We start from the raw sequence: 144032 nt of genomic DNA, 5'->3' as shown, positions 1-144032 counted from the left end.
CACATATATATCAGTGAGAGCTAGAAGAAAGTCAGGGAAGGGGGATCGGGTTGGGAACAGGTGGGGAGGTGAACAGTATGAATAGTCAAGAAGGCCTCACTGTGGGACAGGCGTCTGACTAAAGGCCCAAAGGAGATGCAGGGACAAGTCCCTCAAATGTCTGGGGAAGAGCTTTCCAAGCAGCGGTTAGAGAGGCACTGAGATGCGTCCACGGCCGGTGTTCTTAAGGGACCCCGCGAGTCCCATGGGGCCAAAGCAGTGAGTTGGGGGTAGGAGGAGAGGTCGGCGCTCACTGCATCGGGTCAGGCAGGGCCTTGTAGGATGTCAGAAGCACTTTGGCTTTTACTCTGAGTGAGCTGGGACCCGCGGGAGGGTTTGAGCACGTGGGACTTACTTACATTTTAGCAGGCTGGGCTGCCACCATGAGAGTAGATGCTGGGGGACAAGGGCAGAGCGCGGAGCCAGCTCGGAGGCCTTTCGGCAGGGAAGGGAAGAGAGGACACTGCTATGGGCCACGGTGGAGAGCAGCACCTGTTTGGATGTATTTTGGAAGCAGACCCTCTGGAGTTGCCAATGGATTGGGTGTGGCGTGCAAGAGAAGAAGAGGGTCAAGAAAGGCTCTGAGGTTTGGCCTGAGCGGCTGGAACAGTGGGGGTGCTGTGCGCCGAGGTGGGGGGTTGTGGAAGGGGCAGGTTTGGAGCATGTTAAGTTATGATGCCTGTTGGATGTACCCCTTCTCTCTCCTTGCCCAAGGGTTCTCGGCCCACAGTGCGGGGAATGCCCCGGGGTGACCCATCATCAGTCAACACTGGCTATGTCCCACCTTGGGGTTTGGATCCCAGGTCCCCAGCACACCAACCAGCCATTCCCACTGGCATCCCATGGAGCCTCCACCTTTGCGCCCCCCTGCCCCCCCACATGGGCATTCCCACCTCTCACCTTGCTGTCTTGGCATTTTTCATCTTCTGAACATGATTTAATCTCTGATCTTGGCCTTGTGGGAAGCCTGCTCCCTGCTTGAACGGAGGCGAGGAGAAAATGCAGGGTGAAAGCACATCCAACTATCTGGCCACATTAAGAAGTGGGGGGATCATGCCAGGAAGCTATTTCCTGCGCGGGGCCTGCCAAAGCCTATAACCAGCCGCACGTAGTCATGTTTCAACTTGACGGTTCGACCCTATTTTGGACAGCGTGACTGTGCCATAAAAAGGTCAAATGTGAAGCCAGGGTGACATTTTCCTTCCCAGGAATGGCTGTAACATTTAGAATTAATTTCAGTAGCCTCTGACAGAAAGCCCACAAAAGCACTGGCTTAAACACGACCAAAGTTGTACTGTTGTCTGTTTTAGGAGAGAGGCCATCAATCCAGGGTTGGCTGGTGGCTTCCCTGTCCTCAGTGCCCCCAGCACTCTCGCTGCATCACCCCTAGACTGCCATCCTTGTCCTCACGCTCCAAAATGCTGTCCGTCCCACCCCACAAATGACCCAGGCATGTTTCATGCTGTAGGATGGCAGAAGGGGCAGAAGTCGGCCACCCTGCTTTTAAGACTCCCCGGGAGAACCAGACAACACACCACCTCCTGTCATCACTGAGCTGCTAGGGGGTCAGGAGAGGTGTCCTTTGGCTGAATACTCTGCTACACGGACTTCTAACAGGAGGGGGACGTAGCTGGGGACAGGCAGCCTCGGCGACACTTCCTAAGTCCTGGCTGTCAGGTTGGGCCACCTGGCTGCAGCTTCTCCATTAAATGTGCTTGTGTGGAAGGCGTCCTGGGTGCACAGGCCCAGTGTTGGTGATGAGGACAGGAAAAAGGTGAAGTCCAGCCCCTGAAGGAGCCAGCGAGTAGCTGGAGAGCAAAGCGGCATATATGGGGGCCGTTGGCTACCATTTCTTGAGCACTTTCCTAGGGCCATAGAGACCCTTTCTACCATCATCAAACACAACATCCCAGGTGGGGGGTGGCCCTGTCCTGCGCATGAGAAGGTTGAGGTTGGATAAAATCAATTCACTCGCATGCTGCCCAGAGGGGTTAGAATAAGAACTTGGGGTCACCAGACTGTCCACATCAGCCTGCCTTTTGTGCTCCCAGCTGTGCCCCCCCCAACAAGAGGACGTGAACTGGCGCCTGGGATCCATGGCTGCTCCCAGAAAGAACAGCCCCCCAGGATTCCGGTCTGAAGCCCACAGCCTGCCAGGGGCAAGAAAACTGGATAGGACAGCTTCCCCTGCTACCCTGTGCCAGGCAGGGGTCAGTTCTCCTGGGGACCTCGGGGAAGTCTCTAACTTTCCTGGGCCTCAGATCCTTCAGATGCGACATGAAAATAGTAAGAGGCCCATTGTGAGGATTGAAATGAGCAACTGTCTGTGAAAATCCCCAAGATGACCCAACGACAGGCTTCTACTATAAGCCTGTATCCTCCAACATCGTCAAAGCGCCAGACGGGACTGAACCAAATCAGACTCTCCCTCTCTTTCAAACACTCCAGAAGCCCTGGACACCAACTGGGGGGGGAGGGGGAGCGAATCTCCAAATGTCCTCCTATGTACAAAATGTGAAATGGTGGCCGGCACTGCATTCCCGGGACCAATGAGACCTCAAACCAGAGAGAGACACCCCATCACATAGGTGCTATGGAAAACGTTCAGCTTTTCTAAATTAAAAAAAAATAATGATAGCTTTCACTTTTACTATGTATGTGATAAGTGGCATAAAAGTCTAGGCTGCCCTTCCTCCCCAGCACATCCTATAACTTGTGGTTTAAAGTTGTTACTGGGGCGCCTGGGTGGCTCAGTCGTTAAGCGTCTGCCTTCGGCTCAGGTCATGATCCCAGGGTCCTGGGATCGAGCCCCGCATCGGGCTCCCTGCTCGGCGGGAAGCCTGCTTCTCCCTCTCCCTCTGCCTGCCGCTCTGCCTACTTGTGCTCTCTCTCTGTCAAATAAATAAATAAAATCTTTAAAAAAAATAAAATAAATAAAATAAATAAAGTTGTTACTAAAAGCTAATTCACGCCCGGATCTGTGGGCCAGGTAGGTGGGGTCTCCGCATCAGTTAGGAAATCCGTTCAGCTGCATGTTATAGAAACTCGGCCCCAGAAGCCTCACCACAGAGGCTTTAATTTCTCTCCCAGGCCATTGAAATAGGTGGTTCTGAGGTGTAGCAGCTCCGTGATGTCACCAGTGTCTCAGGGTTTAGTCTATTCTGCCACTCTTAGCATGTGGCTTTCACCCTCATGGTCTCTTCTGGTCAAAAGATGGTCTCTGCAGCCCCAGCCTCCCATCTCTGTGCCAGAACAGCAGAAGGAAGCCCCAAGGAGAAAGTGGAACAGTCCTGGTAGACTTCCATGTAAGTCCTATTGGCTGACACTGTGGGACATGACCAGCCCTGGGCAGCAAGGGAGGTTGGGAAATGTAGTTCTGTAGCTAAGACTTTGCTTCCAGTGCAGAAGGACCTGTCGACAGAGAAGAAGGAGAGAATGAACATTGGGGAGGCAGCTGGTTGTATCTGTTCCAGCCTCCCCTCATCCATCTTGGGGATTGGGGTTACCTCATTCTTTTCCAATGGAACACCAAATAATAATGACCACTTATTAAGTGTCTATTATGAACTAGGAAGTTTGTCAGACCCTTGGTGTTCTTTTTCAATCTTTGCAATAACCCTGAAGGCAGATTATTATCGTCCCCATTTTATTTTGTTTTTTAAAAGATTTATTTATTTATTTGAGAGAGAGAATGGGTGGGGGGAGCAAAGGGAAAGGGAGAGAGAGAATCCCAAGCAGACTCCCTACTGAGCTTGGAGCCCAGTGGGCTCCATCCCAGGACCCTGAGATCATGACTTGAGCTGAAATCAACAGTCAGCTGCTTAACCGACTGAGCCACCCAGGCACCCCTATCATCCTCATTTTATAGATGAAGAAATAGAGGCTGAGAAATGTCAAAGGTGAGAAGATCTAAGTCTTAACCCTGAGGTCTCCTTAAAATCGAACTTTCCGCTATAGCCCAATATACATCTTGATTATTGCCTCAGAGGAAGGGATGGTGCTGAGAGATTTTCACGCTGAAGATCATTCTTCTAAATTCAGCATCTTTCGTTTTCCGCTTGCTCCTCGGCTGCCTGTCCCATGGGTTCACTCGCTGATATAAACAATCTGCTATCCAGTCTCAGATGGCCATCTGCATTATTTTTGGTTCCCGCGAATATTTTTGTAGCAAAACGCCTGTGAACACAAGTGCTTGAAAGTTCACCTCTGTTTCTTGAGGTCCAAGGGAGCCTGGGTCTTAAGGAAACTGATCAGTCAAAATCCTTCGTTCCAAGCAAAAGCAATTGACTCTGGACGATGAAGCAGAAAGACGTAAATGAAAAGGACAGAGGTGGGGTAGTTAATAATGCTGGAGGGTTTTTGTTTGTTTATTGTTTGTATAATCAAAGGCTATGCATTCTCCCCAAATCAACTAAGTAAGTAAATAAAAGGATATGGGCTCGCTCATAGGACTGTTGGCAGAGGTAGAGAATGGAATTTGAAGCTAAAGCTTTGAGAACAATACCCAAGTTGGATGAGAAAAATCTCTGCATTTGTGGTGCCCCGTCAAGCCCCAGGGAAAAGCACCCGCGATACCCCTCTGTTGCCCTTTCAGCACCAGGAGCTCAACTTTGCAAAAGCTTCCACTACCACTGCCTCCCCCAAAGCCAGGTGCCCGCCACCACGTCTCATCCTGGGAAACAGGACTCCACAAGCAGGAATTTCTCGAAGTGCAGAAGATTGTTCAGAAGATGACGGGCTGGCGACACGAAGGACCCTTGTGGTGATGGAAATGTTCTGTATTAGCCTGTATCAGTGTCACCATCCTGGTTGTGATATGTTAGTATACATTTGCAGGATGGTCCTATTGGGGAAACTGAGTAAAGGGTACACAGGATCTCTGTATTATTTTGAAGGAAAAGAAAAGTTCTTCTCTACCCTCAAGGTCTTCCAGCTGGACTAAGAATTAAATTTACATGAGACAGATTAACAGGAGAAAAAAAAACGTTTTATTACGTGCTCACAGAAAACTTCGAGAGCTCTAATTAATAGGGAATTCTAGTTTGGGCTGGGGTAGTAAATTAGTAAAAAGTAACAAGGGTAGTCTCTACAGGCTTCCTGGCTCTAAATTTCCCACCTCTGGTGGTAAGGATGTCTGTCTACCTCCTGGTACAAGGAGGGTACCTTTCACATGGGACATTTATTTACTGCTTTCAAGAGGATGGAGGAAGTTCTGATTGTCCTTCTTGCACTGGCTGTCCATTAAGTGACTTCTATTTAAAATAACCAATATGCCAAGAGGCACATTTGGGGGCAGCCTGCCGTTGACCCCTACAATTTCTTGCAACTACCTGTGAATCTACAATTATCTCAAAAAAAAAGTTTAACTGTGAAAGATTGTTAAGAGAATAAAAAGACAGGCCACAGACTGGGAGAAAATATTTGAAAGACGTATCTGGTAAAAAAAAAAAGGACACCTAGGGGCTCCTGGGTGGCTCAGTCATTAAGCGTCTACCTTGGGCTCAGGTCATGATCCCAGGGTCCTGGGAATGAGCCCCGCATAGGGCTCCCTGCTCGGCGGGGAGTCTGCTTCTCCCTCTCCCACTCCCCCTACTTGTGTTCCCTCTCTTGCTGTGTCTCTCTCTGTCAAATAAATAAAATCTTTAAAAAAAAAAAAGGACATATATTCAAAATATTTAAAAACAAAAAACAAAAAACAAGCCCTCTTAAAACTCAATAAGAAAACAACCCAATTAAAAAGTAAGAAAAAGACCTGAACAGATACCCCACCAACAGAAATCTACAGATGGCAAGTAAGCATTTAATAGGATGCTCAACATCATAGGTCATTAGGGAATTGCAAATTAAAACGAGATCGAACTTCACATCTATTAGCATGGCCAATGTCCAGAACACTGCCAACCCCAAATGCCAGAAAAGATACAGAGCAACAGAAACTCATTCATTGCTGTTGGGAATGCAAAATGGTATCACCATCTTGGAAGACAGTTTAGCAGTTTCCAACAAAGCTAAGCATAGTGTTAAAAAAAAAAAAGTTCAGCTGAGTAAATTTGAAGGTCTAATTGGTTTTATTAAACAACTCAAGAATCGAGCAACAGCCCATGAAGCAAGTAGAGAGATGCTCAGAGGAGTTGTACCAAATGGAAGGTTTTCATAGGCAGGAGGGTGATGCAGGAAGTTACTAGCAAAAGAAAAGAAAGGATTGTTTCAACCAGAACATCTTCTTTTGGTGGGGGAGGGGAGGGAAGGGCAGGGTTTGTATCACGCAGATGATCTCACTACTGCTGATCCGAAATGTCCTGGGGGACTTGTAAAAGGTCACGTTCTTGGAAGAGGTTGAAATTGTAGTTAAATCTTCATTTGCTATCCTGGGGGGCAAAAGACTCCCATCTGGGCTTGTTCTTTCTTTTTTAACAATTGTCTTACCAAATGATCCAGCAATCATGCTCCTTGGTATTTACCCAAATGAGTTGAAACTTCTTTCCATACAAAACCCCATACATGGATGTTTATAGCAGCTTTATTCATAATTGCCCAACCTTGGAAGCAACTAAGATGTCCTTCAACAGGTGAGTAGATAAACAAATCGTGGTACATTTATACAATGAGATGTTATTCAGCGATACAAAGAAATGAGCTATCAAGTCATGAAAATACACGGAGGAACCTTACATGCAAACTGGTAAATGAAGAAAGCCAGCGTGAATAGGCTACACACCTTATGATTCCAACTACAGTACATGACATTCTGAAAAAGGCAAAACTATGGAGACAGTAAAAAGTTCTGTGGTCGCCTAGGTTCACAGGGGAGAGTGGCAGGGAAGAACTGGCAGAGCGCGGGCTTTTTGATGAAACTATTCTGCACGATTCTGTAATTGTGGGTACATGTCATTATGCATTTGTCAAAACCCCCAGCCCTACCCTCCCGTAAAGTATGGACTTTGGGTGACAATGATGTGTCGGTGCAGGAAAGCCGATTGTAACAAATGTACCCCACTAACGCGAGATGTTAAAAATAGGAAAATTGTAGAATTGTGCAGTAGCGCACACGGACACTCTCTGTACATTTTGCTCAATTTTTCCTTAAGCCTAAAACCGCTCTACACAATGAAGTCTATTCAATTTTTTTTTAGCTTAATTAAAAAGAGAAAAGAGTGATAATCATGATTACAACAGGAAGTTACTACAGAATTACGTCAAGAGGTTAGAGGTACACTGCTGCCCCGGGGAGAGATCCGAAGAGTCAAGTCACATAAGACAAAGAACAAATCCTAAAGGAACCCATGGGGGGAAATGACAACTAAAGAAATATAAAAGTACCACTTTACACATTTTAAATTCACAGAATGCAAATTGAGACGGTATTTTACACATGCTAAATCAGCGTACAATTTCAGATGCCACCTGGCATTCGCCAAAGCTGTGGGGAGTGTGATAGGATAATTTCCGACTAGTAGGAGTCTACTTCATAAACACTTCCACTTGCTGGTGTGCTGAGCAAGATGCTCATGCGTTTTGACCAGAAAATTCTAGAAATTTATTCTAAGGAATGTTTCCTGAGAACCCAATTCTACAGAAGTTAAAAACCTATTGAGGAATATTATTGTTCAGGAAGACTGCCCTGGTGTCTCCAATAAATTGATATTTTAAAAAAGTGGGTGGGGGGGGAGATGTTACAGGATAGAGGAGACTTAGAAGACATAACAGCCAAATGCAACGTATGCACTTCGTCTGGGCTCTGATTTGAATGAAGTGTAAAACGATACTTTTTAGACCTATGGAGAAATTTTAATATGGACTGGAAAGGAGGTGATATTGACAAATTATTGTTCATTTTGTGATGTAAAAAGTGGCAGATGATTATGTTTTAAAAAGTCATTATCAAAGAGGCATTTTGAAGTATTTATAGGTAAAATGTCATGCTAAAAATAATCCAACTTTTATGGTATGTATATTTTACCATGATTTTCTAAAACCCATAAATATATGTAGTGGTGGGGAAAGGGGGTATGGGAATGAAATAAGATTGGTAAATGTTGACAGTGGCTGAAAATTTATGATGATGTGGCCATGTGATGAAGATCCAATAAGATTCAAGAGAAAGTGACATGACACACGTGCTATTCATCGGTCTTGCTCTTAAAAAAAAAAACAAAAAACTCCATGTACACGTGTTCCCCCGATCTTTGCCATTTCCCACACCTACCCTGGGGGAGTCAGAAGGAACCAAGGAATCCTGACCCTTCTGTTGTCCCCTCATCTGAGAAGTTCATTCTTCATTGCACATAGATAAGAGTGAAGGACAGTTCATCTCCCTGGATCATTTCAGGACCAATTTCTAGGACTATATCAAGTGGGCATTCGTTTGGAAGTTACTCATTGAACACACTCTCCCCAGCTTAGTTTAAGTGCGGTAAATCACAGGGCATCCATGAACTTCACAGACAGAGGCTAGGAACTTTTAGTGTCAGCTTATTTAGGAATTTTCTTAGCCACTTGCTCGGTGAATACAGATTATGGAAAATTTGTATGCAGCATCTACGATGTGCCAAGCACTGTGTGAGTCCGAAGAAAACATATTAATAAGGTATTAATTCTCCCTCTTTTAAAGATGGTGTCATCTGGTGATTTAATTTATACAAGATTAAAGACAGAAATATGTGCAATATTGTTAGAAAATAGATCTTTCCAAGACCAAGCACAATGCTATTATTTCTGATTAGGTATAAAATTCTCTGCTTGCTTCAATCTAGCAGTGAAAGAATGGAGTTATACTATTCAGAATTTTTTTAACTGCAAAAACATAACAACAAAAATATTTTATTTTATTTTTTTATTTTTTTTTAAGATTTTTAATTTATTTATTTGACACAGAGAGAGAGACAGCGAGAGAGGGAACACAAGCAGGGGGAGTGGGAGAGGGAGAAGCAGGCTCCCCACTGAGCAGGGCGCCCGATGCGGGACTTGATCCCAGGACCCTGAGATCATGACCTGAGCCAAAGGCAGACGCTTAACGACTGAGCCACCCAGGCGCACCACAACAAAAATATTTTAAAGGAGACAATTCCACTGGTAATCACTTAATACATGTATTTAAAATTTTCTATTTAAGTCTGTCCTTGTTTATATTTACGTACAATTTTTACAAAGCCTAAGCAGAGCATATAGAGAAGTTTATACTTGGAAATATTTGGTCCAACCCTCCCTTCACTCAAACATTTTTCATATTTTTATATGAACTGCTTACATATTTTGATGGCTGCAGAATATCCCATCGTTCTGATAGCATATTTTGCTTAGTTACTATCTTTACGTTTGTTATTTAGGTTGTTTTGAATATTTTACCATGATTAAAAAAAAGGCTACAATAAACAACTTCATGAATTTAACCTTTTCCTTTTGGAGTATTTCTTAGCAAAAGTTCCCAGGAATATAATCACTAGTTCAAAGAGTGATTTATTTTTATGTTTTCTGCCAAGTCGATTGCCAAAGGAATTGCACCAATTATTATTACTAGGAATACAGCAGTTTTAACAGAATGTCACCATATTTGAGCATTTCCACATGCATTTTTGGTTAACTTAGAAAATATCTTTTAGAAATATATTTATAAAAATATGTCTTCTGGGGCACCTGGGTGGCTCAGTCATTAAGCGTCTGCCTTTGGCTCAGGTCATGATCTCAGGGTCCTGGGATCGAGCCCGCATTGGGCTCTCTACTCAGTGGGAGGCCTGCTTCTCCCTCTCCCACTCCCCCCTGCTTGTGTTCCCTCTCTTGCTTTCTCTCTCTCTGTCAAAAAAATAAATAAAAATCTTAAAAAAAAAAAGTCTTTTTTTTTTTTTTTTGGCTTTTTTAAGATTACAAATGGGATTGACCTCTTTATTTGAAAGTTGACTGCCCTTCTATGAAATATAACTGTCCTTTGCAGACATTATCCATCAGGGTCTTGAAGATATCATTGTATCTCTGGCTCTTTTTTTCTTCTTCAAGGCTTTATTTTTTTAGAACAGTTTTAGTATCATAGCAAAATTGAGAGGAAAGTACAGCAATTTCCCATACACTCCTGGCCCCCCCACACAGTTAACCTCCCCATTATCAACATCCCCCACCAGAGTGGGACATTTGTTACAACTGATAAACCTACAGGGACACATAGTAATCACCCAAAGTTCACAGTTTACATTAGGGTTTATCTCTGGCTTTTAAGTCTATTACTTGTACCAATTGCTTTCAATAGCAGTACAATTTTTAGGGAAACTCTTTAATTAAACATTTTCTGACAATGTAAAGCTAACAAGGATAACCAGGGCAAGTGAGTCCCATGGCTTTTTAATATATTTAAGCAAAAAGTATGAACGGATTAATAGATGCTAAAATGTTAATAATTTCACATGATATACGAAATACAGACTAGATCACCATGAAATATATAGCTCCATCTACTGTAAGTACTTTGAATTGGATATCTCTGAGTTTTGTACTTTATGGACCTTAGTTTATTTTCATCCTGAATTTAACTTGGGAGTTTTGTAAGCGATTTCAAGCTCAGAGCATTTTGCTAGACTCTAAGGCATTTAAACATAATTAACAAGAGGATGCTGCCCCTCAGATCTCCTAGCTGAATGTTTTGTGTTTTTTTAAAGATTTTATTTATTTACTTGAGAGAGAGAGAACACTCGTTCGCACTAACAGGGGAGAGGGAGAAGCAGGCTCCCCGCTGAGCCGGGAGCTCCATGCTGGGCTCGATCCCAGGACCTCAGGATCGTGACCTGAGCCAAAAGCAGAAACTTAACCAACTGAGCCACCCAAGTGCCCCATCCTAGGTGAACAGTTTTAAGGCAGCCCCTAACCCAGGCTGACATCTGGTGACCGGCTGACCCTGTCTTGCCTTGGAAGAACTGAGATTTTAGGGTCTAAGAGGAATTACTCTGCTTTACCTAAAGCTGCAATCATTGGAGGGGGGTGAAGTTAAGTGACAAGAAGGGAAAAGAATTCTGGAAAGGGTTGGAGAGATGGGTAGGGAAGGGACAAGGACAAAGAGAGGCCAGTGGTGTTCTCACTTATCCCCAGCTGACCAGCATTTCAAGCCAATGAAAGGTCAAGGTCAGAGGTGACAGTTCCATGATGGACCAGGTCATTCGTTCAGAGAAGGTGTGCCTTGTACGGGCCAGACAGCATGTTCCGAACTGGAAGAACCCTCAAGCAACTACTGTCTAGTAGATGAAAAAGATGCTCAAGCAAGTACCACACCCTGTGGTGGATGTTGAAATAAGCCTAGGTGTTTGCAATGTCCCTTGATAGTGGAGAGAAGGCAGACATTCACTTTGCTGCAGGGAGAAGGGCAGGAGCGGCGGGGCACCAGGCGTCACTCGGGTGACCTCACAAAGGAGGAAGCAGGTGAGATAAACACAGAACGGTAGGATTTCTAAGGGCACGGAAAGAGAGGAAGGGCATTTTGGGCGAGGGGAACAGCATGGACACTGGCATAGAGGTGTGAAATTTCATCATGTCTTTAGGAAACAGGGTAGCCAGGTGCGGCTAAAGCTTCGTAAGATGCCAGGGCAAGAAGTTACATAAGCGGGACCAGCTTCTTGAAGACCTTAAACTCGCAGGTGAAAATTCTGCAGACACAGAGAGCTTCGAGGCAGGGCAGAGACAAAAGAACAATCATCTAGAAGCAAAGCAGAGTGGATTGTAGTGCGTTAAGACCTGGAGGTCAGAGAGGTTGGTTAGGAAGGTATTGGAACGAGTTCGGAAGAGAAATGGAAGATCAGAACCAGGGCAGTAGCAGTATAAAGAGGAGGAAACAGAATCACAAGGGGAAGTTCAAATTCACCTTCGGAACAGACAGTGCGGGGCCGCCAACTGGACTTAGGTGGCATCTCTAACCAAGACAAGGACAATGGGAGAAGGGCTGATCAGGCATTTGATTAATATCCATGCACAGACACACTAAATGGCACATAAAAAGTGGTCCATCCATGTTATTTATTATTATTACTATTATATATCTCAAAAACGGAATCATCATTTGCTGACTTTTTTCAGATACTTGTTTTCATAGATAACTTTTAGAAAAGTTAAATAACTGAATTTCTTTGTGTTAAGCAAAATACTAGAGATTACTAGAAAAACTTATTGCATTTAAGATCATTAACCCTTAAATCAGAACCTTTCTAACTTAGTCTACTCAATGCTGCCCATAATGCAGCTGCAAAGCATTAAGATGTCACCACCCCTACTTTACCGCTGTCTCCTGCCCTCACGCTGGACTGGGAGTGTCCACAAGTCAGACGCCGACTTATTTGCCATTATGTCCCCACGCTCTAGGGCAATCTTAGAACATGGTCATGGCCAGTGTTCCCAAAACCTTTGTTGAAGAATGAAGGAAGAAATGCAAGAAAGAATGGACAAGGCAACAAAAGAATGAAATCCTGGGGAAGGAGATCCCTTCTTTTGGACTAAATATAATGTGTATCATACTTGGAAGTTGCCCAAATGGCCCAAGCAAGGGATGAGTAGAATGAACTCCTGGCAGACGTACTTAGCCACACCGGAATCCACAGTGAACAAGGGCCAGTTAGCTTCCCACCCAGAGGCAGTCCATCTGCCCACATCCTCCCTCTCCATAACAGTTTTCTCGCTAAATAGACTTGTCAAAGAGGGCAGGTTTTAGCCCAAATCATTTGGATTCAGTTTCCAATATTGTTCATATTTTCTGCACACTTCACAGACTTTTTGTACGAGGATATTGATTCAGGTACAAAAGCAGGTCATGTTTCTCACCTAAGAGTGGCTCCAAGCTGTTGGGATTCCAAGTTCTTTCTATCTTGTAGCTCTTGCACACTCAACAGGCAGCTTCCAGTACCTTGTGTGACATGACAGATCCAGCTCCCCACCACCATGTCCTTATTCCAGCCCCAGGAACGGAGAAAAGAAGGCAGGAGGACATCTTTATTTTAAGGGCATGACCCAGAAGTTGCATGCATTGCGTAATCCAAAGTTGGTCCCGTGGCCACCCTGGCTCCCAGGCATGCCAGGAAATGAAGCATCTAGCTGGCTCCCTGTGTGCCTGCCTGAAGCTTCCATTGCTACAGAGCGAGGTCCTTAACCTTTCTTAAGCCATGGATCCCTTTGGCAATCTGTTGAAACTGATTCTCAGAATTCTCAAACTGTTTAAGTAAAAAAAAAAAACCAACCAAAAAACTTTAAAAATACACATTAAAAATAATAGTGAAAGATTTGCATTTGTGCTTCTTATTGCATTAACAACAAACATGGTAGCAGGTCTAATCACTGCTGTAACTTACGGTGACTATCACCTTCATTACATTTGTAATTGAAGGAAATGATAAATTCCAGTTAGAGGTTAGTTAAAACAAAGATGTACTTTTTTTTTCCTTATCCTGGTTCATGAACACCCTGAATTCTATCCAAAGGCTTCTTGGAGTTTGCGAAACTCTTTTATGCATCTCCACTAATAGCATAAGATGAAGGGACACTGGGGGGCACTCATAGTATGGGCCACACTCCACATTTCCATCCAGGCCCAGATTCTGTGGTCAACACTCTTTGTAGTAGTCAGGGTTCAATGAGGAGACAGAAACCACAGAGACATTTGAAAGGGAAAAGTTTAGGGGCACCTGAGTGGCTCAGTTGGTTAAGCGTCTGATTCTTGGTTTTGGCTCAGGTTATGATCTCAGGGTTGTGAGATCAAGCCCGGTGTAAGGCTCCATGCTCAGCATGGAGTCTGCTTGAGATTCTCTCTCTCCCTCTCCCTCTGCCCCTCCCGCTCATGCTCTCTCTCTCTAAAATAAATAAATAAACCTTTAATTTTTTTTAAGAGTTTATTTATTTATTTGACAGAGAGAGACACAGCGAGAGAGGGAACACAAGCAGGGGGAGAGGGAGAAGCAGGCTCCTTGCTGAGCCAGGAGCCTGATGTGGGGCTCGATCCCAGGACCCTGGGATCATGACCTGAGCCGAAGGCAGAAGCTTAACGACTGAGCCACCCAGGCGCCCCAATAAATAAACCTTTAAAACAAAGAAAAAGAAAGGGAAAAGTTTAATATAATTATTAACTATAACAAGGATTGATGTCACAAGGAATTGACTAGTAGGAACTAAAGAGCGCACTAAAGAATATAGGAATTGAAGATGGAAAGAGGGCTGAGGACTGACATTGTCAGAGGGCAGGGCATGGCTTACTGGATGACAGTGTAGTTGCTGGTGGAACTTGCTGGAAATCCATCCTCTAGGTGCTGGGGAAAGCCGTTCCTGGAGAAGCATCTCGCTGCAGGCCCTATGAGACCCCCAGTGGAAGCTGTGGGGTGCGGGTGCTGGGTGCTGCTGACTGCCGTATACTGCAGAAGCCAGGCTCTAGGGAAGCCACCTTCCCTGCCACACTGGGCACCGGGGAAGCCATGGCACTGTGTGAGCCAGGTGCTGGGGGGTCTGCCTGCATTGCTATAATTGGTGATGCTCCAAACCTGAGGGCTGGTCAGTGGCCCTCGTTTGACCACCAACTTGCAATTTTCCTCCTTACTCCAGCCTTGTTTTCTCAATCGATGGTTTGGGGCTTCTGCCCAAGTTCTTGGTTATCTCCTAGTTCTCTAAGCAAAGATTCAAGAATGGCTCTGAATCTTGACTACTGGGCTGGAACTTGGGTCCTTAGCTCAGCCTTCTCTGGCTCATTCCTTGGAGGCCCAAATTATTATCCAAGTATCTTCCCTTACTGGATGGAATCTTATCAAACACTGGAAAATTAGGTGAAGTCATGATGTTTTCTGAGAACTTCATTTGCTACGGGGTCCTATGCAACAGACTGAGTCTTCTTGGACCAAGCCCAGATCTATCAACATCTTTTGGGTCCTGGGAACCTTGCTGACTCTGGTTTACGGGTGCCCTAGTCTCCCAAAGCCCCATCTGGTTCCTAGTTTCCGCCCTTTCCTGCTGGCCTACTGCTGAGACCCATGATGACTGGGGTTAAGTTCTTCAGATAGTCAACAGCAAAAGTGGGAAGACTAAGACTGGCTGTAGGGGCATGTAGAGGTGGTTCTTACCAATGCGAATTTTTGTTTTTTAGGTTTTTTAAGAAGATTATTTATGTGAGAGAGAGAGAGCAAATGGGGGCAGAGGCAGAGGGAGAGAGAGAAAATCCCCAAGCAGACTCCCCGCTGAGCCTGGAGCCCAACGCAGGGCTTGATCCCAAGACCCCAAGATCATAACCTGAGCAGAAATCAAGAGTTGGCTGCTTAACCAACTGAGCCACCCAGGCGCCCCCTCCCCATCATGTGAAGTTATTTTGTGAAGAGTCTAGAAACTCCTCCACCGAAAAGATTCTTCTTTCCTTTTATTCCCTGGTCTCTCATTCCCCAGCCTCAGACACATATCTTAGCTCCAGGCTCTCTCAATACTGCAAATAGTACCATTTGTGATTTTTCCTTTTGGAGTTAAAATCATTGTGATTACTGAAATCTCTTTCAGCTACTAATACATACCTCTGAGAGAGAGATAATAAGCCATTATTACCTATTAACACTTTATGATGTCTTATTTACTCCTCGCTTTTAATAAACTGTCTGCAAATGGAGCCCTGAGGAGATAAATCCCAAAACATCTAAGTGTGGGTCGACTACACATCTGGCTTGCCTGGGACAGTTCCAGTTTATGTGTGCTGTCCCAATATTACTATTTTTAAAGATTTTATTTATTTATTTGGGGGGGAGAGAGAGAGAGAGAGAAAGAGCATGAGTGGAGGGGGGAGAGGCAGAGGGAGAGGGAGAAGCAGACTCCCCGCTGAGCAGGGAGCCCGATGCGGGGCTTGATCCCAGGACTCTGAGATTATGACCTGAGCCAAAGGCAGACGCTTAACCGACTGAGCCACCCAGGCGCCCCCCAATATTATTTTTAATAGTGTCTCATTTCCCTATTGCCTAGGGAATAATCAGTCACTTAACTAAGTTGGATGGGTCTAGAGCATGTGTTTTCATTTGGGGGAGGGAAATCTGGAGGACGGATTGAATTTACTGGGAAGCAGTATGACATATATTGAGGAACAGTTGTCAGAGAAAAGGCCGTAGAGAGTGTTGCAGACAAGTTTTGCTGACTCTAGAATCTGCCTTAACAAATCGCCCAGTGTGTATTAGGCTCCCACCTGTCAGTGCACCTGGAAATAGTACAGGTTGGCTTTTTGGGAGCATAGCCTAGCAATACAAGCCTGGTGACACAGGCCCGAAGTCAGTCAGTCTTGGATTTAAATCCCAGATTCACTACTAACTGGTATGTGACTGTGTCCCTTACCTACTGAGGCTTCTATTGATAATCTGTGTCCCTTGTCTCTTTGAGTCTTAATCTCTTTATTGGTAAAATTGAGATAACAGTAACACCTACTCTTCAAGCAGCACTAGAGATCAAATGCATTAATGTGTGTAGGGTATTTAGCATAATGCTTGGGGCACAGCAATCACTCGAGTTCATCGGGTGATAGCAGTAGTGGGTATCTTAGGGATAGTTTGTCCACCTGTCCTTCTCTGAAAACTTCCTGCCCCACTGTGGTAGGCTGAACAAAGATGGCCCTCAAAGATACACGTGTCAGATCCCTGGAACCTACGAATGTTATTTTATGTGGCAAAAGGGACTTTGCAGATGAGATTAAGTTAAGGATCCTGAGATGGGAAGATTATCTGGATCATTCAGGTAAATGCTGGGAGTAATTGCAAGTGTCCTTGTAAGAGGAAGGCAGAGAGAGATTTGACTCCAGAAGAGTAGAAGGTGATTTAGTGTTGGAAGCAGAATGTTGTGCTTTGAAGATGGAGGAAGGGACCTCAAGCCAAAGAACACAGGCAGCCACTAGACGTGGAAAAAGGCAAGGAAATGGATTCTCCCGTCAGAGCCTCCAGAAGGAACCAGCCCTGCCAATACCTTGGCTTGAAGCCCCAGGAAACTGATTCCAGACTTCTGACCTCCAGAACTGTAACAATACATTTCTGTTGTTTGAAACCACTGTTTGTGGTAATCCATTACAGAAACAACAGGAAAGGAAGACACTTGCCCATAGTGGGAGTCTCTGGACAGCGTATTTCTTTCTTTCTTTTTTTTAATTGACATGTAATTGACATGTAGCATTACATTAGTTTCAGGGGTACAAGGTAATGACTTGGTATTTGTATATATTGCAAAATGATTACTACGCTAAGTCGCTCACTTCCATCACCATCCACACCTACAAAATGTTGTTTCCTGTAATGAGAACTTGTAAGATCTGCTCTCTTAGCAACTTTCCAGTGTGCAATAGCGTATTATTAACTATAGTCACCATGCTATACATTACATCTCCATGACTTATTTCAACAGCCTTATTTCTTTCACTCGGTCTAAGACTTCATACATGACCTAAGCTGGGCCAATCGGAATTCTTCCTCCCAGGCATTTGGAATTTTAATCTAGACTTATGGGTATTGAGACACATCCATGGCAGAACGCCAACGAGCATGAGCTTCACACTGGTCCTGCTTCGTGCCTCCCCTTAGATTATTCAACTCGCCCTCGGATTATAACAGGGAGATCTATTGCAGGATTTAACAGTATCCTTCCAACAAAATCCCTTTATGAATTATGGTAGCTAGCTTTGGTTTTGGTTGATTGTCACTCCAAGAAATTGATCAATACAGACAAGCTGTAATCAACAATCAGCTAAGAAAACTGCATGGTCTGCAACAAGCCACTGGACTGCAGCCTTTGTGGGAGCACTGATTCGGGCTTTTGTGGCTTTAAAGCAGACAGCAATGGGTGCTGAGAAGACGCTCTGCAGCACAATTGAACAGCGCACAAAGGACCAGGGCTGGTGAGAAGACTGCTCACCCTGGCCTGGCAGAGTCAAAGGTGAGGCAGCTCATTTCGGGGGGAAGCCTCAAAGAAATGTCATTCTGAGTCGAGCTGCACCTTCTTGACACATTCCTGGATTTTTACTGAGAGATTCTGGCCAGGTGGGGAAACTGAGGAAACATTCCCACTGCCCAGTTGCCAAACTTCTGGGAGAAATCCAAAACATGGATAGTCCAGTCTGAAAAACTCACGCTTGCTCTGGCATGTGATCGAGCTCTGCCAAGTGTGGACACTTCAAGAGAGAACATTAGAGCTGAAACCTGGGGCAGGAGTGAGTTTGTTTCTGAGCCTCGCCTGCTTGATATTCCTTGGCGTCCATTCAAAAGCCAGTTCAGTGACAGCGACTTTCGAAGAACAGGTGTCTTTTACTTTAGGGCTCATTCATCCAGCAGACTTTTATTGAACTACTGCTTTGTGCCCGGCATGGAGCAAAGTGCACGGGGTACAAAGAGGGTCTGGCATGTTTCCTGCTCTCAGGAGCTGATCACTGAGGTGGGAGACACACAGAAATAGGCTGCTTCTCTAGGAAGCATCTCATAGTTTGAAAATCCCCTGGCAGAGGGGATTGTCAGCATCTGGAGGGCACAGACCATGAGCAATTCTCTCATATCCTGGGATGCCCAGCACAGGATTATGAGGGTCGAGAATCCTCATACTTAAGACGTACTCAAGTATGTGTTGCTTCTATTTAACTAATTTGAATGATTCTTCCCACATGTCTCTAATATTCATGATAACTACAACCTGCAGAATGTTGATTATGTGCTAATCACTTTACATACAATATTTCATTGAATTCTCTCAACCCCAAATCATGGGTAAAACAGAACTGAAGCTTAGTAAGGTGATCGAGTAAGGGACGAAGCTGGATTCCAATCTAGATTATCTGGAAACAGCCTGACCTATCTCTCACTATATATACTGTCCTCTGACCACATTTTACACAAAAATTGCTAAAGATCAATGAAAATTCAAGCTTACTATTTTTTTAAAAGATATTTTTGTTTATTTATGTGTCAGAGAGAGGAAGAAAGAACACAAGCAGGGGGAGTGGCAGGCAGAGGGAGAAGCAGGCTCCCCAATGAGCAAGCAGCTGATGCAGGGCTCACTCCCAGGACCCTGGGATCATGACCCGAGCCAAGGGCAGATGCTTAACTGACTGAGCCACCCAGGCGTCCCTCAAGCTTACTATTTTTTATAATCCATTTTTACTTGCAAAGACAGAAATGCAATTCAAATGACTTTTAAAAGTACTGGGGGCAAGATGGAATGAAGCTGGCTTTAAGGATATCTTACAGTGTCTCTGTATCTGTCTGTCTCTCTTTCCTCCTCCACTCCCTGTCTCCAGCTCTCATCTCAGTTTTCCTGTTTTTTTGTTTGTTTTTTTGGTGTCATTTGCTTCCCCTGATATGGGCTCTCCCCACACTTGGGGAAACTTGGCTGTCAGCAGCTTCCAGGACCACACCACTAGTGAGGCAGAGGGATTCACCTTCACCAATTCCAGGCGCAAAATCCTAGGGAAGGTTTCTGATTGGCCAGGGTGGTGTCATGTGGCCAGGAGAAAAGTGAATAGTGATTGGTCCAGCCTTCACACGTCCCGCCCCGAAATTAGGGGCGGGGTCTGTGCCTGGCCCTCTGGGAGAACACACTGTTGGAGGCGGGATATCGCAGGGAAAAGGAATTCCCATTTAAGAAAGCATGTGCTGCACCAGGGCAGACAAGACAATGTGTGTGCGTGCTACACAGACAGGAGCCACGGCGTCCTGCCGAAGCTACTCTAGGTGTAACTTGCCTTGAAACTGCGTGAAGAAGGTATGTTTAGCTAAACTCTAAACGGAAGAAGGGATCTTTGTACTAGTGGTGTGATAAGCAATTGTGTGTTGCGATCATAGGGAATCACGCTGTCTTGGTTTGGTTCTCCCTCTCCTTCTCTTTCTCCTTCCTTCCCCTCTCTCTTTCCTCCTTTTTACCTTTGCTCCATGCGCACGGTGGAGACTTAGAGATGGGTATGACACAGACACCATTATTCGTGCCCTCGAGAAGCTCTGCTTTAGTGGGGATGTGGCCCCAGGAGGTCATTGTGCCCAGAGTATGGAGCCAGCAGATCAGGGAGCAGGACATGAGACCGGAACCCCTGGTTGAGGCTGGGTTTCGGGGGAACTTGAGCGCCACACTAAAAAGCTTGGACGAGGGGCAACGGAAGATTTTGAGCGGTGGAATGAACCAGTCTAAGAGATTCACACCTAATAGCTTCTCTTTTTCTTTCCTCTGAATTATTAGGTAAGGGAGAAGGTCGTAAGTGGACAGTAAGCAAGCAAGGATGGTGGCTCCCACCAGTGTTCAGCTTGGGATGACACTCCGGGCGTCAGTTTCATGCACCCCCAAGACCCCAGTGACAGCAGAAGCACTCTGGAGTGTTATGGGCTGTGTTGTGTCCCCACAAAATTCATGAAGCCCTCATTGCCAACCTCAGAATGTGACTGTATATGGAGAAAGGGCCTTTAGAAAGGTGATTAAGAGGGTGCCTGGGTGGCTCAGTCGTTAAGTGTCTGCCTTCAGCTCAGGTCATGATCCCGGGGTCCTGGGATCGAGTCCGGCATCGGGCTCCCTGCTCCATAGGGAGCCTGCTTCTCCCTCTGCCGCTGCCTCTCTCTCTTTCTATCTCTCATGAATAAATACATAATTTTTTTTTTTAAAGATGATTAAGGTAAAAAGAGGTCATATGGTTGGGTCCTAATCCAGTATGTCCTTATAAGAAGAGGAAATGTGGATGCACAAAAAGACACCAGCTTCTGAGGAAAGCCCTCTTCCGGGTTTTAGACCGCTGACTCCATTGCTGTGTCCTCATGTGGTGGAAGGGGCGAGCAGCTCTCTGGGGTTCCTTTTACAAGGGCACAAATCCCACTCGTGGGGGCTCCACCCTCAAGACCTAATCACCTCCCAGAGGTCCCACCTCCTATACCATCACCTTGGGAGTTAGGTTTCAACATCTGAATTTGGGGGACCCAAATCTTCAGGCCATAGCAGGGAATGACCCCGTGTAGTTGCCTTTTTCTGATTTGCCTGGCTCACATCACATGGGGAAGCTGAACCCACAGTAAGTTTGGTTTGTCTAGGAAAACAGGTAGGCGAATGGTAGTAGAAAGAAGGAATGAACAATAAATCATCCTAAAATCAATGTTCAAGTCTATAATTCTGTTTAACTGCATTAAAAAAAAATATCTGGGTATACCTGATTTTATTATTCTAAGCTCTTTTAAAAATTGCTTTATACAAGTACGAATGCTGCATGAATGTTGTTTACTGAGTAACAATTCAATACGAATTAAGAGTATAGTGTACATTTTTTCCAAATGATAAAGAGCTAATGCCAAGATATGGGAAAACTGTTGTCCAAATTGGGGGGGGGGGTCAATCAAATACCGTGACACGGATTGGGTAACCACATGGCTGTAATCTTTCTGTTGTTTTATCTTCCCCTGTCAGAGTGAAAAGATACTGAAACTCTATAGGGGAGCTATTCGGGGCGCCGGGAAAAGCAGCAAGTAGTTTTGGGGAACTTTCCCTGGGACAATACTGAATAGTCTGAAGGCCGGGGTTCTTTCCTTCTAAATGAAATAAGCCTCAGGGATTCAGTGCTGATGTGAGGGCAAAGGACATGATTGAGCAAAAGTCATCCCAAAAAGGGAGATGCCAAGAAATACTGACTTCATTTTACTCGAGTCAAAAGAGAGGCCTGATATAATGATGATCTGGGACAGTGGAAAAAGATATGGAGTGTACCTGATTGGCGTATTTTTCTCTACATTTTATTCCAACTGAAAATGCTACTTGAATAGATGAAGGGTCTTGTTTAGCTGTTTTCATTATTTTGATAAAAACAAAGCAAAATAATGACAAAAGTTTAACCTTGTGATAAATTAAAGATTGCTAATCTTAATCCCAGTTAACAAGCCCCTTTGTTCAGATGGCAAAACTCTGATGCCCAGCAGTGCTCTGTCCAAATTGCACCTTCTACTTTCCAGAAAACAGAGTCTTGGTGAGCCCAAAACCGCAACTATAAAAGAGGACATGAAAATGCGCACATTTTTACCTTCCAGATATCTCTAATTCAGCTACATCTCTCTCCCCCAGGATGATCCTGGTCAAAATCATCACGTCTTTTACACTGTTGGAAATGAACACTCAGATTTTGTTCTTCTTAATTTTCTACACTGGCTGGAGTTAACTTTAAACAATATATATCTGATCTGATCACCTTTGGCTTGAAAACCTTTCTATGGCTTCTCCATCTTTGAGAGGAAGCAGTAAATCCTTAACATGATACACAAGTTCTTTGGTGTTCTGGCACCATTTTCCTGTCTTTCCTCATCACTTGCTCTATGTGTGGGTCAATACTGGACTTCTTTCAGTTCCTGGAATGAGCCATACCTCCGTGCTTCTGGGTTTGGGCATCCTCTTCCTTCTACCTGGAAGTCACCCTACTCTTTACGTGGCTACTAATACTTCAGGTCACAGCTTATAAGTAGATTTCTTACTTAGGAAGAATGTCCTTGGCCCCATGAACTAAGTTAGGCTCCCCTATTGTATGGCCCCATATCCATACGCATCTGCCATTATAGCAATCATCAGATTTCATTGATAGTATTCGATATTCTCTCCTGTTGGAGTGTAAGTTCCATGAGAATAGGAACCATGTCTACCTTTTTCAACTCTGTAGCTCTAGCACAAAAAGAGTGTCTCCTACAAAGGAAGTGCTCAATGAATATTTCGTGAATAAATGAGTGTTTTTAATAAAGTGAGAAAAAATATTGTAACAGCTGACACTCAGAATTCCTCTTTGGAAAGGAACTCCCTTCCTGGGGCAATACTCTGATTAAGCTGAAGAGGGTGGGTGAGCCCTTGCTAGCTGTGAATGTCAGCAAGCACTAAAACCTGTTTGAGGAAGAGGCCACTTCTCACTGTGTGAATTGAAGAGCTGAATTTATTGTTTGAGTGAGAGATAGCACAGTCTTTCTGATCAGAGCAAACTGCTGATCTTAAACAGGTCTTGGGAATTGTGGAGTTCAGAGATTGGGGGACTTTCAGAAACTGGAGTGTCTAGGGATTGATGGATCATTAGCTTTGGAGATGTGGTTATGGGACTGAGGCTCATTGACTTTCAGAAAGTAGGGGCTGTCACTGGCCAGTTTTCAGGAGCCTGTGTATTCATGTGGAGTAGATCAATTTAGACTGTTTCTGGGAGTCACGTATGGTACCAGAGAAAGAACCTTCAGTTGTTCTGAGAGGGTGGATGGTGAAATATAGTTTTATTCTCAGACCCCAAGAGATGAACAGAAATGTCACCAAAGAGGAGACAGGGAAAGAGTTGAGCAAGGTGAAGACACAAAGGAACTCTACAGTGATGGGGTGTTCAGAAGTCATTCTGAGGACGACAATGCCTTCTGTTCAGCTGAAGTTATCTTCACTGATAAGAGGCAAAGCTCCTCCTTTGCCCCATCCCACCTCCCTCCCTGCCACCTAACACCATTGTGCATTTTTGGGCATCATGCTTGAGGAGAGTGAATGAGCTTGCTGGGCAAATGGAGGCAAGGCTGGGTTTCATGTCTAGACAAGGTGGTACGAGGCAAAGATGGTGTGTGTATTAGTTGCCTAGAGCCTAGGGTGACCATGAAGTTGTAAGTGAGATCCACTGCGGAGTTATAGATTTTGGTTTAAAGTTAGGTTTATTGAGGTCTAATTTGAATTGGGTAAAATTAAGTGTATAATCCAATGAGTTTTGTCAAGTGTATACAGTGTATTATCACTACCACGGTTAGGAGATAGGACATTTCCATCACCCCCAAAAGTTCTCTGGTACCTTTATGTAATCAGTCCCTTCCCTTCATCCTTTGCCCCTAGCAACAACTGATCTGATTTCTTTCCCTATATTGTAGTTTTGTCCTTTCCAGAATGATAAATGGAATCCCCTATAGCACGTAACCTTTCATGTCTGGCTTCTTTCACTTGGCATAATACCTTTGAGATTCAACAGTGTTGGTGCTTATGTCAGTAGTTAATTCCTTTTTTATTGTTATGTAGTATTCCGTTGTATGGATGTACCACAATTTGTTTCTCCATTCACCAACTGATGACATTTGGGTTGTTTCCAGTTTTGAGCAATTGTGAAGAGAGTTGCTGCAAACATTCATATAGAGGGCTTTGTGTTGACATTTGTTTTTATTTCTTAAAGGTAAATTATCTAGGATTGAGATTGCTAGGTTATAAGGGAAGTATATACTTTATAAGAAATGGCCAAAGTATTTTCCAGCGTGGTTATTTGCATTCCTATCAGCAATGCATGAGAGTTCTGATTGCTCTATACCCAGGTCAGCACTCTATAAGCTCAATCTCTGTGGCCATTTTAGAAGGTATACACTATAGTTTTAAATTGCATTTTTTAAACAACTAATGATATTGAGGAGGCTTTTACATGTTTATTTGCTATCTGTGTATGTTCACTAGTAAGGCGTCTGTTTAAATCTTTTACTCATATTTAAAAATTGGGTTGTGTTGGGGTGCCTGGGTGGTTCAGTCAGTTAAGTGTCTGACCCTTGGTTTCTGCTCAGGTCATGATCTCAGGGTCATGAGATCGAGCCCCACATTGGGCTCCACACTCAGCAGAGTCTGCTTGAGTTTCTCACTCCCTCTCCCTCTTCCCTCCCCCCACTCTCAAATAAATAAAATCTTTTAAAAAATTGGGTTGTGTTTTTATATTGAGTTGTGAGTTCTTTATAAATTCTGGATACAAGTAATTTATCAGATATATATTTTGAAAATACCTTCTACCAGTTTGTACTTTTCATTTTCTTAGCAGTGTTCTTTTGGCAAAGAGCAGAAATTTTAAAATTGGAGAAGTCCAAATTAAATTTATCAATTAAAAAAAGTATTTTCCAGCGTGGTTATTTGCATTCCTATCAGCAATGCATGAGAGTTCTTTTGGCAAAGAGCAGAAATTTTAAAATTGGAGAAGTCCAAATTAAATTTATCAATTAAAAAAAAATTCTGGTTTATAGTTTTTGTTCCTATCAAAGATACCTTTGCCTAATCCGAGCTTACAAAGATTTTCTCCTATAGTTTTTCTAAAAGTCTTACATTTTTAGGATTTGCATTTAGGCTTACGATCCATTTTGAGTTAATTGTATGAATACAGGGTATGATTTGAGGTTCTTCTTCTCCTTCTCTTTCTTCTGCACATCAGTACCTAATTGTTCCAGCACCCCTGTTGAAAAGACTATCCTTTCTACATCCTTGCCATCTTTGGCAGAAATCAGTTGACCATATGTGTATGAATAGATTTTTTTTTTATATTCTATTATTTTCCATTGATCTGTGTTTGTCCTTACATCAGTACCATACCATCTGGATTATTGTAGCTTTATAGTAAATCTCGAAGTCAAGTAGTTGCATCTTCCAACTTGTCAACTTGTAAGTTTCTACCAAAAACGTCTGCCAAGATTTTGATTGGAATTGCATAGAATCTGTAGGTCAATTTGAGGAGAACTGACATCTTTAGGATACTGAGCCATTGTTCCATGAACATAGTATACCTCTTGATTTATTTGGGTCTTTTTTACTTTCTCTGATCAGTGTTTTCTAGTTTTCAGTGTAAAATTCTTGTGTATATTTTGTTAAATTTATCCCCAAATATTTCATGTCTTTTGATGCCATTATATTTTAAAATTCTAATTGCTAATTGTTTATTATTTATTTATAGAAATATAAATGATTTTTGCATATTAACATGTATCCAGTGATCTTGGTAAACTTATATATTGGTTCCAGTAGGTCTTTTGCAGATTCTTTAGAATTTTCTACAGTGTTACTTCTTTTTCTTGTTTCTAATTTCACTTTTTATTTGAAAATAATTCCAAAATAAAAGTTGCAAGAAAGTTGTGATGGTTAATTTTATGTCTCACCTTACTGGCCTAAGGGATGCCCAGATAACTGGTAAAAGATTATTTCTGGCTATGCCTGTGAAGGTGTTTCTGGAAGAGACTAGCATTTGATTCAGTAGATTGAGTAAAAAATTCGCCACCCTCACCAATGTGGATGGACAGTATCCAATCCACTGGGGACCTGAATGGAACACAAAGGAACTACAAATTCTCTCTCTTTTCTTGAGTTGGTATGTCCATTTTCTGCCCTCGGACACCAGAGCTCCTGGACTCTGGGAGTTACACCAGTCGCCCCTGGTCAGGCCTTTGCACTCAGACTGAATTACAACCCTAGCTTTCCTGGTTCTGCAGATGGAAGATATAAGAGGGTGAGCTAATTGCTATTAAAAATCTCCTCTTGGGGTGCCTGGGTGGCTCAGTTGGTTGAGTGTCAGACTCTTGGTTTTGGCTCAGGTCGTGATCTCAAGGTTGTGGGATCAAGCCTGGCATCAGGCTCCTCACTTAGTGGGGAGTCTGCTTGGGGATTCTCCCCCTCTACCCATCCCCCTGAGCACATGCACGTGTGTGCTCTCTCTCTCTCTAATAAATAAATAAATCTAAAAAAAAAAAAACTCCTCTTATAATTCTCTCTATATATCCTACTGGTTCTGTTTCCCTGGAGAACTCTGACTAATGTAAAAGTACAAAGAACTCCCGTATGCCCTTCACCCTAAAACTCCATTTACTTTTCACCAATTATACCAAGGATATCTTTTAGGGCAAAAAGATCAAACCAAGCCAGGATTACACATTGCATTTACTTGTCATATACCTTCAGTTTCCTTAATTCTGAAACTGTTCTTTAGTCCTTCTTTGACCTTCATTATCTTAAAATTTTTTCCAGATTATAGGCCATTTTACAGGCTGTCCGTCAACTCGGGTTTGTCTGATGCTTCCTCATAAGATTCAAGATACCCATTTTTGGCAGAAAGATTACAGAAGTGATGCTGTAGCACCTGATGTTAATTTATCACATCACTGGCAATGAGACAAATGGGAGAGAAATCTCTATGGCCCTGGAAGCTCATTTCCTTCCCTCTTTTGGTAGCAGAGCTAAGAGCTTGCTAAGCAGGACTGAGCAGGTCTGTGGACAGACAAGACCTTGGTCTAGGGTCAATGTTCCTGGTGAGCAAGGCTGTTCCCAGGGCCCTCTGAGCAGACCTTGGTCCTTGGTATGCTTGCTCCCTAGCACCATATCTGGGGTTTTCCTTGATATATTTCTTATTATCTGGAGAAACTAGGAATTTTCCAGCCCCAACTAGGCTAACATATAAACATGTAATGCAGTGTCAGGCAGGGCCCACTTTCTGTCTTGGACTATGGCTCTGTCCGTTGTATCCCTGGCCGCTGGCTGAAACAGGCCTCGTCCTGTGGGAACCTTTGACGTGGTACCCACATAATAGCCGTGCTTGGCCTGTGCTGTGTCATAAGGACAGTTCGGGGGATAGGGTGTATGTTTGTGCATGTAGGTTTCCCCCAGTAAAGCCCATATTATAGCCGCACCATGTAGCACTAGTGGGGTGTGTCTATGACCTTTTGCATGACAGTTAACACTGAATACTTGAGTAAGGTGATGTCTACTAGATTCTCTTTTGTAATGTTCTCGTTTTTAAAATGAGAATTTTATGAGGAGACGCTTTGAACCTATGTAACTATCTCATTCCTTGTCCAACCTTTACCCGCTAGATTTAGCAAACGCTAATAGTTCTTCTCTGACGATTGACAAATGGTGATTTTCCCCCAAATTTTTATTTAAATTCTAGTTAGTTAACATACAGTGCAATATTGGTTTCGGGAGTAGAATTTAGTGGTTCATCACTTACATACAACACCCAGTGCTCATCACAAACAGTGCCCTCCTTAATGCCCATCCCCCGCCCACCTCCCTCCATCAACCCTCAGTTTGTACTCTATCTTTAAGAGTTTATTATGGTTTTTCCCTTTTTCCCTCCCTCCCATATGTTCATCTGTTTTGTTTCTTAAATTCTGCCTAAGAGTGAAATCCTATGGTATTTGTCTTTCTCTGACTGATTTATTTCACTTAACATAATACACTCTAGCTCTATCCACGTCATTGCAAATGCTAAGATTTCATTTTTTTGATGGCTGAGTAATATTCCATTATACACACACACACACACACACACACACACACACACACACACACCACATCTTCTTTATCCATTCATCAGTTGATGGACATATGGGCTCTTTCCATAGTTTGGCTATTGTTGATAATGCTGCTGTAAACATTGGGGTGCATGTACCCCTTCAAATCTGTATTTTTGTATCCTTTGGATAAATACCTAGTAGTGCAATTGTTGGACCGTAGGGTAGTTCTACTTTTAACTTTCTGAGGAACGTCCATACTGTTTACCAGAGTGGCTGCACAAGTTTGCATTCCCAAATGGTGATTTTCTAATTGCATCATTCCTTCTAAATTTATTAGTTACATTCTAGTATAAGGATGGCCTGTCTCTTCCCCTCATTTATTTACTCATTAAAAAAAAAAAACCCATCAGCATGGACTCATGGATTCTACTTTACTCCATGGGACATAATCTCTACTATCATCATTTATTTTGATGTTCCAATTTCCCAGATTTGGCCAGTGGGAGCCCCTTCAAGTGGACTCCTTTGTCCTTTTGAAATATCTCCCTCACTCTTCAGGCATTTTCCTATTTTCTGGCCCAATAAGAAGGTCCAGGCTCATCTTATACTTTCTCTGTCCTGACCCTGAAATCAGATTTCTTCAAGGACCCCTGGTTCCTTTTGGTGGAAAATGGTGTTTAGATCTGGGTGTGAGGTATTCTCCTGGCTGTTCACAGTGTTGCTGCTCAAAGCTCTTTCAGTGGACAGAGCTAGGAAGTATATATTCACATGTATATACTTTTTTAAAAAGATTTTTATTTATTTGGCAGAGAGAAAGAGAGACAGACAGCACAAGCAGGGGAAGCGGCAGGCAGAGGGAGAAGCAGACTCCCTGCTGAGCAAGGAGCCCAATGCAGGACTCAATCCCAGGACCCCGGGATCATGACCTGAGCCGAAGGCAGACGCTTAACCCACTGAGCCACCCAGGCATCCCGTATACATACTTTTATATATATACTGAAAGCCTTAAGTTCACATCAATACCTCCAATTCCAATCTGACCACTCAAGTCTTCTTGCTTGTCCACTTTCTGTATTTGTAACCCCGTTCCCCAACAGTGAGAAATCTGGCTTCCACTATCCTCAATATAGTTTTTAATTTGTGTAGTCCCCTTGTATATATAATCAGCCACCTGACTTTGCAGGTCTGTACCCCACCTTCCTTTATTTGGGCTCTGACCTCCACACTGGGCTGAATTCCCAGCTGAATAGGGAAATGGCTATATTCTCCTGTGTCGATGGAAAAGCAGAGAGAACTAGTTAGTAGAGAAAATACACAGATAAGCAAATACAGAGAAAAAGAAAATCACAGAAGAAGGACACAGAGAGTACCTTTGAGTTCCTGAAAGCTTTCCAACTCCTGGGTTTAGTTCTTTGCTGTAGCTCTATTCCTGCTCCCAGCTTTGTGAGAAGTCCTACAACCTTATGATAAAATTCTTCCCTTTTGGTTAAGCTACTTCAGGTTGGTTTCTGCTACTTGCAAACAGAGAGTCTTAAACAAAGGTATATTTATATCCTGGCTTATTCTACAAAAAAAAAAAAATTATGAAAATAATCAGGGCAAAGGGAAAATAAAAATTAGCTCAAAGAAAATGCATACCACATGGTACTGTGCCATTGCTTAACATGGGCTGAAATATTAGCTCTAAGATTTCTAGTGATCCAAACAAAGTGTGAAACTCTATTTAGGTCTCCAGATGTAAAAACAAATCAGCAACTGGAGCATGAATAGATAGATCATTGGAACAAAATGCAGAGTGTAGAAGTGAAGTCTTCAACAAATGGCCAATAAGTGGCAAACTGTGTAGCCATCTGGAAAAAAAAATAATTTGGATCCATCCCTCATCCCATATACTGAATCAGTTCCAAATGGATCAATGTTTAATTGCAAAAGACTGGAAGTCTAAATGTTCACCAATAGAGAATTGGTTAAATAAATTATGGCACACCCCAGCAATAAATGTTATGGGGACTGAAAAAAAAATAGCAAGGAGCTCTGTATATATTGCTATAAAATATTTCCTGGATATATTATGTAAAAAAAGCAAGGTATGGTAGCTATGTGTAGTATGTTACCATTTTTGTAAATGAAGTCTTGGCTTGTATATGCATAAAAAAGTTCTGCAGAAGCATAAGAAACACTGGTTACCTGTTAGCGGAACAGGTGTGGGAGTTTCTTTTTATGCTGTCTGATGGATGAACCATATGTATGTACCACTTATTTTTAAAATTAAATAAAAATTGGTGAAAATCAGACAAACCTGCTGATGGAGAAGCTCAGCTAGTCTTGACAGGTTGAAAAGACAGCAGGAGGGGCTAAAAGTTTTACCTGCCCACAAATTCCCACTGCTAGTGGATCCCAGCCTATCTTCACCCTGAGAAGCCATCCTTCTTATAAAGGATTATCTCCAAAAAGCCTTAATGTGTGTTACTGGGGAGGTCTTTTGCTAAGAAATGCTTTTATGGACATCTGCCCAAAGCATTCTATTTCCTAATTTTGCCCATGAACATTCTATGTTTCAGTGAAACTTCAAGCCAATTTATGGCAGATATATGATCAAAATTAAACCAAAAAAAATTTATTTATTTATTTGACAGAGCACACAAGCAGGGGGAGCTGGGAGGGAGAGGGAGAAGCAGGCTCCTGCCTGAGAGACCCCAATGTGGAGATCCATGTGGAGCTGGATATCAGGATCCTGGATCATGACCTGAGCCGAAGGCAGACCTTTAACTGACTGAGCCACCCAGGTGCCCCATGATCAAAATTTGAGCACACCAGTCCCAAAGCCAGACTACCTAGGGTTCTAATCTCAGTTGTACACTTAATTAGCTGCTTACTTGCTGGAGGTTAGTCAGTTTCTTAAGCTGTTAAAAAAGGGGCAGTTACAACCCCCACCTCACAGGGTCCAGGTTAGCATCACAGGCCTGTGAACCCTAGAGCAGCCTGTCCAATAGCAATAAAATGTGGGCCACACAAGACATTAAAATTCTTCCAGCACTCACATTGAAAAAAGAAAAAGAAGCAAGTGAAACTAATGTTTATCCCAACATAAAAAATACTATCACTTCAACATGTAATCAATAAATGATTAGTGCGATGTCTTACTTTTTTTTTTTTTTTTTTTCGTAAAGAACACATACATCCGAGTCCCACATCCGAGTCCCACATCCCAGTCGGGACTAGCCAATTTTTAAGTGCCCGGTAGCCTCGTGGGGCCGGTGGCTGCTGTATGGAACCCTGTCTCTGGCACGAAGTAGGTGCTAACTGCTAATGCTTAAGATTGGAAGCATGGTCTCTGTTATACCTCCTCTGGAGTACACCGGTCTATCAGGGGGAGTCCTCTGCCAGAGATGCCTACATTTTGGGCTATTCACAGGATTCTCTTTAAGCCAATCACGTACTTGACCTCCACCCATACTTTAATTCACAGCCACGAGGTTTGGCAGAGGGTTGCGACCTATGCAAATGATCAATTTACATAAGTGGGGCTGCCGGCTCCATCCCATTATCCGGTTATCCCAGTAGTTCCGGGGCGGGGGTGGGGGTGGGGTCTGTTGTCTCCCCAAATGTGGAGGGCCCTGCACCACCACCGCGGGGGAGAACCAGGCGAGTGGGAAGGCCCTTTAAAAAGGAGAGGCGGTGGTAAGAGGAGCGCTGAGCCTCTGGAGAACAATCCCTGCCGTGGGGAAAGGCCACGTTTAGGGGGCGGTGGGTGCCAGAGGGGCAACAATGGAGGCGGACGAATTCCGAGAACCCGGAGGCTCTGCCGAGCTGAGCGGGCGCCCCGCACTCTCGGCGCGCGGGCCCGGGAGGGTGGCGAAGGCGCCGGGCCACAGGCGGTGGATCGCCCGGGTCCACTCCCCGCGCAGGGCCGCAAACGCCGCCTGGCTTCCGCCTCCCGCGTCTGCTGTCTCCCGGCTCCTGAGTGGCTGCGGGGCCAGGATTAACCTTTCACCGCCGCACTCTGTCCAATCACAGGCTCGCTCTCATGCCGGCGCCGGGCGAGCAGGGCGAGCGGAGCGTGGGGGCGCGGAGGGGGCGGCGCGGGCGCGGGTGGGATTCTCCAAGCCGCTGTGCGCCGTTGCCGCGGGCCGTGCGCGGGCTGCGGGCGAGCCGGGCTCTGCGCAGTCTCCGCAGGCGCCGGCGGGAGGGGTCGAGGCGGAGGCGCGGCGCGGCGCAGGCTGCTCCAGGCCCAGGTGAATGGAGTAACCTGACAGCGGGGACGAGGCGACGGCGAGCGGGAGGAAATGGCGGCGGCGGCGGCGGCGCCGGGCGGCACCGGGAGGCCTGGGCTGTGACGCGCGCGCCGGAGCGGGGTCCGATGGTTCTCGAAGGCCCGCGGCGCCCGGTGCTGCAGGTGAGGCGGGCTCCCGCGGAGTCGCTTTGTGTGCGGGGCGGGGAGCGGCTCCGTCCGGCCCCCGCGCCCGCCTCCGCGCCGAGGCCCGCGTGGGCGCCCGGGCCGGGACCCGCCGGGGAGGGGAGCCGGCGCGACCAGATGGCGCGGCCTCGCCTGGTCCCGGGCGGCGCGGCCTGTGGGCCGGGCGTCCCCCGCGCCGGGCTCCCCGCTGCCTCGACCCCGGCGCCCCTCCGGAGTCGGCGCCTTGGGGGGACTCGGTGCGGTCGCGCTGGCGGCGGCCGCGGGCGCCTCCGCATCGGGCGTGGAGCCGTCCTGCCGCCCGCCGGGCCCGAGGAGAGCAGGCTTTGACAGGTCCGGTTACGCACGCGGGAGCGGTGCGGGACCCGCGGCGGCGTCCGGGGAGCATCCTCGGGACCTGCGGCGGCGGTGCCCCCCCCCCCCCGCGCCGGGCCTCCTCGGTGGGCAGGAAGGCCGGCTGTCGGGGCGGCAGGGAAGCTCGAGCCTTCGGGTCCCGCCCGGGGAGGATTGTTCGTGTTTACTGGCAGGTGACCAGATCTGGGTCCCCTGGGGCGGGTGGCCGAGGCCATCTTTTCGCCCCTCCCCTCCGATGTTTTTGTTGCCAGAACGCCGGAACCCTGCAAAGGAGCCTTTCTGGAGGGTTTTTAATCTTCGGGAAGTCAGTGTATGTTTTAGGTTAGCACATCAGATTTATGTGGATTGTCTAGAAAAGCTGAGCTGCCCTGAAGGCTTTGCTCGCAGCAGAGCTTAACAAACCACGTAATGTATCTCTAACAGCATGGAGATTTGTGAAGACAGGGATGAGTGGGGAGTCCTTTGCTCTGTAGTGTTCAGTCGGTGCTTTTGTGAAGGAAGTCATTCTTTTGGCGACACGTTACCGATCCATATGAAAAGTCGAAGCATTCTTAGGACTATCACACTTAAAAAGCATTCATCTTTTTAAAGAGTAATTACTTTGAAGTCTGTGCTGCTTGGAGGTGCTTCTGGCTTTGAATTTCCTGAATCTTTACAATTCCGATTTTCAGTTGTCTTCTGTTGCTTGTTTTTTAAGTTGCAGCACACTTCGGTGAATGGAAAAGGGCAGGAGTGAGGAGTTAAGTAACTTGGAAAATATATATTTTAGAATGTGCTTTAATAAAAGGTTCACTGAATTGAAAATGTATTGTTGTAAACATTAAATTTCCTCAGTAAGAGTATGCATCTTAACCAAGAGCTCCAGTAATTTATTAGAGGGTAGATGGTGGTACAGGATTCTGAATGAGACCGCTAGGAAATAGTGATTTTAGCACTATTAATATTTTGGGGGAATATTATTAATATCTAGGCTCTGGAATAATCCGTTTATTTTGCATAGTGTTGTCTTTAGAGCTAGGTACTGCCTGTGACACATGTATATTCTATGGAGCATATGACACACACACACACACACACAATTATTTTAGAACTTCATTTTAGGCCATATCAAACGATTGTCTTTAAAATGGTCACTATGGACATTTAAATGGTAGCATGGGTTAATGGGTTTATTCATGGCATCAACATGCTGTTTTAAGAAAAGATGTATTAGTCAATTTGGGGAGAAAAGATCTTTTCCTGCCATTATTTTAGGTATATGTTATCATCTCCTCATTAAAGGTTAAGACCGTCTACTGTATTTTGCCTGTGGCTCTTGTATGAGTTGTATAGTGAGGTTTGGCCATTGCTAAGTTTTCTTGTCTTGCAGGTTTTAGAAGACATTTTATTTTGATGTGGCTCAGGATTCTTACTTGATAGTGATTTTGTGGTGTTACATAGTTGGTAGCTCTTTTGGTGTAGCGCTGCCTTCTAGGAAGGATGACTTTTATGGCATTGAGATGATTTATTCCCGGGCACTCTCTGACAAGTGAGATGCTGGTTTCATTTGAGAAAGTAGGTATTTCATAGAGGTTCTCTCACTCATGACCTTAACATCCTGTGGTCATTTCTTGTGGCAAAGGAAAGAAGGGACACATTTATTAATAAAAAGTGCCTCCTTATTATGTGCCAAGATGTTTCAGTTGCCTTTATATACATTCTCATTTAATCCTCACTGCGACCCCGAGGCAAACTCAATATTATCCTTATTTTACATGCAAGGAAACGAAGACTCAGATTATTGACCTGAGTTATGAATCTAGAAGTGGCAGTCAGGATTCAGTCATGGTGTGATTTCAGGGGCCTGTGTGTGGGCCCTTTGCATTGCATTGCACTGCATTGTTGTGCCAAGTGGATTTTAGGAGAAAAACCTGCATGGCATGCAGGTAAGTCCTTAGTTAATACTGTTGAATGCATGAAACTCTAACCTTAAATATTCTGGTGACTTCTGATTATCTGAATAATTCAGATTTTTTCCCTTTTTTGTGGTAAAATACACATCACGAAATTTACCATTTTAACCAGTTTGGTGACATTAAGTATATGCATGTTGTTTTGTAACCATCACCACCATCCATCTTCAAAACTTTTCATCATCTTCAGCTGGACCTCTGCCCTCATTAAACACTACCCATTCCACCGACCTCTCAGACCTGGGCAGTCACCATTCTTCTGTCTCTGTGGATCTGACTGCTCTGGGAACCTCATATCATTGGAGTCCTACAATACTTGTCCTTTTGTGACTGGCTTGTTTCACCTAGCGTAGTCTTCAGGGTTCATTCCTGTTGTAGCATGTGTCAGCATTTCCTTCTTTTTTAAGGCCGAATAGTATTCAATACACATACACATTTTGTTTATCTTTTTTCCATGGATGGACACTTGGTTTGCTTCTGCCTTTTGGCTTTGTGAATAATGCTGCTCTGAACGTAGACGTATGGGTATTTGTTAGAGTCCCTGCTTTCACTTCTTTTGGGTATACTCAGAAGTGGTCAGACTGTTTCTCGGTCATCAAAACACTCAATTCAGAATTTATTGCAATATGAGTTTTCCGAGGGTTGTTCCAGGCAGTTATACTATCCTATAAACAATTCCTCTGTGTTAATAAAAGACTTTAATCTCCTTGAGGCCCAGGATTTACTCCTTCTTATGATCTTGCTTCCCACCACTGGCAAGTGGATGTTCAAGTAGCTGAGGTTGTTGAGTTGCTTCATCCTGGGGCTCTGTTGCGCTCTGGTGTCTGGTGGGTGCTCGAGGAAGAGACTGGCAAGGCCTGTGTTTCACTTGTGTAAATATTAAGTCGAAGCCAAGTGATTTATCTTGTTTACCTTGTGCTCTGCTTTTGGACATTCAGGAGTTTACTTCATTCAGAAACCCAAGTGGATGGATATGTACTATACTAGCTCTTATTCACAGGTTTCTTTGTAATATTTTTTCTATCGTTGTGCACTTATGACTTGCCAAAGTAGACAGGAATCTTAGGAGGCAGCATTATCTCTTTTAGTGGATCTTTTAGTCCTTATTTTCTGATTCTTTGATGTTTACCAAATCTTTTGCATGATCCAGGATGATTTTTAGTTGTAACTAATTTCTACTAAAGCGTTTCTAGTATTAGTACAGCGATGTAGAGACAACTGTTTATTACTTTTTTATTTGTCTACTTGAGAAAGGATTTGAAATTGTCTTACACTATAGGTTTGAGAAGACTGAAAATTATGGCAAAGGTTGAGGGGTAGAGTATGGAAATTGCTAGAGGGAATTAGAGGAGAGACTTAGGGCAAGGATGGCTCAGCATCTGTGTGTAACTAAAGAGTTTTTTTTTTTCTTTTTAAAATTTTTATTAGTCAAAGCAAAAGAGGAAACAAGACTAATTATAGTTGGCATTGATTAATAGGAGGAAGTATACCAAGAGAAGCAAACTTTTCTCTTGTGCAAAGAATAATTAATCGTTTGGATTCTTGCATAAAACGTTAACAATATATGGAGAAAATGTTTTGCATTTTACAAATGATAGGGAAACATTTTTCACATGCCATTTTAGAGAAAGTGGATAAAAGCCTCAGGCATAATAGAAAAGCAAGCTTTAGTAATATAGGTGTGTATCAGTCTGGTAATTTGATTCAGTAGAGTTTAGTTAATTTATCTTTCAGCTGATGTCCCTGAAATATCAATTGTCTCATTCAGGCTTTTGACAGATGCTGAATAACAATCCATTCGCAAATGAACTCTTCTCTGGACAGTGTAGGCAGTCAGGATTCTCTCTGCCTGTCTTTAGGAATGTGTGTTGGTCGCCGTTCTTATGTGGTGGTGTCTACTCTGAGAATGAATACAGAGAGAAGAGCAGTATTTTTGAGGCCTAGCTGATGAAATTTAAATTTTCAGTCATGTAAAAAAGCCTTTGTTAAAATAAATCCCTAGTACAAAGTGGCTTTCCTGTTTATCTGAAATTGTCAATGAATTGTTGGTACTCTCAAAATACAAAGTTGCTTTACATTCTAAATAAGTGACTAAGAAGATGCCACAAGAAGACATTGTCTGAGGATGTCAGTAAGACTGTTACTAGAAAGAAGACATAAAGTAATTACATTTTGGCCATAGTGTTTTCATTTTTGAGGCTCATGGTGATATTAAACGTTTTGGCTGTGTAAAGGTTTATGAGCATAAGGATGGAATAGTGCTGGGCATAGTAGAAGGTGCTCAGATTTGTTGAATGAATAGATTGGTTTATATTTAAATTTTTAAAGTACTTAGAAGCTAAGATAGATTTATGGAGAATAATATTATATATTAAGGCTTTTAAAAAGATCATTACTCTTCTGATTTTGGACCAGTCATGCTGTCTCATTCTTGATTCTCCTCCATTTGTGATGTCCATATGACTAGGTGCATAGAAACATTGTGGACTGAGAGAAGTGTTAAGAATTTCATAGAAGAAAAGTGCTGGGGCTCCTGGGTGGCTCAGTCGCTTAAGCATCTGCCTTCTACTCAGGTCATGATCCGAGGGTCCTGGAATTGAGCCCCCCAATTGGGCTCCTTGCTCAGTGGGGCGTCGGCTCCCTCTCCCATCTCCCTCTGTCCCTCTCCCCACTCGCGCTCTCTCTCAAATAAATAAAATATTTTTTTAAAAAAGGAGAAGTGCTATAAAAATTGGGAGTTTTGTTGGTATTGAAAACTTTCTCGGTGTTGAAGCAACCTCGCTCTGGTAGTTGTGGTGGTGGTTCTGTTTTAGCTGACAGTTCAATGTATACAGTAAAGTAGCGATTTAAAAAACGCATTTGGAAAGTCTTCTGGGAATTAGAAAATGTCAGCAAACCAGTTCAGAATTTTAAAAATAATGTACATAAAGAACTCAAATAATGAGAGAAGGATCTCAATTTAAAAAATTGATCTTTGAAATGGTAGAAAGGTTCTTTGACTAAGGAGTTAGATCAGTAACTGTATTTGAAGGGGAAAAGAAAGGCAGTAGACTTGTCTAATACTTTTGAGATTCCAGGATTTCTGTCTTTCTGTTGGTAATAGCCCAGGAAGGCAAAATTAACATGATGAACCCAAAAGTTTGAATGGCCTCATGAGGACTCTGATCGGTGTTATTTTAAGCTTTTTCCACCTTGCAAAATTAAATATTAATATTTTATCAGAGCATTATAGGGCTGGTGAAGAGCAAGTGTTTGATGTCACAGAGGCCAGGATTCAAATGCTAATTCCTCCAATTTGTAGCTGAGGAACCCAGGGCATATGGCAACCTTTCCGAGTGTCCGCTTCCTCATTGGTAAACTGGTCATAATATTACCTACTTGAGGTTGTGAGGAAAAAATGAGTTTCTTAAACTTTCAGCCCACTTCTGGCATGTAACATTTGATAACATTTAGCTGATAGTATTTTTCCTTTATCTGCATTAGAGAAAATCTTTCTTGTGTTCCTAATGTGATTACATTGTGATTCCTCCCCCCAAATTATTACTGTAGAGATGTATGTCCAGTACATTTATAATGGAAGATGAAAGAGGGGAGGGCTTGAGAGCAATATTTTATAGGCACGTTCTATACTGAGAATTGTCTGCACTGTATCAAATGATTCAGCTGTCTTTCTGGGGTCTCTGTAATAGTGATATCAAATGTAATAGTGCCTTAATATTGCTAACTCCCCCTAAATAACCATTATTCTTCTATTAGGCATGAATAAATACATCGTCCTTGTATCTGTATTTCAGACCAACATGAACTTTTTGTATATCTATCACACGTCCTTGTTGTAGGCCAGTGGTCTTACTCATTGGAGGCTACTGATTTGATGAAAAATGTGAATCTTATTCCCAGAAAAATGTACATGCTCATAATTTTACATAAAATTATAGGAGGTGCAAGGACCCCTCCTGAATCCTATATGTAGATGCTTGATTAGGCTATGTCTATGCATATAGAGACAAGTAATAAGTTAACGAAGGAACAGTGACACAGTTCTGGATGATTGAGGCACAACTCCTGCATGGTTGGTGGAATGGAATGAACAGTGCAAAGTAATGTGTGGTTAATAAACCTCTGTTCTAGTTTGGCTTTACTTCTATATAACTAGCTGCATGTTAAAGACAGATCACCTTTCTAGACTTAGCTTTAATTTTCTCACTAGTAAAATTGAGAACATTTACAAGTCTCTAAATATCTTACAGTCAGTCATCTTTGAAGTACCCATATAATTCTGGGACCTCTCTGTTTCAAGCTGAGAATCTTAATTAAATATGAGGCATGGAAAAGAGAGGCTGCATTTTTTTTTTTTTTGGCGTATTAAGGTTGGTGCACAGTGATCATGGAAAGGGGACAATGGCCTTGTGAGCTGTTCTGAGCAGGGAATGTAAGATGAAAACCCCTGGGAAATCGTCTTGGAAAGTAGAGAGAGCCAGATTTTGCCTTGAATGGATGGCAGAATCAGAGACAGTGGAGTCTTCATTTTCTGTCTCTGCTCCTAGTACAGCTTAGTAAATGCTTGTTAATGAGGGAAAATCTAACAAACTGTTTAAAGCCTTCTATCTGATCAGTATGGTGAAAAGCAGGTAACCCATTGAGAGGCCTCTGGGACTGTGAATGAGGGGAAAAGTGTCTAATAGACACCCTGCTATTTTAATTTTAAAAGCTTTTGTTTTGTATATAACACTACTGAGATTACCTAACTTTTCTCAGTCTTGTATAGCTAGGTATTAAAGAGGAGAAATCCCTGACTTCTAAATCTTTATATGTACCTGTTACATATAATAAACTGTTTATTAATCTTAGACCAAACATAATTCTGGGTATTTTAAGGAAAAGGCAGGATTTTGTTGATAAAAATAGGTGAACAAATGATAAAACAACCTAAATTAGGCATTTGAATGCAGTTTGTAAATTGAACAGGCGTTAAGACAAGCTGTAATTTCTTGTGTCTCTGTCAAATAAATAAAATCTTTAAAAAAAAAAAATAAATGCCATTAGTATCTTCGAAGGAATCATTCTTTTTTGCTTATCCAATATATGGCCTTTAGTTTTCAGCCCTTCTTCAATAAAATATGTGAAATAAGGTATTGCCAAATAGTGCTTTCCTTTTGGGATATGTTTGTAAAAAAATCTCCACTGACATATGATGCAGTTCTGAAGGAGAATATTGGTTTTACATTCAAGTCTTTGTAAACACCTAGCTTTTGTGTTGTTAAACATTGGGAGAATTCTGGGAAGTTTTTGTGTGTGTTTTTTTTTTTTTTTTTTTGTGAGTTGGGTCTGTACTTTTGCCAAGAATAGGGAAATAAATAATTTTCTTAAAGCCTTTTTGAAGCATGTGCACATGCATGCACACACATACATGCATACATATACACATAATACACACATATACATGTATGAAATGTGTATTATCTGTGTATCTGCGGCAGATGCTCGGGTAAAATGCTTACTTGTGTTGTCTGTATTGAGTGAAGACAAAATTACACAGTATATTGTAGTTTCTGAAATACTAATTTATCTAATTTATTTCACCATATCTGAACCCCCTTTATGAGAGTAGTAATCTCTTTTAAGGTAGTACTTTTCATTTCACTAAAGAAGTCACTATGTAGTATTTGTAGCAGATTGTACATCATGTTTAGTCATCAGCTGAATGGAATAGAGATACTAGAAAAAATGGTCAGATATGTAGTCAGTTTTGTGTGTTTATTGAGCATCTATGTTCCTAGACTAGAAAGGCCAAGGAAAATGTCAGTGGACAGGGCTGATTTTGGTTGCCACGGGCTTTAAAATTAAAGCAATATTTACTTATATGTGTGTGCAGATTCAGCTAAAATTAAAATATTAGTTTGCTTCTGTTAATTTTAAATTGCATTTACTCTTTTTCACACACGGGAGATCAAAAGGAACATATCCAGAAGCAGCTTATTTTGTCTGGCAGATCAGTGTAAATAGACACCTCCTCCGAGACCATAGTGTAATTATATATTATGGAAGTAAGTTTGGAGTCAGAATTTAAGTAGAATTCCACCTCTCCCATTTATTGGGCAAATGGCCTTGGGTAAGTTATTTCAAATCCCTGTAAAATGGATATGACCCTTGTTTCAGGGTTGTTTTGAGGATGAAATTAGATAATAGAATTTGAGTGCTCAGTAGAGGTAAATCTTCTCCCTCCTGTCTCATATATGCACCATGGCAAATGAAGAAGTTTTACCTATTGTATTAAGGATCGTTTACTTCTCTTTCAAAATAAACTTTAAATGGCATCAGTTTCAGCTGATAAACAGGAAAGTACATAAATCACAAGGATACACAAAATGTATCCAGGCATTTACACCCCTCCACTCCCTGGCCAAAAACACCGTACTGACTTTTCCTTATTTTTAACTCTATGTAGTGGAAGTTATATGGTATGATTTTGTGTTGGGTTTCTTCACTGAACATTTAAATGGGTGAGATTCATTCCATTGCATCATCTGGTGATACATAGCATTCTGTTATATGAATATGTCAGTATTTACTTGTCTGTTACATTGCTGATGGACATTTGGCTTGTTTTTGGTTTTGGCTGTTATGGATAGTGCAGTTCTTGTGCATATTTCAGTTGGGTATACACGTAGAATGGAATTACTTGGGTTATAGGGTCCTTGTATATTCACAGCAGATACTTCCAGTTGACAGTTCTGCCGGCCGTGTATGAAAGTTCTCGCAGCTCCACATCCTTTCTCACACTTGGTATTGTGTGTCCTCTTCGTTTTGGCCATTTTGATGGGTGTGGTAGTGGCTCATTGTGGTTTAATTTGCATCCTTCTAATTGCTTATGAAGATTATTGACCGTTTGATATCCTGTGTGGGGAAGTCCTTTGCCCACTGTTCATTTACTTGTTTGTTCCTTATTGATTTGTAGAAATTGTTTATGTATCTCCTACCCTGGCTCGCCTTTTACTCTCGTAATCAGATCATATAATAAAGACAATATTAATTTTAATCTCGTCCAGTTTGTCAATTTTTTCCCTTTATGACTAGTGCTTTTAACGTCTCGTCTAAGAAATTTTGCTCTTTCCAAGGACATGGAGGTATTCTCTTATGTTGTTTCCTTTTTTTTTTTTTTAAAGACTGTTTATTTGAGAGAGAGAGAAAAAGAGCATGAGCAGGGGGAGGGGCAGTGGGTGAAGCAGACTCCTGGCTGAGTGGGGAGCCCGACGTGGGGATGCAGGGCTAGATCCTAGGACTCTGGGATCATGACCTGAGCCTAAGGCAGATGCTTAACCAACTGAGCCACCCAGGCACCCCTCATGTTGTTTTCTAAAGACTTCATTGTTTCACTTTGCACATTTAGCTCTACAATCCAACTGGCATTGATTTTTGTGTATGACTTGAGGAAGGAGTCAAGACTCACTTTTTCCATCTGGATACACAGTTAACCCAGTTGTTACTTGAAAATACTGTCCTTTTCTGTACCACAATGCAGTGTTGTTTTTGTCACTAATTAAATAACCTCATATGGGTGGGTCTGTTTCCATAGTCTGTTCTGTTGCATTGTCTTTTCTTGTGTCATTACCCACCCTGTCTTAAGTATTGATGCTTTATACTAAATATTAATAAACCAGTTTATTTTTGCTTATTAAGCCATCCTTGCATTGCTGTGATAAACCACAACTGGTCATGATGCATATCCTTTTTATATATTCCTGGATTCAGTTTGCTCATATTTTGATTAGTATTTTTACATTTTTAGCTTGAGAGATAGGTCTGTAATTTTCTTTTACTGTAATGTCCTTGTCAGGTTTTGGTGTCAAGTTTATGCTGGTCTCATGGAAAGGGGTGGAAAGTATTCTCCTCATTTCAGTCTTCCTGAAGGGTTTGTTTTTAAGATTGTAGTTATTTCTTTAAATGTTTAGAAGAATTCACTCTAGTGAAGCCATCTGGGCTTGGGAGTTTTTAATAATCTGTTTTCTTTAAAAGCTATAGGCCTCTTCAAATGTTCTGTTTCTTTGGATGTTAATTTTGGTAGGTTATGTTTTTCAAGGAATTTCCCCACTTCTAAAATACTTTCTGGAGTGGCTACTAAGAGGTAATTGATACTAAAAATAGAAATAATCAGGTAAAACTTTGCTCCATTTGGAAAACTACAACCTTTTTTGAGATTGTTAAGTGATTTAATATAAAGAATACTCTTTGTTGTGGTTTGTGGGAGAATAAACAGTGGTTAATGCCGCTCGAATTAGATTTTTTTATACTAATGTGATTTATATGGACAAAGTTAGTTCCTTGAAAACAAATTATATTCAAAGACTATTGCTATGTGAAATCTGTAATTAGATTTGGAGCTAATTTTTTTTTTTTTTAAATTAGAGAAAAGGGGGAGGGGCAGAGGGGGAGAGAGAGAGTCTTAAGTAGGCTCTATACCCAGTGCAGACCCCACATGGGGCTCAGTCTCACAACCCTGAGATCATGACCTGAGTCGAAACCAAGAGTTGGATGCTTAACCAACTGAGCCATCCAGGTGCCCCTTGGAGCTAAATTTTTAACTTTGCTCTATTTTGGATTAATTGTTTTCTAAAGTCTTGGATTCGTTTTGGATTAATTTGACTAGTGAATTATAATTTAACATGTTCTTGGTTGTTCTTTGCAAGATTATTTCTAAGAGATAGTAAAAATAAAAATAAGTGGTTAAAGTGTGAAATAATAGTATCTTAATAACTCTTTGGGAGTGGGGCAGTCAGTATTCAATTAATCTCTAAGTATTGCTTATTAGTGGTGAGAAATGTCAGCATTTATTCATTTATTCAAAAACATCCTGCTTGTGCCTGGCACCCCAGTTGGTTCTGGATGTACAGATATGCTGTCTTTTCACTGAAACTGATGATTTTCTGAAAAAGTGGCACTGGTGATGAGACCTACAGGTTGAGGGGCAGTTAGCTGGGGGATGGTATGTGCAAAGGCTCTGGGGTAGGAAAGAGTTGGTGGAGGTGCTGAGAGGTCCTTATGGCTGCGGGGAGGTGGCAGAGTTAGACAGGCCCCAGTTAGAGAGAGATGCAGGGCCATACATAGTAAGGATTTTGGATTTTAGCCTAAGTGCCGGGGGAATCCGTTCAAAGTTTTAAGCCATCTTGCTATACTGGTTTGATTCATGTTTTCCCCATACCTGGTTACGCGCTGCTTTGAGCTCCATTAGTACTCTTCTTTTGTTTTTAATCACTTCCTTTTTTTTCTGGGGCTGGTGCTTATTGGTAGTCCTGGGCAAGAGCTTGGGTCTGACAAGTGACAAATATTTACTTATGCTTTTAGCTTTCGTATTGTGTGTATCACATTGTCCATCGTCATTCAGAGGGTTTACTTATGGTGCAGGTCCCTTACAGGTGCTGGACTTTATCCATGCAATAAGGTATAAGCAGATGTGGAGAATTCCGAACCACATTGGGTGTCCTAGTGGCTTTGCTCGTGTTCAGGCAGTGTAGGATGTTAATAATACCCTGGCTTTGCAGGATATGGTAGCTGCCAGTTTGGGCCTTTGGTCTAGTATGGATTCTTCCCTGTGTTTCTTTCTTTCTTTCTTTCTTTCTTTCTTTCAGAGGGTTCTAAATACCCTGGAAGATATGAGCCTGCAGTCGTAGTTTTGGTTCCTACTCCTTTCCCATTCTTTGGAGTCCCAGAATAGGTCAGTAATGTCACATGCTCTTAATTGTCCTCCAAGCCGAGTATTCTTCAGTGGGGCTCTTGCAGCATCTCACCCCCTCCCTCCCTCCAGTACACAAAGTTCTCTTTTTTCACACCCAACATCAGGCCTATCTTTTTAGTGATTTGCATATTTGACTTAGCAATGAATTCATTGTGTATATTGTGGGATTGTGTAGGGGAGGGAGAGGAGCCAGATGCTGACATCTTCACGGGTCCTATGGTAGAAATGAGGCTGAGGCAGAAAGGCAGACAAGGTCATTTGCCCAAGATCTTGTAGCTCACAAAAGGCTTCCGTCACCACTCTGACTTTGGAGCCCGCTTTTCCTCTCTCATCTGGATTCTTTCTGTGGTGTGTGTGTACTGGGTTTAAATGTGACATAATCGAGCGAAACAAGGGTGCTTACCTTAGGAGGCTGCGTTTATTCTGATGCTGCTTCTCTTTTTTTGAAACCTCTCTCTAATTCCTGTAGTGGATGTATTTTTTGAAATTATATTTAGCAGTAATGAATCTTCATCTTTCTTATTAGATTAGTTCAGTTTTTGGAACAGCCCCAAGTTCCCTTGGTAGCTAAATGTGGATCTTTCTCCAAGTGGAAATGGGCAATCGGCTGCCAAGGATAGAGAATCGTAGGTGGAGATAGGGTGACCAACCATCCTGGTTCCTCCAGGGTTGGGATAAGTGGGTGGATAGTGCCTGGAACAGGGGACTTTCAGTGTGCAAATAGGGGAAGTTCCAGTATAATCCAGTGATTATAACCAGGAATGTCTTCTCTAATAGAGAGAGGAAATTTCAGAAGTCTCTTGTTGTATTGTCTTGCACTGTTCCTGTCTCTGGACCTTGTATAGAGATTTGTTCTCGGCCGAGATGAGCTAGCGGAGAGCCCTTGGCGTATGCTGAGAATAGAAAAGCAGAGGCCCAAATCTTGCTTGAATTCCCCAGGATGAGATTCAGATCCCTGTGGAGCTATATATTAAGGTCCTTTAGGATGTAGCTCTGCCTTACCTTAACCTGTTGCACTGTTTTGCCACTCTCGTGTGGGACGAGTGTGTCGGCGCACTGCTTGTAATTTCTGCAACTTGACTTGCCTGGTTTCCTTGTGGTGCTTCTCCACATGCTGGCTCCTCACTCCCATGATGCCCTGTTACTGTCCCCTCCCTGACTGGGGTTGTTACTGCTCCTCCTTCAGAACTGACCTCCAGTCCGGTTCTCACCTTCTCCAGAATACAGGTTTGCAGTATGTATGTCTTGCTCAATAAATATTTGTTGAATGAATGAATCATTTAAGGGGCAGTAGTTAAACAAAGCTCTTTTAAGTGGGGAAAATCACCTTAAATATTACTTTTTAGACTACCCAGAAATACAATTGGACAATTTCCATTTTTCTGTGTTCTGATAGTCAAACATACGTATCAGTTTTTAGTAGAGTTTTATTTTTAACTTTGTTTTAAAATATTTTCAAACTTATGAGTTGTAGGAATAGTATAAAGAATTCCCGTATCGATACCTACATTTATCAGTAGTTAACATTTTGCCACATTTGTGTGTTCTCTCTCTTTCTCTCTCCCTCTCTCCCTGTATATTGTTTTTATTTTTCTGAACCTTTTTAGAATAAGTAGCAGGCATTATGCTCTTCACTACTGAATACTTTCAAGGTTCTATTTTCTAAGAACGAGAGCATTTTCTTACATGATCACAATATAGTTACTGAATTCAGAGAATTTAGCATTCATTGATGATGATAGTTAAATTTCACCGGTGTCCCTGTAGGGGGAGGAAAAAAGGTTTTCCTCTGTGCTCTGAGTGGGTGGAGCCTGTGAATTAAATTCACAAAGGATAGATTAACAAGAGAAAAGATTTATTTTGTGTGCACGCTGGAGATTCACCCAGAAGGAGTGAAAGCCCAAGGAAGTGATTAGACTCGACAGTTTATATACCATTTTAATAAAGGGCCATATATTGTAGACAAGTGACAAGACACAGGAATGGGGGAGTTTGGGCTTCTAGGGGTGGTAAATTGTGGGAAGGTGAATAGGTGATGGAAAATAATAGGGGTTATTTTGGCAAGGTTTGTGCGGATGCAAGTCAGTGCCGTCTTTAGTGATAATTATCGTCTCCTCTTCCTGGTACTGGAGTGGGGAGGAGGGACACTCACAAAGCGACATTTATGTCCTGCTTTTAGGCAGGAAGGGAAAGGGCAAAGAATTCCTCCTTTATCTGCTATTTCTCTGTTGCCTTCAGCAAGGAGTAATCCTTATGCCACGGCAGCATATTTTCAGGTGGCCTATTCTGATCACCCTTCATCCTGGTCATGTCCTTCATAGCAGTGTTCTTTTTCTGATAGAGGATTCAGTCCAGGAATGTGCATTGCGTTTGTCTTGTTTGTTTACTCTTGTAATCTGGAATCACTTCTCAGCTTTTAGCTTTTATGATAACTGACATTTTTGAGGAACACGAGCCAGTTGTTTTGTAAAATGCATCTCAGATTTGGTTTTTATGCTAACTCATGGTTAGATTCAGGGTTCTCACTTTTGGCAGGAAAACTACGTAACTGATATTTCCTTCTCAGTTTATCACATTTAGGAGATAGATGTCAGTTAGTCCCAGTATTGGTGAGGTCACTTTGGTGGAGGGTGGTATCTGTCAGGTTTTCCCAGTGTGAATATATCAGTTTTTGTGAGGATTTGTAGGGAATCTGTGCAGAGATACTTTGAGGTGATGTAAATATTCTTTTGTAAACTTCACCCAATAGTTTTAGCATCCATTAATGACTCTTGCCCCAGTTACTAATGTGATGTTTAAAAATGGTGATTTTTCTGTCATTGCTCCTACATTTATTAGTTGACATTGAATAGAATTTTATCTGATTTTTTTTTTTTAAGATTTTATTTATTTATTTGACGGAGAGAGACACAGAGAGAGAGGGAACACAAGCAGGGGGAGTGGGAGAGGGAGAAGCAGACTTCCCACTGAGCAGGGAGCCTGATGCGATGCGGACTCGATCCCAGGACCCAGGGATCATGATCTGAGCCAAAGGCAGGCGCTTAAAGACTGAGCCACCCAGGTGCCCCAGAATTTTATCTGAATTTTAAACCTAATAAAACACTGTTTCTAAAATGAGTCTTTGGGTTTTCCCAGTTATATTGTAACTTTAGAACTGTACATTGTTGGTGGAACATTTTCAAGGTTTGTATCAGATCAGATTACATTAATGCTGAAGATTTTGCAGAGGTTGGGAGTTCTGGGAGGCTGAGGCAGGAGGGATGGGTATAGCTGGGATGCGGTCAGAATTATCATTGTGCAATGGATGCCTCTCTAGCTTTGGTGGTTTCAGATCAGCCCTGAACTTTTCTTTGTTGGAGAACGGGGCAATGACGGGGGTCTTAAACTTGTTAAAATAATTTGGGTTGTTTCAAGTCTTTTAAAAGTAAGAAGTATCTAAATTGAATTTTTTATTTGACCTACAAAAAGATATGTATTAATTTAAGAGTAGATCAATAAGGTTTATACTGAACATAGAGTTAAATATCCATATTTATGGATATCTCCAGCTTTCCTTCAGTTCTATGTAAGTCAAATATGAGGTTATCGTTCTTTTGAAAAATCTTAACAATTTGTGGGGGAAATAGCAATAACAATAATACCTAATATGGGACAGAAGATACAGATAAGCCCTGATTTGGGTGGTACAAATAGCCCCTGTGTGTTGCATGAGAGGGAAGTCAAATAATAGAGGTTTTTAGATTCTTGGGGGAGGGGGTAAGTGGCAGGTGGGGGCACCATGTGAAGGTTGGGCTATACTTGTCACAGCACTCTAGGGAAAGCAGATAAAACATGAGTGGTTGGGTATTCTGCACAGAGCTACAGTGTGGCGCTTCACTCCTTGCCCGGAACTTTTAATATGTTTGTTTTCCAGACTCATCATATTCAGCAGTCTCTCAGACTTATTTTGTCTCAAGACTAAACTCTCTTTAGTATGAAAATATACATGCATTATATTGTGTTAAAACAGCTTAACAGAGAAAATTATGGCCTTTTTTCCCTTCATGGATGTTCTTATGGGGTATATAAAAGATAGGCTAGAAGGTGGTCATGAATTGAGTACATTCTAGCATTTGTTGAACAATGTTTTTGTTGAGTAAAGTACAGAAACTTGGAATCAAACATTAACCTTAAAACTCACTTTGAAAGTTAGTGGTGTATTAAGTGTTTGCCTCTTTTGAAACGAAATGGAAGGGTAAATGCGTAGGAGGCAACGTGAAGGGGAGGGATGGTTCTGGGTGCCATTTTGGTGTGTGGGAATGTTGTCTTTTTAAGAAGTATTCGAAGTACATGGGCCATTGGCTGGCAGCCTAGAGATACTTTTTATATGGAGATTTTGATGGATGATACTTGTTAAAATGCTGTTTGACCTGTATTCAGTTTCAGTTTTGGGTAAATCTAATTTTAGGCATAATGACATTGAAATGTAAACATAATATGTTTGTTACAGATTTACAGAAACCCAGAAATTTATTCGGGTCATAGAATAGTGCAAGAAAAGAAGGCTAGTGCATTTGTGGTTTAAGTCATAGAAACTGGGGTAAGTTTTAACCACATTTAATGGCTTAAGGGAGAAGTTTAAAAAAATTTTTTTCTGTTTTTTGTTTTCTTTGTTGGTTTATTTTTAACCTAAAACAGAATCATTTCTCTCTAGATTTATTTATTTATTTAAGTAATCTCTACACCAACGTGGGGCTCAAACTCACAACCGTGAGATCAAGAGTGGCATGCTCCATCAACTGAGCCAGCTAGGTGCCCCCAGAATCATTTCTCTCTAATTGTCTTCTTACAAATCATCCTTAGTATGAAAATTTGTTTTCCAATTCTAAATGTAATAAATTTTTCAAATAGTAGGAAATTTTAGAATGCAGAAAATTTTAAGGAAAAAGAAATGGCTCATGGCAATAATCCAATCCCATCCTCAATTTTGGGGTGAATTTTCTCTCTCTCCATTCCTCCTTTTCTTCTTATGTTTAGTTTTTAACTTGACTTAGTCATGGTCTTCCTGTAAATAAAAATGCTCTGCTTCTTTTTTCATTGTATGCTGTACCTTGAGCATTTTTGTTCATTATAAACTGTCATCATTTTTAATGGTTGAGTTGAATTGTATCATGTAAAATGAACCACAGTTTACCACACCATTCCCTCATTCAGTGTTAGACATGGAGCACTTTTTGCTATTTATAAATGGTAATGATGAAGGGAGCGTTTCTGTATGAGGTTTTTTGGTGTGTGTATTAATATTTTAGGATAGATTAATATGCAAGGATTTTAAATTAATAATGTCAGATGTAACTGTCGGGGAGCAAGAATTCCTGTCCTCTTCAAGGTCCTTCTAACTGGGCTGAGACTCAAACTGGCTGAAAGAGATTAACAGGAGAAAATCAAATGTAATAGTGTACATACAGGGAATCCACGCAGACATGGACATTCCAAAGACAGGAAGGCATAGTGAGAGGTCTGTAGGTCATCCAGAACTAAGGGGAAGGGTGAGGGGTCTGGGACTGCAGAGGAAAGGAAAACACTTCACGGGGCCATAAGGAGAAGAGCAGATGTTTGGTAATTAGATGTTTGCCCTGCCATGCAGATAGGTCACTTAAATAAAATTGATCTCTGCTAGTAACCCTTATTCCGGGAAAGACCCTTGATTTAGATTCTTTTATGTGCTTAATGGAGGGGCAGAAGTTTCTTTTGATCCCACAGGGTCTCGATTGCCTTCAGCTCAAAAGAATCTCCATGCAAAAGTGGCCCATCTTGGGGCAGCCTATCCTTAGCCCCTACCTGTCAATTAAAAGTAAAAATGGAAATATTTCTCTTGTGCTGTGTATTTCATTATCTGAAGATACCAGTGTTTAAATTCTTGAAATTATTTTCTTTTCTCTTTGGTCTTTCAATCTTTTGTTCCACCTTAGTCTTTTCATAGTCTATATTCACCAAATGGTAGTTGAGAAATCCTTGAAATCCTTAATACTTTTATATACCATGGATATTTTGGTTATTTCCTTTTTTTGGGTATTTTTATATTTTCAGACTTTATCCATTTGATGATGATGATTTCTTACCCGTCGTGTACCATTTTGTTGCCTAAGAAATAGTTTAAGTGAAGTAATGTTTTCAGTGATGTTTGTGGAGGCAAACAGAAGTAGCGTTTAGTATTTTTTGGTTTTTGCTTTTAAAAGAGAACTAGTGGACACAAAGCTATTTAATTTTATTTCACATTGTATACTGTATTTTGTGATTTAAATGTTTGATTTTCATTCTACTGTAAATTCATGATGACTAGGTAGTTCGTAGTTTGTGGTTTTCAGGTTCATCTGGTTAAAAATACTGTATAAAATCTTGTATACTTTAAATGTATATGATAATGCATTTTCTGTGTCGAATTTTAGGATTAATAGAGCATTTTAGATTTTCTTTAATAAGTTTCTTAAAGTCTTACGAATTGCTTGAAAACAAAGGTTCTAGATAGAGATGGGAGGGTGGTTTTGTAAATACTACCATATATTGAGCGTTTCCTGTGTTGCGAGAACTTTTTTTCTTCCAAGCTTAACATACATGATCTTACTGAATTCTTATAATAGCCAGGGGTTATTTTGCGGGCAAGGAAACCACCTTAGAGGTAGCCTGATAAGCCGTGGTCTTGACACTGGAGCCCTTGCTGGTTTTCAGATGATTTTTAAATGAAAGATTCTTTAAAAAAAAAAAAAAAAAAAAAAAGGAAGAAGAAGAAAAGAGTTTGCTTTCCAGATCCCCGGTGGCCTTCCTCTGTGCCCCTCCTACATGGCGGGCCTCTGAGGGGTGACTGTGTGTGAGAAAGTACTAAGGAGTGAGGGCATCACCTTGGCTTCTGAAGGCAAAAACAGCTGAGACTCCTCCTGCTCCAGCTTTAATTTAGAAAAGGAAGGCTGGTGGGAGTAGTTTTTAAACAACTTGGATCCTTTCCGTGTGCAGATTCCTTTTTAATGTAGTTAAGTGTTTGCACACTTAGCTCCATCTTCTGTTTTAAAAGCTCGTCTCCCCAGTGTAGTTGGGTAGCATATTTTAAGATTTCTCCAGTATTCAAATTCCAAGAAATGGAAATTTGTTATTTGGCACGAATATTATTTGAGGATATATTTTATGCCTCTTTTTTTTTTTAAGCCAGTCTTGAGGAAATGTAATTAAAAACAGAATCTCCTCCCCACGCAGAAAACCTATCCACAAAGGTAGAGGGAAGAAAACAGTTTTATTACTCGGTAAGCATTAAACCAATGTGGTGATGTGCATCACAGGCTGTCCACTAAAGAGACTCCAAAGACAGAAAGAAACCGTACTCTTTTGTATAGCTAATTGGTTAGACACTTGACATCCATGTTTTTCAAGGTAGAATTGCTCATTTCCTCACATCTTTATGACTGGAGGTAGGTTTTGCGGTTTGGAGTCAAGTGACATTATTAGGCCTGCCTCTTCATAGGAAACTGGGAGATTGGGCATTGTCTTTCTTGATGATTATGTTTCAGGGATGGCTTTCAGGTCTTTAGGGAGACATTCCTGAGATGTGAGACTGGCTAGAGGCTATTTAGCTTTTAAAAAGATTCACTTACATCTGGAGAGTATTGAGAAATTGTGAACAAAAGGGAGGGGGAAGGAGGCTTTTCCCTTTATTATCGACTGGGAGAATTAAGCCTCTTATTTTTAATTTGCCTCTATGCCAATAATTGTATAAACCTGTTTGCATCTATAGCCAAGGACTCCTTTAGTGGTTTTAGGCTTGGTTGGTTAAAATAATGCCCTAGATCTCCATAGCATATTTGTTACTAGGAACTAAAGGCTTTTCAAACATTTCTTAGTTTTATCTGTTAGCTCACAGAAGTACTTTTGACACTGTTTTAATGTCATGGTATTACTGTTGTGTGTGTGTGTGTTTTGTCTTTTGTTCACCGTGGGACTTTATGGTAGTCCTGCTTGGGCTTCATGACAGTAGGAAGGAAATCTGGACAGTGATACCTGTAAAGTTAATAATATCAGCATCTGTGATGTTTTATAATAAAATGACTTGAGTTGGGAGTTTTGTTGCCCGTTTTGGAAATGTGTACCAAGAAGCTCTAGATGCTTTTAGACTTCAGATGAGCAGGGTTAAGCTGTCTGTTGTTACAAGCTTTTGTCCGAAGGGCTACAGCCAGGTATTGGATTTAAATGCCAATGTGGGTGAAGTTTATTGGTTTGTACTAAAAATTGGCTGAGTGTCTGGGATGGGGCACATCTTTTTCAGTTATCTTAAAGGGGCTTATCAAATAGGAGTTTGCATGTTTGTAATTTAAGTTACAATCATCAATTAAAATGAGAAAACTTGACCTATTGGTTTTGTATTAATGAACATAAAACAAGTTGTCATTGTACTTGGCGTGTTAACCCTCTGACGTATCTTTATACAGAATAGTCTAGGGAAATAATTTGGATAACTCAGCAGTAGTTTTGTAATAGTGGAATTGCATTGAACTTTAAAGGATTATCAGTGTCCTTATTTTAGTTACGGTGTTTCTAGAAAAGACGTGAATGTGAATTTGAACAGTGTAGGGCATGACACATCAGGCCATGTTGGTGTCTTGAGTTTGCATCTGACTAGGTGACAGTATAGAATGGAATTAAGCATCAAAGTATGAGATAGCTTTAGAAACACGACTGACACCAGGAGAGGGAACATCTGCTCACGTGAAGCATGGTACTGACTTACATAGTGTTCAAGGAGTTCTAAAGCCAGATTTTACTGGGGGAAAATGTAATTTACTTTCAAGAATTCTCCCTTATATCTGATTGGATTGTACTAACAACTTTCAAACATTTTCAGTTGTATTAGAACATAATAAATACTAATTTTAAAGGCAGCTCTTGGAGGCATGTACTATTTTCTTGACTTTGAGTAGAAAAAGAAGTTATTGGGAATCTTATTCTGATAAGTTAAATGTGAAAATTTTGTCAAATAGGAATTTTCTTAAAGTTGGTTTTTAAAAATGAGTTTTATGTTCTAAAATACTCTCTCTGATTGCTTTTAGGTTACCTAGGGTATGAATTAATACAGACTTGGAAACTGAAAGAACTTAGAATCAGCATTTTGAGGTAAATATGTACATACTAAAATAGTGCTAAGGTTTCCCCATTCTGCCTTGTTAACCTTCTAGCAAACCAAACTTGTCTTTGAAATGGGAAAGTGTGACCTGTGCTCACATGTCCTCGCACCGAGACGAGACAGAGACATGTGTGACAGTTGCTTTCCCCAGGCTGCTGGTAGTGAAGGCCCTGCCGTCGAGCGTAATGAGCACAAGCAAGAGTCGGGGTCACGTCTAACCAGATCAACACCTGGTGATGAAATTAAGCTTTCCATCTCAATACTTTACGCTTCCCTTGTTTTTGATTTATCATCTCTGAGGAGAACCACACTAAGTTTATATTTCTTTATAACAACATTGTTGAACTGTGTTCTGAATTCTTTTATTCGTGAATGAATTCCGTAAAAGAGTTTATGGTGTGGATTTAACTGTGGGGTTTTTAATTCCATTTTGAGAAATTGAAATTACTGACCAATTGCATACATGTATCGAGGTGATTTGGATTTCTTAACCAAGTGCCTCTTCTGGTGATCTTTCTTTCTTTTGTGTATGTGAATTTAGGAAATAACACATACTTGTCTTCTTCTACTTCCCCCCCCCCCCCTTATCCTAGCCACTATCTTTAGATTTTCTTGTATTCATTTTGAAATCTTTTCTTGGACTTGCCTCTAACTTTTTTTTCCCCCCGGATCTCTAGGAATTAGGCGTGCTATTGTTGCAGCTCATTCTCTTGTTGTTTTAGAGAGTAAGACTTTGTATTCTAAAATAACCCAAATGTCTTTTGTTTAAAATTTAATACAAAATAATGGCCTTGTATTTAACTCTTCATATCAATAGGGGTTTCTTATAGATGTGTTTATATTCCATTTAAGTACAGGAATCTTACATTTGGCTATTTTTGCATTTATTTTTAGAGCAGAAGCTTGAGCATGCTGTGATTTTCCAATAAACTGCTATCACAATGTCAAAATGCAGTTCAGACAACAGCAACACAGAGATCTCAAACATTAAAACGGTAAATCTGTGATTTATCATATTTGGAAAGAGGAAGAGAGTTTATTCGTGTGTTTTCCTCCATTATTTCTGAGCGAATAATATATGGAAGTTATGAAACAACTGCACGGATTTCATGAATGTAAATTGTCTGGCCAGACAGTTAAAATCTGTGATTGAAAAACAGTCACGGGGAGTTGTCTGTTGGCTCTGGGAAAGCAGCTAACCAATAGTCAGTTCATCTGTGAGACTACAGGACTTCTACTGACCCAGGGATTCAGAACTTTTCATTACGACCAAGTTAAGAAAAAAAAATCTATTTAAACATGTCAAAGAAAATAAAAATTGGCATAATTGTAGATTTTTCTGTTTTCACATTATTGGATTACCTTTTGAATTTTTTCATCTTGGGTTTGTGTTCCCTAACTCTGGGGCCAGCCACTGTATAGGAAATGAAGGAGGATTAACTTAGCTGTTCCGACCTTATGGAGAAGTTCATTGAGAGGGTTCAACCGCTGTCCTCCATTTCCTTGCAGGTCCTCTCCTGCCCATCACCCCCCACCCCCTGCCCTCACCTCGAGTAGAAACGGAGAGGGTGTGGATTTCCAAAACATAGAGAAATAGCTTTTGGACTGTGATGATTCTGTTCTATACGTTGTTGTGTGACACTCATGAATCTCTTGTTGAGTTTATCAGATATTTACGTAAACGTATATACGGTACACTGTAGCAGGAAATTGAAGAGCTACAGAAAATGCGACCTGCATCTTGCTCTTAGGGAGCACGTGTGCTGGTGAAGAATCAGGTGTGTACTTGTGTGTCTCTGTGCACACATGTGCAAGATGACATAAAATTGGAAAGGCAGACAGAAGCTGTTGGAAATCTTTTTTTTTTTTTTTTAAGATTTTATTTATTTGAGAGAGAGAGCACGAGCAGGGGGAGAGGGAGAAGCAGGCTCCCCGCTGAGCAGGGAGCCTGATGTGGGGCTCGATCCCAGGACCCTGAGATCATGACCTGAGCCGAAGGCAGATGCTTAATGGACTGAGCCAACCCGTTGGAAGGTTTTTATGACACTTTTCATTCTACAAAGCTGCCCTGCTTGTTTGCCATGTTCTCGGTGTGGTTTGGTACAGTGGGTGACCCAAGTGTGTGAGACGTATAGCTCCCGCATGCAAGGAAATCCCAGTCCAACCAGTCATTTTTGTTTATTTACTTTTTAAAAATCTTTACTGGGAAATAATTTCAAACGTATGGTAAAGTTAAAAGAGTAAGCATAGGACAAAGAATACGTGCTTTGCCCCATTTGCTTTACCGGTTGCACACTTCTCTACCTGTATGTGGTTTCTTTTTCTGACCCATTTGAGAATAAGTTGCGTACACTCATGGCGCTTTACCCCTAGAGGCTTTGGGGTATATTTCTTAGGAATAAAGATACTTTGTTAAACAGCCATAGTGCAGTTATCAGCTTCAGTGACTTGAACAGTTTTATCAGGGGCTCTGTGAGGCCATTTCTGGTGTTGTCCTGCAGTCCAGGACCCAGTCTGAGATCACTCACTGCATTTAGCTGTTGTATCTCTTTGTAGTCCTCTTTAATCTGGAACATACCTGTAGTTTTTCTTTGTATTTTATGCAGTTTTGAAGACTATAGATTCCCTTTTAAAAAACAGACTATTTTTTAAATAGTCTTTTTTAGACTGTCTCTCTGGAGTAATTAATTATTATTATTCCCACTGTTATCCCTATGAGAAGTAGTGGTGGACAGGTGACAGTCGCAGGAGGAGAGGGGTGCTTGTGGGTTCCTGGCTGTACGTGGTGTTTGGAGGTGGAGGAAGAGGTATTTGGGGATTTACATTGCTGCCTTCTTCCTGCTTTATTCTCTTCAGCTACCAGGATTTAGGCTTACTTCCTGACACCTTTCGCGCCATGTTTTGGATTGGTCTTGGATTAGTATTTGGCTTGGATGAAAAGTGAGCGGGTCAGGCTTGGGCATAAATAATTCCTGTAGGCAGCCTATAGTAACGAAGATGTCGAGAGGTATCACAAGGATGGTAGTCAGGTGGGAAGTGCCTGCAGTGTCAACCATGGGCCTCCAGAATGACCTGCTGCGTTTCCGGAAGGTAAAGTGGGTTTAACTCCGCGTTCTGGGCAGCCCTATAGAGTAAAAAGCTTGAGTCATGAACCTGAGGGTGTGCGACCAGTGGGCCTGAGGAGTTGGGCAAAGTGAACGCCAAGTGTGGGGTAAAAAGATGGCTGTTGGGGCTTTGGTTGAGTAGAGAAAGAGCACTTGTGTCTCATGAAGAACAGAGTTGGTAGCTGTCAGAGTGGACTCTGGAGTCCTTGGCTTGCCGTCTGCCTCTGAGAAGGATCATGAGAATGGTTGTGCTGTCTGGTCCGCTGGCACCTGCCCTGCTGAGGTCCTGGGCTCCTGCAGCCCCGTGCCCCCTACCGCTTACTTGAGATCACACTGCTGTTAGCTGGATGTTGAGTTGTCAGCTGAGCTAATCTCTGAAATTGGGACTTGGTATCGTGTCTGTGCCTCAAAGAGACTACACTTGAGACTCCTTGTTGGATTAGGTGGGACAGTTGGAGTCACTGTGCTGTATCATGGTTGTACATTTCACGTGTTGGGAGATTCACTTGTCAAGGAACAGAGAGTGGGCTTCTTTCTTTCCAGTTTCATAGAGTGTTAACAGTGAACACTCTGAAGCAGTACGAGGGTGACAACCTTCTTGGGGGACAAGTAAATTCTGCTGGCAGTCAGAAAGCTGATGGACTGTCATGGTGAGGTTTGAGACTCTAACCCTCTATCTGCAGGTTAGGAGTTTTAAAAAGACTCAGGTTTAGTCTGTCATTTTATAGAATCAAATTTATCTTTGGGAAAGCATACATGAAACACAGAAGAGTGCTTATGTACCATGAAAAACTCACAGAATGGTGCACTGTCTGAATTTATCTAGGATGTGTGTAATTTTTTTAAAGATACATATTTAAACAGTTGGTCAGCTGTGCCACTGTGATAGGTTGTCAACTGAGAAAAAGACCTTGTGTGTTTATGGGCTATGGATAAAATGACAAAATGTTGGCAGGCATTTGAATCTTTCTTATGTGCACGCACATTGCTAAACACCTTCCGTCCATTATCTCATAAGTTTATCAATAATGGCATCAAAGAATTGACAAAGAATGTTTGAAATATATTTATGCACATATTGACATGTTTCGTATATATGTATATGTTTAAAAAGGCATCATGTTCGTATTTTTTTTTAAAGGTATATCAGAAAAGGCATAGTTCTGTATCACTAAATATAGATACGGGTTTTCTTCAAGGGTTCAGGGTATTCCATTGTGTAACTGTACCATCATTTACATAGTTCATGTTTTTATTAATACATTTGAAAGCATTTTCTTGCTTTCCAGTTACAATGCAGCAATACGTGTTCGTGTACTTATATCTTTGTGTAGTCGCCTAGTTCGTTTAGATAAGTTTCTAGGTGTAGAATTGCTGGGTTGGAGAGTGTAGAACACTTGACTTTTTAAAATGATCCTCTTAGATCAAGAAAAAGCTAAAACAATTATAGGAAAAGTTTGAAAGGGTCCATAGGAATGATATTCTTATGTTTCTCTTGTTTCTGTGCTTTCTTTTGTTCTTAACCCTGCATGGTGGTGTAATGGTATTCTTTTTCCCTTTTGTAGTAAGCTGTGCTAGAGCAAAATGCAATGAAAGAAGCACTGGATGAATGAAAAGCCCTGCTTTGCAGCCCCTCAGCATGGCAGGCCTGCAGCTCATGACCCCTGCCTCCTCACCAATGGGTCCTTTCTTTGGACTGCCATGGCAACAAGAAGCAATTCATGATAACATTTATACGCCAAGAAAATATCAGGTACTAATGAGAACACTAATACTGGGGCATTTTCACTAAAATGGAATAAATTAGCATATAGTTGACACGACTTACATAAAACCCATTTACCTTTTCAAGCTCTCCTCTTCTGATTAATTTTCTCATTCCAAATACTTTTGTTCTTAATAGTCCTTTTCTTTTCTAACATCTGCCGGGTAATTGATTTGATAGTTTTATTTGTGAAGTTCATTATTTTTTTTTCCCTCTGAAAACCTCACTGCTCCTTAATACCCACTTGGGTATGTCTGTCCTCATGAGCTGGGTAGGAATTGAGATTGGTTTGAACAACCATGAACTGGCCTGTAAACTCAGTCATTCAGATTCTTCTTGAGAAGTTTTCTGTCCCCTGCAAAAATAATTCTTAAAGAAATTATAAATATCATTCCATGCATCTTTACACAACACAGCTGTACAATAATGGGCATTTTAATGCCTGTGATGATGATTCTTATGTACAGATATAGGAAGTCTATTTTTTGGCAGATTTATCAGAGGGAGATTGTAGAAAACAGTGAAATTTCCTGAATTAAAACAAAATCCAATTTTCCCAACTTTGTACTTAGATAAGAAGTGTATAATCTTTTTCCCCCACTGTGTTTCTAGGTTGAACTGCTTGAAGCAGCTCTGGATCATAATACCATAGTCTGTTTAAACACTGGCTCAGGGAAGACGTTTATTGCAGTACTACTCACTAAAGAGCTGTCCTATCAGATCAGGGGAGACTTCAGCAGAAATGGAAAAAGGACGGTGTTCTTGGTCAACTCTGGTAATAAAAAAATTATTTTATGAAATTGCATGGAGGAAATTGGATGAGATTTTATGGTGAAGCACATTTTCTCTGTGGGCATTAAGTTAGATTGTTGAAAGTGTAGAGAGTTTGAGAAATAATGTATTTGTTGAAATTCTGGTAGCAGAAACATCATTTTGACTTATCTCTTAACTTTATAGTATGCCTCTTTTAAGTGTTAGCCGTTTTATTCCACAGGGGTTAAACTTCAGCTTTTTCCTTAAATGTAATTGCATTTAATTCTGATTCTGCATTTTTTGCTTGAGTGACTTCTTGGAACATCATCTAATCTAAGCCATGACAGTTATTTTTGTTTTTGATGTTTTAGCTTTGTAAAGTATGTCAAAAGGTGCTTGATTATGAGATCGGTAACTTTTTGATTTATGATTTTGCTATGCCAGTTATTGAAGGGAAGTTAGATGCTTCTTAAAAGTTAGATATTCAGTAAGAGTTTATGGTACTGGTTTTTATGTGTTTGGGATTATATATTAAGAATACAAAATGTGGACCGAAGCTGCTAGGGCACTAATATAACCCTGCCACTGCTCTCCTTTTTTTTTTTAGTTTGTTTCAGCATGTGATGTTCTTATGTACTTTAAATACATATGAAACTGTCTTTCTTCTTGGTGAAACGATCTGATTTTAGTGAAGAAAACAGGAGGGGTGGATCTGGAGTAGTTACCATTCTAGCCTTATATTATGTAAGAATATAATATACCGTTATATTCTTAGGTTGGGGAAAATCAGTCATAAAAAAGGAAGGTGGTATAAGGTTCTCTGAAGGGAATGACAGGGGGTAGGGGCTTGAGTCTAGTAAATGCGTTCTGGAGGATAACTTTGGAAATAGGATTTTAAATTGGCTATCTAAGGAATTGGGGGTTAGGTATGATATATAATAATAAAGATTTCCTTAGCTGTCTTAATCGTTAGTAGTCCGAGAGCCAACTAGATAAGATTTGTCATATTTACATGGAGTATTATATTTGTAATCAGCAAACCAGGTTGCTCAACAAGTGTCAGCTGTCAGAACTCATTCAGATCTCAAGGTTGGGGAATACTCAGACCTAGAAGTAAATGCATCTTGGACAAAAGAGAAATGGAACCAAGAGTTTACTAAGCACCAGGTAAGACTCGTAGAGAAATTTCACTTTTGAAATCCCTGCAAGTCCTTGGCTTCATTCATGAGATCACCTGTAGCCTTGAAAACTCTACTTCCCTGTACTTCCCTGTACTTTGTCAGCCTAGAAACGAGCCCTTACACCCTCTTTCTCACTGGAGGTCTCACACCAAAACCAAATAAAGAGTCATGTATGTTACTGTCTTACTTCATAGAAGAGAATATGACTGTGATTTACTTGCTTGAAAAACACAACTTCTGATGACCTATTTCCAACTTGTTGATAGCCTGCTTTTCAGAAAATGTATGCTTGGGTTGAAGGTCTTGAAACTGGAGACATTTCTTGGTTGAGATCTTTGGGTCTTTGAGAGACTTCCTCTAACTGACCCGTTTCTGTGGAAGCCGCATGTGTGGAGGGGCTCTTGGGTGTGTGTGGGTGAAGTGGTTGAAAGGGGCTTCCTCACCGACCGGGAGCAGTCCACAGTGACGAGTGTGTCTCGTGGGATTGAGGGATTGTCTGTGGGATTGAGTCCTCATCAATAAAACACTTCAGTGTCCACACACTGATGAGTGATGACACCATAAAAAAGAATGTTGAGTCTTTGCCTTCTTCCAGAAAACCTTGTCAGTTTAATAGGAAAAAAGAGGAAAACACGGTGTGAATTGTTTTGTGAGTTAATTGGACTGATAGGTCTCATCAGTCAAAATATGGCTGTAGGAACCTGAAAACCTGAAGTAGATTTAGTAGATTTATCATAAAAACATGGTCTCTATTATCAAGGATTTTTTTTTCTCATAATCTCTTTCCATATTTTCCTAATTCTGCTTCTTGGTTCCAAAGTATAAGCTTCCATACATTTAGAATTTTTGTTTTAATTTTGACTAATGAATTTCTTAATTCTCACCCACAATATAATGTTTCCATTATCTGATTTAGTATAAGTGTATCCAGGCAGGTGAAAGGCACGTTTGTATACTGATGCCAGTTTTCTTTTAGGTTCTCGTTATGACTTGCTATGTCGCCTTGAATGTTTTGAAAAATGGTTACTTATCACTGTCAGACATTAACCTTTTGGTCTTTGATGAGTGTCATCTTGCAATCCTAGACCACCCCTACCGAGAAATTATGAAGGTAAATTTTTAGATTTTATCAGTCTTAATTTAAGTCCGATTACTGAGAATAAGCAGTGTTTTTATATATCAAAAGCAGTAATATTAGTTACCAATTTTGGGAACTTTGTTCCATGTATGAATAACGGAATATTAAATTAATTTTCACTTAAATCTATTATAATGAACTATCGTAAATAACTTATAGTAAATCTAAATCTGGAATAAAATTTTAAACATGATACAAATAAACAAAGTATATAATCTGATAAATTAATTATATAATCTCTCATAGCATATTTAAATGTGCCTTTTTGATAAACAGGCCTTTTAAACAAGCTACAGTAATTCCGTAAGTCGTGTTTGTAGCATCCGTCCGTCTTCTCGACCTGTTAGCGTCTCTCTTGCGCTGGCTGTGCAGAACAAATTCCTTACTGTCCGTGTCTCTCATTGTGTTAGCTCTGTGAAAATTGTCCATCGTGTCCTCGCATTTTGGGACTCACTGCTTCCATTTTAAATGGGAAATGTGATCCTGAGGAATTGGAAGAAAAGATCCAGAAACTGGAGAAAATTCTGAAGAGTAATGCTGAAACTGCAACCGACCTGGTGGTCTTGGACAGGTAGGCGCTGGGGGCTGGGCGGCCTTCCCTCCCTCCCATAGGCTCTCCCGGCCGGCGCCCGCTCAAGTGAACGGATGGCTGCCGCAAGGAACAAGCAAGTTGGAGAATTCTGTCAGGACAGTTGCCTGCGAGGGCGAGGATCTAACCTTATTTCCACACAGAGCAGCAGATGGAGGCGTTTCTTCATTCCGAGAGAAGATTGCAGAAGCTTGGGCCCCCCTGTTTGCAGACATTGGCGAGGACCTGGAACTCGGACAGGAAATTTGTGTTCTTTTTTGTCCATGTGTGCTTGGTTGTTCCGACCTAAGTGTCCCATGGGATAGTTTGAAAGAGCATTCACTTATTGACAGAATTCAGTATTTTATAGTGTGTTTTAAAATGATTGGAAACAGCCCGTAGTTTTGAAAATGGGTGTTAGTGTCTGAGAAAACCGTGTATGCTTTCTAGGTTTGTCTCTTTTTGAGAAGGTGGCTATTTTGTTTCAGTAGAACATGCACATGTACACACTTTCTGATTTGAGTTGGTGGAAAGGAGCCTAAATAAATAGATTTTTAAATATAATTCAATTCATATTAAAGTATCCTTACATCCTTATGAGATACAGTCTTTAGCAGGGCTAAAGATTATCAAGTGCTGGTTCTTGGAACAGTTATAATAACTAGAGAAGCTGATTTATCAGGGTGTGGAGTTAAATCAGATGGGTTTTGAAATGTTGGCTCCACTAATTGGAAGCTATATAACTTCAGGTGAGTCATGTACTCTCCCAGATCCTGGAAAATGGCATTGACGGTGGTTTCAAGGGATTCTTTGATGCTCAGTCACATTAAAAATGGCTGTGTGCCTGCCACTTAATAGGAACTTGGGGAAAGTTCTCTTTGTAGAATGAGATGAAAATGTAATGTTTCAGATTCATGGAACTTAAGGATTCAAATGCCATATGAAGTACAAATCTCAGGGCCTTTTGGACATGTTGTTTTTGACTCCCTTGAGCCCAAACGATCTGAGATGGAAGTAAAAGGCTGTACTTCTGCTTTTATCTGCCCCAAATTAGATTGGTGGGCTTGTACACTTGAAGTTTTCAAAAGTAGAGGTTTAGAGCATTTAAGAAAAACTGATAAATGATCTCTTGAATCTGGTACTTCCTAGTTCTCTAAGCTTGACTCTGTTTAAGTATAAATTCTGATTGAGAATAAGGAGAACTGTAGTATTTAAATATGTCTTTAGTATATTTCTTTTCCTTAATCATTGTTAGTGCTTATAGAATACTATGTGCTATTCCAGTTGTCATATTTTATGAAAGGCGTAAGAGATCCAAAGATGATACCGTAATTGGTTGAAAGTTAGGTGAGCTTTCCTTACAAGGATACGTTAAAAACACATTAAAATAAAACTGACATTTGCAAATGCGAAAAATTTCAAATAGTATGGAAGTGGATAGATTTAATGATAACACTTTCCATGTAGGATCTGCCCCTCCATCCCTGTTCTGCTTCTGAGAAGTGATCATTACTGAGTTGTTTGAGTATCTTGATGCCCAAGGAGGCAAGAGTTGAAAGTCTAAACCTAAAAACCAAAACAAAAATCCTGAGATAATAAGGTAATGACAAGATTCACAAAATTCTCTGAATGTCAGCCTTAGGCTGTCGTTCCTTGAGCCTTCCAAGTGAGCACAGGCACAGATAAAAGTGAGTACCCCGTTCGGAAGACCACTGCGAGCCTGCCTGTGATCCCATTAGACACGTCACAATGGATCGGCGTGCTGAAGTGAGTTTCTGGTGGCAGTGACAGCTTCTGTTTCCCCCATTAAAGATACACTTCTCAACCGTGTGAGATTGTGGTAGACTGTGGGCCATTCACGGACAGAAGTGGCCTCTATGGCAGACTGCTGGTGGAGCTAGAGGACGCACTTCACTTTATCAACGACTGTAATGTATCTGTGCATTCGAAAGAAAGAGATTCTACTTTAATTTCTAAACAGGTAAGCGTGTACAAGTAAGTAGAGAAAGCATAATTAAAAGACTTCTGTTTATTTTTAATATCAAAATGAAAACATGTTTCTAATGAGGCTATTGTGTGTTTTAGTTTAAGGCCTCATCATCTTATCTCTTCAGACATTTTTCATTGGACAGATCCTGTTGGGTTGAGGGTAGGGTTACCCAACAGATAATTAAATATAGACCTCCCTGATTTAAGGAGATGGGTTGGGGTTCATGTCGTGAGTTAGTCCCTGCTGGAACCCTCAGACTGAGCGAATACCCTGTGTGTAACTGGAGCTGAGCCCGTCGTTCCTGAGTGGCACAGCTTTGGGAGGAGATCCCTTAGATCAGTGGTCCTCAAAGTGTGCACTCCAGTTCAGCAGTGTCCGCGTTCCCCCTAGAACTTGGTGGAAAAGCAGATTAGGGGTCCTGTCCTTCACCTGCTAAAGCCCTGCCTGTTGGAGGGGTCCAGCTTTCTGAGATTTGGCAAGTACTCCAGTTATCCCGATGCATTAAAATTTGAGACCCATCGTCCTAGGACTTTGCAGCCATTTGTGAACAACACTGTTGAATCTGAGTCTCAGTTTCTCTCCTGCTGATTTGCTCTGGAGCAGCAATGCCTAGACTCTTTCCAATCCTTGATTTCTTATTAAGTCTCTGTTCCACCCAGTTTGTCTTTCACCTGCCTGCGGAGCTGACAGTTCCTCGGTTACAGCCTCGTTGTGGGTTTACATTCTGCTCGGAGCTGGAGTTGTAAGATGTGGCGCTCTGGGTGTAAGGTGCAGGGAAGGTTGACTTGCTCTTCTTAGATACCTAAAATAAAATTACTCTGCTGCGTAATTCCTTGCATATTTACCTGGAAGTAAATGACTCCGTTCTATTTGTAACTAATGACAGACTTGAAATTAAATTTTATTAACCTTATACAGTTGCATCTTTTATTTTCTGTTATTTTTTCTGGGGAAAACAAAAGGATGGTTCTGGGCATATATATATATATATATATATATATATATATATATATATATATATATATATATATATATGAAAAAGTAGAGATTGAAAAGACCACTGGCCATTCTTCCCCCCCGCCCCCCAAACTTGAGGAATTGACCTCAGTGTTTATATTAGCAGGGAAAATTTATTTTGAAGGGGCAGATTGAAGACAACTTAAATCCTAGTTAAGCCTCATATGAAAATGCTACATGATTACTGTTTAGCATTTGGCTCTTTACATTTTTTTGTAGATCCTGTCAGACTGTCGTGCGGTATTGGTGGTTCTGGGCCCCTGGTGTGCAGATAAGGTAGCTGGAATGATGGTAAGAGAACTGCAGAAATACATCAAACATGAACAAGAGGAGCTGCACAGGAAATTTCTATTGTTTACAGACACCTTCCTGAGGAAAATACATGCACTATGTGAAGAGCACTTCTCTCCTGCCTCACTTGACCTGAAATTTGTAACTCCTAAAGTAATAAAACTGCTTGAAATTTTACGCAAATACAAGCCGTATGAGCGGCAGCAGTTTGAAAGTGTTGAGTGGTATAATAATAGGAATCAGGATAATTATGTGTCTTGGAGTGATTCTGAGGATGATGATGAGGATGAAGAAATTGAAGAAAAAGAAAAGCCGGAGACAAATTTTCCTTCTCCATTTACCAATATTTTATGTGGAATCATTTTTGTGGAAAGAAGATACACGGCCGTTGTCTTGAACAGGTAAATCTGTTAAGATTAACCAGCATCCTTTCCCATAGTGGAGGGGGCAATTTTGGTTTTGTGAAGTGCTGTGCTGTAATAACAGCTTTGAACCTGGCAGAAGGCTTAGGTGAGTGTTCTCTATTTGGCACCATCGTACCTCACGTGTAATGTTGTGCTGGAATCTTCAGGGAGGACGTTTGTATGACTGTAGCTTTCCTGAAAGGCTAGATTTGACAGGACCTGGGATTTTTTTTTCTTGGAGGATGCAAATCTGTTCTAATCCATTTAAAATAGAGAGTAAGGGGGCGCCTGGGTGGCTCAGATGGTTACGTGTCTGCCTTCGGCTCAGGTCATGATCCCAGGGTCCTGGGATCGAGCCCCGCGTCGGGCTCCCTGCTCAGCGGGGGGGCCTGCTTCTCCCCCTCCCTCTGCTTCTCCCCTTGCTCGTGTTCTCTCTCTCTCTCTCTCTCTCTATCTCTGTGTCTCGAATAAATAAAAAAAATGTTTAAAATAGAGAGTAAGTATAGAAAGATGAAGTTACATTAAGGTAAAACATTTTTTGTTTTGTTTTGCATTTAGTTATTAGAGTCAATTCAGATACGGTTCATCTGTGACTATGTGTTAGGCATTGTGTTGAGCATTTCACACCAAGCTTTCTCCTTCAGGTAATCTTAGGATAAATATTATCTAGGAATTATTGTGGCTGTCTTTTTGGTGGTGGTGGTGGTAACTTTTTTATCTTAACCAATATTGATTCATGTCTGCAAGTTCAAAATGGAAAAAGTTCAGAACAATTGGATTTGCAATTTGGATTGGTTCATATACTATATATTAAAATTTTCGGAATCAGAAGAAAATAAGAATGTTAGAGAAGAAATCAGAGGATATTAGCAAAAGATGACAGTGCATCATCCAAAGTTAGGCTGTGGATTTCCACGTCCACCCGCTTCTTTAGTGGAAGTTGATTTTTCCTGAACATAGACCCTGCCAAGGAGCTGTCCTGCAGATTTGTGTCAAATAGTCATGGAGTGTATGGTTCTTTTCGTGTGTATATAGACGCTGTAGTATGTCGGGGCCAGAAAGGATCCTTAGTTTGTACTTCAGACAATGATCTGTTTCTCTAGGAGACCCATTAATTGGCCAGAGTTGATCTCTGAGAGCCAGTTGTGCAAGTAGTGATCTCTGAGGAGAAATTCAGCTTTGGTTCCTGTGGTAATTTGGGATTTTTTTTTTTTTTTTTTCTTAAACTGCTTCTGACTGTTTGGGGCTTTGAAAACTGACTGGAGTAATGAGAAATTGGACTCTGGGGTAGTCATCTGGCAGTTTTTAGTCTGGTAATTTTCATAGTCATTGGGCCTGATCTCTATGATGAATACAAAGTAAAATAACTTTAGGTAGTGAATTACATTGGAATCAGAAGTTTAAGGTTGGAAAGGGACTCATTGACTATCTAATCCAGTCCACTTATTTTTATAAAAAAAAAAAAGGGAAAGGGCCTCAGGAGGAAAAGTGATTTGCTCTGAGTTAAATTGCCGGGCAGTGGCAGAGACAATTCTAGAATCCTGATATCCTGCCTCCTAGCTTCCAGTTCCTTCTGCAGTCATAATGCCCCTGGGCGTCAGAGAACGCTAAAAATCCATGTGGACTAAAAATCCATGTGGAAGACGGCCAGGAGACAGACCAGGGAGAGCCTGACCACCAGGATTATTTCTTAGAATGGGGGAAAAGGCATTTCAGGGGTCAGAGAAGTTTAATATCAGTACAGTTCCAAGCCTTGTTACAGACATGCTCCCTGCCCCCCATACAGGATGGTTTAAGAATTAAATACATTTTATGGTGCTTAGAAAGAAGAAATGGCATATTTTCTTCTTTTCCCTCTTCTCTACATGCATTCTTAAGTGTAGAGATGTGCCAGTTTTCATGGCAGGAATATTAGCCTGAAAAGGTTTATCAAAAATCAATCAGTTATTTCCTATTGACTTTGAGGATCAGATTAATTGTGATCAACTTTCATAAAATGGGCCTGGAATTTAGTGTTGGATGATGAATCAAGAGCGGTTTGAGGGTTGACTTTATGGGCAGCTAATTAAATATACAATAGAGGTCTTGTTCCAGTAAGCTTTTTAATAAGCTTAGAAAAACTTCCTGAAATCTAGATTCTTTCCTTCCATCAATTTAATAGGAGGAAAAACCCTCAGTGAACAGTTTCATGGGAGTCTAAGTTATTGTGATACATGGGCAGTTTTGTCCTCTCCTAATTAAAAAAATAAATCATAGCTACTTCTGTAAACGATGTAGCTACGTGTACAGTCTTATGTTTATAGTTTTCCTTTTTGCCTTACGTATATAGGGCTTTATGGTTTATAACTTACTTTTAGATATGTTTTTAAGTTTTACAACACTCCATGAGGGAGGAAGGTAGATGTTTTTACTATATTTTAGATGAGGAAGCCAAGACTCAGTTTGTGACCCTCCCCAAATCACACAGATACCAAGAGGCAAAAATGGGCTTCCGGTCTCCCAAGTCTGGTGCTCTTTTCACTGTGTGATTTACTCGTCTTGTGTGACACTGGCATCCGACTAGCCTGGTTCACGGCCTCCGTCTGCCCCTCCCCCTCTATTTCCCTCCTAACTTTGTTTACAGAAAAGTTGCAAAGAGAGTACAGAGCTCCCCTGTCCCCCTCACTGGGTTTCCCCCACCTGTTGTTAACATCACACGTTACTATGTACCTTCGTCACAACCTGGAGACCAGCTTTAGTGCATTACTATTAACCAAACTTCAGACTTTATTTTCATTTACCAGTTTCCCCATTAATGTTGTCTTCTTAATCCAGGGTACTGTATTGCATCTAGTTGTTGTGTGTCCCTAATCTCCTCTGGTCTTTTGTATTTTGTTTTTCCTTGGTTTTGATGATCTTGACAGTCTTGGGGAGTACTGGTCAAGTATTTTGTAGAATGGCTCTCAGTTTGAATTTGTCTGATGTTTTTCTCAGGATTAAAATAGGGTTTTAGGATTTGTAAGAACACTGCAGAGATGAAGTGCGCTTCTCATCACATTGTATCAGGGAGACTCATGGTATGGACATGAGCCATCACTGGTGATGGGAAACTTCATCACGTGGTTATGATAGTGTTGCCAGGCTTCTCCACTCTGACCGTTGTTATTGTTTTATTCCTCACTTTCTTCTCTGGAAGCAAGTCACCAAGTTGAGCTCATCCTGGAAAGGAGGGCTTGAACTCCATTCCTGGAGAGGAGTGTATTTATGTTTATTATTGGAATTCTTCTGTAAGGACAACTTACCTCTTTGATCCTATTTATTAATATTTATTGACTTACGTTCTTTTGTCACTGTGGGCTCATGTTTGTTTATGTTGCACTTTGGGTTATAATCTGATAGTAGGTGGTTTATTTTGTTGTTCAAAATGTTCCACTCTGGGCCACGGGGAGGGCGGAGGTGCTCTTTGAGTTTAGTGCCTATGTCCCCTGGACAGGCCCTCATCCTGGATTTTTTGTTGTTGTTGTTTAGCACTTCCTGACTTTCTAGCCCTACAAGATGCTCCAGGCTCTTGTATTTTTGCTACTCCAGCTGTAGAATCAGCCATTTCTGTATGGAGCCCTGGTTCCTTTCATTTCTACCCACTTTTCTAGATGTATATTTTGTGAAAGTTTTTTTTAACTTTTAAAGCTTTAAATAAAGAGAAATTTTTCTCTCTCAGGATCTTCATTTGTAAGATAGTACTAGTCTCTCTGTCTCTTTACAACAGATATAAAAATGGCTGTTTTATCACCTGACACAGTAGGTGCTATTTTCTTAGGGGCTTTATGCACACATTGGGGCGTATAGGACCCTTGTACTGGACCTGTCAGTCATAGTTTGTTTGGTAAGATCCCAGAGGAGTTAGATTGGATTTTCTCACGTTGATAAGGAAATATAAGGAGTAAGGATACTATTAAAAGCTGTTGTTGATAACGTGCTTTAGTACTTGGCAGACATTTCAAATGATGTGTTTGTTTCTTTGAATTTTTTTCCCCTTACAGTTGTCTGCATAAATTAGCACTTGTAGTCAAATCCCAGTTCCCTAGGATACATCTACCAGTTCAGCATCCATATTTGCCATTTCTGGCCATGCTGTTTCCCGTGTAATTGGGGGGGGGCAGCGTGTTGTGCACACACCATGTGATCTGGACGCTGTCACCAGCTGAGCGAGTTAGGTACAGAGATGGAGGGTGCACATCTAGAAGCTCTTAGTTTTGACAGCAAGTTATGTCTCCTGAATATAATACAATTGGCTCTTGAATTTGAATGCTTTTAAGTTTCATTTTCTTCGTCAATTTTCACGGAATTTTACAAAAATGCTGGTCTCTGATGGATTTGAAATTAGAAAAAAAAAATAACTGGTTCGTAGCTGCTGATAGTTTCAGAAGCCCTGTGCACAAGAGATCAGCTAGGTTTGTCGAATCGCTTGCTTGTGGAGCCGCCCATATAAACTCAGTGTAAAAATCAAAAGAAACAAGTAAGACTTTGTCTTATCAGTTCATGGCACCGTGAAATCTAGAAGCAGTTTGTGTTACTCACTTGTAAGCTCCCTGAGCACTGTAGACTTCGTTGTTTCTCTGGAAGCCTATAGTTTTGTCTGAGGAATGTGGTCAGACATCCCTTAATTTATCGGAAAGAGACATTTTTCTCTCTAAACATCATCAGCATGGGTATATAGCATTTATTTTTTTTTTTTTTTTTTTTTTTTTTTTTTTAAGATTTTTTATTTATTTATTTGAGAGAGAGAGAATGAGAGAGAGCAAGCACATGAGAGGGGGGAGGGTCAGAGGGAGAAGCAGACTCCCCGCCGAGCAGGGAGCCCGATGCGGGACTCGATCCAGGGACTCCAGGATCATGACCTGAGCCGAAGGCAGTCGCTTAACCAACTGAGCCACCCAGGCGCCCCGGGTATATAGCATTTAATTACTGCTTACAAGAGATTTGGTTTGTTAATGTACATATTGTCTCTTCTGTTCTCTGCAGTATTGATGCGAGTTTCATTAAGGAGAAATGCATTTACTCTTAGTGCTTCTGCTTCTTAGTTAATTGAAATCTGCTAGACTGATCATTTTGGCAAAGTAAAATACATTCTTTGCCTAATTAAATTAATTAATTTGCCTAATGCCTGCCATGAAATGCATTATTTTTAGCCTCTGTTACATTCACATTGATGCTTATTTACATAAACTAACATTTGTAAGTACATATTTCTAAGATAATTGATTTCATAATTTAGACTTTGGGGCATGCGATTTGTTTGCATGTAACATTGCTTTCTGCTACTGACATCATAAGTTTATTATAATAACTAAACAGAGCTTGGAACATATTAAGGAAGTTCCTGATTCTGAACATTTTAAGTATTTGAATGTAGAACAGACTCTTAAACTAACCTAGACATGCAAGTGTTTGGCTGATTTGGAGGCAGGAAGATATTCTAGATGGCCACTCAAGGTTTCTTCCAGCTCTTTGATATTAGTCCGTTTCATGTATTTAAAAAAAAAACAAAACAAAAAGAGTGGTTTGACTTAAAAATGCAATTTTCTATTAGGAATTTATACTATGTGTATGACTTCAGAAGAACCATCTGGAATCACTTATGTCAGGTGTGGAACCATTTATCCTGTGTGCTGAGTTTTTGAATGTGGATATTTCCAAAATAGCTGTAATGGCAGCACTAACTGTTAACCTTCTGTCCCCGTGTAATGTGATCCCATCCTGTAGCTCTTTTCCATTTCTTAGCTAGAAGGCCAGCTTTAGGTTACTCGCATTCTGGATTAATACAGAGGAACAGGCAGGAAGAGGGACGAGCCGGGAAGCCTCTCTCTTTCATGACAGGATGGGATGGGGACTCTGGCGCTGCCCTGTGGTGCAGAACGGTGGTCGGTGGCCTGGGGGCAGGAAAGTGTTGGGAATGGAGGCGCTCCCCAGTAGATAGGCATTTCTTGCCCTGGAGCTCCGCTTCCAGTGATAAAAAGGGTATTAGGGTAAGACTAAAAGAAATAACCATGCTAGTTTTCACACACAGCGGGAGCTCTCTTTGTCCATGTAGCAGGAGAATGAGGTTTCCCTTGCTGTAGAATCGCCCTTTGGCCCCGGGTGTTGGCCTCTGTATAAACTTGGCCATGGAGACAAGGGCGGTGATGGCCACCACAAGTTGTGTGTGCGTGTGGAGAAGTGCACTGAGCTTTCAGAGGTGTGTGGCTTTTTCATTATAGGTCCTGGCCTGAAGCCAAGGTATATGAGGATTCCATGTTTCTCTCTGCCTAGTTCTGTCCCCTACCAGGCCACGTTTCTAGTAAATCATCACGGCCAAATTAGAAAGTTTGAAGTACCGTGACCATTTTGTTCGTCAGTATAAATCAGCCCTGTATCTGGTATTGTAAGGGTTTGGTCCACAGATCTACACAGGGAAGAGTGGCGGTGATTTCTGTTGGAGCTGGTTGAAAAAAATCACCGAGACCATTTTGCTAGGTATGTTGGCAAAACATACGTGTATTTCCATTTTCAGGGAGACCTTACAAACAAAAGTTTAAATTTTTTTCCCTCAGCAATGCTTAACTTCCAAATGTATATAATTTTCTTAGATTGATAAAGGAAGCTGGCAAACAAGATCCAGAGCTGGCTTACATCAGCAGCAATTTTATAACTGGACATGGCATTGGAAAGAATCAGCCTCGTAACAAACAGATGGAAGCAGAATTCAGAAAACAGGAAGAGGTAACAAGTTGAAATAATTGTACAATAACAGTTTTCAGAATATATATAAACTCTGCTCATAGGAACTCCCTTTCTTCATAGTTGCTTGGTGTTTATAGAATATTTGCTCATAGATAGACTAGCTGTCTCCTGTGAAGTAGCTGTATAGTGATTCATAGGTTCAGAATTAGAATAGCTGTCTGGTAAATCAATTTTCACTTAATTGCCGTCAACCATTTCATTTTCCTTTATTGGACTGATGGCATTTCATAGAAAAACAAAGCATGTGTAACCATAACTCCTGTTGACTCCATGTGACTGAGCAACAAAATGAATTTTTTTCCTAGAAAGTGTTTTGTTTTCCATTTAAAGTCCTGCCTTGGTTGAATACATTAAAGGTTCTGGCTTAATTTTTTTCATGCATTTTAAGATTTTAATATAGGAGACAGCGTTGTAAATATGTGAAACCTAATAAGGTGTTCTGGCTGGCAAACAAAAACTTTTTATTTGAAGTTTGTTATTTAACTTAAAGGTAGAATAATTCACACTGAAGTTCATTTTCTGTGTCATAGCTTTTTGATAATATTCCAAGTTTGGGGAGTCCAATAGCCAGCCAGTGTGATAGATCTGTTTAAAAGCCAACTTACTTTACTTATCCTGGATTGAGAAATGATGTTATTTTAAATTTAATATGAAAAAAATTTTCACTTTATTTTTTAATCAGTAGTTCTGAGTCCTTAAGTTGAAAATGTCCCAGGATGCCAGAAAATAAGTAATGCCTTACTTATAATTTTTGAGTTACAAGCATTTTAGGGATTTTAGTGAGTTTTGACGTCTTTGGAGGGCTGTTGGCACAGTCTCCCAGACATAAGACACTACCACGGAGAGTCAGAGTATCAACAGGATTCCAGAAGTGGATTCATTCGGTCACTTTGTTGGTTAGATTCTTTTGTGGCCATTGAAGAAGCCAGCCTCTTCAATCCGAAGGCTGTCTGTGATTTGTACATACTTCTGTATGGTAGAAAGTCACTTTGATTTTTCAAGTCCTATTCAGTTGAAAATTGTCATTAAGTCAGAGTCTCTTTGCCCATGTGTTCATGCATCTTGAGTTTTGTGTGGTGTTGTCATCTTCTTTAGCCTGGACTGAAAGCTTTAGTGTACCCAGAGTGTGTGTCGGAAATGATAGTTGTGGGGCGCCTGGGTGGCTCAGCCGGTTAAGCATCTGCCTTTGCCTCAGGTCATGATCCCAGGGTCTTGGGATCGAGCCCCGCATCGGGCTCCCTGCTCAGCGGGGGGCCTGCTTCTCCCTATGCCTGTAGCTCTCCCTGCTTGTGCTCTCTCTCTCTCTGAAAAATAAATAAAATCTTAAAAAAAAAATGACAGTCATCACTTACTGGTACTCCGCTGTTCCTTTGGAAATTTCTTAGAATTGCTTTTCGTGGTGGACTTTTTTCAGGTCCTTAGGAAATTTCGAGCACATGAGACCAATCTCCTCATTGCAACAAGTATTGTGGAAGAAGGTGTTGATATACCAAAATGCAACTTGGTGGTTCGATTTGATTTGCCCACAGAGTATCGATCCTATGTTCAATCTAAGGGAAGAGCAAGGGCACCGATCTCTAATTATATAATGTTAGCAGATACAGACAAAATAAAAAGTTTTGAAGAAGACCTTAAAACATACAAAGCTATTGAAAAGGTAAGATCCAAAAATCAATATACTATCTCTAAGTTACTTTTTATATGCAGAGAAATAGATGAAAACAGCTTTATCTAAATAGTCTCCGCAGGGGTGTGCAGTATGTACATTATAAGAAAGTCAAGTAATTATAGAGCTGCAGTATTTTGCAAAGTGTTTGAAAGCTCGCAATGAAAATGGTCATATGTGTTATGGGGGGAGAACCCTGGAAAGTGTCCTGTTAGTGTGGACAGTGTAGTCACAGTTGAGTGACAGAGTTGTGGAGCGATAGGAGGGTGACGACATAGCCCCTGTCTGTGTGTGCGTGTGTGTGTGTGGGGGGGGGGTATGGTACCGTGCAAACCTGTGTGCATATAGCTAGTGTCTCCACATGATTGGAGCTGGGGGCACTGCTTTGGGAGGGAGTTTCTGCATCAGGTGACTTGGAATATTGAAGTGTGTTTAGGAGAGCTGTTCTGTGTCAGGAGAGCTTTTTCTGTAGGTACAGGGGCAGACTCCTGACACGTGCAAAGAAAATATTCTCATCATAAAATCTGTTCCTACAATGTTCAGATCTTGAGAAACAAGTGTTCCAAGTCAGTTGACACTGGGGAGACTGACATTGAACCTGTTGTGGATGATGACGATGTGTTCCCACCCTATGTGTTGAGGCCCGATGATGGTGGTCCACGAGTCACAATCAACACGGCCATTGGACACATCAATAGGTATGATATGAAATCACTTGCATGGAAACCCTAGGAGTATTGCAAGATTTAAGTTTAAACCTGTGAGTGTTGTAGTGTTTACCTTTTGCAAATATTCACCAGTCTTTCTGTTTATGGCTTATACTATTTTGATGAGAGAAAGAAGAGAAGTTGCTTTTTTCCATTCATTCGTCTTTTTGATCAGAAGGCAAAATCAGTATTGTGCAGTAATAAATGTTTAGTTTTTGTTGGCAAGGCTGACTTAAGGCATGTTTATTTTGATTAGATTTTACTTAATTTTATAGTGCTCACTAATTTTTTTTTTTATTCTGAAATCTGTTGTTTTGTGCCATGAATGTTGAGGGATGTTGAATTTTTCATTAGCTATGATGTAAGATTATGATAAATTAACTCGCATTTTTAATTATGTCCTAATTTACTTTGTCCTGAATTGGTAATAACATTTCTAATAACTAAGAAAAGCAGATACATACCTAGATGATGTGTCAGGATAAATTTCCGTGCAGAGGCAAAATAAAGGAGCAACTCACATAAGATTTTTTTTTTAACTTTTTATTTTGAAACAATTTCAAACTTTAAAATGTTGCAGGAATACTGCAGAGAACTCCCATTTACCCCTCACCCAGAGAGACCCATTCAGCTTTCACGAGAATGTTTCTTTGTAGTGAAAGGATCCAAGCCAGGATCAAGGGTTGTGTGAGTTTTTCTCATCTCTCTAGTCTCCTTCAACCTGGAATCATTCTTGTCGTTCTCTGACCTGAATGACCTTGCAACTTTTGAAGATTATAGGCCAATCATTTTGTAGTCTGTCTCACAGTTTGGTTTTATCTGATATTTTCTGATAATTAGCCCCGGGTTATGCATTGGGGCCTGCACATCACAGAAGTGATGCTGTGTTCTTCTCATCCTGTCCTTCTGGGTGCACTCGATGTTGATTGGTGCTCTTCCTTGTGGTGGTGGCTCTGATCACTTACAAAAGGTCTGCCAGCTTTCTCTGCTGTAAAGTTGCCTTTTCTCCGTTTATAATGAGTGCATATTTCATGGGGAAACAGTTTGAGACAGGGTAAAATTTACTCCTCTTCCCAGTGTCACCCATTCGTTTAAGTATCCGTTGGTATTTCTTGCCTGAATTGATTATTGCTGTGGTGTGTCCAAAATGGTGGTCTTCTGATTCTATTATTCTTTCTATTTGTTGGCATTCTACTGGAATGAAGAGCTTTCTCTTTTCTCCACTTACTTATTCCCTTTATTATTTTTTTTTTATCTAATATGAACTGATGGAGTTCTGTTTTATTCAATGGGTTACACTTCTGGTTACTGTCATTTATTATTCATTTTGATGTTAAAATTATCTCAGATTTGGCCAGTGGGAGCCCCTTCAAGCTAGTCTTTTTACGTCACCATTATTCTTTGATCACTTCCCTACTTTATGGCATACTAAGATTTCTAGCCTCAACTTCTATTTTCCCTGCCTCTGCCTAGATATTGGCTATTTCTCCAAAAGGTTCTGGTTTCTTTTAGTGGCAAATGCCTGGTGTTTAGAAACCAAAATCTGGGTGCTAAGCACTGGGTGTGCTCATTGCCCCCGGAGTATTGCCGCTGTCGGACTCCTTAGACAGAACTAGAAGCTACATTTATGTGTGTGTGTGTGTGTATTCACGTACACATGTATTTATTTCTGTGTCTGACTATGTGTTGCTTCCTCCTTTTACTGTCACACCACAGGGTTCATTCTAGCTTTCCTCTCTTCCATCTTTATTTCTGGCTTCTTCAATAGTGAGAGATAGGACTCCCATTGTCCTCAGAATCGTTACGTTTACGTCCAGTCTCCCTGAATGTAGCCAGTCTCCTACTCTGCAGGGCTGCCACTGTGTTTGGGTGCCCTTACTGCACAGGTTGTGACCTTACAGGGTGTCCGCTCATTCCAGTGCCTTCCTTAGGCGCGTTCTGCCTCTACCGATTACCTTCCTGTCCCAGCGCCCTCCTCGCTCAGTCTCAGCACCACTGAAGCTAGCTTCCTGCCCTGTAACACTCTCCTGCTGCTGCTTTGGGGGTGTGGTGGGCAGCAGGGGTGGTCTTCTTGTTCTGACGCCTTCCGTTGTGTCAATACTGGGCTGTCCTTCCAGCCTCTTCTGATGCCTCCCTTTCACAGGCCCTGAGAGTTTGTGGGTGCATGTACGATATTAAGGAACAAACACTGGTGGCATGTTCTCTTAATGGATTCTGAACAGTATTTTCTGCATTCTACAATCGCATTGGACATACGTTATCTATTTAAATTCAAGTTTTAATTTTAATTAAAATTAAATAAAATTTAAAAATTAGTTTCCTAGCTGCCTCACCACATTTCAGGTGCTCAGTGGCTGCCCCACTGGACAGTGTAGACACAGAACATCATTGCAGAAGATTCTGTTGGACCAGCACTGTTCCATCTTATTGAAAGTTTTCGAAGTGGTGAAGCTCAAACTTCACATACAAATACCAATCCAGTAGAGGGGAGAGGGACATGAAAAATTAAACTTGAGGCTGTGAATATCAATACAGATTTTTTCCTCCATTTCTCAGGTGTAGATTTAGCATCAGAATTTCTTTTTCTTCACAGATACTGTGCTAGATTACCAAGTGATCCGTTTACTCATCTAGCTCCTAAATGTAGAACCCGAGAGTTGCCTGATGGTACATTTTATTCAACTCTTTATCTGCCAATTAACTCACCTCTCCGAGCCTCCATTGTTGTAAGTTTAGAAAAAGAAATGATTGTGCTTTTAAAGTATGTCATTAATGGATTGTTTTTCAGCTTCTCTACGCCAGCGCAAGTTATAGGAAAATTTAGCTTTAAATCTGTTCTTAAGCATAGGTTTATAAATCTCTTTTGGGGTTACCTACATGTTCAGACCTTCAGTAGACTGTATGAGTAGATAACCTGAAGTTCCCTCTAGGATCTTACTAATACCAACATTCAGCTGTGGCTTAGACACTTATAGGGACAGAATTTATTAAATATATTTGGGCTTCTCTAGCTGTTTTGTTGTTCACTCGAAAATCTGCCTTTGCATAACTGCCGTCCTTGGTCCCAGTACTGATTTCCAGATATTCTGAGATGACTAATTTCTCTTGCACATGAAAATTTGTCAATGCTGTTAACGTGTATGTTACAGCCACGTTTTGATGTATCTTTGTTTTTTTCTTATTTGTAGATTAGTGAAAATAAGCTACATTAAAATCTTACTGAAATTTGTATACATTAAAATTGTCAAATCTTCGTTATAACTTATCTAGGTTTTACTGGGCAGGACTTTTAAAAATGGCTATTTCAACTGTGGAGATGAGGGTTTTGACAAACTTGCTGGCATTTTTCAAAATAAACCACTTTGCTTTCATAAAGTTCGGCTTTAAAGATACTGCTTTCATAGAAGTTTTATGTGTTAAGGATAGCTACGTGCATGTACAGTGGAAATGTTTTTTGTTACTTTCAGGGTCCACCAATGAGCTGTATCCGATTGGCCGAAAGAGTTGTAGCTCTCATTTGCTGTGAAAAACTGCACAAAATTGGTAAGAGTGTATGAAAAGCACACACAAATAAGAATAAAGTTGAAACATTGTCAAACAGAAGTGTATCAGGGACTTGCTAGGTGTCTGAGGATTTTGTGGCATTGAACTTGCTGCTCTCACTGTACGGTAGTGAAGACTGGATGGAGATCTGATGTCACCTGAGGGTCCTGTGACACGGACCAGCTCACTGCAAGCAGCTGCACTGTATTTACTCCCCTCACTGACCCCTTGTCATTACAGAGAGGTCTTCTTGTCACTGTTGAATCATGGACACTTGTGTTTCAATGGGTCAGTCTCTCAAATTAGTTTACAGATTCGTCCGTTAAAAAAAAGGGGGGGAGTCTTTATTTTCCATAGACTTTGTAAAACAGTGGCTATGTGCTGTTCTTCTGTTTCAATATTATTGAAGAAACTTTTTATTGGAGTAGAGTTGATACACGTCGTGCACTGGCTTCAGGTGTCCACAGAGAGATCGCACGAGTCTGTCCATGATGCTCTGCTCACGCGCAGCCGCCCCTGTCGGCTTACAGGGTTGGCCCGCTACCCTGCACTCCGCTCCCTGTGCTGTGCCTTGTGTAGATGTGATGTTTGCATCTTAGAACAGAATTTGTGGCCCTGCTCACTGAGTATATGAACACCAAAGTAGACCGCCTGACGCATCACTTCTGATCAGCTTGTGATACGAAAAGTACAGATGCTTTAGTTTCATTACCCTTCCACTTGCTTTCTAACATACTGCTGCTCTGGATACTCTAGTGATTAGAGAGGCAACATCTGGATTGTTTGTGTTAATTGTCTTTACATTTCTTAGGTGAACTGGATGACCATTTGATGCCAGTTGGGAAAGAGACTGTTAAATATGAAGAGGAGCTTGATTTACATGATGAAGAGGAGACCAGTGTTCCGGGAAGACCAGGTTCCACAAAACGAAGACAGTGCTACCCAAAAGCAGTTAGTATTGGTTAGAACCAAATACACATCTGGCCTTTCTGACTTTTTATTTCCAGCCACATCAAATCGACATTCCTCTGCTTGCCTTCCCAGACCGTGTAATTTGGCCCACTTGGGATCTCCGCTCACTTCCTCCCATGACAGCTTCTCTCAGATCAGCCAGCCCCTCCTTCCCATGTGCACTATGTGCACTTTCCCACTTAGGACATTGCTTTCGTTTTTCTTCTCAAAAGGAGTATGGACTCATTTGTCAGATTTCTATCCAGAATGAGTCTCTTTCTTTTAAAGAGATATTTTTTGTTTCATTCACTTACAGTGGTAAGATTTTTGCTTTCCTAATGTTTGGGGCTAAGACAAAAGAGGATTTGCACGATAAAATAGGTGAACGAGAGGGTGCTCGCTCCACATGGTGTGAGGATGGTGACAGCAAGGATTTGTCAGGAGCTAGGCCGTGGCCTGCGAGCAGCCAGAACCAGGCCTGTCAGCATGCTGCGTCTGGCTCCGTCTGTGGCATCCTGGTGGGGTTCATGCACTGTGACGCCCCTGAGTCGGACTGCTGATTACAGCCATACTGGGTGGAAGGACTTATTTTAAAAATATTTGCTAATGGGGCACCTGGGTGGCTCAGTCGTTAAACGTCTGCCTTCAGCTCAGGTCATGATCCCGGGGTCTTGGGATCGAGCCCCACGTCGGGCTTCCTGCTCGGTGGGAAGCCTGCTCCTCCCTCTCCCACTCCCCCTGCTTGTGTTCCCTCTCTCGCTGTGTCTCTGTCAAATAAATAAATAAAATCTTAAAAAAATTATGTTAATATTTGTCCCCTATAAGAATCGCAAACAAAAGCAAAAATTTTGCTGTGTATTTTCATCTTAGCCTAAAAGTGTGGTTCTTTGTTTCATTTTTGCAGTTGCATTGAGTTGTTACTTTTAAAAAATTTTCACTAAGTTTCACTTGAGCATTTTCAAGATTCAGAATCATGTCGTTTGTTTAAAAATTATGAATGTGACCCATTCCCTGAAATACTTGTTTCCCAGCCTTCCTACTCTAACATTAACCCCAAAGACCACTGGACTCGTTTCATATGGCAGACATCGTCATTAATAATAAGTGTTTTAATTAACAAGTACATTCTGGATTATCTGATATTCTGTCACTGTAACCATCTCCGAGCCGGCATCTCTGTGCCTTTTAACTGCAGATGCAATCATTAATGTCCCTGAGCCTCAGAAATTGCACAACTCTCCTGCGTAGGGTTGTATGAATATTGAAAGTTTAGAAACAATCTCAGATTTATTAAATTAAGTTTTATATATAATTAGCCATTAAAAATGATACAAGAAAGATATTCTCATTGTAATAACTGGAGAGAAAATCAGGTGACAACAGTCTCCGTTGTGCCGTTCCAGACGTAATGGAAAAAACACGTATGTGTATATGTTTATCTGCATTTATACACAGGAAAAATTCTGGACGATGATACAGTATATCAGGAGTTAATCAGGGTTATCTTTATACAATCATGTAGGACTTTTAAAATTTTGCATTTGTTTTCTGATAGTCCACAGTGTTAAAAGACTAAAAATCCCGAGGAAGAAAAGAGTTCTCTAATCAAAAGAAGTAACTCAAATGAATAGTGTTTCATAGACAAGACCCTACAGGGTTTGATTGTTTTATATAATTTTGGTATTATCTAGTGAGCAGTGTGCATCATGAGGTAGGTGACCTTAGGCCACCTTGCAGCCCAGACCTAAGAAGGGCTGGCTCTGCAGCGGGGTTAAGTAGTTCGGTCTCCCTTCCTGGCTATTTTCTTACCTTTTTCTCATCAGCTTTTAGTAAAGCTAGGAAGAAATTTGTTTTCTTGCCGGTATCTGGAAAAGAGGCTGTTACATGTGATCTTGATGCTTAGGTTTTCTTTCCAATTCTAGATTCCAGAATGTTTGAGGGATAGCTATCCCAAACCCGATCAGCCCTGTTACCTGTATGTGATAGGAATGGTTCTGACAACACCCTTACCCGATGAACTCAACTTTCGAAGACGGAAGCTCTATCCCCCTGAGGATACCACAAGATGCTTTGGAATACTGACAGCCAAACCCATACCTCAGGTAGGCCGCTCCTTATGACTCTGATAAAAATACCATGTTTTTTTTGAAAAGGGAACAGCTATTTGCAAGTAACTATCTTATGTTACCTCAGAATGTTTAGTATTTAAAAATCAAGGTGTCCCTTCTATTTCCTGGATTGAAAGCATTGTTCCTTCTCTGAAGTTAAATATTTATAATGGAATAAAATATACCTGTTAACTTTGGGGATGCTTTATTTTTCTTTTTGCTAAGATCCCGCACTTTCCTGTGTACACACGCTCTGGAGAGGTGACCATATCCATTGAGTTGAAGAAGTCTGGTTTCACGTTGTCTCTACAAATGCTTGAGTTGATTACAAGACTTCACCAGTATATATTCTCACATATTCTTCGGCTTGAAAAACCTGCACTAGAATTTAAACCCACAGACGCTGATTCAGCATACTGTGTTCTACCTCTTAATGTTGGTAAGAAGGGCCCAGACTCTTAAAGTGTTTGCTGATACTAGCTCAAAAAGGGAAGTTTGCTTACCATTAGTTTATTGTGGATGCTAGAGAACTCTCTTACTAGAGACAACTCTACCTTAGACACATAGATGAATATATGGCTTAAGTAAGAATCTTTTCTGTAGTACATTTTTTTTTTCCTCTGTAGTACATTTTAACAAGCTAAAGAGTCTTTTCCTTCCCTAAGTGAATGACTCCAGCACTTTGGACATTGACTTTAAATTCATGGAAGATATTGAGAAGTCTGAAGCTCGCATAGGCATTCCCAGTACAAAGTATTCAAAAGAAACACCCTTTGTTTTTAAATTAGAAGATTATCAGGATGCAGTTATCATTCCAAGGTGGGTATTTAAGTAGAAAGCAAAGGGGTGGAGGTATTTTGTTTCAGGAGACTCACTGGTTCGAGTGGAAACGTCAGTGGGCTCTAGCATTGAGGTCACTAGTAGGAAGTTTAAGTGTCTCTTCCTGGTGGGTCTGTTCCCCCTGGTTGACTTCCACTTGTAAGAAAACACCTGGAAGAAACACCGTTGGCAGAGGGGTTTTACCTTGGGAAGCTCGGGTCATCTAAGTGATGCCGAAAGGCTTTCTTAAAATCTTCATCCTCTTAATCCCCAAAGTCTTAAAGGATTCGACTGTAAATAATAGCTTCCTAAACTTTTTATGAGGAATAATGAGTGGTATTAAGTGCAATGAAGTAGTAAATCAGAATGCTTTTTTTCTTATTTCGGAAAGATTTAGGGGATAGACTTTTTGAGCAATAAATTTAAATATAGGAACTTTTCATAAAATGAGAGTACTGGCTGTAATTCAGTCTTTCTTTGATTTTTTTCTTCTTTGTCGAAGCCGTATTTTAAATGTTAGCTCTCATCAAGCTGTTGGTGTCTCGTTGTATTTATGCCGCCCAGTGCCTTTCGCATCTAGCGTATTAGTAATGCAGTTGCTGGCTCAGCTGGGGGCACTGCAGGTTTTCTACCCTGTTCATACTGGTGAGACGAAGAGATATTTAAAGGTGCTATTTAGCGTTAATGTGATGGCGAAGCACAAATATTTAGAATGTGGGTAATAGTAGAGTGGAGAATCAGTTTTCACTTAATATAAATGTACTTTTCTTCTTACACCCCATTTGAAATATATTATTTGGAATTGAAATTTTCAGTTATTTATGCTATTTATTTTTAACCTTTGAACTTACTTTAAAATCATAGTTTGATTTTCATATGAAAAACATTTGTTGAGAATAGTTGTCTTTAAGTGTATTGTTTTTCTTTTTTAGATACCGTAATTTTGATCAGCCTCATCGATTTTATGTAGCTGATGTGTACACTGATCTTACCCCACTGAGTAAATTTCCTTCCCCTGAGTATGAAACTTTCGCAGAATATTATAAAACAAAGTACAACCTTGACCTGACCAATCTCAACCAGCCACTGCTGGATGTGGACCACACATCTTCAAGGTGAGGGGTTTCAGAAATGACATCTGAAATTTCGCTCGAGGCATTATTTGCAGGGGTCAGTAGACAAATGTTCAGGTTCGCTGTCCCCACTGCCCACCTGTAGACTCTCTGAAATCAAGAGACCCTTTGCAGGCAGAACTGCCCAGGGTGGGGTCCAGGAGTCTGCACACTGAAGGTGTGGAAATACTGTGAAGAAGGGACTTATTTTTATTTTTGTCTGATAAAATTATTTTGAAATTCTTATAGACTTAATCTTTTGACACCTCGCCATTTGAATCAGAAGGGGAAAGCTCTTCCTCTAAGCAGTGCTGAAAAGAGAAAAGCCAAGTGGGAAAGTCTGCAGAATAAACAGGTAATGTGTTAATTGTTACTAGATAATTTAATATTTTGAAAGATAAGTTTGGCTTTTATATTATCAGGTGAACTGAGTGTCATGAATATTTGGAAGTTTCTCAACCCTTAGGTTTTGTTATGTTTTAGATAATACTGTGTGTTAACTTGTATTCGAATGTCTTTTTGGAAGTATGAGAGGTTTGCTTTTATACTTGGTCCGTTGATACAATTCATCCTTGTAAATCCTAGGATAAATCCCATTTGGCCTTAAAGGATTATTTTTAAAAGATAGATTTTTACTAGTATTTATGATTTTTGTCTTTATCCATTAGTGAAAATGACCTTTAATTTAATTTTTTATTCTTTTGTGTGTTTGCTTTGTATTTATCCACATTTTTCCTGATTGAATTTCAAAGATCCTGGTTCCAGAGCTCTGTGCTATACATCCAATTCCAGCGTCACTGTGGAGAAAAGCAGTCTGTCTCCCTAGTATACTCTATCGCCTTCACTGCCTTTTGACCGCAGAGGAGCTAAGAGCCCAGACGGCCAGCGATGCCGGCGTGGGAGTCCGATCACTTCCCGTGGATTTTAGGTATGCCTGTGCCGTCAGTCGGAAAGAACACGGGTCATGAAATCCATTTGCAAAAGAACTGAATTCAGTTCAAGTTTTAATTTTATATAAAATAATTCTTAAAAGGTTAAAAAGAAAGCACGGATGTCTCATGCATGCGATAAGCGCATCCTTTGACTCCTGTGTCCTTGTAAAGTCGCAGAGGGCGAGGGGGTCCTTTGTCCTCCAGTGATGGCAGTCAGAGTGAAAACGGAAACAGTTCTTTGTAACCACATTGACCTTTTAAGGCTGCTTCCTCTTTTATAAATTTATATTAAATGGAAATTGCCTCAATATGTTTTTTGTCTTTTTCCTTTTCTTCCCACTAGGAAAGTGGCCGCATCCTCAGGAAATTACTGGCTTAACCACTCTGGGATTAATTTTGGTTATCCAGTTGTCAAGACCACAATGGTTCTAGGGATTAAGGAATGTGAAAATATAATAGTAATAGTCACAACTATGTTTGTTGAGTACATATTATAGTGTCCCAACACTGATTTAAATGCTGGAGCCTTTATTAGGTCACTTAATCATTTAGGACAACCCTATGAGGTGTTAGGAGTCATTAGCCCCTCTTCCAAGTGTGGGAATCCAGGGTGCAGAGGAGTTCCATAAATGACCATCTGGCTAGCTGGAGGGCCTGGGATTCCAGCCCACACAGTGGCTCCCGGCCCCTGGGGCTAACCCCAAGCCTGACCGCCACACCGTGCTTGCCGTAGGGCGGCGGATGAAAGCAGCACAGCGAACCATGTCCCACTCCTAGTCGACACTGTGCAGAAGTCCAGTACTGTTGATTTCTGCCTTGGAAACTTGTTTCTAAAGTAGGAGCTGATTTATAGGGATCTTTATTTTATTTATTTATTTTATTCACATTGTTCTTGCTCTAAGCCTAGCCCTTCTGAAGGATCTGATGAAGTCAAAAATGTCTTTGCAGATACCCTAACCTAGACTTCGGGTGGAAAAAATCTATTGACAGCAAATCTTTCATCTCAATTGCTAACTCCTCTTCAGCTGAAAATGATAATTACTCTAAGCACAGCACAATTGTAGTCCCTGAAAATGCTGCACGTCAAGGTGCTAATAGAACCTCCTCTCTAGAAAATCATGACCAAATGTCTGTGAACTGCAGAACGTTATTCAGTGAGTCACCTGGTAAGCTCCAAATTGAAGTTTCAACAGATCTTACAGCAATTAATGGTCTTTCTTACAATAAAAATCTTGCCAATGGCAGTTATGATTTAGCTAACAGAGACTTTTGCCAAGGAAATCAGCTGAATTACTACAAGCAGGAAATACCTGTACAACCAACTACCTCATATCCCATTCAGAATTTATACAATTATGAGAACCAGCCCAAGCCCAGCGATGAATGTACTCTACTGAGTAATAAATACCTTGATGGAAATGCTAACAAATCTACCTCAGATGGAAGTCCCACGACGGCCGCGACGCCTGGTACTACCGAAGCTGTTCGAGCGCTCAAGGACAGGACGGGTTCTGAGAAGAGCCCGTGTCCTGGGTACTCCTCGAGGACTCTTGGCCCCAATCCTGGACTTATTCTGCAGGCTTTGACCCTTTCCAATGCTAGTGATGGATTTAACCTGGAGCGGCTTGAAATGCTTGGTGACTCCTTTTTAAAGCATGCCATCACCACGTATCTATTTTGCACTTATCCTGATGCTCATGAGGGCCGCCTTTCATATATGAGAAGCAAAAAGGTAAGAGAGACTGTTTTTATATGGAGCAGTTCGAGCAGCTATTCAGTGTGCCTAAGAGTGGTTTCAGGTGTTGGATGGTTTTTAGAGGATGAGGGATTGCTTAGGGCCTGTGGTGCACCCGCCCAGGGGTTGACCGAAATCTATTTTTCACTGATGAAGCACTCAGGTTTTGGGCGGGCATTAGCTGATCCGAATGTGCCTTATTTATTGGTAGGCATTCAGTTCTGCCGGGACCATTTGTGAGCATGTGTGTGCCTCCTGGATCCTGAGGGAGATACAAAGAAATACGTGGCATAGTTCCTCAAGGGGCCCGTGCTTTAATTTCATCCAGTTTAACATTTACTTGGGAGAAAGCTGTCTTGGCACACGAGGCATACAGCCGTGGCTAAAACGCAGGTCTTGCACGGAGGAGCTCATCTTCAAGGTTCTAGAGCGTGAGGAAGGGAAAGAGTAGCACTCCCCTAGCTCAGTGACTCTGCAGTGTCGAGGGAGTGATGAGGGAGTGATGCCGGGGCTCCGAGCAAGCGGCGCTTGAGAGCCCAGAGGAAGGGTGTGTTCTGAAACCAGTGCGGAATTAAGATTTAAGGAAGAAAAGCAACAAAGTCAGAATGTTCCCATGACGCTAAAAGAGGTATCACAAGGCCACATGGACCGGCTTGACAGTAATTTAGAAAGCTGCTCATTGCCCTAAACACTGAGAAGGAAGGAATATCGCTTATGATCAGAAGGTGTTAATGGAAGAGGTGCGTTCATAGCGTGTAAACACAGTGAACGACTGGCAGAGCGTGTCCGCACTCAGTGAGTAGACTGTGGCAGCAGTCAGAAGTGTTGAAATACCTGAGAAAAGATTAAAAAGGCAGGTGGGCGAAGCTCTCCTCTCTTGTGGAAAATCTTCAATGCTAGGCGAAGGAGTTTGCACTTAAAATGTTAAAGACACTTTTTGCACCAGGGACTTTTTGTTTTTGGGGTTTTTTTTTTTTTTTTTTTGAGAGAGAGGGAGAGGTTGGGGGGGCGGCGCAGAGCAAGAGAATCCCCAGCAGGCTCCATGCCCAGCGCTGAGCCCGACTTGGGGCTCGACCTCATGACCTGAGCTGAAATCAAGAGTCGGCCGCTCAGCTGACTGAGCCGCCGCGGCGCCGTAAGGGGCTCTTCGTGTTCATGAAGTGGTCGCTGCGGATGATGGCTCTGGTAGCAGGATGCCGCCTGGGTTGAAAAGCAAAACCACACTAAGCTGAGCGATCAGTTGGGCCTTCGAAGAAGTCTAAGCAAGCGGAAAGTGGGGCAGTTCTAGAGTTCTGGCAGTGAGGAGAGGGCGGGGGTGAGTGGTACTTAGCTGTGGCTCACGCTAAGTGCTTCCTGTAGCCAGACACTGCTCCCACCACCTTGCGTGTCACAGGCATTACTTGCCTAATTTGGTTCTGTATACTCTCATTTATTTTGTGATCTTATTTATAATTGTGTATACTTATAGTATCCCTAGTTTACAGATGAGGGGACTGGGGCAGGAGATGCTAACTGGCCCGAGGTCCCGTGGCACAATATGGCAGAGCCCAGCCTGGCTTTAGTGACCTTGTTCTTCACCGTCACACTCCCCTACCTCCGATGTCACTCTCCCCTATCTCCGATGTCACTCTCCCCTATCTCCGATGTCACACTCCCCTACCTCTGAAGTCACACTCCCCTACCTCCGATGTCACACTCCCCTACCTCTGAAGTCACACTCCCCTACCTCCGATGTCACACTCCCCTACCTCTGAAGTCACACTCCCCTATCTCCCAAGTCACTCTCCCCTACCTCCGAAGTCACACTCCCCTACCTCCGATGTCACACTCCCCTACCTCCCAAGTCACTCTCCCCTACCTCCGAAGTCACTCTCCCCTACCTCCGAAGTCACTCTCCCCTACCTCCGATGTCACTCTCCCCTACCTCCCAAGTCACACTCCCCTACCTCCAATGTCACACTCCCCTACCTCCCAAGTCACACTCCCCTACCTCCAATGTCACACTCTCCTACCTCCGAAGTCACACTATAACACGAGACACTACCCCGAGCATTTGACAGCCCTCATTTATGCTTCTCAGCGAGCCCCTGGGGGGTAGATAACGTGTCCCCAATTTGCAGATGGGGAAAGTTTCTTAGTTTAGAGAGTTTTATTCGTGTAAGATCGCCTAACTAACCAGAGTCAGGGAGGTGTCGGAGGCGAGAGCCCGTACCCTTCACTACCCTTCTCGCTGCCTGTCAGTGTGATTGGGGCAGAGAGAGACCTGGGATGCTGGGGTGACTGTGTGTAAGCTGGGGAATTTGGGGCGATGGTGGTGCTCATGGTGACATAGGCACAAATGTAGAAATCAGAGTCAGGTGTAGGGTTTTTAGACCTCATGGGAAATGAAGTGGAATATTCAGTAAAATGTTCAGATAACTTAGAGTTTAGGACTGGGGTCTGGTTTGGGGGAATAGTCTTTGTAAGAGTGATAAAGCTGTCAGAACAAATGAGATTTCCACGAGGTGGTTGTAGAAAGAAAATGTCAGAGACTGAGGATGAGTAGGAAACTAACAGTACACTCTTATTAGGTAAGAAAGAAATTCGTGTACATTTCAAAACTTTCCTCTGTTCATCTGCTGGGAAAGCTCTGATTGCTTATGTCCCGTAGGGATCAGTGCTGTTCCCTCAGCCCGGTGTTGAAGGGCAGCCTTCTCTGTGTGCTCCCGCCCCGGACACGTCCTGCGTCCTGACCGGACCTGAGCCCCTAGCTGGTCGTCATACAGGCTCCCTGCATGTACGCGCCCACTCTGTTCTTCTCTCAGTGCTTTCCCCGCTTCCGCTTGTCCGGTCCTGCCTGTCCCGAGTCGCACCTTAGGATCCCTGAGCGTCTCTTCCTGTCCCACCTGCCCACCATCCCGTCTGACTGTGGGTGTGCTTGCCGTCTTCCTCCTGCCATTGCCATCTGGATGCTCTATTCTCCTCGGAGGCGCAGGGATGCTGGCGTTGATCTGAGCTGTTCCCTCCCGGCTGTGTCGTCCGCAGGGACTGCTCCTCAGTCTTGCTGACGTTCTCTCAGGGATGCCCGGCCAGGTGTCTCTTCCAGGGTGGGTGCCTGGTCAGTGGTATCGAGTTCCCCGGAAAAGGGGCTCATGAAGTACTTCCATAAAAAGGAACCCAGTTTATAGAAAATGAAAATGAGATTGACAGTTCTAGATCCTGGTTTCCAAGTTTTTACGAGACATTCCTAGATAGAAATGTTACCATTTGAATGAGTTACAGAGGACATGGAGTCCTTAGGAAAAACAGACCAGAGGGTAAACAATGAAGCTATTTTATTGATGTGAATAAACATGGAGTTATTACCTTTTGTTCTGTTTTAAAATGGTTGAACAAAAATATCTTGAAATGCCATCCAAAACAAAGGAATGATATTTGAGAAAACATTACAATTAAAATTGTATTTGTGGCTTAGATTCTAGGAGTATAAAATTCTTTTAGCTCTGTTCAGTGCCAATTTCTACTTTATAGCTAGAGTTTGTGGCATTTCCCCCCATTTATTTCATTGAGAATATTGTGACATCTTAGACTTTTTATGTGGATTCTTTTTCTATTCTGATGGTCTCAGTTGACAGTTTGCATTTAATATCATCAGGTTGTGTTTTCAAAGGTTTGAAATTGTATGAACTGTTCGTTCTGACTTTATGAGGAATTCGCATATCAGTTTTTTCTGATCTGCTCTGAAAATCAGAAATTCTCATCTAACTACACTGAAGGATATAGAATATATGGGAATATAATATTTGCTCTCGTGAATAACTGATGGCCAGTTGTAATATGAAGAACATTTAGCTAAAAATATGTTTATTTGCCTGGTATGAATTCCAGCAGTGGTCATTTGCGGATAAGTATCTTACAGATTTTTTCTGCTAAAGGTCAGCAACTGTAATCTGTATCGGCTTGGAAAAAAGAAGGGACTGCCCAGCCGCATGGTGGTATCAATATTTGATCCCCCTGTGAATTGGCTTCCTCCTGGTTATGTAGTAAACCAAGACAAAAGTAACACAGATAAATGGGAAAAAGATGAAATGGTAAGTTTTGGGTAACTGGAAGCATTTATTTTTTGGTGAACGGGAGAATGTTGTGCTCTTAATTTTTGTGTTTCCTTTCCATGGTGTATTTATAATACAGAGTAGGTATTTGGTGTATTGAATTAATTCGTTTAAATTGACTGTCTCTTCATTGAATTTAGAAACAGTGTTGTAATTTTGATGGAGGTCGATTCCGTCAGCTTTTTTTCAGAGGCACAAGTATATATGATGTCGTGACTCAAAAAAGAAAAAAAAAGCAAAACTCCCTAACATTTCATTTTACGTTAGGTATAACAATTTATCCTCCCTCGATCCTTAGCTCTGTTCAATGACTTTTTCAATGAACTATGATCTCCAGTCTATGAAATAATTAATTTCAGTAAAGCCTTGCTTTGCAGGTCAGGGTTTTCTCAGTTAGGACTTGGTCTTCTCTGGTGACCTTAAAAGAAAGAAAGAAAATCATAAAGGTTGTAGTTTTCTGGAAATAGTTTAAATCATGCCAGTGGCTTCAGGTCAGATATTAGCTGCAGCTGCTTCATTTTGTCTTGTCTTGAAGGCCACCAGAGGGCACCTCGGAGGGCCTCGGAGCTGGAAAAGCCATCTGCCCAGAGGCGGGCGGCTAGGAGGAGGTGGACTGCTGGGAAACACCGGCGCCTCTCCCAAAGCTAAAGGCCATCTCTCGGCGACTTTCATTTAGTGGATATTTATTTTGCATTAATGAGACACTGGATCATGGTTACTTAATTTTTCCTTCAGGCCAGCAGTGAGAATACGGTTTCTTTTCCCAGGTCACGCTTTCTGAATAGACAGGCTTTCGTGTCCTCTTCCTGACACGCCTGTGCTAGTTCTCTGTCTCAAGCTTCCCCAGGGCCGCCGCTCTGTGCCCCGATTTTGATTTTTACCCCTTTATGGAGTACGTTTTTAACTCATGCAGTATTTGATGTTTTTACAGAAATTGAACTTCTCCAGAAAAGCATTAAGAGAATATTTTAATGCAGGCTGGGTTAGAAAAATTACATTTGCTATTAACTTAGAAATAGGTAGAACCTTAGAGGAAAATGTAGAGATTTTGAGGACTTTAGAGAAAATACTGCATATCTATGAAAAACATTCCTAATAATTATTCTGCCTTGTAGTTTCATAATATAATTGGCTTTTTAGAAAAAAATTAGCATAAAAGTGACATTGACAAGCCCTTTTGATTAAAAAAGAATTTTTAAAAATACAACAGAAATTTCTTATTTTCCTTAACATTTCAGATGACCTGGCACTTTGGTTTTGGGAATACATTAAACATACCATTCATATTTTCACTTAGTAGTTTACACTTAATTGAAATAGGCCCTTAAGTGGTATTGGAAGGCGTGTGCTTGCATTCCTGTTCTGCCCGCCTCACTCCTCAGCAAATAGGTTTAAGAGAAACTGCCTACGAATGCCGAAGTGGTAATAACTCAGGTAGAGAGTTGACTTGAACTGTAGGAGAAAAGGGTTTAATGCCAGGTTTTGTTTTGTTTTGTTTTGTTTTTTAGGAGCTTGAAGTGTTCTCGGAAACCATTTAGTGAGGTAGAATCCCGCTATTTTGCAGATAGAGAAACTGAAACCCAGAGGCATTAAAGAACTTTATCCAAGATCACATAGCATATTTGTGATAAAACCTACTCGTGTGTGTGTGTGTGTGTGCGTGCCAATTTTACACTATGGTAGCATCTTACTAAAGATATATAAGGATTTTTTTTAATTAAAAAATTAGTCTGATTTCTTTTTTAATTGCAGTTTGCCTTTTTTAATGTTAAGGACCAAATAGTGGGCCAAAACATCTCATGTTACCTTGGGAAGGTATAGGGTTTTTAACAGGAAATAGTTCCTAGAGATCTGCCACTACAGTCTCTTCATGTTCTTCCACATTCTTGGAAAACTTTTATAAACCTTTTTTCATAAAAAAAAAATAAAATAAACCCATAAAGATACATAGTTGTAGAGACATGGCTCGGTTCACTGCTCTTCTTTACTTTCAAATAAATACACTATGTCTTTTGAATCTGGCTTAAAATGAAATATTGCAGTATTTAAAAAATCCTTGACAAAGTTTGAAAACGTTTTTGTCAGCAAATCTCTGGAAAGTTGTCACTATCAGAATTGAAGCACACCCTCCTGCCTTTTTCCCCCCAAAGTAAAGTCTTTTTTTTTTTTTATTTCTTGCACAACAGAAATTTGGCATCTTTTAAGCATTGCAAAAAAGTTACATCATTACTGAATCCTAGCCCATTATTAAGGTTGTCATTCACAAATAAGCTTTTGCCAAAGAAATTGGAATTAGCAAAGATCTTCTGACAGAAATTGGATTGTTGTGTTTCATGTTAGTCTAAATTTTCTTCTATTTTTGTCATTTATGCTTTAATCTGTTCCTCTGATTACTGTAGCACAGTGGAGGGGAAAGCGTAATTTCCAAGATTCGTAGCTTAGTTCAGTGGTCACTTTTAGTTTTCAAGCAGAGCAGTCTACTTTTACACTGTAGCAAATGTACTTTGATTTGAAGTGGAAATGGGGACAAAACCTTTAGCATGAAACACCCTATTGCCTATTTTTAATATTCTACAGATTTTTAAGGTAATTTATCTTTTTTCATATTTATACTCTTTATTGCACAGATAATGCTTTTTCTGCATCTGGAATTTAATTTTATTAATTTGAAATCTTTTTGAAACATTTTAAAACTTTGTCAGCAAAATTGAAGACCTCTGTGATCTGCCTGTGAGTGCTTTTATTGTGTGTCTGCTGGAGTAAGACTTGTTAGCTGAAGTTTTGCTTCGTGGACATTAATTTTAACTTTATATCCGTGTTCAAAATCCTTAACTTAAAGCTTCATACTGGATAAAGATCATTTTATAACTTAGAAAATGAACATTCAAAGAACATGTTTTACTTTGTTTATATGATTAAATAACTTATTTTATGTTAATTGAAAACAAATGGCCATGATTTTAAAGTTGCCTTTTAGTATTTGTGGTTGTCATTTGAAATTATCCATAACCCTTGCTTTTATTGAGTTTCAAACCCTTTTAAAAACAGCAGCTATGTCTCCCCTCCTTCCCCATTCCTCCTCGTTTCAGACAAAAGACTGCATGTTGGCTAATGGCAAGCTGGACGAGGACTTTGAGGAGGAGGACGAGGAGGAGGAGGATCTGATGTGGAGGGCTCCAAAGGAGGATGCCGATTATGAAGATGATTTCCTGGAGTATGATCAGGAACATATCAAATTTATAGATAACATGTTAATGGGATCAGGAGCTTTTGTAAAGAAAATTTCTCTTTCTCCCTTTTCAACCACTGATTCTGCGTATGAATGGAAAATGCCCAAAAAATCCTCCTTAGGTAGTATGCCATTCTCATCAGATTTTGAGGATTTTGACTATAGCTCTTGGGATGCAATGTGCTATCTGGATCCTAGCAAAGCTGTTGAAGAGGATGACTTTGTGGTGGGGTTCTGGAATCCATCCGAAGAAAACTGTGGTGTTGACACAGGGAAACAGTCCATCTCTTACGACTTGCACACTGAGCAGTGTATCGCGGACAAAAGCATAGCCGACTGTGTGGAAGCCCTGCTGGGCTGCTATTTAACCAGCTGTGGCGAGAGGGCTGCTCAGCTTTTCCTCTGCTCGCTGGGGCTGAAGGTGCTCCCGGTAATTAAAAGGACTGATCGGGAAAAGGCCATGTGCCCTACTAGGGAGAATTTCAGCAGCCAACAAAAGAACCTTTCAGGGAGCCGTGCTCCTGCCTCTGTGGCCAGCTCGCGCTCCTCAGTGTTGAAAGACTTGGAGTATGGTTGTTTGAAGATTCCACCAAGGTGTATGTTTGATCATCCAGACGCAGATAAAACACTGAATCACCTTATATCGGGTTTTGAAAATTTCGAAAAGAAAATCAACTACAGATTCAAGAATAAGGCTTACCTTCTACAGGCTTTTACCCATGCCTCCTACCACTACAATACCATTACTGGTAAGGAGCCCCGGGCCAAACTCCAGTGCCCTGCAGCTGCGAGCTCGCGCTAACTGCATTCTTTTTGCCTTGGGTTTTTGTTTTTTTGTTTTTTGTTTTTTAAAAGGCAACCTGTGCATGTACAGACTTGGTGCTTAAGATGCATGGTGGAGGGAGGGAGCAAGAGAAAGATGAAGGCGGCTTTATTTTCCTCTTCCTTCTGGGTGCACGCGGGGCTCCTCACCGCTGATAGCTGGCAGCGTCCCCGCCTCACCTGCTCGCAGAGGGGTCACTTCATGGGCTGCACGGTTGGAGAAATTGGGGCCTTCCTATTTTGTTGTGCTTTTCCCATTTTTGTCCTCCCCCTGTGTCTTTCTTATGCCCGTTTAGCGCTGTTTATGGTTCTTGATTACGTATATTCTGGATGTATTTCCACGTCCTTTTATCGTTCTTCCCGAACAAAAAGGTCCCTCTCTAAAGGTCGTTTTAAATCTAAAGATGAGTGGGCTAAAAGAAACTTTTTCCGGGGGAAGGTTTCTGCTGCCATCTTCCACTTGGCATTGTGCTCCAGGGTTTTCTTCTTTCTGTAGCGGTGGCCAGTCCATGAGAGGCGAAGGGGGACCAGGCGCCTGGAACTGCAGTCAGCTTCAGCTTGTGAAAAGCCTGTGTATTTTTTTTTCTCTATCAGAGTAATAAGTGCTTGAGTCTAGGATACCAAAGCAGAGTATAAAGTTTGTATAAGAAAAACAGGAAAGGTTCAGATGATCAGAAGAGTGTAAAACCAAAAAGTGAAAACCGATCTGGCTCTGGACGAGAAGGGCTGGCGGCCCGGGGAGCTGTTTCTCTTTGTGGTGAAGCCGCGGGGCATGGTCCCTGCCCTCTGCCAAGCGAGGCCCCTGCCTCGGAGCTCTGGGTGTCCGGGACGCACCACTTCGGTGCCCCCGCCTCCTGGCCTGGATGGGCTCTGCTCGGCCCGGGGAGGAGATAGGGGTGCTGGCCCGCACGGGCGCCTTCCCCCACGTGGGCAGCCGGCCCGTGCTGGCCCAGGTCTTCGCGCATGGCCACGACTCGCCTTTCTTAGGCCCTTGTTCGTGTCCAGTTCAACAGTTCTCATGCAGGTGGAGGAGAAGGTTTTCTAGTACTTAATGGGCGGGTGGCAGCTATGACCCAGGAGTGGCGAGGCACGGTGGCCCCAGCGCACATCCCCAGCGGGGGCGAGGCGCCGCGCAGAGCGTGGGGGCGGTGTGCGAGGGCAGAGCGCGGGGTGCGTGGGGTGCATAAGGGTGTACTGAGGCGGAGGGCGGGGTGTGCCGGGGGCAGAGCTTGAGGCCAGAATAGGGGGGGTGTGGGGCCAGAGCACGGGGTGCGTGGGGGGTTGGGGGGCAGAGGGCGGGGTGCGCTTGCGCAGCGTCTGGCCCCCGACCGCCGGCATGTGAGCGAGGCTGCGGCTTCGGCGGCGCCCAGCACCCGCTTGGCCAGCAGCGTGCCCGCGGGAAGGGTCTGACCTGATGAGGCTGCCCGGCCAGCGTCTTGTCTGCAGGGGCAGGAGCCTTTGGGCCACTGAAGGCTTTTATGACCCCAATTTATAGATAAGAAATAGGCTTAATTTGCCATTCAAATTGAATTTCCAGAGGCTTTAGTAAGTGTGACATGTCCCCTGGTTTGTCATTGAAGAATATACACGAAAAACGGAGCCCGGCCGCATTGTCGGCAGTGGGTCCAGGATCGGGCGTCCCGGTGGGTGCCTGTGCGGGAAGGGCGGGGTTTGCGCGAGCTGACACCTGCGCTCTGGGCCGCCCGCAGATTGTTACCAGCGCCTGGAGTTCCTGGGAGATGCGATTTTGGACTACCTCATAACCAAGCACCTTTACGAAGACCCGCGGCAGCACTCCCCGGGCGTCCTGACCGACCTGCGGTCCGCGCTGGTCAACAACACCATCTTCGCGTCGCTGGCGGTCAAGTACGACTACCACAAGTACTTCAAAGCCGTCTCCCCCGAGCTCTTCCACGTCATCGACGACTTCGTGCAGTTCCAGCTGGAGAAGAACGAGATGCAGGGCATGGACTCCGAGGTGAGTGCTCCTGGAGAACACGGCCAGTGCGCGGCTCGCAGCCGCTTTCCTCCGGGCGGGGCCGAGGCACGGTAGTGCTCTCCCGGTGGGCCCTTCAGAAACTTGACTGCCCGCGCGATGGTGCGTGCGGTCCTTCCCGGGGAGAGAGGGGGCCGGGGGCTGTGGGCTCTTTTCTGTTCCTGACGCCTGACGCCTGCCGGCCCCCGCCCCCGGTGGCGCTTGAACCTTAGTGAATGAACCTCCCTGCGGTTCATTCTGCCTTTCTTTCTGTTAAAATGGGTCCGAAAACATTCGCTGATACGATCTCAGGTAAGCCTCACAAATGTATTTTCTGCTTCTACTTGAAAATAGGAAAATCTCATTTAAAAACCAGCCTTCTAAAATTTTAACCATTGGAATTTGAGAGGCTTCTGTTGTAAGTTCAGCCAAAGGTTCTTTGGTGATGGAGCTCATTTTAATGTGTTTGTGAGCTATTTTGAAGTTTTGTAGCAAAGAATTTCGCTTAGGTCTTTCCCCTCTGCTCTGATCCTTCGCTGCCATGCGTCTGCATACCTGTGTATCCAGGAGAGCATCTCGGTCCCCTTCTCCCCATTCTGATTCCCTTGTTTTCCTTCCTTGTGCACATGTCTTATAAGGAGTCAGGGGATTTATTCTTAATTCTGGTGGCTGTTTTAATTGCTCTTCGTTTAATTTGTACCTTCCCTTTTTTTTAAATTGCACCAAACCATGGCTGGGGACTAGTGCCTTTCTTTCCTTGACTTGCTGTGAGAGAAATTTGAGGCGTAACCGCAAGGCTAGTGTCCCACCCTGTAAACAGTACAGAGTGCATGCTGAAGGAGGATCCGCTCTCCGGGTGTCCTCCTCCAAGGTGAATGGGCCAAGTCGGAGCACAGCTAGCCGTGGCACTAGGAACTAGAACCATCTCATATGTACTCAGTATTATTTCTGGTCTTATTCTTTAGAAGTGTTTAAGCTTAGAATTTGAGGAATTAGCTAAAATTAGATTTAAGTTCTCTTCTGATGACAGTGGGACGTGCTGGTTCTGTTAATTTTTGTTCATTCTTTTCCTTTCCTTTGTTTATATGATCATATGTATTAGAAGTTACAAAACTGATTGGAAATGTCAGTGGTCTGGCTTTTCTAACTTCCTGTTGAATCTTAAGTCTCTCCACTTCTCTGGGCCTCAGTTTCTTCATCTGCGAAAGGAGAGAATTAAATTCGATAAGTTTTAAAATTCCTTTCTACCTCAAAACCATGATGTACGAACAAGAAGTGTCTTTTTTTTCCCCCAGTAGCCAGAATTACAAGGGTTTTATATAGAGCTCTACATGGCTAAACAATCCATTTAGAAATTTTTTTTAAAACTCCAAATGCCCCCTTCTCTTGTTTCTCTTTCACAAGGAATTTGTGTTTATTTTAGAAAATACAAATAAGCAAGAAGAACATTAAAGTTATGCAAATATACTGCTTTAGAAATTACCAAAATGAACATTCTGTGATGTTTTATTGCTAATGTATATAAACATAAGCATACATAAAACATAAAATGGAATTATACATAGTATACCATAACGTGTTTTTTTCACTTAATATTTTGAGGACAACTTTCCGTGTATCCATTGGCATTTTGACTTTCAATGGCTGCCCTCTAATCAATATATGGCTATAATGGAATATATTTAAACAGTCCTTTGTGGCTAGATAGTTACATTGTTTTTACTGAGGACTTTTAATAAACATGGGTGTGGTAGATATATCCAGTACCTCCTTAAGATAAATTCCTAGAGATGGGATTGTTGCATCAAAGAATTAGGAACTTTAAAAGGCATTTGATACATATCTAAGTTTTTTATTACATTACTTTGAATACCTACTGTGTGTCAGGCACTCTCTTATAGTCAGTGTGTATTAAGGGGTTTAATAAAAAGGGAACTTGGGGGAATCTGTTGTCCAGTCGAATTTTCCTGGCAAAAAGTGGCAATTTATACTTGCCAGAGCAGTGTATATACACTCTTGTCATTCCCGTACTAATTAGTATTCGGCCTAATCCTTGCCAAGCCGCTAGGGGGTAGAACTGTTTTAAGATGCAGTTCTTTGGTTACGAGCGGATTTGAAATTTTTTTCATACATTTATTAACTATTTCTAATTTTGTGTTGTTTTTGTTTTCATTTAGAAGTACTCTTTTTTCCCTTTGCTGAGTATACTACTAACTGGGGAAGGGATTTTGTTTATCCCTTGAGAAATTAGGGGAAAAAAAATTTTTTTTTTAGATGTTTGTGAAGAACCTATTACAGTGTCGTTAGGTGATTGCCATAAATGGTTGGTATTGTTAGCCTTGTTAGAGGGTATAATAAAAGTCCTGCCCAAGAAAAGAAACACACCGCTGTGGAGTGCCTTTAAAGGTGGCCTTGTTGCTTACAAGTCCCTTTTCTTTGTGTAAATAGCTTAGGAGGTCTGAGGAGGATGAAGAGAAGGAGGAGGACATCGAAGTTCCAAAGGCCATGGGGGACATTTTTGAGTCGCTTGCTGGTGCCATTTACATGGATAGCGGGATGTCCCTGGAGATGGTGTGGCACGTGTACTATCCTATGATGCGGCCGCTAATAGGTACTGCTCGTTCCCTTCGAAAGAAACACAATCGTAATTAAAAACAACTATAAGGATATCATTCACATGACTCTTTCATTTTGATTACAGAAAAATTTTCTGCAAACGTGCCCCGTTCCCCTGTGCGAGAATTGCTCGAAATGGAACCAGAAACTGCCAAATTTAGGTAAGCAAAACCATGCATGGAAAAAATTAAGTTCCTTAAAAAACAAGAGGGGCAAGAGTTGTCAAAGATGCCATAAACTAATGATTCTGAGAAATATTTACACTGGGGCGCGCACTCTGCACTCTCCGTTTGTAGTCGGATTGACTTTCCCTTTTGCTTTGATAAAGTAATGCTGAGTTAAAGAAGAGCCTCAGCCCTGTCTGCCGGGGGCCGCGCCGCCGTGTGATGCACGTTTCCTTTGTGTGCCGGCAGCTCGTGCCCGGGCCCTCCGCCTCCAAGCGCGAGCTCCGTGCTGATTGACAATAATAATAAATAGTTCTGACTCGTGATTCACGCTGTTCGGCTTTTTTACAGCCCGGCTGAGAGGACGTATGACGGCAAGGTCAGAGTCACGGTGGAAGTGGTGGGGAAGGGGAAGTTTAAAGGCGTCGGCCGGAGCTACAGGATCGCCAAGTCCGCAGCAGCGAGAAGAGCCCTACGCAGCCTCAAAGCCAACCAACCTCAGGTTCCCAACAGCTGAAACCCCTTTTTACAATGGGAAAAAAACAAAAAACAAAAAACAAAAAGCAGAATTAAGGGGAAAACTATTTAAATCGAGAAGGATGATTTAAAAGTCCATAGTGAGTGGAATGAATCGAAGGCAGAATTTAAAGTTTGTTTGATAACAAGATAGATTACAGAATAAAACATTTAACATATGTATAAAAATTTTGGAACTAATTGTAGTTTTAGTTTTTTGCGCAAACACAATCTTGTCTTCTTTCCTCACTTCTGCTTTGTTTAAATCACGAGAGTGCTTTAATGATGACATTTAGCAAGTGTTCAAGAGAATTATTGACAGTTATTTTGTTTTTATTTTGTTTGGGGGGTTTTGTTTTTCTTTCTGTTTTTTAGTTTCGTTTCTGTCAGCTTTGCTTAGCGTTAGGAGGCCAAGGAGCTTACAGCTGAGACAGCCCCTGGATTCTGTGGAGCGCCCTCCCCTCCTCGGCGTGGCCGCTGCGCCCAGGAGGATGGTGCGGTCTGCGAGAGGAGAAGCGTGCCCGTGCTGTCTTTTCTTTCCACGATCTGTTGCCTAAGAGGATGTCTCCCGGTCGCCATTGCACTTACTATAGTAAGGGACAGGTTTTTAATGAACATTGGCTGGCATGTTGGTGAATCAAATTTTCATTTTCTCTCATGCCACGTAGTCTTGCATACAAAAGGTTCTTGCCTTAAAAATAAAACCCTCATGGATGTTCTTTAATTTCTGATCTTTTTGGAACAAACTATTTGACATTCCCTTCCTTTTATTATGCATTTAGAGGTTGAGACAGTGTGATATTTGCAACTCACTAGGGTAGTTGTGACTTAACTTATTAAGGATTATATTAGAGTTTCTGTCATCTGTGTCCTGAAGGCATTTTGAAAACCAGAATATTATATATGTAGTCTATGGATTTTTTTAAGCACCATAATAAAAATGATGTTTGGCTAAATACCCAGTTTTACTAAAAACCTCCTGCCAGGTAGTTCCACTGATGGAAATTGTTTGTGGCAAACAGTTTTGCCCTGTAGGCTGTTGCTCTAACAAGATAAACTCTAGACATATCACACCTAAAATATGCTGCAGATTTTATAAGTGATTGGTTACTTATTTAAAGAAGCAAAACAGAGCACCTTTACCCTTAGTCTTCTCACTTAAATGTCTTACTGTACTTGTCACAGTGTTGCGTGCATTCTTCACCTACCAAAGCTGCGCTGTTAATGCCGTGGAAGTGTAACGTTTTCGACAAACTGCCGTCATCTTGATACATCTGTGATTTAGGTCATTAATTTAGGAAAACAAGCTCATGATTTCCATCTTTGGAAAAGAAAAAAAAAAAAAGACATTTTTAGGCATTTGCCGAAGTTTCTTTAATTAGACTTGTAGGCACTCTTCACTTAAATACCTCAGTTCTTCTTTTCTTTTGCATGCGTTTCCCCCTGTTTGGTGCTATGTTTATGTATTATGCTTGAAATTTTAATTTTGTTTTTTTTTTTTTTTTTTTGCACTGTAACTATAATACCTCTTAATTTACCTTTTTAAAAGCTGTGGGTCGGTCTTGCACTCCCACCAACATACCAGTAGAGGTTTGCTGCAATTTGCCCCATTAATTATGCTTGAAGTTTAAGAAAGCCGAGCAGAGGTGTCTAATGTTTTTCAGCACATCATTCTGAACTCGATGCTTCATGTAATGCTGCATTTTTTGTTTTCAGTTACAGTTGAATACTGTACTTCTTGCTTTATCTGCACCACCCACCCCCAGAGAAACACCTCTGCACGTGTGCACAGAGAAAACTGTCAGCTCCGCTTTCTAAGGAGACCTGAGTGAAGGGGATGTTAAGCTTCTCCAACGTTATTTGTTGTCTCCAATCTTACATTTAAATTGCAATCTAAATTATTAAATGAGATTTTGAGCAAATTAATTTGGGTAGGCTCATTTTTAAAATATTTCTGATTGGGAACCTTAGATTTCTGTTTGTTTTTTTTTAAACCTCAGCGTGAGATCTCCTAGCAAGTTAAAACCAAGCAATTCTTGAATTATATTAACCGTAAACGTGTACAATTAACAAGTAAGGCTGGATGTGAATTTTACGTGTGAGGGTGATCTGTGATCAAGTTAGATCGCAGATCTCTTCTTAATTTATAAACTACCTGATGCCAGGAGCTTAGGGCTTTGCATTGTGTCTAATGCACTAATCCCAGTGTTAAGGGATTCTCTCGCCTCCTGGCACCAAAACCAGATTGTTTCACAGTTACAATTCCCATTGGGAGAAAAATGCCTCAATATATTTTGTAACCTTAAGAAGAGTATTTTTTTGTTAATACGAAAAAGTTCAGACTTGGATATGATTAGGACATACATTCTCAGGGGTTCAAATTTCCTGCTACCATTCAAAATGTTTTATCAACGGCAAACTTTAGCTATTTCATTTTTTTGTTGTTGGAGAAAGATAGCTAATTTTAATTTGTGACTCACACTTGGACGCATTCTGTGATCCCCTGGTTACTAAGTTAAAAAATAAAAACTCTGAGTGAGACATACCGAGATGGTTATGAACGCTTTCGTGCTGCTGATTTTTAATGCTGTAAAGTTCCCCCAGTTTAGCTTGTTGAAATGTTTTGCATCCATTAACTAAGGAAGAAAATCACTCTATGTGGCCCCCCTTTCCACCCCTGTGTGTGTCATCCTTTTGTTCCTGTGATTGCAGCGTGAGACCGAAGGTAATACGGAGGCCCTGCCGGGTGGGAGGTGTCGTGGTGCCTCAGGCACGTGTGTGAAGGGCTGGGGAAGTGTGTCTTGACAACTGCGAAGTTCCTTATGATGATTGTGTGGCGGTTAGTCGGCATGAACCTTCATTGTAAAGATTTTTGATTTCCTTTATGATACACTTTCAACAGTCCTAACTATGCTGCGTTGTGTAATAGCTTTGTTCCCCTCTGTTCTGTTCGTGTAGCACAGATAAGCATTGCACTTGGTACCATGCTTTACCTCATTTCAAGGAAAATATGCTTAACGGAGAGGAGAAAAGATGTGGTTTGGCCTCGCTGCTGTTTTGATTTACCGGATTTGAAAAAGATAATTATAATGCCTGCAATGTGTCATATACTTGCACAACTTAAATAGGTCATTTTTGTCTGTGGCATTTTTACTGTTTGTGAAAGTATGACAAAGATTTGTTAACTGAACTCTTAATTATGTTTTTTTTTTTTTAAATATGTTTTGTTACTTCTTTTTCTCTTTCTTTTACGTCATGTGAAGTGATTAAATTTAGAATGACCTCTAACACTCCTGTAATGATCTCTTAAACTACTAATAGTTTAACGTTCTTCATAATAGCTTGCCCTCAGAACGATTCGGACTTCCCTCCCTGACTAGCGAGAGGCCCCAAGGCTGCTCGGCGGCTTATAAAGACGGCCCTTCACCCAGCACCGCACCCTTCCAGGTCGTTCCCAGTCCCACGGAGACGGGTGCAGGGAGTGCCCGACACCCAGCCCACCCACGGTGCGGTCTGAGGGCCGGCCGATGGCAGGCTCTCCATCTTCCTCTCTTAGGGTATTTGATCCTTTCACACGAGATCTAAGCCACCAAACTGAGACCTGGATATCTTTATTGAAACCGCATCTGAGATGCTGCCCAAGCTCTCGCCCAGCTCGTGTTCCTGGCGGTCGGTACCTAGATGGTCAGTTTAATTGCATTTCAATAGGTATATTTTTTCAACCACTGATTACTTTTCAGGAATTTAATTATTTCCAAATAAATTTCTTTATTTTATATTGTACATGAAAAGCTTTTAAGATACGTTTAAGACCAAGCATAATAAAGCGATTTTACCAGTTGTTGGAGCCGCCAGGAGCGATCTCACGGGAACTTGCATTGAGACTTGCATTGTGGTTTTCCACTAGCAGTGAAAATGGTCTTTCAGAACTAACTTGTAAATATATTTCAATCATTAAGTGTTTTGTTTTTTTTTCCTGGTCCGTTTTTATTTGGACATCAACCACAGACAATTTAAATTTTATAGATGCACTCAGAATTCACTGCATCAGCAGGTTACCTAGCAAAAACGCAAAGGTGAACAGCAAGTAAACTTTGTGGCTTTTCTGCTGTAAATAGAGGGAAGGGAAATGACTAAAATCAAGAAAAACTAACATAATTTGATTGACAGTAACCTATTTACCATCACATGCTGCAGCTGTTCTAAGGAACATACTGTAACCCATTCATACAGTAATTGTGCTGCGGGAACGGGCAGCCTGCACCTTATGGGCCCCAATTACCTTTAGTTGTTTGTTTTGTAATAATTGTAGCAGAGTCAACCTCCAATAAAGTTATGGTCTGTTCATCCTGTGTCCTTCTATCTTTTTCTTTTCTCATTTTGGTTCCGTTCAAGCGGGTGATCACACTGAGATGGTTGTAGCAGACATGATCTTTCAAGTGTTCTGATTCCACGGTCCTATGAAAATGCCTATTTTAATATGATAAAAGTTTTGCTGACTGAATTCTGCTTCACGTTTACCAGTAGAGTTGTATAGTAGCAGTTGCCTTTTTCTTTTCGAGATTTAAATAATAGTGGTGTGTTTTTCTGAAATTCTGCCATATTGACTGATGCGTTCCGGCTCCTGGATTATACATGATGCATTTGACATATTCCTTAAGCGAATTTGGTTATTCTAAAATCAAGTGGACAGAATGTTCAGCTTCCAGGTTTTTAGGACGTACTCCTAATATTGTTGGTTAAGCAAGAATTTTGTCTTTCAAGATTTGACCCAATCTTTTTGTAACTTAGTAAACTAAGGACTAATAGCAATGACTTGGCTGCAGAACAAGATCGTAAGTATAAGTCTCTTAGAAGGAGAAAAAAATGTTTAGTTTTCTGTTACCAGTCCGGATTAATCCCTTCCTTTTTCTTCCTTCCAACTTCTTCTCTAAACTAAAGGAGAAAAAGTCTATGTATTTTAGTCATGAGGAATTGGGGTCAGCACCACAGGCTTGTGCGTGCTGGTGTTATGGCCCAGAAGTCACCGGATAGTGCAGGCCAAGCATCAGTGCCACAACGTCTTTCTGCCACTGGGACCTTGCCCTCCCCTGGCTAGCAACAGAGAACAGCCAGGCCAGGAAGATCAGTTTGCAGATCATGATGTGCGTGAAAAGAATCCAGATGGAAGGGAAGTTTTTTCTTTTTGCAGATCCATAAGCATAACATACCACATGCTTTAGATGGGATGGTAGATGCCGGTTCAGAACCGGCCGCGTTGCGAATGGACCTGTGGTCCTTGCGAAGGCGCTGGGAGCAAGGGAGTGCACTCACGCTAGGTGGGCAGGCCAGGCAATGTGTGGGGAACCCTTCGACCTTTCTCCTTCTCTTTCTTTGTTTCGTGGTTACTTATACATAAAACAACATTTCGGCCATTTTTCAGCATACGGCTTAGAAGCGTTAAACACGTCGACATTGTTGTGCAACCATCACCACCGTCCATCCCCAGAACTTTTTCTTCATCCAGAACTGCAACCTTGCATCGGCGAAACACTAACTTCCCTTGCCTCCCTCCCCAAGCTCCTGGCAGCCGCCAATCTGCTTTTGGTCTCTGTGAATTCCACTGTTCGAGGTACTTGATAGAAGTAGAATCAGACAGTATTTGTCCTTTGACATCTGACATAATTATTTCCCTCAGCGTAAGGGCCTCAAGGCCCATGCATACTGAAGCAGGTGTCAGAATTTCCTTCCTTTTTTAGGCTGAGTAGTACTCCAACGTGTATACACGCCGCAGTTTGTTTACCCTCCATTTGCCCGTGGATGCCTGGGGTGCTTCCCACCTTTTGGCTCTCAAAATTCGAGAGCATTGCTTCGAATATTGGCATACGCATACCTGCTTGGGTCCCTGCTTTCAATTCCCCAGTGTCTATATTCCAGAAGTAGAATTGCTGGGTCGTACGGGAATTGTATCTGTGATTTTTTGAGGAGCCGCCATCCTACTTCCCCGCGTACTGCACCATGTGACCTGGTCGACGGTGGAGAAGGCTTCCAGTTTCTCCACGTCCTCACCCACACCTGTTTCCCGTTTGTTGGTTTTCTGTAATATCTATCCTAAGGGGTGAGAGGTGGCATCTCGTACTTTTGATTTGCTTTTCTCTAATTATCAGTGATCTGGAGCATCTTTTCATGTGCTTATTGGCCATTGTGTATCTTCTTTGGAGAAATGTCTCTTCAGGTCCTTTGTCACTTTTTGAGTTGGTTTTTTTCTGGTGGTGGTGAGTTGTGAGAGTTCCCTATGTGTTCTGAATATTAAGCCCTTACCAGATTTGTGATTTGCAAGTATATTCTCCCATTCTGTGGGTTGCCTTTTACTCTGTTGAGACATTCTGAATTGCAAAACGCGTTGACCTCAAGGCTTTCTTACAGGGCTTGTGGGCCCGTGATAGCCACGGCTTATTGAACAGTACTTGGGGCCTGGTTGTTGCTGAATGTTGTACACATTTTATGCCATTTGCTCCTCACCACGAGTATGGAAATGACTCCTTTTGGAGGTTCACACTGAGAACTAGAGTCAGCCCGCCTAGTTTCCTGCACTGTGTGACTTTGGGTAAGTTGTTAACCACTCTTAGCCTCGTGTCCTTGCCTCTACAGTGAGAAACAGCATCATTTGGATTCAAGTGACACTTGATGTACAGTGCTGGGCGCAATGCCCCGCATGTCACAAGCCCATAATAAATGCTAATTGTAACTGCTGCGATCCCCCCTTTACAGATGGGGAAAGCGAGGGACAGAGGAGTGAAGTTTACCTCCTTCAGAGGGGTGCACCTTGCCCATCTCAGGTTGATGGACATTGTCTTCCCTATAAGCCCAAGTCTGCAGCTTTTAGAGAGGCCTTTCTAGGTGTTGTTGACTCTGCCTAAAACTATCCTGGCCCTCCCCGCCTCCTCCTTTACTCACCCAACACTACCCGTCCTTGCAGACTTAGCTGGGCACTTAGCCCCCCAGGACGCCTCCGTCCCACCACCTTGCAGCCTGTGCCCATCCTTTGGTCCTCACCACTTCTCCTCGTGTCTGTGAGCTACTGGAAGGCAACGACCACCCCATGGCCCGAGTCTCAAAAGCTTCTGGACCATACAGTAGATGCTGATCTCCGTTCACTGCTGTGCTGTTCTCGATCTGCCATCCGTAGACGTCGGTGATTCTTCAGGAGACATGAAGTGCGGGATCAGGAGGGAAGTGGGAGCGGGGGAGTGGAGCCAGCACCACACAGGGGGAAAATCCTGCTTTTTACCATGTTTTCTCCAAGGAGAACAGGACCTATGGGACCTGGGTCACCTTTTTTTTTTTGGAGATTTTATTTTAGAGTGAGCGCGTGTGCCGGCGAGCATGTGTAGGGGGAGGGACAGAAGGAAAGGGAGAGAGAATCTCGAGATTCGGGGAGCCCGACACAGAGCTCGATCTCCCGACCCTGAGATCGTGACCTGAGCCGAAATCAAGAGTCGGCCGCTTAACCAACTGAGCCACCCAGGCGCCCCAGACCTGGGTCTCTCCTACATATTGTGTCCTAGTCTTGGGTGAGGGCTGGGCCTCTTGGTCATTTGGACACCTTTGGTTCACGTGGGGTTAAAGACCCAGTAGAGAAATAGACCTCGCAGAGCCTGCGCTTTTCCTGAAGATTCAGTCTAAGTGGACACTGAATGTTGTAGTGGATCTTTCCCCTTTTTGCTTGGACTACTGGGCCACTCCGAGCCAGGTTTCTGGTAGACCTCCAGTTCCTCTGTTCCCTCATTTATCCAGCACCTGCTGTGTGCAGGCACTCTCCCGGGTGCTGGGAGCAGAGCAGTGAAGAATATGAAGCTTTTGTCCTCGTTACAGGCAGTTAACATCCTAGTGGATCCTCGGGAAGACAGGCCATGGCCAAATCCACCATAGTTGTTGTCTGGGGACAGATCCCAGTGTGTGCTTCTCATCCCCCCAGCGCCTCCACCCTGTCCTGTAACAACATCCGTCACTCTTGTGCTGTTGCCACAGATCCTTCAGGGAACAAGATGGGCTGTAACGAACACATGGGCACTCTTGGTGCAGAATATATTTATTAAGCAGCTACTAAGTCCTGGGCGTTGGGCCCACCTAGTCCTGGGCGTCGGGCCCACCTAGGTGAGTCAGGTGGTGCTTGAGGCGGAGAGCACTCGAGTCACATCTTTGAACTTGGCGCTGGCTCTTGCTGCCGAGGCCAGCGTGACAAATGGCTAGGGCCACACTTCACAGCGACGGGGGGTGGCGCTCTTTGTTTTCTCCCTCTGAGAGCCCGGGCTCCAATGTGGGCAGACACAGTGGGACAGAAGTTGCTTTTATGGGAAAGCGTGTTTGAGCTTTAAGTTCTCTTAAGAGCTGTAAGGCCACTTTGGGTTTTGTTTGGTGGTTAGTTATTTTTACTTATATTTACCTATTTGGGAATAAAGGGCTGAATCAGTCCTCTTAACAAGCCAGAATTCCAACTTGAGGTTATGTTTATAAATAGAAAATCTAGGCTTTCCAGAAGTAAGGCTCACTAAAGCCAACTTTGTTGACAAAGGGGAGGTACTGTCGACTAGCGGTCTGAGCATTTCGAGGCATCTGGCATTCCTGAGTCCCAGGCACGCCCCCGGGGCGAGCCAGCTTTAACCCTCCTGTACCAGGGATGCCCAAAGGAGCCAGGCAGCCGGGGTCCAGGAGTCGGCACCGCAGCATCGCCGCCTGAGGTCTGTCGCCCCCTGGCCAAGTCAGTAGCCTCCCGTGGCCTCTGTCTCCTATACAGTGAAGGAGTTGGCCCAGGGGATCTGCTAACGGTTGATACTCAAAGCCACAAACATTTAATTTGCAAATGCAGAAGCAGTATGAACCATGGCTGGGTAAGACCGTAGATTCCTAGAAGCCGAGCTCATGTCCTCGCTCTTTTGCTCGACACATCATTTGTGCATCCATCCATGAACATTGATTCAGCATCCCCTGTGGTCGGGGCCCTCTGGGCACCGGGAAGTGAGTGAGGTCCCGTCAGAGAAGTCCCTCACGTTCATGATCACGGAAGCTTATATTCTGGGGGTGGGGGGGTTGCCAGTGCAGAGGGGCAGACAGATCTTAAAGAAAGCTGATCGTTTTGGAGAATGGTATTTGCTGGGCAGACAATAAAACAGGGTAATGTAATCAAGTGCAAGGCGGAGTGGCGTGGCCAAGTTTAAATAATAGTGATGGATAACATTTACTGAGTGCTTCCTGTCCCCGAGCACTTTCCCTGTGTCTCAGGGAAGAGTAAGTGCTACTGCTGTTCTCATCTTACAGATGAGCAGAGAAAAGCGGGGACGCTGAAGACATCCCTGAAAATGAACAAAACACAGGGCCTGAATTCAGGGCTCGAGTTATGGCGGTGACAAGTGAGTATAACCAAATCATTTCAGTCCAGTGTCCCCTCCAATAAAGGGCTGACCAGGCAGAGTAGAAGAAGGCTGGAGGATTACTGGGATGGTTTACTGGGAGGGTGGTGCTTGAACTGGGTTTTGAAGGACGCGTAGAAGTTCTTATAGGATGTCTATATAGAACCAACAGTAGTTGGTCCGCGGTGCCTTGGACACGCGCAGTCTTTTCAGTAGACCATGTTATTCTTTGCTATTCCTGTTATTTGCCTACATCATAAAGCCCTGCATGCTTTTGAGGAATTATTTAAGGTATGCGATCACTATAAATCTTCAAAATTAACTCACATTTTAACTCAAATTTACAGCTTCAACGCGGATGATGACATCCCTGCACACATTCTGAGAGCAGGCTATATTTTTCTGGGCTGTAGTTTTAAATCTTGACTTCCTTAAGCACAACCCTTCTGCTCTGAGTCTCAGGTTCCTCAAACACAAAGTGGGGGGATGTGGGGGGGTTCGGCCAGACCAGCAAATCTGAGTTAGAATCACAACAAAGTCAGAATCTCTGGGGTGGGGCCTAGGTGGATCCTGACGGGTAGCCAGCATGAGGAACTGCAAGAGTGGAAACGGTCTCCCACCATGTGGTGCAGGAGGCTGGGTGGGGCTGGGGTCTCCTTTCTTCCCACCTTGGCCAGAGCCGCTCCAGGTTTATCTCCTTTATTTATTGAACTCTCTTACAACAATCGTGTTGGAAGAAAGGGTTCTGCCAAAAATTAATGTTTGTAACCCCCTGGGACAGCCTGCTAGAGGACCCTCCGACTCTGCATATGTGGTCCCCTGGGTGGTTCCCGCCCCCCCCCCCCCCCCCCACTGCCCGGTCTGGATCTCGGTACCGTTTCTGCACTCTGTAAAGCAGCCGCTGCCTTCCACCCCAGATCTGGCTACCTTTCTTTGATAGGTGAGCTAATCCCCAAATGTAGCAGCGGGGCCTTACAGTGAGGGTTTCTGTTACCTCGTTATGAATTACGGTGGAGTGCCCTGGTGAAGGGTCGAAGGTATTTGAGATCCTTTGGGATCAAATGCAAGATATTACTAAAACGAGACTCCATTTAATAGGTGATAAATCTTGATATTGTAAGTTTAATATAGTTTGATGGTTGTAAATCCAGTGAATCTACTGTAGGAATTTGCTGTGTGTTGCATTTATGAAATATTTAGTCAGGTGTTTTTAAAGGTACGACTTTTCTCATAAGGCACTAATTTTTATGGGGTTACCAAGAAAATTTCATATTGGTGTCAAGTACTCTGCTGTTTGCGGGACTTTGAAATGAAAAAGGAAACGGTATTATAGGCTCTTTTTTTGTATTATAAGACAGCCCTTAGACAATTTCATAGTAATAACCAAATCAAGAAGCAGATTTTAGTATATTTAAGAATGTATTTTAGGATTAGAAAATGGTAGGATACAAGCTACTTAAAAGTAAGTTTATATTCAATATTTAGACTGCAAATATTAGAAAAGAGTGTACATATGGGGTTGAAATATGACCACGGTGTGGATGTTGGGGTACATCTACTAGGTTGGTGGCCAGGGGGCCCCGAGTGCATCACAAGCCGTGTGGACTTGTTTTCTATTGCTGGGTAACAGATTTACATACATTTGATGGCTCAAAACGGTATGCATTTGTTACCCCCAGGTTTCTATGGGTCCAGAATCTAGGCACAGCTTAGCTGGGTTCCCTGCTCAGCGCCTCACAAGGTGTTGCCTGGGCCATGGTGTCATCTGGGCTCAGGATCCTTCCAAGCTCACATGGTTGTTGGCAGAATTCATTTCTTTCAGGTGCAGAGCTTCTGGGAGCTTGCTTCTTCGAGGCTGGCAGGAGAGCTTTCCCACTTCAGTCTCATTTCAGGGAAGGCTTGGATCCATTTTTTGTTTTTTGTTGTTTAAGAGCTCACCTGATTAGGTCAGGCCCACCTAGGATAACATGCAGTTTGATTAGTTTAGGGTCAACTGATTAGGGACCTTAATTACATCTGCAAAATCATTTCACCTTTGTCATATAACATAACCTACCTATGACAGTGACATCCCATCATGTTGCCCACACGCAAGGGGAGGGTATTATATACAGCGTGTACACCGAGGGGTGGGGATGATCAGGGCTATCTTGGAATTCTGCCTGGCACACCACAGATGTGACCTTAGACACGTTTCATACTTTTGAGCTTTTCCCTTGGATGGCTGTCAAATGGGAAGGATAATTCCTACCTGTCTTGGAAGGATCTTGTTGGCCTCGATGAGATAATGTGTGGGAAATCTGGGGGTTGCTCGGGCAGGCAGGCAGGACCTGAGGGAAGAGTACTCCTGCAGATGTGGGGAGTACTACTCTGCGGTTCTACTTCGGGCTGAAGATACCGCCAAATACCCTGAGCACTTGTAAACGTGAAGACACCGCAGACAAATCTTCCATCCCCTTTGATTTGATCAGTGACCCGAGCGGGCACTCAAATTGCTTACAATTCACTTTTCAAAACAGTTGCCTTTCCAAATCCCCGCACACTTCATAATGGCCACTGACATCTTTTTCAGATTAGGAATGGATACAGGGTCCAGTCGTTGACTTTGATTCTGATCTCCTCTCAGCCCTTCATCGGGATCACAAAGACACTGTGATCAACAACTCTGTGATTTCCCACATGAGGTCCATTCAGGGCCACGACCCCCTCCTTCCCACCTACCCTCTGGCTTCCCGGTACCCCTCCCCCTCCAAAAAGTCCCCGTTGATCACTTTCCATTTCACAACTACCAGAGAACCCAACAGGAGGCAGATAGGGAAAGACACGTTTTTTCATGGTTGCTGTGGGTCACCGGTAAGCTATTGGTCAAATCATATCTGGAGCACAGATAGCTGCTTTTGCCATTGTAACCGAAGGCGCGCTCCGAGCAGCCGTAATTACAAATGCAGGGAAATGGAGGGAAAATCCATCTTATTTAAAAGTGTTTTAGTGTCAGCAAACACATTGCGATGCCATTAAGAAAGTTTTTGTTAAGGACACGTTCGACTTGAGGTTTTTAATTTGTTTGAAGTATTTTGCTAAAACAGAATTATGTTGGAGTTTACATAAAAGTAGAGAATGACATGAAAAGTTTTAACTTAAGCAGCAAAATAAAAAGGCTAATCTTATTTAAAAGTAATATGTATGTCTTGATTGAGTGCCCAGATACGCTCAACTGGGACTTTTTAGTGGAATCGGGTCTAAGCTGTTACACTGAGTTATACCGAGAAGGTTTTCCTGAGCTTATATTGCCAGACCTGAAATACTCTTGTGGCTGCATTTAATAAAGAAACGAAAGTCTTGAGTAAGGGGATATGATTTTTTATGACAGAAGGAATGCAAATAACTTTTAGTCTCATTGCCTTGACCGGGTTTGGTTTGATTTGATGGAGTTTAATAGTGACTTATAACCTGTGCTGACAATATGCAGGCCCGCACAACGTCATTTAACTCATTTATTCTGCTTGCTGTAAAAACAAAGAGATGGCAAATAAATATATGGAACGTTCATTGTTTGTCAGAGGGCCCAAGCCAAGAGTTTTCAGTGACCTTTTAAAATATGGTCCCAGGCTAGTACTAAAATGTCTGTCACTCAGCACACACACTTGCATGCTGTGACCTTTTAACCCGTGCATCTTGTGTTTTTCTCTTTCAAATGGGTGTATGAATTTCCAATCAGCTGCAGCGGTTTAGACTTTTGCATCGGAGGATTACTGTAAATTGCAGCCTGACAATTACAATCCGCAGGGCACCGGCGAGTTATTAATGGGCTCGCCTACTGATGGCCTTTCAGCGCAGCCTCGGACCTGCTGAGCCTCAGCCTAATTAGATCCAGGGGTAGCGGCCCCTGCAGAGGAGGTGAGTGGGGAGGGGGCTCCCCGAGACCCCGCCTCCAGCAGAGGAAGATATCAATTGATTATGGATGGCTCCTGTCCGCCATGTCGGATCTCTAATTCACCTCCTCCTTAATGACTTGTATTGGCTTAAGGAGCTCTGCATGATTTGACAGCGTCAAGCTCAGCTGACAAAGACCAGCAGGTGACTTTAATTGAGGACTTCTATTGCAAGAGATTTTATGCAAGACAGAGCAACAGTTCAACAGACACAAAAGAGGCCTGTAAAAAAAAAAAAAAGTCTGCAGCAGTTCTAGAAGGAGACTGGGAACAGACCTGGAGTTAGCTACTTTACTTTCGTTTGGTTTACACTTTTTTTCACCTCTCCAGTGGTGGGATCAGGAAGGGGGACCCCCTTTCCTAGCCTCCTGCCCCTGGAAATTCTGCAGCCGTCTCTCCTCTCTTGGGTTTCAATATTTATCTTTAGGGATGAATTATGTCCAGGCATAAATTATGTTTGACACATCTCAATGCTGGGGGAAAAAATTAAATTTTTCACTGCTCTGAAAAACATTCCCCAGAACATATCACGCGTCCTGAAAGAACCGAGCACGCTGTTCAGTTTTACGAAATTAAACGGACGGCCTGTCTGAAGCGTCGGAAGGGCGGAGGATAATGATCAGTGAGCGAATGAATGAAAAGAAAAAACGCAAAAAAACTGATGGCTGGTAGGATGGCAGCCTTGGAGCCCCGGGAAAGGAGGGGAGAGGGAGGGCTAAGCTGGGTCCAGCCGGAGAGCTCCTCGTGGTGGTGTCCGTTAGAAAACCCTTTAGGAGACGCCTCAGTGTTTTTGGAGGGTGCGTCACCTCAAGGTGTGTGCTATCCAGGTGGGTGAGCAGCCACCATCTGCTGATGGCTTCCCACGTGCGCTGCATTCTCGGGGCCGGGAGGGACGGTGTTTACCCCCTTGGGCACTGTGTTGGTGGTCTGTCCTGATCCAGTCCTGGGAATTCCGTGTCCTCTGCAGCCACGCCCCCCCACGTGCTGCACCCCCATGCACCTCCACTTCACCGCACCCAACTTCCCACCATGATCCGAACGCGCCTCCAGCCTTTGTTTGGGCTACCTTCTCTGCCGGAACTTCCTGAGTTTGAATCTCCGACTGACTGACCAGAACACGATTTGCACCCCCAGGAAGGGACCAAGGGAGTCACAGAGCTAGAGTGAAGGCAGCGATGGGTTCTGGGGGAGGTGGGTAGAGGTGGAATCGGGGGGTACCTTGGAAGGGACGTGGCCCCTGAGGCTGGGCACGGTGACTTTGGGACAGCCGTGGCAGCGAGGTCTCCCCAGCAGAGCTCGGACTCCCCAGCAGAGCTCGGACTCCGGAAGTCCGTTGGGCGCCAGTGCCGGATGGTTTAAGGGCTGGGAATGCTGCCCAGAAAGACTCCTGATTTGAGATGATGATGTGATCAGGACACTCCAGGATCCCATCGGCCTAACAGCCTAGCTTGGTCTGTGAGTTATGAACAGGTTGGTAGTTGCCCCCCAGGCCCCAAACAAGCAAATCCATACACTCCCAGCCTCCCCACACACTCCCACTGTCATGGCCTCAATCTCCATGCCCCTGCTCTGCTGAACCATCTTCTCTCTCCATGTGGTCCGCCCTGGCCAGCATTCAAGGCAGCCAGGCCCTCCTCTGGGAAGCCTTCCTGGATTCCTCATCTTGGTAGAACGATTTCCTGAGTTCACCTACCATATACAGCTGTCACATGTTATCAGTCTTACTCTGCATTCCTGGAGACCTACTGTCAGCTTGGGGGCTGAGCTCGGGATCATCTCTGATTCGCCTGGGGCAGCCACAGTCTGTTGAATGAATGAGAAAGCAGAATGGAGGAGCAGATCCCAAAGCTTCATCCACAAGTTTCAAAAGTTAGGTTGCTTGATTTTTATTTTTAATTAGAACTTGGAATGGTTTAATGATTATTTGACAATGAGTATCTTTATTAAATAACTGATAAGTATAGTAATCAAGCGTATCTTATTTGGTTGCTCAGCATCTACTGCGCAATGGATCCCGCAGGGGTTGGTGGCTCCTGCCATGGAGGTGATGCCAGTGCAGCCGGGGGAGTGGTGCACAGAGGCAAACAGAACAATGCGGTGAAAAGAAACATCTGGACCAAAGAAATGGAGGTGATGGTGGTAATGATAATGATTATGTTGATGGCAGTGGTGCTGGTCATGATGGTGAGGGTGAGGATGGTGATGATGATGATGGTGATCATGGTGGTGATAGTGATTATATTGATGGCAGTGGTGGTGGTGATGTGGTGATGGTGGTGGTGGTGATGATCATGGTGGTGATGGTGGTAATGATAGTGATTATATTGATGGCAGTGGTGGTGGTGGTGGTGATGATGACAGTGATGATGGTGATGGTGATGATAATGGTAATGATGGTGATGGTGGTGATGGTGATGGTAGTGGTGGTGGTGATGGTGATGGTGGTGATAGTGATGGTGGTGCTGGTGATAGTGGTGGTGATGGTGGGGATGATGGTGGGGATGGTGATGGTGGTGATGGTGATAGTGATGGTGATGTTGGTGATGATGGTGATGGTGGTGGTGGTGATGGTGATGATGGTGATGGTGGTGGTGATAGTGACGGTGGTGGTGATGGTGGTGGTGGTGGTGATGTGGTGATGGTGGTGGTGGTGATGGTGATGATGGTGGTGATGATCATGGTGGTGATGGTGGTAATGATAGTGATTATATTGATGGCAGCGGTGGTGGTGGTGGTGGTGATGATGATGACCGTGACAATGGTGGTGATGGTGATGATAATGGTAATGATGGTGATGATGGTGATGATGGTGATGATGGTGATGATGGTGATGGTGGTGATGGTGGTGGTGGTGGTGGTGGTGATGGTCGTGGTGATAATGGTAATGATGGTGGTGGTGGTGGTGATGGTGATGATGGGAATGGTGGTGGTGGGGAAGGCAGCCTGGCTGCCTGTGTTGTCAGACTTGCTCTGACAGGCATGGGGGCCCTTGGATGACTTGAAGTCATCTGTGTCCCTTTGCTCGTCACTCTGGCGAGGGCAGTGAACACAGCCTTCTTGCTTGCTGGGAGGCTCCTGGACGAGGGTTTGTGAATTTCATTCTCCTTCCAAAGGTGCAGATGTGATGGATGAATATTTTCTGGCCAAACCCAGCTGAAGTTGGACCTACATTTCAAAGTGTCAGGCTGCAAATGTCAAGGCGGTGGCGGGGGAGGATGGAGGGTGGGGAAGAGGACATGGCAAGGGGGCCGTGGACTGGAAGAGCGGAGGCTGGGGAATTATGTGCTAAGGAGCTTGTCCAGGAGAGCATATCCTGAAGGGGGCACTGCCAATGTGGCTGTCCCCATGGAGATCAGGGCACTGGGACCTCACATGCGTGAGCCTGCCGACTCCACCTAAGGAGCTCCAGTGAGAGGCATCTGGAAGAAGGAGTGGCCTGTCAGGAGAGTTGGCAGCTAAAACCCTAATCCCCCTGCGGGATGTGGAGATGCAGCCCAGACTCTGGGATTGGTCAGATTTTAGGGTCTGGGGCTGTGATGGGTGTTTCCTCTGCCCTCTTCAGGGAATGCCCAGACTAGACCTTCCTCCCTCTTCTCTCCTCCCCAATCCTCATGCTCTTGCAACCATGCAGGGTGACAGCCATATAGGGCATTCAGACCTTCCAGCATAATCCTTCCTTCCCTCCCTCAGACCATTTTCTTTCTTTCTTCCTCCCTCCCTCCCTTTCCTTCCTTCCTTCCTTCCTTCCTTCCTTCCTTCCTTCCTTCCTCCCTCCCTCCCTCCCTCCCTCCTTTCCTTCCTTCTTTCTTTCTCTTTCTTTCTTTGAGACAGAGAGCGAGCGAGCACGCACACGAGTGGGGGGAGGGGCATCCTGGATCTTATCAGAGGAAGGAAAAGGTGAGAAACTGCTTCACCATCATCCCTGGTGCTCGGGATGGGGGCAGTCTGAACTGCAGTGCAAGAACCATTACAAACCATCATTGCCTCCCTGAGTGTCTAGTCCGGTGCCTGAAACCAGAGCTTTTCAGTACATATTTATTCAATGAATGTGCAGAGTGGATCCTGAATGGACATTCTGGCTCTGACTTTAAGCCCGGACTGACTTTCCCAATGCCTACCCAGCTTTTCTCAAGCCCAGCCTGGGCACAGCAGACTCACTGTTTCCTCTGCTTTTCTTTGCTGCGTTGATGTACCTGTTCTTCTCCTTCTCTAGAAATGTCAGGACCCATCCTCCTCCTCCCTTCTGCTCACTTCTCCCTTAGAATTGCCTCTCTTCACCATTCCTGCATGGCCATCATCTGGCTTCTGCCGCTCCTCCTGGCCTGCCTGCACTTTCTCATGGCCCCCAGGTGGCAGCCCCATCCTTAGCCTTCCTGTCCTGCCGAGCCTGTTCTGTGCAGCTGTTGGCCCATGCCCAGGCCTCAGATGGCTTTGTGCTCCTGTCTTTCTCCACTCACCACCTCGCACCCTCCTCCCTTGGCTCCTCGGCTGGCCCATCACAGCTGTCGCCTGGCTCCAGCCCTCTTCCTTCGCCCCGTCTTCCACCTCCCTCCAGCTCAATGACCTGAGAAATTCAGGGACAGAAATTCCTACCACGTCCTCATTTATTTCATTGTTTGGCTTTTGCAGCAGGTGGTTAAGTCTTGGGGAGTCAGGCAGGACTGGGTTTGAACCCGGATTGTGCCACTTAGCAGCTGTATGACCTTGCACAAAAGTCACCATGGCCACATCGCTGTTGGGTTCTTCTGTTTCTTAGCACAGGGCCAGACACATGCCCTGGAGGGGCAGAGGGAGTGGGAGAGAGAGAATCTCAAGCAGATTCCATGCTCAGCGCGGGGCGGGGTGGGGGGGGGCTTCCAGGGAAGCAGTTGTGAGGAGGTGAGGCCATGACAATGATGACATCCAGGGGACAGGCTCAGTCATGGAACAAATGGCCTCACCATGCCTTGCCATGCCATGGACCAGCAATCAATCCCCAGCCTGGCCTGGCAATTCCCAACTACTCTGGTGTTCATGCCTCCAAGGTCTGAATTTCCTTTCAGAAAGAGGAATAATGGCAGTGCAGCTAAGAGAGGCACCCTTTCCCCTCACTTTGGGTGGGACGCAGCTGGCAATGGATGTGTAACCATCTTCAAGACATGGATGGGACTTAGACAATAAAAGGCCTGATTGTTGGTGGTGGTGATGGTGGTGGTGGTGATGGTGATGATAATGGTTGTGATCATGGTGGTGATAATGGTAATGATAGTGATTATGTTGATGGCAGTGGTGGTGGTGGTGATGATGATGGTGATGGTGGTGGTGATGATGGTGGTGGTGGTGATGGTGGTGGTGGTGGTGGTGGTGGTGGTGGTGATGGTGATGGTGGTTGTGATCATGGTGGTGATGGTGGTAATGATAGTGATTATGTTGATGGCAGTGGTGGTGGTGATGGTGGTGATGATTTTGTTGGTGATGGTGGTGATGAGGGTAATGGTAGTGATGGTGGTGGTGGTGATGGCGATGATGGTGGTTGTGATCATGGTGGCGATAATGATAATGATAGTGATTATGTTGATGGAAGTGGTGATGATGGTGATGATGGTGGTGGTGGTGGTGGTGATGATGGTGGTGGTGATTTTGTTGGTGATGGTGGTGATGAGGGTAATGGTAGTGATGGTGGTGGTCGTGATGGCGATGATGGTGGTTGTGATCATGGTGGCGATAATGGTAACGATAGTGATTATGTTGATGGCAGTGGTGGTGATGGTGACGATGGTGATGGTGGTGATGAGGGTGATGGTGGTGATGGTGGTGGTGGTGATGGCAGTGATGGTGGTGGTGGTGGTGGTGGTGGTGATGATGGTGGTTGTGATCATGGTGGTGATGGTGGTAATGATAGTGATTACGTTGATGGCAGTGGTGGTGGTGATGATGGTGGTGGTGACTTTGTTGGTGATGATGGTGATGAGGGTAATGGTAGTGATGGTGGTGGTGGTGATGGCGATGATGGTGGTTGTGATCATGGTGGCGATAATGGTAATGATAGTGATTATGTTGATGGCAGTGCTGGTGATGGTGATGGTGGTGGTGCTAATGGTAGTGGTGATGGTGATGATGGTGATGGTGGTGAGGGTGATGAGGGTGATGGTGATGATGGTGGTGATGGTAGTGGTGGTGATGGTTGTGGTGGAGATGACAATGACAATGGTGAGGATGATAGTGATGCCATTAACTCACTGTGTGACCTTGTATGAGACTTGTATCTTCACTGGTCTCAGTTTCTCCATTTATAAAACAAAGAGGTTTCTCCATTTATAAAACAAAGAGGTGGAACTTCATGCTCCTTCCTCCTGCGAGATTCTGTGATCCAAAGAGAGGATCAGAGGATGTAGGGAAATCTTTTAGGGAAGAAAGAAAAGAGATTGGAGGAAGACACACCAATTGGGACCAAACAGGGGCAGAGGGAAATGTTTGTGCAGTCACCAGACAGAAGAGCGACCTCTCCTGAAGTCTCTCTCCCCCCTGGCCTGGGAAGGCTGTCCCTCTGCTTCTGGGGGACTAAGCATTGCTGCTGCTGGAATGGAGGTGGGTGCACGACACAGCCCACTCTGTGCTGACTGTCCCTTATTTCCCAGCCCAGAGAGTCCTCACCTGCTAATTACATCTACCAGGCCTGCCTCCACCAAATTTGGCCTCACAGAATCTCTACCCCACCCCCAAAGGGTCTGGAGCAAATCATTAAAATATCAGGTTTCCAGCCCCTGGGGGATGAGTAGGTGCTAAAAAGAGGCCAAGCTGGATTTGTCAAAAACCAATCAACTCACACACCAAATATCCCTGCTTGGTGCAGGCAACCAGCCTGGTGTTTAGGGGTTTGAGTGGCAGTGGGAGGGGTACAGAGAGGGCTCTGGGAAAGCGCTTAACCCCAGGGCACCAATTAGTTGCCCTCAGGGCCAGACAGAGCCATGGGGAGCCAGGGAAATTACCCTGTGGAGAACCTACAAGTTCAGTTCTTCACCAACTGCGGAAGTTTTTGACGGCTCAGGCTTTCAACCTATAGCATGGGGTCAGTCTTGCTCGCCTCTTACAAGGGTCACATGGGTCCAGAGCTGTGGTAGAACTTTGCAAGCTGCAAGGCGCTAAGGAAATGCAATTCATTCATGCACTCCTTCAATCAAGAAAGTCTTCTTAGAGCACCCCGTGTGCGCCAGCCCCGGGGAGGCGGCAGGGTCCTACCATTCTGCCCTTGGCTGCCATGTCTTCCTTTCTCGGGGGTTCTCCCTTGGCCTCTGTGACCATAGCTTAGTCTCCTGCACTGGATCTTCTTCTGCCTGACCCTGGATGTGAGGGTTCTTTGAGCTCTGCCCTGGGTGCTATTCTCCCTCCTCCCCTCTCCTCATTCTCTCTGGGTGACATCTTCTACTCCCATGGCCTTGACTGCTCTCGCAGCAGATAGCTCCCAAGATCTAAATCTCCAGTCCCGACTGGTCGTGCTCACTTCTGGTCTCATGTATCTGTCCATCCCCTGACTCCCCCTCGGATGGCCCTTAACATCAACTCATTGAGAACAGATCCTCTTCCCGGGCTCTCGGAAGCTACTCCTCCTCCTGTGCATCCTGTCTTAGTAAAGGGCACTGCCTTCCACCCAGTTGCCCAAATCAGAAACCTGGGAGTCATGCTCATCACCTCCCTCCCTATCTCCTCACCTGCCTCCCAATGAGCCTGGTCCTGCAATTCTTCTGTTAGAGCTTCTGGCTTTGGTTGTCTTTCTCAGCTCCGCTGGGGCACATCTCAGCAGCCTCTCAGCTGCTCTCCCGCCCTCACTTCTGCCTTTCCTGACTCCTCTGCTCGTTGCCACAATGATCTTGCTGAAATGCAAGTCTGATTCCACCCCCCGCCCCCCGATTTCCAGGAGACCTCTGTTCCTATAGGCTATTTCCCTGCATAGGGTACATAGGGGAGCCCCTCTGAAGCCTGGGCTCCATGTGGTCTCGCTGCTGAAGGGCCGCCTTCCAGTGGTTTTCACCTACTTACCGGTCTAGGTCCAAGCAAGTCACTCAGCACCCTAGGCCTTAATTTCCTCATCTGTCAAATGGGGACAATATGTGCTTCATGCACAGGATTGTTGTGAGGTTTGAATGAAGTCAAGAAGGTTCGATTTCACCAACAGGGTCATGGCCATCTCAGAGTGTGTGTGTGTGTGCGTGCATGCACGGTGCGTGCGCACGCTAGGGAATACAAAGAATTACAGGGGAAACATGAGGCATGTTCTCATAATATTACTTTTACTCAATTCTTAAGGCCCAATGTCTGTCTGTCTGTCTGTCTATCTATCTATCTATCTATCTATCTATCTATATCTATCATCTACTTATTTTTCCAATATATTTTATATTAAAACAAACATGGACATATCATGGAATCAAATGCAGATTTCGCATCCACATAAAAGAGAAACATGAGCTCTGGCAGACGCCATTGGTGGCCTGCCCACATCTCCTCACCCACAGGACTTCAGGTGTCACCACTTATCTCCAAAACACTGGCACCAGCATTTCTGTGGCTGTAAAAGCTCACTCCTCCTACCCCATGCAGGCCAGAGGGCCAGGAGGTGAACAGCCTCTGCTGACAGCCCTCAGCCAATGAGCGACTAGAGTTGGTGTATCAATGCTATAGCTCCCATGTTCTTAGGGGTTGGGGGTAGGGTGGATGGATAGCTCTGAGGTGTGTGGGCTCTAAGAATGCATGGGCTCTGAGGTGTGGAAGCTCTGAGGTGTGTGGATTCTGAGGTGTATAAGCTCTGAGAATGCATAGGCTCTGAGGTGTGTAAGCTCTGAGGCATGTGGGCTCTGAGGTATGTGGGCTCGGTGGTGTGTGGACTCTGAGGTGTATAAGCTCTGAGAATGCATAGGCTCTGAGGTGTGTAAGCTCTGAAGTGTGTGGGCTCTGAGGTACATGGGCTCTGTGGTGTGTGGACTCTGAGGTGTATAAGCTCTGAGAATGCATAGGCTCTGAGGTGTGTAAGCTCTGAGGTGTGTAGGCTCTGAGGCATGTGGGCTCTGAGGTATGTGGGCTATGTGGTGTGTCGACTCTGAGGTGTATAAGCTGTGAGAATGCATAGGCTCTGAGTTATGTAAGCTCTGAGGTGTGTGGGCTCTGTGGTGTATAAACTCTGAGAACGCATAGGCTCTGAGGTATGTAAGCTCTGAGGTGTGAAAGCTCTGAAGTGTGTGGGCTCTGAGGTGTGTGGGCTTTGTGGTGTATAAATTCTGAGAATGCATAGGCTCTGAGGTATGTAAGCTCTGAGGTGTGAAAGCTCTGAGGTGTGTAAGCTCTGAAGTGTGTGGGCTGTGAGGTGTGTGGACTCTGAGGTGTGTGGTGTATAAATTCTGAGAATGCAGAGGCTCTGAGGTATGTAAGCTCTGAGGTGTGAAAGCTCTGAGGCACGTGGGCTCTGAGGTGTGTGGGCTCTGAGGTGTGTAAGCTCTGAGGTGTGTAAGCTCTGAGAATGCATAGGCTCTGAGAATGCATAGGCTCTGAGGTGTGAAAGCTCTGAGGCATGTGGGCTCTGAGGTGTGTAAGCTCTGAGGTGTGTGGGCTGCGTTGGCTCCAGAGCCCCGAGCAGGACTGGGGGGCAGTTGCCCACAGTGGTAACGGGTTTGTCCACATACACTTTTTCGGCTACCTTCCCTTCCTTGTCTCATTTTCCCAGCTCCCTGCTGGTGTGTCCCGGGGGCCTTCCTTTCCCACAAACCAACTTCTGCACTGCCTCCTGGCCTCAGAGTCTGTTTCTGGGAGAATGAAAGCGAGACACAGGACACCTACCAACAGCCACAGCAGCAAGAGAAACAACCATAACGACAATAAAACTAGATTCCAATTAGCACACTAATCGTTTTTCACGCATCCTCCTCACTTAACCTTTCGTTTCCCCAGCAGGAGCTCTATTTCCAGATGAGGGTCCTGAGGCTGAGGGAGGTTACACGGCTTGCCCAGGCCTCACAGCTCATGAGCGCAGCGCTGGGATTCCAGCTCTGGAACAGGCTGGCGCCCGCACACTAATCTCTAGGCAAGTAGTCATGTTAGTTGGTGCCCTTTGGTAGAACCGTCCAGAAGCTTATTTCTGGGGAAAGCACTGGTGGACTGTAATCCAGGAGGTCTGGGTGGGCCAGGCAGCTGCTGAGGAGTCTGACGAGCCCAGCCAATCTCTAGGCCGTCCCTCATGTCTCACTGCTTTTTTTTTTTTTTTCTTTCAATGTTATTGAGCTTTATTTTCTTGGAATCAGTTATTTTTATAATACAAACTATAAAATGCCTTCAGGCAAAGCATAATTACATTCAACAAACATCCATAGATTCAACAACTATGAGCATTCTGAAAGAAAGCAGAAATATAAATCTTCTTTTCATGCACTAACACATCTGATATTTGTGTGTTTATGTATGTATTTATTATTAGTTTCCGAAGTAGAATTTAGGGATTCATCAGTTGCATGCAACACCCAGTGCTCATTCCATCACGCGCCCTCCTTAGTGCCCATCACCCAGTTACCTCGTCCCCCCACCCCCCTCCCCTCCAGCAACCCTCAGTTTGTTCCCTGCAGTTAAGAGTCTCTTATGGTTTGCCTCCCTCTCAATTTTCATCTTATTTTCCTTCCCTTCCTCTGTGCTCATGTTTTGTTGCTTAAATTCCGCATAGGTCTCTTTTTGAAACACTTTGCCTTTTTTTTTTTTTTTAAGATTTTATTTATTTATTTATTTGACAGAGAGAGACACAGCAAGAGAGGGAACACAAGCAGGGGAGTGGGAGAGGGAGAAGCAGGCTTCCCACCAAGCAGGGAGTCTGATGCGGGGCTCGATCCCAGGACCCTGAGATCATGACCCGAGCCGAAGGCAGACGCTTAATGACTGAGCCACCCAGGTGCCCCCCACTTTGCCTTTTTTAATTGAGCTCTCATTTTCCCACTGGCTAAGTCCTGGGCATAAGAGCCCGCGTACCGCCTCTCAGCTTGCTAGGAGGAGACCCAGGAGTGAGTGCTTGTGGCCTCCCTTCCCAAAGGCAATGTCCGCTCCATGCTGCCACGTGGGCTTTTCAAGGGCAGCTCGAAACCCAGATCTCTAGGTGAAATTTCCCCACCTTAAAATACAGGCGCTACTTACACATATTGAGAATCTACACTCTGGGGGCCCAGTTAACCCCATGCAGAGGCTGAATTTTGCCCTATGGCCAGGCGGTGAAGTGACAGCAGCTGGAAGCTACAAGGATAAACAGGCCGCCTGTCTTTTCCACAGGGGAACCAACCGAGGTGCCCTGACTTCCATTACGGTAATGGGACGGACCCGCTCCTGGGCCCAGCCTGCCTGAGGGGATGAAGTTTTTCCGCCGAAGTACCTGAGCCTAAAGCTGAGCGGGGCCTCCCTGCATGGCCCAGGGAAACTGAGGCTGCGGGGGGGGGGGGGCGGAGAGAGTGTGCCAAGTTCCCAACCACCAGACAGCATCTGAGCCGGAGGAGAACCTGCCCCTCCCAGGCCTCCTGGGCCCTTTGGCCCCGGCAGGGTGGTGGGAGGTGCCCTGGTTTGGGCTGCGGCCGCGGGAGCCTCCTTGTTGGGCCTCTGTGGGTGGCTCTGCCCATCGGTTAGTTTTCAGAGTCTGGGGCTGGGGACTTTGCTGACAACTGCCAAAGCCCAGGGTGAGCGGTAAGCCACCAGACTTCAGAAGGACTGTGGGTGTTTATTTAAAACCCTACAAACAGTTTACAGCCAATGGAGCACAGTTTACAGGCCAAGACCTCAGTGCCGAGCAAGGGGAGGCCGCAGAGACGGCAGATGGCTCGTCGCTCCTCACATGCTAGGAAGCCGGTGGGGGGTGTGCTGGCCAAGGGGGCCACCTCACTGGGCAGCCCTGGGAGGCTGCTGGCTCCTGCCTTGCTGTACACACTCTCTTGGGTCCCCCCACCCCTTGTTGCACGTTGAATTGCATCCCCTCAAAAGATATGTTGAAGTCCTGAACCATGTACCTGGGAATGTGACCCTCCTTGGAAATCGGGTCTTTGCAGATGGAGTCAAGATGAGGTCATGAGGTTGGGCCCTAATCAATTATGATTGGTGTCCCAATAAGAAGGCTATACGAAGACACATACACAGAGGAGAGGCCCACGTGACCATGGACACAGACTTGAGGTCATGCTATCACAAGCCAAGGACTGCTGTGACCCCCGGGGAGTTGCGGGGAGCTGGAAGAGGCAAGGAAGTGTTCTTTCCTAGAGCCATCAGAGCATGGCCTGGCTGGCACCCTGACTTTGGACTTCTAGCCTCCAGCACTGTGAGCAAATACATTTCTGTTGTGTCGGGCTGCCCGGTTTGTGGTTTCTATCGTGGCCGCCCTAGGAAATGAACGTGCCTGTCCTTCCCCAGGGCCTCTGCTAGGAGCCATTCATCGCACACTCCCACCCGCGGCTCTCTGGGCTCCAGACCCACATATACCTGAGTGCCACTTGGGCGTGTCCCCCTGGCCACCCCTTGGGCCCCTCAGCTCAGCTTCCCTGCAGCAGGGCCCGGCCGTGCCCTCGTGGTGGCCCGGCAGAAACCACTGGCTACTGGAGCTGGTGAGCTGGAAAACGACAGATGCCACCTGGGGGCCGAGAGAAGGGGGTCCTGAGCAGGTAAATGACAACAGGTTTCCTCGGGAGAGCCGAGGATGGTATTGAGGGAGAGAAGCCGAGATCCTGCCTTTGGGGTGGGACGGGCAAGAGGTCCTCCCCCAGGCACGGGGCCATCAAGTCTCTGACCCAGAGCCCAGGAAGAGTCTCCATGACCCCTTGCTACTTGGTTGGTTGTGGACCAGCAGCCCGTGAGCCTGCAGATTCTAGGACCTTCCCCAGACCTGCGTAGTGAGAACCTGCATTTGACCCAGATGCCTGGTGACTTGCATGTACGTAGCATCTGAGAGGCGCTGGGCTATGGCGGGGAGCGTGGTGGGATGGCTGCACTTGCTTCTCCCCTGCCTCTGGGCTCTGCTGGGCTTCCCACAGGAGCTGGGCAAGCGCTCTGAACCTGGGGCCAGTGTCGAGAAAAGAAGGGGACATTCTGGACTTTAGGGTCCACTGCTGCCAGCCATGGGCACCAGGCAGAAACCCGGCGTCACCCGGAATCCTTCCCTCTTGTGACCCTCCACCCTGGCCTGGTCACCAGCCCAGAAAGTCAGGAAGGCCTGTCATCACTCCACCCCCACAGCCAGTCTCTTCTGCCTCTTGCCTGGACAACTCTGAGGGGCCCTAAAGCTTTCCCGTCCCCTCCCAGACCTGCCTCCGCCAAGCCTCTCTCCACCTGGCTGCCAGAATGATGGTAAATACCCTTAATTCCCACCAAGTCAGGCCCTGGCTTAACCCTTAGAGCCCCCACCCCCCGGCCCCATCTTCACAGAAGGCCCCAAATCCGGGAGGCCTGGAGGCCTGGCCCCAGTCGGCCCGCCCCATCGGTTCCCACTTGCTGCTGGGCGGGCACTAGCCTGCTCTGGTTCGTGCCCCTTCCCTCCAGGCACCTTTGTCCACGCAGGGTCCTCCACCGGGCACACCCTCCCCACCCGTTCCTTTCTCCTGCTCAGTTGCCACCTCACCCTTGAGATGCCGCCTCCCCCGGGAGGCCCCCATGCACCCCAGATCAGGCCTGGCTTCCCCGACAGCTGCGCCCCTGTGCCCCGTGCTCTTCGTCCTCGGCACCTGTCGCAGTGGTGATCGTGGGCACGGGGCGACGTGCGCGAGCCGGAGGGCAGGGGCCAGGTGTGCCCGCATCGCTCAGCCAACAGGGAGGAAAACTAGCAGGGCCGGCATTTGGTACAGAAGGAACTCTTCGTCTGTTCTTCACTCCAGCCCAGCCTTTACTCCCAGGTGACGTGTGGGTGTTCAGACGCTGCAGGCAGAGGAGAGAGGCCTCTGCCTGGGAAAACGCGAGGAGAGCGGTTCCCACTGGCGCCTCTGCCGTGAGCCGGCCTCACCGAACATCTTGGGTGGCTAGATGTCGGCCAGGGCAGCTTCCCGACACTTCTGGGGTGAGCTGGCTGCAACCGCGTCCAACTCCGGCCGGAGAAGTTCTCTGATTGCAGGCTGGCTAGTAGCGGCCAGCAGGCCGAGGGCGGGCTGCCTCCTCCCGCCACCCGGCGCCCCTCCCGCGCCTCCAGCACCCCCCTCCCTTGGCGCCAGAACAGTTTTGCGGGAATGCCAGCCTCGATGGGCCGGCGCCGGCGCGGCCTCCCTTCGTGGGTCCCCAGGCGGGCCGAGGGAACGAAGGGGCGGCTGAGTCACCAGTGCGTCTGCGCGGCTCTTCCGCCTGCGAGCGAGCGCCGCGGAGCATGCGCTTTCCCACCAACCACGACGAGACGGGCGCCCTTTGCGTCGCCTGCCGTACGTGAACCCGACAGCGCCGGCCCGGGAGCCGGGCACGCCCGGCGTCCTCATTTGGTTTTATTTCGGTTGTGTCGAGGCCTAGTGTTGGTATACTAAGGTGCACGGCACTTCGGGGTGCAGTCGTGGGCGCCAGGTAACGGGCACCCAGACCAGGCGGTGAGCTGTCTGCCCCCGCCCGTGGGCTCCCTCGCGCCCCCTCGCAGCCCCTCCCCCACCGCAGAGGCAAACGCTGTTCTGGCCTGTCGCCCCAGGCCCTTCATCTGTTCCTGGACGTCCCATACATGGACTCACCCAGGGAAGGCCTCTCTGCCTGGCCCCTTCCCTCCAGGCGGCGCCGGTGAGATTCTGTTCGCCGGGGGGCGTGCGAGCCGGCCGTTCCTCTTCATCTGCCGACCACCGGCCGATCATCCTACAGCGGACGGAGCTGGACCGGAGGGACATTTCCGGGGCTGTCCAAGATTGCACGGTTAATAAACGGCCATGCTGGGATCCCGTGTTCTGCCTCAGCTTCCCGCCACCTTTCCGGACAAAGGACGTTGACTGGAGAGCAGTCATCTGGGACCGGGCAAAGCCTTCCCCAAGAGCCTTTCTCTCCAATTAAGGAATCGGGAGCCTGGGCGCCCGATGACCTTGGTCATGTCAGGCAATCTCTCCAAGCCTCAAATTTGCCTCCTGTCAAAACGGGGATGGAACGGCTTCCTTAAAGAATTGGGGTGCGTTCAATAAGGAGTAGCAAATATCTAAGCAAACTAACAAGTGAGCAAACACACTCTTGCTGTGAGATCTTGGGCAGGTCCCCTTGCCGCTGTGGGTGGTCACCTGCTCTGAGCGGTGAGGAGTGGGCAGACGCCCCCGGGGTCCCTGGCTGCCCCCCATGCTGCCGGGCTCTGGGCTCCGTGGCCTCCCGGACAAGTGACAAACTGGTCGGGTGACCTGGGCTGAGATTCTGCTGTTCTGCGGGGCAGGGCGGGGGGCACGCTGGGGGCGGGCGAGTGCTCTGACTGATGAGAGTCCATCCCCCAGTGTCCGCAAATTCACTTTTGTTTATTTTCCTGAAAAGCTAAGTAAGCCGGTGAGACTGAGCAGCTCCACACCAGACGTGCGTTTTCATTGTAAAAATATTTTTGCGGGTCAGAAAATTGCACCAAAATGTTTTCACAGGCAAAACGCTGCTGTGTGCTGCTCAACCCCGCGACCGGCCGCCAGCCAGGGATGGGGCTGCATAGGTGCACCCCAGGGTACACATTTCAATAATAGTAGTAACAACCATGTAGCAAGCACTTACTATGTGGCATTTTGCCGGTCAGTTCTGTGTGATGTTTTCACCCCCACCCCTCCCTGTGTGGTCAGTCTGATTATCCTCAGTTCTGTTTTGCAGATGAAGGAACTGAAGTCCAGAGAGGTTGAGGGACTTCCCCAAGGTCACACAGCCTGCCAGGAGCAGAGCCAGGATCGGAATCCAGGTCTGTCTGACTTTAGAGTCCGGATTCTTGTTCACCATGGTGCACCTCTGAGGCCCTAATTCAAGTGTGGAGCACGCCCTGGGTTCTCCCCTCAACCTTCTTTGTGTCACTATGGTTTCCAGCAGTTTTCTAGGATGAAGTTATCTGTGAAAGTTTCACAACTATACCTCGTTGCCAATCTAGAGAGAGCCCAGAACGTTCCCTGCGTGGAGGACTGTTGGAGCCAGAGAGGCTTTGAAGATTACCTCCTGGGATCTGCTCCCGTGTCCGCGTAGACGAGGTAAGGGACACGGCCGCCCCTGCACGCTGAGCTGGGCTGAGGCACGCGCTCTCCTGAGCTGCACACTGTCCTTGTTTGCCGCTCTGTGAGGCCAGGTATTTTACACAAACGTAGCGCACGTGGCTTTGCTGTGCAGCCGAAGTCCCTGACACACACATTTGTACACAAAAACATGGCAGGGCGTGTCACAGACCTACACAAACTGCATCCCCGGTCATAGAACACGTCCCTCTGAACCGCGATCTGGGGACTCATCTTCTGTCCATACTAAACTATATGCAGCCCGTGGAAAAACAGGAGTAAACAAGTTAAATAATTCAGGGGATTCCTCCCTCCCTCCCCCAGGCCCACGGGTGATGCCTGTGGCCGAGCTAGGACCGCCAGCAACCCTGCCTCAGCCCCGGCTCCCAGGAACCCACAGATGCATTGCATCTTTTTCCTCCAAGGCGGCTCCAGGCACCAGCCAACTCGGGGGCCTGGTGCTCAGGTGGCGCAGGTAGGGAAAGGGCTGGGCTGGGCTTGCTAAGAGGCAGGGCACCCCAAGGTGCTGGGAGGGAGGAGGGGGTGTATATGTGGGCTCTTGTGACTCTTGTCATCTGTGCTGTTGTAGCCTCTAGCCCTGGGAGGACGAGATCCACTGTGTGGGTTTACCAACCTCCTCCTTGAGGACAGGGCCATGGTGACCCCACTCAGCGTCCCCAGGCCTGGCACAGATTTGCCGCTCATGGGTGCTGGGTGACAGATGGCGTGGAGCTAGGGTCCTGCTGCCCTCAGAGCGATGGAGCCCTGCCTGTGGCTCTCTGAAGTGTTCTGGGGGGTCACTGACCTCGCTTGGAGCTGGAGCTCCCAGGGACAGTGGGGACAGGGGAGGACAGCCCGTGGGGACTGTCTGGGGGGCAGCTCACAGCCGGGACAATGACATCCTCAGATGGAAGCTATCAGAGGGGTCAGTCAAGCCCCCAGCACACCTGGGGTGGGGCTTAGTTACCTTGGAATGAAGGAAAGTGCTCAGCTGTCAGCCTCTTGTCATGCCAGGCATCTGCCTGCCCCTTAGCCGTGTCATGCCTGCAAATAACGTCACGATGCCCAGAAGAATACGTCACACATTCTCACTATTGTCTCTGTTTCCGCGGAACATGGCACAGTGCTGGACACCGAGGGGGTCTCTATAAACAGTGTTTGAACAAAAGTGCACACTATTTAGAACCATTTCATCCAGGATGATGTCCCTCCGAGAGGGTTGGAGGCGGCTCGCTCTCATGTCAGCATGGAGAGAGAGGGGATTGGTGCACCAGACACTGTCTTTTACAAATCAGGGGAGCTGCCCAATCCTGGAGTGTGTACGCATGTATATGTTAGGGGTGTGTGTGTGTGTGTGTGTGTGTGTGTGTGTAGCCATTGGGGTGCGTGCGTGTGTTGGGATACGTGTCTGTACATTGGGGTGCATGGATGCATGTGTGTGTTGGGTGCATGTGTGTGTTGGGGTACACGTGTGTACTTTGGAGTGCATGGATGCATGTGTGTGTTGGATGCATGTGTGTGTTGGGGTGTGTGTGTACTTTGGAGTGCATGGATGCATGTGTGTGTTGGGGTACGTGTGTGTATGTGTTGGGTGCATGTGTGAGTGTGTGCGTGTGTCTGTGTGCATTCATGTGCGGGGTGGGGGGCGGAGATCAGCACTTGGGGGAGCTGTCCTGGCAGCCACAGGGACGGAGGCTCAGGAGGGGTCCCGGGGCCTGGCTGAGTCCGAAGCTGGTGGTTGAAGCAGATGGCAGTGAGCGGAGAGAGCAGGCAGCGTCTGCTCCAAAGAGGAGGGCAGCAGAGGGACGGGGCTGTGGCAGGGGGAGGGCGGGCCTCACAGACACCGGCCCATTCAGTCCGAGCCCCAGCCTCAAGGGGCAGGACTCTGACTCCCATGGTCAGCAGAGGGCAGGACCCCAGACGCACGAGGGGACTCGCCCAGCTGCTGAGCTGTCTGAGGACCCGAGGGGCTGCGTGTCACATGGATGTCTTCACCTACCTCTGGGATGGTTAATTTACATCTTAACTTGGCTGGGCTCCGGGATCCAGATATGTGGTCCAGCATTATTCTGGATGTTTCTGTGATGGTGTGTTTGCATGAGATCAACATTTATATCAGTAGATTTGAGGAAAGCAAATGACCCGCCCTCAAGTGGATGGGCCTCTTCCAGGCAGTTGACGGGCCCGAAGAGAACAGAAGACTGACCTCTGCTGAGCGAGAGGGAATTCTGCCGGCAGACGGACTTGAACCAGCCCGCCCTGCAGACTCTGCTCTTGCCAGTTCCCCCATAACTGTGTGAGCCCGTTCTTTCAAACAAATCTCTATGGTTCTGTTTCAATGGAGAACCTTGACTAATAACACTTTCTCAGGAGCGGACGTCCGTAGAAGAGCCTAGGACTGGACAACCGGAAATAAATGCGAGTGGCCCAGGCTGGGGGTCAAGCCAGCGAGCTGTGAGGGGCGAGGTGGGTTCCAGAGCAGGAAAGAGTGGAGCAGGGACACGGGGGTGGTGGTGAGCACCCCCCCCCACTCCGCACATTCTTGCTGTGTGACCATGGCCCAGCCTTCTCTTGCCTGGGGAGCAGAGCCCCTTATTTCCCACTGCCGGGTTCTAGCCCCGCACCCCGGATGGACTCCCACTACATCATGTGTCGTCCCCTTGGCTGTGGCCTCCGTGTAATCAAACACCCTTGAGTCAGATGTTGCAGAATTAACAATCCTCCACATGGTATAAACAGAGTCTAAATCAAATGCCAGTGAAAGGATATTGCCTTTTAAATAGGCCCTGACAGCTGTGGAAAATATTATGCCCAAATAGAATCCTTACATACGACAGACATTAATTCTTCGAGAACCCCTAAATGGGTCCTCTGGATCGTTTGTAAGATTTTATTTTATTATGGATTGGATGTATTGAAGTAAGACTATAATCTTATTGTGCTCTGACCACTGTTTTTATAGGTCTGTATAAACAGCAGTTACCGTGTTAGAAGGAGAGATGTTTACAGACGGAGAAATAAAAACACGCCGCTTTACTGTGTTGTAGAAACCTGAAACCAGCCTGAGGCAGGGCCTGGGTTTTGTACGTCAGAGGCCCTGTCCTGATGGGAGTGGACAGCTTTGATGGGCAGGAACGCAGAGCCGGGCACGGTTCCTCTCGGTGGGGAGGACCCAAGCCCGCGGCTCCACAGTGGCAGGTCCCTGCCGCCCCCCTCCTTCCAAAGGCTCCGAGCTTCAGGCCGGCGGGATCCCTGGGCTGGACACGGCTGAGAGGGTTGGGTGTCTGTCTTGCATGTCTATGGCCTCCTAGACTCGGAGGCTGTGCCCAGAGAGGTCACGGGCTCTGCAGCAGGGCAGACCTAGGGCTGGTCCTGGCTCAGTGCTTACTGATTCTTTGACCTTGACTTAAACCCCCTGACCCTCAGCTTTCACCTGTGGAACACAGGAGTGGAAACATCTGAAGGCGCTGGGCACTCAAGAAGGTTCCTTTCCTTCTCCTGCCCCTTTCCTTGAAAAATCCCACTATAGTTGTGTGATAGTGGACCTGAGGGCTCTCAGGGAGTGGTCTTCTGAGGGTGGCCACAGGCCACTTTGTGGAGCCCAGTTAGCCTCCCCAGGGGAGAGCCCCACCCTCGGCTACTTGCTTCCTAACTCAGAGTGCGCGGAATGCCAGCTAGGGACAGGTGCCAGGAGAAAACAAGGCAGAGGAGGGAAATGGGCTGCCAGGAGTGGGGACATTACAGTTTTAGGAAAGGGCGCCCAAGGAAAATGTAACTGAGAAATGAACCTTTGAGTAAAAACCCGAGGTAGTTTTCCGCGTAAGCTCTATGTAAGTGTTTTGGGGGAGAGGGGGAAGGGCTCCAGGCAGGGGTCCAGCACAGCCAGGGCTGTTTGAGGCTGGAGGGAGGGGACGGCGATGGGGACGAGGTCAGAGACATGGCAAGGTCAGACAGGGTCAGGTGTCCAGCTGAGTGTGTGGCCAGGTCACACCCACCTGCTGGGGGCAGCACAGGGCTGGCCACAAGCATCCCAGGGGCTCTCAAGGGACAGGCCGCTAGAAGCATTTAGGGGGTGTTATGGACTGAATGTGTCCCCCAAATCCATGTTGAACCCCCAATGTAATGTGTTAGGAGGTGGGGCCTGTGAGAGATGAGAGGTTTAGTGGAGGTAATCAGGATGGGGCCCCCATGATGACATTAGTGCCCTTCTAAGAGGAAGAGACAGCAGAGCCCTCTCTGTGCTCACACACAGACAGGTCATGTGAGGACACAGAGAGAAATTTGCTGCCTACAAGCCCGGAAGAGGCCTCACTAGGAACCACATCTGCTGGCACCTTGATCTTGGACTTCCAGCTTCTAGAACTGTGAAGAATTCAAAACAGCTGTATTTTTTGAGGCCCCAGTCTGTGGTGTTCCATTATAGCAGCCTGAGCGGACTAAGACCAGGGTTTCCCCAAATCAAATCACGGCTCAGACAGGGATGCCCTTGAGTTAGTGACGGCCACGTCAAAGGATGGCCCAGCAGTTGCTAAAAGCCAACCACCTGTTGGGGAATTGTTAAAATGGATGGTTGAGTAACTTTTATAATTCATATCCTCTGGTTTGTATACACATGTACATGTTGGAATAAATGAAATATTTCACAAAGTTGTCTTTACGTATTGATTAATGTATTCATTTATATGAGCATAGTAGTTGATAAATCTATCACCACGTCCACGTAGGGTGGCTGATGTAACCTCTAAGTCTGCTGCCAACTTGAGCGTTTACTCATTTCTCCTGTCCTGGTGTCTCCAGCCCTGAGCATCAGGTTCTGCACATCTGGTCTACTTGCCCCAAGCACCACTCGGCTCAGTGGGGTCTTCAAGCCTCAGGCAGGGTTCTCCATTTTCAGCTGGCTGCCTTCTAGCAGCCAGTCCCCCTGGTGAAGGCTAGCAGCCCCGCGTTCCTGCAGCCAAGTGCATTGTGCATCTGTTTGGTGTGGCCCTGTCGAGCTGCTGGGCAGGCAGCCATGAACAAGACCCCACCTCATGCAGCTGACATCGAAGGGATGGCTGACCATGAGTGAGGTGCAGAAACGTGATGTCCACTCCACGCCAGGTGATAGCGAGTGCTAAGGAGACAGATGGAGCAGTGCCAGGGGCTGGGGCTGGCGTGGTTCAGAAAGGGGTCCCCCTTCTCAGAGCCTGATGTGGGTCACCTGCTCCCCCTACCTTTCTGTCCTCCCATTGGTGGGTACTTGTCCTCCATGGGTGTGTTGCTGGAGAAGAGAAGGGAAATCATGTTTCTCTTCAAATAGGCAATGACTGGAAGGTCCAGCCCAGTTCTGGATGGTTCCAAACAGCGACAGACCCTGTAGCTCAAGCCAAAGAGAACTTTTGAATGAGGAGTACTGTCCTGGAGGGAAGGACCCTGCTCCAGAGCTCCAACGTGGGAGGCATTGGAGCAGAGATGGGGACAGTCTGATGGAGAAGAGGTGGGGGGGGGGGCTTCTTCCATCAGGTGAGAGTCTGGACCACTCGCTCCTCCCTGATTTGAGTGTTGTGAGTCTAGGGCAGTGGTTTTCCATGGTGGGGGGGTGGTCTTACCCCTGAGGGGACATTTGGCAATGTCGAGACATTTTTGGTGGTTACGTTGTGTGTGGCGGTTGAGGCAATGCTCCTGGCATCTAGTGGGGGAGAGGCCAGGAATGCTGCTAAACATCCTACAAAGCTCACTCCAGCCCCCACAACAAAGAATTATCTGGCTCTAAGTGTTCATAGAACAGTGATTGAAAAACCCTGGTGTAGATAAATGTTTTGCTTCGATGAGGACCTCCTAAGTCAGGAAACTGAAGATAGACAGGCATGTGGCCATCTCCCCAAAGGCCTCTTCTGAGATGTAGAGGTAAGGTGCTGGGCCTTGGATGTGAGCCACAACCGATCAGAGCAGCATCTGTTACCCGCCCCTTTCCTTGAGGCCCAGGGAGGGGAAGGGTCTTACATGGTGAATCAGGGCAGAGCCAGGCCGAGGACCCCATTGACTCCTCATCCAGTGCTCATTTCCCTAGCCCAGGCCCATTCAGTCACCTAGTTCACCTCGGAGACCCTGGGTCCCTGCCAGCCCTTTGCCTGTGTAGACAGTCAGTGCTCAGGGCTAGCCAAGGGTTAAGACAACACTGTGCCCACAGCCTTGTTTTAGTGTAGACATAGTTCCTGCTCACTGTGTGGCCACAAGGCGGGAATTTTCTTTCTTTCTCTCTCTTTTTTTTTTTTTTTTGCTTTCTCCCACCAGAATCTGGACGGCACTCAAAGTAGACTTGCCATCTCATCCCTGAGCCACAAAGCCACGCAGGCCTCCTGGTGCATCTATCTTATGGTCTAACACTGGCAAGGTTTCCACCCCTAACGAAAACCAGCGGCTCTTCTGCCTGTGGCCTGTGGCCCGACTGACAGATAAAATTGTCCTCTTTGGGATAGAATGGCGCAATGAAAGGTTCCTCAGCCCCAGCTGGCGGGGGACGGGTCCCCAAGGAAGGGCTCCAGCTTGGGGTCTCCGGGAGCCCTCTCCCTGCTACTCTCTTGGGAGGCCGTGCGTGTGAGCAGCAGCGGATCGGGGTAGCAATTTCTCTTATATCACAGATCACACTGGAAACATACAGGGTCGTCCCTCAGAATCTGCTGCAGAATGGAGACCCTGGGTACGGTGCCTGACGTATGTGTGTGTATTACCCACACTGGAGAGGTGGGCCTGCCGGTTCCAGTCCCTTCCAGGCCTGGGAGTGTGGGCAACTGGTCCATGGCGCTGGGCTGCCTGCAGGTTTCCCAGCAGAGAGACAGCCACCTAGTGCAGATGTCCCCTGGTGTCCCGAGGATGGAGGGAGGACGGTGAGGAGGGAGGGTCTGAGCCTGGGGCAGTACAGGAATTTTATCTTTCTTTACTCTTTCATTTGAAATAACTATAGACTCACAAGAAGTTGCAAAAACAGTACTGAGAGGTCCTGTGTGAGCTTTCCCCCAAGGTGACAACGTGTGTGACCATCACCCATGATCAAAATCAGGACATCGTTTGGCACAATGCAGCGAACTGGACTATTGGCTTTGCTGATTCTGCTGGTGTTTGCACAGGCTTGCTTTTCGTTTCTTCTATGTCTTTGCATATAGTCCTGCTACATTTTATTCCTTGCGTAGATTCATGTGATTGCCCCCGTGATGGAGATCTGGACTGTTCTCTTCCAGGAACTCCTTCCTAGTTCCCCTCGGTGGTCGTGCCCAGTGCCTGGTACCTCTCATCTCTCCTGCGTCTCTATCGTTTGCTCACAGGGTGAATGCTATATAACTGGAGCCAAGCGACATGGAGACTCTTGACTGGCTTTTTGTAACTCAGCATCATTCCCTCGAGATCCAGACAAGTGCGTTCCTTATTACTGAGGAGTCATCCAGGGTGTGGATGTAACAGTGGGTTTCACCCGAATTCCATCCAAGTTGTCAAGTCTGCCCCATGGGCTCTGGCTGCCTGAGACACGAGGATAGGCAATGACTCTGTCCACTGTGATCAGCCATCCTGTCGCTGTTCAGCAGTTCACGCATTCACTCAGCACTGGTATGTGGCACCAAGTCTGTGCCACATGAGCAGCAAAAACGGTCAACAAAAGAGCGCCCGTTCTGGATGTCCGTGAGCTTATGGCTCGGGAGAGGAGACCAACAGTTAATAAATCAACAGGTAAATACATAGTTATAATTTGCGATGGGGGCTTTGAGGAGAAGAGCCGTCTCAAGATGAAGAGGGCAAGATGAAGAGGCATGGATGGGTTCATGGAGGGGAATGGCATTCCAGGCCTGGGAACAGCACGTGCGTGGGCTCCGAGCCTGGGAAGGGGCACACACGGAAGAAAGGAAGGAAGGCAGAAGTGCTAGAGCATGATCCAGGGTATGGGCTAAGGTGGGGCTGGATCATGCAGGTCCTCGGAAGTGGAGCATTTGATCTCCAGACAAGGGGAAGCCTTTAGAGCGTTTTAAACAGGGGAGAGGCGTTGTATGGCTGGTGTTTTTACCAAGATCGCACCAGCTGTGGTGCGGATATTGGACTATAGTGGGTGAGGACGGAAGCCGGGAGACTCATTGGGAGGTCATGGTGGCCTCCTATGACTGTGATCGTGGTGGCCTGGTCTAAGCCTTTGGCAGGGGGGTACTAAGAGAAGTGGACAGGTGAGAGGCTGATGGTCAGGAGGTGGACCCGATGTGATCCCTGTGCGGAGGGGGTGGAAACACAAGGCGCATCAGTATCTTGGGCCAGTGGACGCTGCTCTGGGCTTCAGGTCATGCGGAGAGGGCTATATGAGGTGGCTGAGTGAGCACAGATGGGCTCTGGGCAGGGTGGCTGAGTTCAGAGTCTGCCTCTACCATGTATCAGCGGCCTGTGCTTGAGGGGACTTAGCTTCACCCAGCCTCTCCTTCCTCCTCCCCAGGTGGAGCGCTTGCAAGGGCCGAGTAGGGTGGCATGTGCCTGGCATGGGACACGAGTTTTGTTTAGCCTGATCATGCCAGCCTCTAGCAAGTGCCTGACACGGGGCAGGTGCTCCATAAAGCCTCGTGAATTTCTCCCCTTTCCTTGAATTTCCTCTAGAGCCTGCTTGTTCAGGGACACGTGGACAGTGCAGGGTGGCTGTGGGGCCTGGAGGTGGCGGTGCAGGCGGCGCAGGGGACAGATGGCACCACCAGGGGCCCTTTGATGTGTAGGGCCTGGAGGGTTCTTTCATTTTGAGAGTGCGTGATTCAGACTTCAGGTTGGCCATTTGAGCTTTAAAAAACAGGCCCCCAGGGAAAGGGGTTGGAAATGAAGACTCTGCAGGTCCAGAGGGGCCACAATCTACCATATTTCCTTCATCTGAAATGGATGTTCTTTCTCTTTCTCCCTACTGTTCCGGGTTTTTGAAGTCAGGATAGATCTTGCATCTGCGTGTACACTTAGCGGTGGGGGGGTTTGGTCCCCTCCAGGACCGTTGTTAAATCTTTCAGTCGCTGGTATTTTATATCGACGAACTCTGGCTGTGCTTGGCTTCCCTGGTCCCGCTGCCCCTTCCCACTGATGTATGAAGTCACTGTGAGTTAGGCTGGACCAGCCAGACAGATCCTGTCTGAAGGTTTTCGGAGTCTCTGGTAGTCTGCCTTGCTGCCCAAAGCCTCTGAAAGTACAGGGGGATGTTTTATTATTTGGTAGCATATAACTTCCTCAGCATGGTCTCCTGGGGGTTGTTACTGGTGAACTCAGAGACATCAAGGGTCTGTCCCCTTGGGCAGCGCAAACCACGACGGGAGAAGAATCCCATCTAGGGCGTGCAAACCGTAGGAAACGCATACAATCGAGATGTCCATGGCAAGGCCAGCCATCAGTGGAAACAACACCCTGGGACCGGGTCATGAGCAGTCTTATTTCAATGAGCCGTTTGGGGTTCTGGACATCAGAGAGGCTGGGGGCTGACCAAACACCACTGGGTACCCAGTTCCGCCAGCACACAGCTCCTGCATGGGGGTCAGGATGTGCGGAGTGGAGGAGTGGACAGAGGGAGGCAGGAGGGAGAAATTCTTTGAACTCTGAGTGCAGAGGGGTCAGGGTGCGTGGGAGCCCCTGACCCCGCACCCTGGGGTCCTCTGGTCAGGGGCGTGGCATGCCCGGGTGATAAGGGGGCCCACTCGTCTGTGGGCTGTTCTGATTGTGGACACGGCGGTCTGTAAGGCTGGCCCTCCTGGTGTCAGTTCTGTGGTTTGGGGACACACTGGACTAGCCCCTCCCTTCCTCTAAGGACAGCCCATCAGAGAGGCGGCTGTGCCAGGCGTGGGTCTGAGCCCTGGGCTGTCACTTTCCATATGCCGTGACATGTGGAGCCCATCTCATGGTGTGTACAGGTGTTTGGTGCTGTGCGGGGCTCGAAGGACAGAGAAGTAGCCCTAGAAGCTACTTCTGTGTTGTCAGGATGTTATGAGGACACCGTGGGGGCCTGGCAGCCCATTTTCCTCTTGCCTCAGTCCCAGCAGAGTTTGGGCCCCAGCCAGGCTTGCCGTGAATGCATAGGAGACCGAGCAGACCAGCGCAGGGGTGTCCTGACAGTGGAGCCCGGAGCCTGGGGGTCTGAGGGTGACTCAGGGCAACTGTGGGGGTGCGGGGCCCGGAGTGGGGGAGCTTCCCTCCCCTGCCCAGAGCAGCCCCTTTCCATCTGTTTTCTATATGGTGGCTCCTGGTGAAATGACTTCTGAGAAAGGTTGGCTCCTTGGAAGGTTGTCCAGACTTCGGGGTACGTTCTTCTAACACCCTGGGGCTCCTGGGTCTGCCTGCAGTCCTCCAGGGCCAGGGGCCAGGGGCCTCAGCCGGTCACTGCTGATCTGACTCTGGGCCTCCCCTTGTTCCTCCTGCCCTGTTCCCCTCTGGTTGGTTTCTTCACATCGTTTCTATTTACGCGGTGTGTATCTTTTCCTGCTGCCCCAAATCCTTTTTGGTCTTTGCGCCAGGCAGGCTAAATCGACGAGCTAACGAACGCAGTGCTTTGCTTTGTCTCCTTTGTGCCGCTGTCCTGCGAAGGGTCCGGGGCTCTGAGAAGCTGGTCGGGGTGCGTGCGGCTGGGGGATGGTCCCGAGCATCCCTCCCACCCCCCCTTCCCGCCACACATCCTGACAAGCACACACCTCACGTGCAGCCGTGGGGCTCCCCCAGCCCCGTGCCCACTCCTTGTGCCTAAACTCTCCGGGAGGCCAAAGGCTCCTGGACCCCGGCCCCAGCCTGGGCCAAATTCCTCTCCCAGAATGTTTGTTTGATTTTTCTTCTGCCCTGTAAACACTGGAGGAGCCTGAGGGCATGGTAAGAGCTGTTTAAAGAGAAGCAAAGGCTGAGCCTTCGGCTCTAGAGTGGGTTCAGACTGGAGCTGCCCTCCCCGCTACGGCTGAAACCTTCCGTGGAAAAAGTGACGGCTGCGGGCGTAGCAAAGTGGCGGCGCTGACTGACCTCGGGGCCCCAGAGCCTGAGATCCAGCGCTGCGTGGGGTCCCTCCTCTGAGAGGAGGTGCATGATGACCTGTTTCCACTCCCAGGGGCATCGTCCTGGGGATGCATCCTGAACAGGGCCACATCTCCGTCCTTGAGCCCCTAGGCCGGCGTGGCTCAGGTCCTTCCCTCTGTGGCCCCTCTAATGGGGGGCATTTGGATGGCCTGTTGGTCTTCACACCAGTTCCACATGCTGCTCCCCATCCCTGGGCCTCCCAGAGCCCTCAGGGAAAGGCAGCGGCAGGACCCCCTTGTGTGTGTCCTCCTGGCTGGGCAGCCCCCCATCCTGGCCCGGCTCAGACCCCTCCCCCCTCTGCAGTCCCCACCCACCCCACTCCCACACACCCACCTCCCCTGAGATGCTCGGCCCCCTGCCCGGTGCTCACTCACATGCCCCACACACTCCCCGCCACACGCACTCCTGTGCATAGTCCCACACGCCCCAGCTGCTCATCCGTGCATGCGCACACACGTGCACTCTCACACACAGCCCTCCACAAACTCACCTCTCATTGCTTTCCTCCCCAGGGAAGAGTAAGGGTGCACATTCCCTCCTGAGAGCGCCATTTTACCTGTGGGGCTGCCTGTCTCCTTTCTGGCCCTCCTCTGACGTCAGCAGCCTGAGTTTCTTCTGGGGACCTGCCCCTCTCTGGCCTCCGCCGACAGGGTTCAGCTGGGGCCGACCCCACTCTGGACCCCAGGGAGTGAGCCAGGCCCAGGAACGCAGAGGCCAGCCTCCTTCTGGCCACAGCCACCGTGGAGGATGGGTACAAGACCCAGTCTGTCCAGTGGGAGCCCTTGGCTAGAACTCTCCAGAAGGAAGCTGTCCCCTTGTGGGCACTGGTTAGACTGAGAGTCCGGAGCTGCATGCAGTGAACCCACACAAGGGGAAGCAGAGTCCAGACTGAGGGCTACATTCTTCTAACACCCTGGGGCTCCTGGGTCAGCCTGTGCTCGGGGCCGGAGCCATCCCTGAACTCCCTCACAGGCCCCAGTCAACCCTCTTTTTGTACAGATTCATTTGGGTTGGGCTCTCTCCCTTGCACCCAAAGGCATCTGGAGCAGTGAGGGGGGGCAGGTGCACGTTGGGGTGGTGCTGGCCCTCAGGCACTTTGGGGTGGACGCAGAGCTGCATGGTGAGGCTCCGTGGGAGGATGCGGAGTCACCTGGCTGCTTAAAATGGTGGAGTCAGGACTGGAAGTCCAGGCTTGCTGCTCCAGGTCCTTTCTCTTCCTCTGTCTGTTCCTTTGGGAACCTCCTGCCATCCTGTCAGGCTGTGTGGGGTCCATCGGAGAGTCCCTGAGCTCAGAAATATTCCAGACTTGGGTGTGGAGGGACTTCAGTGACCCTCATCTACTCAGATGACCCCAGGCTGACTCTGGCTCGAGGCAGGGGGCTGTGGGCACCTCAGTAGAGTCTGCTCACAGGTCAGGGCACGCAGGACGCAATACTTGCTTCGTTCTGCTTATAGATATTTCTAATTGTTCCTTAACAAACAAGACTACAAAAATCCACCCAAACAGACGTCAGCTCTTCAGGGAGCTTTTCCTGCCCCCACAGGCAGGGTTAGGAGCCCTCTCCCCATGATATCTGGGCTTACTTTCATCACTCAGGATGGGGGGTTTGCTTGCTTACATCCTGCAGGACGTCCTTAGGGACATCCCTGGGATCTCTGTCTTAATCGTATCTGTTGCCTGGCAACATCAGACACATCATAGGTGGTGAGTAAATGTCTTGCTGAGGTTTGGGGACATCTCCTAGCCGGACACACTTGCACAAGATCTGGCCACATCTCTAAGCCTCAGTTTCATCTATGGCAAGTGGTGAAAGTGAAAACACTTATCCCAAGAGTGTTCCGTAGATTCTGTCCACACCTCCTGGGCCCATCTCAAAATTCACTTGCAGATGCAGGGGAGCATTCCCAGCAGAGGACAGTTCCCCTTCTCAAGGGCCTGGGTCCTTCTGGCCGCTCAACCCGAGGACATCCTCTGGCTCCAGGTCACATTGCGACTCAGAATGGCAGGGGAATTACTGCCCTGGGGGAGACCCTCCACCAACGGAGACAGTGTGCCAGCCTCCACGTCCCCCGATGGGACAGTTCCAGGGGGCATTCAGTAATTCGTGAAGCCCAAGGCCCGCAGAGGTGACTAACTCATGAGCACACCCTCTGCTCCTCAGCCCCTTACTTGTTCTTCATGGCCCAACCTCCAAATAAACCATGAGGCAGTGTGTCTGAAGACAGATACTGGAATTAGTAAGTGTTTAATAAACGCGGGCCATTGTGGTTCTGTCGTTACTCTTGTTAACATCATCCACATGGTCACCATCCCCGTCACCATCATCATCAAGATCATGCCCTTTCTTGAGGCTAGGGCTGCCTAACCGAATGAGGACAGACTTCACGCATATTCCCACCCCCCACTTGCCATCCCCCGGCACAGAACCTGGCAGCAGAACTTGGTACATTCATGTTCCAGATCGGCTGCCAATCAGATGTCCCGGGACCCTGTCCCTGGTCCTGGCACCTGCCAGGGGCCCTGCTGCTGCTGCTTTTTCTGCTTTTCTGCCTTTGAACTGTAAGGTAGAGGCTCAAGTGTGCCTCTTGGAGCAAGGCCAGGGGGAGCTCTCCCTGTGGGCCTGGCAATTCCCTCCAGCCAGTTCCAGCAGGAAGATTCCCTGATTTGCAGAAGGCAGTCATTTCCCGGGCCCAGATGGCTGCTCCCCCAACCCTTCCCCAAACAAGATGCATGTCCCTCCTGCTCCATAGTCCAGTGATTAAAGCGAACATATTCAAAGCAACAAGTTGCGCCGAATCAAAGGAAAGACGAAGAATGCATAAAACCCCAGAAGTTTAAGTTTCATATTGGAATATCAAAGGAATATTGAAATATAGGAATATCAAGTACCAATTCATTATTTTTTTAATGTTTTGCATTTACAGACTCAATTTCAGTGGGATAAAGCCTGCTCTCTTTAAGAGGCTCCCATATAATAGAAACTTCATTGGTTTTAAAGGAAACAGACTGGAAACCTGGGGCACAGATAGGTTTTCCTTTTCTCTTTCTTGCACAGCTGTGAAGGGTCTAAATGCAAGAAGACCCAGAGCTATTCATTGATTTATTAGGGAAGTCTCCGAGGCCTCATGGAGGAGCTCTTGTATGCAATGTCACACTAGATGCTGGGGAGACATGGAGAAATAGAGTAGATGTTATAGTTCCTGCCTTCAAGGAATATGATTAGCACTTCTCCTAAAGTAAGACTGACCCTTCATGGATCAGTCAGGGTTCTCTAGAGAAACAGACCAATATAATATACATGTGTGTATATGTATAGGTGTGTGTGTGTGTGCACACACACATGTGTTTATCTCTATATCTCTCATCTATCAATCATCTATCTATCTACATCTACTGAAACATTTAAGAAATTGGCTCATGTTGGGGTGCCTGGGTGGCTTAGTCAGTTGAGCATCTCACTCTTGATTTTGGCTCAGGTCATGATCTCAGGGTTGTGAGATCAGGCATGGAGCCTGATTAGAATTCTCTCTCTCCCTCTGTCCCTCCCCACCTCCCCCAGGGCCCATGCGTGTGTGTTCTCTTTCTCTCAAAAAGAAAGGCAGGCGGGCAGGCAGGCTCTGGGTGGAGGGAGAGCAACTTTAGTAGAATGGATGGTCACCTCTTTGGAGAGGTGATGCCTCAGCTGAGATCTGAATACCAAGAAGGAGCCACGGATGCCACAAATGGAGGAAAGTGTGTTCGCGGCAGATGGAATAGCAAGTGTAAGCCGCGACGTGAGAAGCAGCCTGGTATATTCCAAGATCAAAAAGAAAGCTGGCATTGCGGAGAAAAGTGGTGTGTCATGCATGAAGTCAGAGGGGTAGGTAGTGGCTGGAACATTTCTGGAGTTGCTAGGCCATTTATATTTCTCCTGAAATTGATGGGAAGCCTTTGAAAAATGATAAGCAGGGGAATAACATGATGTGAT

The 144032-nt window shown here is 44.8% G+C and overlaps 1 protein-coding gene across 1 annotated transcript; it reads left to right on the top strand.

Moving 5' to 3' along the window:
- The first annotated feature begins 32104 nt into the window (after positions 1-32104).
- DICER1 (dicer 1, ribonuclease III) lies at positions 32105-103914 on the top strand. The gene is given in 30 exon segments (XM_036095605.2): positions 32105-32409; positions 53538-53601; positions 54506-54606; positions 58281-58347; positions 58349-58468; positions 59093-59255; positions 60270-60400; positions 61391-61525; positions 61963-62123; positions 63933-64101; positions 65347-65819; positions 72428-72560; positions 73996-74238; positions 74791-74945; positions 77548-77680; positions 78422-78497; positions 79309-79448; positions 81371-81550; positions 81782-81995; positions 82222-82375; positions 83308-83490; positions 83737-83842; positions 84240-84415; positions 85368-86151; positions 90069-90224; positions 93335-94223; positions 96006-96274; positions 98720-98882; positions 98973-99048; positions 99403-103914. Coding segments are annotated over 27 exon segments (5775 nt in total). The 5' UTR covers positions 32105-32409; positions 53538-53601; positions 54506-54606; positions 58281-58320; the 3' UTR covers positions 99569-103914.
- The last annotated feature ends 40118 nt before the right edge of the window (positions 103915-144032 follow it).

Source organism: Halichoerus grypus, chromosome 8 (genome assembly GCF_964656455.1).
Source record: "Halichoerus grypus chromosome 8, mHalGry1.hap1.1, whole genome shotgun sequence".
In the NCBI taxonomy this organism is placed as follows: domain Eukaryota; kingdom Metazoa; phylum Chordata; class Mammalia; order Carnivora; family Phocidae; genus Halichoerus; species Halichoerus grypus.
The sequence above is the reverse complement of the archived record's forward strand: the minus strand, read 5'-3'. Positions and strand labels throughout refer to the sequence as shown.